The 136,375-nt window shown below is 38.1% G+C and overlaps 3 protein-coding genes across 9 annotated transcripts; 1 reads left to right on the top strand and 2 right to left on the bottom strand.

The window, feature by feature from the left end:
- Positions 1–13,490: 13,490 nt before the first annotated feature.
- LOC114662579 (high mobility group protein B3-like) lies at positions 13,491–23,776 on the bottom strand. The gene is made up of 5 exons (XM_028816125.2): positions 23,670–23,776; positions 21,334–21,497; positions 21,111–21,247; positions 14,868–15,042; positions 13,491–14,275 (listed from the first exon to the last, which is right to left on the bottom strand). The coding sequence occupies exons 2-5, from the start codon at positions 21,481–21,483 to the stop codon at positions 14,105–14,107; spliced, it is 633 nt and encodes a 210-aa protein (XP_028671958.1). The 5' UTR covers positions 21,484–21,497; positions 23,670–23,776; the 3' UTR covers positions 13,491–14,104.
- A 7,856-nt stretch (positions 23,777–31,632) lies between these two features.
- cd99l2 (CD99 molecule-like 2) lies at positions 31,633–61,447 on the top strand. 3 transcript variants are annotated; one of them, XM_028816122.2, is made up of 10 exons: positions 31,633–31,900; positions 39,125–39,199; positions 41,556–41,654; positions 45,887–45,934; positions 47,087–47,221; positions 47,664–47,756; positions 49,228–49,284; positions 51,091–51,255; positions 53,840–53,905; positions 58,343–61,447. In XM_028816122.2, the coding sequence occupies exons 1-10, from the start codon at positions 31,843–31,845 to the stop codon at positions 58,390–58,392; spliced, it is 846 nt and encodes a 281-aa protein (XP_028671955.1). In that variant the 5' UTR covers positions 31,633–31,842; the 3' UTR covers positions 58,393–61,447. The 3 variants fall into 3 exon arrangements, with proteins under 3 accessions (XP_028671955.1, XP_051791178.1, XP_051791177.1); XM_051935218.1 differs by lacking the exon at positions 31,633–31,900 and adding an exon at positions 32,500–32,626 and having other exon boundaries at positions 47,676–47,756; XM_051935217.1 differs by lacking the exon at positions 31,633–31,900 and adding an exon at positions 32,500–32,626.
- Positions 61,448–66,338: 4,891 nt separating this feature from the next.
- LOC114662577 (myotubularin-related protein 1-like) lies at positions 66,339–134,780 on the bottom strand. 5 transcript variants are annotated; one of them, XM_051935205.1, is made up of 17 exons: positions 134,300–134,780; positions 127,484–127,589; positions 116,562–116,588; positions 111,880–111,903; positions 108,699–108,764; positions 105,177–105,252; positions 103,876–103,970; positions 97,510–97,617; positions 95,622–95,723; positions 95,358–95,441; positions 90,796–90,945; positions 87,893–88,081; positions 81,521–81,706; positions 80,308–80,514; positions 73,953–74,045; positions 73,676–73,842; positions 73,197–73,367 (listed from the first exon to the last, which is right to left on the bottom strand). In XM_051935205.1, the coding sequence occupies exons 1-17, from the start codon at positions 134,428–134,430 to the stop codon at positions 73,328–73,330; spliced, it is 1,851 nt and encodes a 616-aa protein (XP_051791165.1). In that variant the 5' UTR covers positions 134,431–134,780; the 3' UTR covers positions 73,197–73,327. The 5 variants fall into 5 exon arrangements, with proteins under 5 accessions (XP_028671954.1, XP_051791165.1, XP_051791167.1 ...); XM_051935207.1 differs by lacking the exon at positions 108,699–108,764; XM_028816121.2 differs by lacking the exons at positions 108,699–108,764; positions 111,880–111,903; positions 116,562–116,588 and adding an exon at positions 66,339–69,534 and having other exon boundaries at positions 73,191–73,367; positions 73,729–73,842; positions 134,300–134,771.
- Between the last annotated feature and the right edge of the window lie 1,595 nt (positions 134,781–136,375).

The raw sequence follows: 136,375 nt of genomic DNA, 5'->3' as shown, positions 1-136,375 counted from the left end.
AAGTTTTGAAGAATCAGTGTTCTAAGCTTACAGATGGCTTAATGTCTATTACAGAGCTGATTGCGTGGCGATTGGGTATTTGGCGAAAGAAAAGCAAGGATAGGAATTGGAGGTTAGTGCGTTTAAAAGAGGCAGTACTGCTGCAATAAATTATTTCATCGAAGATCGCACACGGCACAGCAAGCATCTTGCGTGAGGCAGGAACAATCACTGCGCCACTGAATTCCCATGTTTAATAACATGCTATAACCCCTCTCATCATGAAAATGATATCACGTATACAACTCAGTATTTTAATTATTCAAAGAGCTGTAATATCACAAATGTAATGGATTCTGTGTCCTGTCGGAGGAAGAGAAAGCCCGTTTAAGAAACACGTAGTGATTCACACACAGAAGATCAAATACAAAACAAAGCATTTAACGTGCTACTTTACATACGATGGGATTTAAGCAACTAGTAAATTAAACGATTTTAAGATGAAGTTTATAATGTTCTACTTTAATGACAAAATAAACTGCGTGATTAAAGTAGAAATTTCGAGATGAAAGTTGACATTTTGTGCTTTTTCCCACTGTGTGCCTATTTTTTTCTCTGTACCCTAATAAGCTTCCATATGACACTCAGACGGTAGGCATTGATATTGACAACTTCTTTTTTATTTTGGGCACTGTGCGACTTTGTGAACTTGAGCTTTCGAGTTTCTCCGACACTCTGTTACTTGATCAACTTCCTTTTGTTGTTTATATCACTGTTTAAACCAACAAATAGTACGTTTTTCTTTGCCTCCACTTGGTATTCGCTGAAATTCTTCTATTTTCCCCTGTGCTTTTGCCATTGTCTTTTTACTGAACGCAGAGCTTAAGGGCTATTTATATTGATTTGCATATTCAAAGAGGTGTAATTCTGGGAGGAGTTGGGGCGGGTCAGCAGGTGTGTGCACGTTTGTTACTTTAAACGCTGACCAGGATTTACTGTATGTAGCGGAAGAACGTGGAGGTTGGCAAACACATAGATTTATGCGTCTGGATTTTTTTGTGCGTACGAACATTTCCGTTTGTGCTGACACCATGTTATAGTGTGAGTTCTACACACGGTGTTATGCATGAGGCCCCTGGACTTTTATGTACGTTTCATGCTTTCTGTGTGTCTTATTGAGTTCGTGTTCAATGTGGGGTCAAGGGAGGGTTTATACTGTATATTAACTTTGTGCTGCACTTTTTCTTTTTATTATTACTTTCCGCCAGACACTTTTGGGGTTGAATGTTATGTTGGGGTTGGTTGGGGGTATGATATATATATTGTTTGGAGTTTGTTCATTTCTTTTTTTATCAATATACTTTATTATTTTACATATGGTTTGTTTTTTGGCTTATTTTTGAATCTCGATTGTGGAAAGTTTATTTGGAAGAAGTACAGCTTGTCGGGTCTAACGTCCTCAACTTGCCAGGCCACAGGTCTTGGTGGTGTAGCTGCCAGTTTTGGAGAGTGAGTCGACTGTTACAATGTGAGCTTTAAATGACATGCTAGAGTCAAAGATAATGCCTAGATTAGATTGGGGGCTGATTCAGTAAAACTAACGGTGATTCCTACTGAGTTAAATAATAACAAAATATTGTTGTAATCAGCATTATTCCCTCCAATAATTAGCATCTCTGTTTTATCTGTGTTTAAAGACAAGTAGTTCTCATCCATCCACTCCTTTAACTCTTTGGCACATCTAATTAAGGAGAACATCGGAAAAATTTGTTTCTAAAAGAAAGGTATAACTGGGTGTTGTCTGCAAATGAAAATTAATGCTATGTTTTCTAATGATTGATCCAAGTGGAAGCGTGTAAAGTGAAAACAGTAAAGGTCCCAGTTATGAGCCCTGCAGGACACCATTATTTAACTTTTGTGTATAATGATGGGGTACTGCCAGCACATTTCTGTAAATACTGGAATCAGTTTGATAAATAAGAAATAAACTAGGCCAGGGCCTGTAAACCTAATGTCAGTTTTCAGAGTAGGTAATAAAATAGCGTAGTCAATGGTGTGAAACATTGAGCTTAAATCTAACAATATAATTATAGTAGAATTTTTTTCATCGGAGGATATCAACACGCATTAGTGCCATTTCAGTACTGTGACCGGTGGAAATGGAATGCCATACTGGAATTACTCAAATAAACTGTGATGTGTTAGATGAGACTGAAGCTGATTCGTGACTACTTTTTCAAGTATTTTAGAGAGAAATGGTATATTTGAAATGGGCCTATAATTATTAAGTATATGTGTGTCTAGGTCTGACTTTTTAAGTAATGGTTTAGTGACTGACACTTGTAGTTCATCAGGTACTGTGCCATGCAATAATGAGTCATTGATAATGCTAAGAATAGGTGCTGGAAGAACATTCTTTGCGCTTTTCACTAGTTTTGTTGGCACCAGATCTAGGAAACAAGTAGTAGGTTTCATTTTAGAAATACAAGTTAAAACTTCCTGTTCTGTTACAGGATTAAAATTTCTAAAGTGCTGAATGCAAGGTGTGACAGGGTTTAGGGCTACTATACTGTTTACACTGTGATGCTGAGATCTGGGGTCTTACAGTATATTTTTGATTTTCTCATTAAAGAAGTTTATAAACTCTGAATTGCTATAGTCTGTGGGTATTTTGCATTGTAATTCTGAATTCCCATTTGTTAGATTAGCCACTGTTCTAAACAGTACATGAGGATTATTATTGTTATCTATTATTTTAGAATAGTAGTCCGAGCAGGCTTTAAACAGAACTTTTTTACATTTTTAATACTTTCTGTCCATGCTATTCGAAGACCTGCAGCTTTGTTGTTCTCCATCTGCTTTCCAGTTTTCAGCATTCTAATTTAAGAGCTTGAGTGCTCCCATTAAACCAGGGTGAGTTTCTATGTGCTTTGATCACTTTTGTTTTAAGGGGAGCCACTGTATCCACAGCACCTGTCAAGGTTATATTATAATTTGATGTTAGCTGATCTAAATTGTTTTTCACAATTACACTTGACTTACTCAAAATATCTATAAAATGTGAAGCAGAATTACAATCTAGACGTTGCACTGTCTTTGTTTTAATCTGTGAGTGTATTGGTAAGGGCAGAACCAAATCAAACAAAATGAAGTAGTGATCGAAAACAACTTCATTTAATGGAGTAATATTTACATTTTTAATTTCAACTAAATCTAATATGTGTTTACGATTATGAGTTGAACTAATAAAATACTACTGAATTTAACAAATAAGTAAAACGTTTGCTAAAAGTGTCAGTTTCCACATTAATGTGTACAATAAAATCCCCCATCAACACTACACGATCATAATTTATAGCCAAATCAGATAAAAGGTTGCCAAATTCAGTCATGAACAATGAATATATTCCTGGTGGTCTGTAGATTAGCACTACCATTCTGTTGGAATCTTTTTTAATATGGTACTAGTAGAGGTGCCCCTGGTGGTGATTCTGGTTTTATCTCAGAGTCTAATTATACACCTTATTTTTTAGTTATCAAGTAGTTTAAGGTTTGCATCAAGTCTATATTTATAAGATGCTCCACAACAGGGATTCTGGGTATCAGCTACATGAAAGTAACAGGTGGCAACCTGTGATTTAAGATCACAAGTCTGCACAACTGGGTGGTGCTTTGATCAGTCAGCCGGGCAGCTTTGTTGCCATATTTTGGGATGAAACAAATGAGCCCCTCCAATTAGGATGAAAATACATTATCATCTCTCCTGAAAAATCCAGGCCTTCCCAAATATCAATCCCCAATTGTTCACAAAGGATACGCTTTTATTTGCACACCAGCAATGAAGGGAACGCAAGCTGCTATAATTCACATTCCCTTATAATCTTGGTAAGTGCCTAAACACAATTAAATTTCAACTTTTTCTTTTTGCTTTGGTGGAGAGAGAGTGTTAATACCTCAGACTGCTGTATAGAAATATTGTTAGTGCCGACATGCAGGATGGGTACTTTATCGTTGGTCAGAAGATCCAATTTACCCTTTATGTCAGATACCTTTGCCCATGTGTGGTGAATTAACATTGTTTGGAATTCTAACATTCCACACTTTTGAGTCGCCAATTATGAGCACTTTATTGATCTCAGGCTCCACAGGCACACTCCAGAGTACTGAGAATCCGTTCTGGGTCTGAATTGGTGACCTGGGTGCCAAGAGACTAAATTTTAGCTTCTTAGACCCCTGTCTTACTGTTATCCGCTGTCCCTGTGGTAAAATTCGCTGCTGCTGATTTTGCCCACAAACTGATTACTGTGGGACCCGGAGAGACTGAACCCATTACATTATCGCTCTATCTATGCAGAAGCCATATGTATATATGTGGATCACAAGCAAAATTACTGGAGCAACAAACAGCTGCTCATGGATGCCAACTGTACTGTAGTAGTCACCATATTATCCTGAAGATACGCAGGGGGCAGGATGTGTGACTGACAGTGAAATGTCATGTGAGAAAGCTGAGCTCTGCATTCAACAAACCCCTGTAACTCTCACATTACACTTTACAAGCCTGGGAAGGCTTAAGAAGGCAGGTGGAGACTCCCGAGGTACTGGAGAAAGAGAGCCACGCAGAAGATAAGGGGGGAACCACAGAGAGAGACAGAGCACAAGATTCTATAAGACAATTGGGGATCCTGGAAGAGTGAACGTGACTTTAGAAACAACACAAGACCATGCTACTTTCAGTATGCTTCTTTGCAAGGCCTTTTCCGTGGCCGTAACAGTGGGACGGCAATTCTCTTGTGGATCATTCATTGTTAACTAAGCGTACCTGTTATTGGGGTTTACTCTCATTCGATAGGTGTGTCCTGATCTTTCCATCTTGGTGGTCATTACAGTATTATTCTTGGTGTTGTTGCGGTCAGGTGGCAACAATTATGCACAGCTTAGCGCAATATCCTATCTTGTTGTTTTCCTTTTTCTTTTTCTACTGCTAGTTTGAATATTATTATTATTACTATTATTATTATTATGAGTATCATCATCTTTGGGCCGAAGCCTTAATGTTTGTATCAGAAAACTACAACACTTCTTCACAAGTGCCATTTTGCAGCTTGTCTTACTCCTCGATGGTAGCAGGTGTAGGATGCTTCACAGCACATCGAAGAGAAGGAGGGGCAGGAAGGGGAGCTTATGGTGCTTTGTCCATCACAGAGTCTAAAGCTTATTAAAGGGGACGGGGTGGTTTATGGGGACTGTCCCACGTGACGTCTACCTGTCTTGCTGCAAACAGTGGTTTCCCTTTGAATTGTCTAGTGCAGGGTTTCATAACTTTTTAATCTGAGGAAAGCTCTCTATGATGCATCAATGCTGCAATAAAAAGTTTGACAAATAGCAGCAGGCATATCACTCAGCACAGAATTCACACCTGGATGACCTTCTGTAATTTTACTACAGATTCATGTGGTGACCCATCACAAACATGTCCGCTGTCTGACCCATAGCTTTAGAGACACTGCTCTAGTGCATCGAAAGGATGGTTTATCCCCCATCCCATCTACAGTGTGTCAGAAGAATGAAGAGCTGAGCACAAGGTCTTTTAAAACTACGGTTTACTTCTGGTAACAAAATTACTGCAATGCTGGTACCGTACCATTTTAAAAATTGGGGTTTTCAGTACTTTTTCAGTACTGATATACCGCACAACACTACACTGACTATTTCAGCACTTCATGACTAACATTTATTAAGCCTTCTTTACATTTTGCTGTATGGGAACAGAATTCTTTTCTCTGCTAGGTCAATCAGAGTGCGGGAGAAAGAACATTCCCAAAAGAGAAACTACAATGCGTGAGTTTACAAAACCAGGATAAGGTGAATAACACAGTCAAGACAGAAACCCCATTTCCGCACTTCTGATGTTGGCCTTTGGCAAAACACTCTGTCAGAAAACAAGCATGAAGCCTGTGATAGTTTTCTTGTTCTTTATAAAAACATTTAGTCCTACATGTGCTGTAAAGTAAATAACATCAACCCCCTTTTTACATCCTCGTCCTGAGTCACCAATGATAAAAGGTATGAACACTGGCCACTGTTTCGATATATCTATAGCAAATACCTGGAGTAAGACTGGACTGACATTTGTGTTAGTGGATTGTATGCAGCACACTCTTTTCTGCTTGGCTGTGCGATTGAGCCCTGCGAAGGAACGCCATACTGGTACTTGTGCTTCAAGCCTTACACCCAGTGCAGACGAGTTATTTTTACTTCAATAAAATAAGCGTTGTGTTAGGTTACTCGTTAGTTTAAAAATTAATCCGACTACATAACACATATTACTTTTAAAGTGTGTCAGACTCAAATTCACAAAGCCAGTTTAGGATAATTTTTTTTGGAGCCACAGCAGTACCACGAAAGAGATGACTGAATTACAACTGTTGATTACACTTCTTAATGAAGGAATGATTTAAGCATATTTATATTAGCCCAGTGGGGACTGGGTGGTGTTTTGGCCTTGGAACCCCTGCAGATTTTTTTTTCTGTCCTTCAGGTCATCTGACCTTATCACTGGACTCATCTTTGGAGACCTACCGTATATACTGACGTATACGTCGGGATTTGAAACCGGAAAAATCAATCATAAAATCAGACCCCGACTTATATGCCCGTTCAAAAATACGACACTTACGTTTTTTTATTTTACATATTTTTGCCTCCTCCAATCTCACACCAGTTTCTCAGACGCATTGAATTTTGTTGCAGCAGCACAGTTACTAATTTCTTTTGCCATTTCAACAACTTTTAACTTAAAACCAGCTTCATATTTTCTTCTGACCGAGTGCTCCATCATAGATAAGGGATGCTCTTATGATAAAGGTGTATGACTGTGTGAGATACAAAAAACACAAATCAGTGCAAACGTCGCTTCTGAATAGTTCTGGTATTACCGTGTGGTCACGTAGCCACAATACATAGAATAGCATAGCATATCATAATCTCTTGGACCAACAGCGTGAGTTTTCAACATTCGACTTATACAACCAACTTTATAAAATAGCGGAAATTATACGGTAAAATCAAGCCCTGACTTATCTATGGGAGAACTTAAACGCGAGTATATATGGTACATTATGATATTGTAATAAAGGATGCTACACTTCTACTAGGTATATATCTGTTTTTATACCAGTGTATAGATTTGTTTTTTCTTTGTTACTTATTTATTAATATTCTTACTTAATCTTATTTGTTTTTCTTTTGTTGCATCTTTTTCATTGGCATCTTGTAAAGCACTTTGTATGAAAATGTGCTATGTAAATAAATACTGTTGTTGTTATTAAATAAACAGTTAATTACAGGAATATGTAGTTATTGGACATGACTCGTGTTGTTGCAAATTACTAATAAACAGACCCTTGGAGTCAGAATATCTGCTACTCTGGCTACACTGATTCTAATCGATGGTTAACAGAGTAGGAGCACAGCACAGCTGAGACTGGGTCACAGATCAAAACGCTTTAATGAAAATGCTTTCTAAAAGTGCTAAGAGTAACAGCTAGTAGTAAAAAGGATTATAATAATCAAACTCATGTTTAACAGTGAAAACCAACTCTAACCCTCCAACACTGCTCCTGAAATTGTGCTGCTGTGCTTAGCACTGCATGTTGAGCTCAGCAACATAAATTTAGCGATTTCTGAAATGCTGAGACAGATTATTTCAACCAAGAGAAAGAACATTGTGATCGTCCAAGTTTTTTTATCATGTGGACACTTCAATCTGTGGCCGCTGAAAGCGTTTGCGACACAAATACATGCACTGCTGAAGAAAGTGCAACGGACACGCACAGACCAGTTATGGATCTACATGGCAAAATAAACCGGGTTACTTGGGAAGAAATCTACGTGTGTTAATCTGGTTTCTCTAACTGGAACAGGTGTTTACATAGCAGTTAAAAAACAAGTTTCTGTGAATAACCGGGTTATGAAAGCACATGTAAAGACACCCAGTGACAGTCCTACCTGGGTAAAATCGGAAGTAGTAGTACCAGGGGCAAGTGCATTGCAGCTGTGAACTGTACAGACCCAAAGGTTGGTTAAGTGTAAGACTAGACAAACGAGAGTAGTGACACACAGATAACATTATTCTGAGGCAACAGGAAAAGAATCTGTGCATTTGATTAAAAGGATTTACTGTGCTGCGGTGGGCTGGTGCCCTGCCTGGGGTTTGTTTCCTGCCTTACGCCCTGTGTTGGCTGGGATTGGCTCCAGCAGACCCCTGTGGCCCTGTAGTTAGGATATAGCGGGTTGGATAATGGATGGATGGATTTACTGTGCCTTGCAAAAGTATTCATTACCCTTGGTATTTGTCCTGTTTTGTCGCATTACATTCTGGAATTAAAATTGGTTTTCATTTGGATTTTATGTAAATAGTCCAAATTACTAAAGTGGAATGAAAATAAAATACCTTGTATGTATATATGAAAAAATAAGTAAAAACTGAAACGTGCAGAAGGAGACGAGACGCGATTTTCTCAGAGAGACACTTTCACGACCCGCGAGATGATTCTTTGTGCCAAGAGAGTTAACCACGCCCGGGGCCGGAAATAAAACAGAGTAGATGACAAAGTAGAACGTTGTAAAGAATTCAAAAACATTGGTGCGATACACATGCAGAGCAGGTTAGAGATAATGGAAGTACGAAAATTCGAAAGTCTCAAAAAAAGGATAGTAAAGCAAACAAACGGAAATTAATACTCGGTGAAATAATGAAACAGCAAAAAGAGATTGAATATATTATTTGGATTTAAACTTTAAGTCGGAGACTTATAGATCATCTAATTCAGGGGTGGCAAACTCCAGTCCTGGAGGGCCGCAGTGGCTGCACGTTTTCATTCTAATCCTTTTCCTAATCAGTGACCTGCAGTTTTCACTGCTAATTAAATTCTTTTTCCCTTCATTTTAACAGCCCTGTTTTTAAGGATTCAGTGCTCTGAATTATTTTCTTCATTAAATGACAGCCAAACAGAAATCAAATGTGAAACAAGTCAACAGTTGACCAGCTAAATTGGGGCTTCAAACTCCAACTAATTTCACTCCAACCAGTTTCTTAATGAGAAGCCAATTCTTACTGTTAATTAAACTCATTATTTAATTCTATGGCTTGTTGCTGCTCACATTCTGACACAGTAGACATTTCCATAACTGTTGATTTTCTGTTTTTTCTAAGAACATTGTCAAAGTGTTTTGGTGACCTGAGAGATCAACCTTACCAAGACCATCACCTCTCTTTATTTTCAGATATTGTGTGATGGGCAAGGGTGAGCTGGTCATGTGGCACCTTGTTTTGTGTCTCATTATTGTTTGGCAGCTAATTAAAGAAAAAGAGACAACTAAGGGGCCTGAGTCAAGTTAATTAAAATTAAGGAAAAAGAATTATACTTCTTAAGGAGTAATTAGCAGCAAAAACTAATGAAGAAGATGGTTAGAATGAAAACCTGCAGCCACTGCGGCTCTCCAGGACTGGAGTTCGCCACCCGTGGTCTAATTCGTGTTGCCATCAGGGGAAAAAAAAGTAGTGTTTCTTCCCAATGAAGAGGTGCATCTGCGAGAATTAAAAGATTCCAAAAACGTTGGCGCAGTACACATGCAGAGCAGGTTAGAGATAATGGAAGTCCGAAAATTCTAAAGTTTCAAAAAAAGGACAGTAAAGATTGCATTAGCGCAAAGAAATGGAAATTATTACTTGGTGAAATAACGGAACAGCGAAAAGAGATCGAATATATTGTTTGGATTTAAACTTTAAGACAGAGACTTGTAGATCGTCTAATTTGTGTTGCCAGCAGGAAAAAAAAAAGTAGTGTTTCTTCCCAATGAAGAGGCGTATCCGCAAGAATTAAAAGATTTGTTGTTTGGTGAAAGTGAAATCCTGTGAAAGAAAATTTCAAGCACGCACAGGGCTCAATCATCTCATTTGTGTGAATGCTATTGTCAGACACATTTCTTGTGGAGAGAAAGAAACGATATTCACTCACGGGCAGTTCTAAGCTGTATTTGTTTCCCATTGTATCACCATTTAAGAGGGGGTTCCAGAGGAGCGACCCCAAGTTCAGCCCCCCTCTTCACAATGCGAGTGGCAGAGACATGAAGTGGCTGTCGCATACCGCATGCCAGGGCACCCTTGGGGGGGTTGGTTTGAAACAGGGTGGGCGAGTAAAGCGAGCAGGGGGCAAAGCCTCCTAGTCTGTACAAATAGACCTGTTCTGAAAAGCCTCTGACTCTCCAACACCACTCACCAAGCAACACGAAGACCAAGGAGCCCTCCAAACAAGTCAGCAACAAAGCAATGGAGGAGTATAGATCAGGGTTGATTTATAAAAAAATAATCCCAAAATCTGAATATCCCATGGAGCACCATTAAATCTATTATAACAAAATTCAAACAATATAGCACCACTACAAACCTGTCAAGAGAAAGCCACCAACCAAAACTCCCAGACTGGGCAAGGAGAACATTAATCAGATGTAACAAAGACACCAAGGATAACACTGAAAGAGATGGGAGTAGATGTGCAGATGTTTTTCATCGGCAGGGATAAGAAAACTGGTCAGGATTGAAGGAAAGATGGACGGCAGTAAATACAAGGCAATTCTCGAGGAAAACGTGTTTCAGTCTGCCAGAGACTTGGACGAAGGCTCACCTTCCAGAGGACAATGACCCTAAATACAGTGCTAAAGCTACACTGGAGTGGCTTAAAGGCAAATATTTAAATGTCTTGGAATGGCCTAGTCAAAGGCCAGACCTCAATTCAATGGAGAATCAGTGGCACCAACACAACCAGCTAACTTGAAGGAGTTGGCGACAATCCCAGTGGCAAGATGTGCTAAGCTAATGGAGACATTCTCCAGGAGTCTCGCAGCTGGAATTGCAGCAAATGGTGGCTCTATAAAGCATTGACTTTGGGGGGTGAATTCCTATGCACACTCAGGATTTCTGTTTCCTATGTCAATTATTGTTTGTGTCATAATAAAAAATATTTTGCACCTTCAAAATGGTAGACGTTGTGTAAACAACCTTCCAAAAATTCATTTTAATTCCAGGTGTTGCAACAAAACAGGAAAAACACTGAGGGGCATAAATACTTTTGCAAGATAGTGTATGCTTTAAGGATAAGTTGCTCCAATAGCCTTCCCACAATAAAACAGACAATACACAAACAGGAAAAGAAATGAATACACAGCAAATGAATGCAGAGATTTTCACACTTCCTACAATTTTAGCATTTACATTACATCCTTATCCAGTATTCCCGATCAAGTGCTTTATCATGACCTTCACTTGAAGAGTTCTATGTGATGAGTAATAAAATGTAGACACATTCATGAATCAATTTATTGTGCCCACTGCAAATTTTTCCATTAATGCTGACAATTAACTAGACAATAACTGCTTTGTTTAAAGTTAAAGCAGCTGCATTTACAGAAGTCTTGAGAAACATGGGAAAACCAAGTTTAACAAGACCTGTTTTGGCACAGAATTCGATTAATAAAAGCCATTCCTGACATGCTTTTAAAATGCTACTTCAACAACAAAGCTGTGAGAGGGAATAATTAAAAGTCAAATCCAAAGAAAATAACAGCAAAGGACAATCAAGAGCAAAACAAGCTACAATACACTACTAAAATGACCTCAGACCCATTAGCTGTCCAGTACACTGCATGAAACAAAAGTCGACGGCTGCCAAATAGGTTTCTGCAACATTTTATGGAGTTTATAGCTTGCATCTAAACCCACATTGAAGTGCATGAAATTGTCCATCACTTTGGCAATTTCTCATCTTCTAGGGAGTAAAGGATGTTAAATTTTTTTTAAGTAAAAGAATCCATTGGCACATGGAATTACATAAATCGGACATTTTAACCCTTGCAACATCAACTGCCAACACAATACTGTAGGAGGCACTCTAGAGGAAAGAATTAAAAGCAAGTGCCATTATGAACAATTCTGCACATCATTTCTCTGACACACTAACATGGAGGACTTTCAGCTAACAAGCTTAGCAAGAAATGGCACTGGGCTCCTTTAGAACAGCAGCAACACACCTGTGCAGTGCCACACTTTGAAAATTTCTGACCAAGCGGTCATTCAAATTTTCTTGCTTTACAGTCATTCCAGTCTGTTTTCAGACCAAAGAGTGTGTGCACATTAACACCAAGTTTCTACCTATATTTTTTATGGAGCTTCTGCAAATACCCCCCTGGGGACAAATAAAGTTCTGTCTACTCATCCCTCCCAACACATGCAGATTTTTTTCACCATGAACCTTACCATCAGTGATCAAGTTTTAGACCAGACAAGTACAATTATGGGATGTAAAATCAGAGGGATCCAAAATTTAGCAGCTGTACCAAAATTCAGACGTTTGCTTTTAAGTCTTCGGATCTGGGGTGCAGAGGAATCCAGGGGTTTTGAACAAACTATCCAGACCACAATGGAAATATGGTGTTAGACAATGGTGGGTCAAAAGTGATCAGACATGGCAAAAACTAAGCTTTAGAAATTGAGGCATGTCAAAACTTTAATGTTCATTTGGGGAAAACAAAGCAGGGGGATGCTCAGACAAGTTGCTGCAAACACACCAGCCAATTTTCACCCCAAAATGACTCCCAGTAACTTAGCCAATCTGAGAACCAATGTAAGCTTAAATGGTAATTTAGTTGGAATGCACCTTTAACCAAGGTATTACTCCACTTGAGGAATCATGTTTGGCTCGTTTTACAGGATGTGAAACCGCAAATCATTTACATCTGGTTGATGCAACAGATCTACAATTGGTTGCACGCCCCCCCCCCCCCCTCCAAAAAAAAAAAAACAAACAAAAAACAAAACAAAAACAAAACTGGTGCACAGGTGGGTGAAGCGACTTGTTCAGAGTCCTACAGTGCCAGAAACCCAAGGGTTGAATCGCCAAGCCTTAACCACAGTGCCACATGGCAGGCCACCAGCCAACCTTTAGCAGAGTTAAGGCTGACATGGGCTTGACAGTGAAGTAAAAACTAAGAATTACACTTTGCTGTTGCTTTCCATGCAAAGCACAAGAAGAGGAATAGCTACAGCAAAGACTGGACTTAGCCTTTTCATTTTGTCCTGCAATTAAAAGGAGACTCCAGAGCATGGACAGTGAGCGAGCCTATGTTTATTATAGAAGCTCACATCTTAACTTGAAACAGATAAGCAATGTTTTGTGCAGAGTCAAGGGAATAGGTTCAGCAGCAGAAACATTAATACACACCACATATGCATACTGATAGGTAGAACCAAAAAAAAACACACAAATCACTTGAAAATTCCAATGGTGTTCTGCAAGAATTGTTACTTAGCTCTAACAAGAAAGCATGTACCAATACCACGCCTTGTACAACATTTTTGCACAAAGGTGCTCTTCTGCAGGAGTTCTTAGACCAAGTCAGCAGTTGCAGCCAGTTTAAGAACCATCGTCAAACAGTAAAGGGTTACTCAGACATAAAAATGTAATACTGTTTATTAACTTCAAAAACATCAGCATTCTAACATACAAAATGAATTCAGTTGAAGTCTCAAGTACAGAACTTTCATGAATGGCTATTTGAACATTTCCTGAACCCAAGCTTCAGCAGAATGCTAGCTCACTATATACAAAAGATCTACACTAAACTTGATGTAGTGTAAATGGACAACCAATCTTATTTCAAGGAGCTTACTGAAAGTCATCACCTTCAACTCAAAGCAAGCACTGTAATATTAAGTCTTAAACTAGGTCTGTACAATTTAAAACCAAATCTAGACCATACAGTTACACACCACCTTACAAATTAAAAATACAAGGCTAGAATTTAAATGCTTTCTGTTACAACCAGCAAAATACATAGTGAGGAGAACACTTGGAAATTTTAGTCTTAAGACATATATATACATATGACTGCTCTCAGGGGCACTTGATATACATCAGAATTACTAACTTGCTTCATGTCACTGTTGCATTAGTTACAAAACTGCAAGTGATGCAACAGTTTTAGCTTTATCTAGACAGCACTGTCCACAGACAAAATGGACTGGATAAATCACCCGTTTCCCCTACTCTACAGCAATCATGCCACTTTAATCTTCAATATCTTCCTCTTCTTCCTCATCCTCGTCCTCCTCTTCCTCATCCTGGTCATCATCTTCGTCCTCATCTTCATCGTCTTCCTCCGGTTTCTTTTTAGGTGCTGCCTTTGCAGCCCCCTTCCCACCATCTACTTTTCCTTTAGATTTGTATTCAGCTACATCCTGCACATTGGAGGAAAGAAACCAAGTAAGAGGCAAATTTAAGCCACAAATTGCCTAAACAAACCCCCCACACATTGAACAGGAGTAGGCACATTTGAATCCAGGTATGTCAATACTAGTGGGCAAATGCCAGATATGCTGTAATGTTTAAACATTTGAAATTTGTTCAGCCTCTTTTAGGACTAAATTTCATAGCAGTGTTCAATTAGAGGACTATGGGCTAGAAGGGCCTGGTGATTAAAATTTCAGCTCAACTGTTCCAAGGATCTGTGGCACTAAATTTACACTTCCTTATAAATTGCTTCCACACATTTTACTGTAGATAGAGAAAGTACTGATCTGCAACCCTTACGTGACTGTTAGCACATGTGCCCAATATGAGTGAAAGAGGGCTGGAGGACAACTGAAGGCAGAACATTCTAACTTGAAGTTTGGACAGAAACACTCCATTTATATAGTAAAGTGAAACCAAAGCAAAATATTTTAGATTCCAGAAGTGGCACAATAGTCCTAAACAGATTAAAAAAAACTGGCAAGTTCAAAAGCAGGTGGAAACCTCAAAATTGCTTCCCGTCAAGTTTAAAGATCATACCTTTTCATATTTCTCCTTTAGCTTAGCTGCCTTGTTCACATAAGGTTGCTTTGCTGCATCGTTAAGGTTGTTCCACATCTCCCCAAGTTTTTTTGCTACATCACCAATGGAGAGACTGGGGTTTGCACTTTTGATTTTAGGACGCTGCTCTGAGCAGAAAATGAAGAATCCAGACCTAAAAAAAAAAAAAAAAAAAAAAAGTTTCACTACTCCGAAAAGAACAGTTAATGTCCTCCTAAAACCCTTTTGGTAAACTTAAATATGTCATCAATAAATAGCCAAGACTGGATCCAAAGTGCTCATTTTGAACAGGAGATCAGGCAGACAAGGGCTGTCCACCATCAGCCACTTCATAAATTGTCTGGCTGCAAGCTAACAATTCTTCATAACCTAGTGCAGAGCAGTGAGCAAGAAAAACCTATCTACAAGCGTGTGTAGCAGTTTTTCTAAACATGGAGCTCTAGAAGCACTAGTCTGATCCAAGGTTTAAAAGTGAACAGCACAGAATTGGACACTTGCCAATGAAACTAGTCACTTTATTACAGTGACTTAACATGCCAACCTTTACAAGCCTCAAACATGCCATGTCCCTCAAGTATTCCCAGTCTTGTTTCTATTGGCTTGAAAGAAGTTGCCTAAAACAATGATAAATATATTTAATAAACTACCATTTAAAATATTGCTGCATCTCTAAAAGTAGACTGTGTGGACTGACAATCATGCTTTTCCAGGAGAGTTTGTAATAGGCTTTCTATTCTGAATGCCATGATAAGATACCCTACCTTTACCCATTGGGAACTTTGGCAGGGGGAGGGGAGAAGGACCAAAGAAACAAGTATCCCTTCAACCCGTGTGCTCTTACACTCTATTCTCATTCTGTCAGTCAGTCTTACTAACCAACCTCCATCTTAAAACTGCCTTGCCTGTATGTGGCAGCAAGGCACAACACAATTAAGTTTGCACTGCAGGAGATCAATAGAGTGTTGCAGTCAGGACCTATGCAATGGTGTTAAGGGATGTATTGACCCCAAAAGTGCAGCAGTGCAGACACTAGAGGAGGGCTTATTTCAATGACAGCTGCCACTTTATATAAAAAAAAAAAAAAAAAAAAAAAAAAACCTTGGACAGTCCTAAGGTATAGGTCCTTCAGTAGGGAAACCAAGTACTGGACAATCTGAAATACAAAAGTAGAAACTCCTGAAGCCTAAGCTAGACCAGCAATATCTAGAGAGCCATAACCAATGCACTGGCTGACCTTGATAATCAAGAATGCTTCTGGAGTCAAGTGAAAAATAGCAGTCTCGGCATGAAAGAGTGCAATGAACTTAAGCAAACATCCTTGCACAAGCCAGGATGTTTTCTAGCATGCGTCTGGTACAGTGTGAAGACCGCTACAGCACTAAACAGCAATCCATCCCCCCCCCCCCCCCCCCCAAAATGTTAAGCAATAAAATCCAATCAGGGACTTCATAGACTTGGTTAAAATTGCTAAACATGGAGGTAATCACACTTGGGCAAAAATCTACTTTTAACATTCTGGAAACAATTTCAAATTGAAGCATGTTATTCTGTAGTACCAGGTTTCCCTCAATTACTTTTAAATCTCCTTTTAAAAGGAAATTCTCCTGCTGGGTAATATATGCACCTCCATATTTAAGAATTACAGTAACAAGCCTGTTTATTGGGAGTGTTATTACAAATGCATTTTATATTTTAAATACCCGAGTACTGAGAGATTAGCAGTTTACTTACAGGACTGAAGATATAATCTGCTAACAGGATTTTACTCATTTTTGGGGATTGCAGAAGCATACAAATCAAATCAACCAAAGCCCTCTAGAACACACCTGCCACATTTAAGGCGCATAAGCCAGCCAGACCCATACCTTAAATTTTAGGGTCCTTCATTAAAACAGGACTGTTTATAAAATGTTGAATAATGATTGAAGTTCTGAAAAGACCTCCATTAACATGCATTATATACAGGCTATAGCCAGATTTATACCAAACACGATGTGGCTCAAGTGTCCACTTGTGGAAACCAATAGAAAATATAGGTTTATTAAATTTTAAATTCTAATTGTTCTATTATTCTAAAATGAAATTCCAATGCTTTTCAATATTAAATTTTATAGGTCCATTCATTTGACTACCAAGCTTAGAACACTAGTAAAAACTGACCAGCCAAAGCCAATCTGAAGTCTACCTTTCTAAACTGTGGGACATGCCATACAACAGTCCAATTTTTATGCCGCGACATGGCATTTATACCTTAAAGAACTGAGATTTACAGGTAAAACACTTCTGCACAAATGCATCAATTTACTACACCCCAAATTAAATATCAACTTGGACCACATCACTTGACATTTAACAACCCTCCTCAAGTAGGTATGGGAATAGTACATGTGGTACTGCATCTCAATCTACCGGTTTGTAGGACCATAATCGAAATTAAACCATTGATCATATAGAAGGTGGATTTAAACTATTAGTTAAACACTTTAGCAATTTACTAGGTTACTCAACTTTACTCGTGCAAAAAAGTGACTATATTGTTCCAACACTGAAGAGTAACCAGCAAGGATAGACTAGCAACACAAGTTTACCCTAGAAACCATTAGCATTGTACTTTGCTTCACTAAAGTGCAGACCCAAATTAAACTATGCCCAGATGAGCTTCTAGTAAAATCAGGGCATGTTCACAGAATAGGGATACTCCAAAAAGACAAAAAAAATAAATAAATGGTAAAATAGGCTTAAAAGCAGGGTCTGAAGAGATCAGTTGTGGTCAGCCACACAGTAAATTTAGCTGTAGTGCACCTTTACACAACTATGGTGCGTCAGTGTTTTTTTTGGGCAGTAAACATCAGTTCTTAAGACAGTTTGGAGAGAAAGCTTGTTTTAATGCATCAATTTACATTTTAAATGGGGGGGGGGGGGGGGGGGGGGGGAGAGATTTGAAACTGCTGCCTAGTACATTTTGCCATGAAGCCCATTTACTTCGTAATCTTAAGCACATTAGTTGCCTTCTTGAAAAACTATTTGTTGCTATATGCCAAAGCACATCTTTTAAAGCCTCAAATGTACAGTACAGGTTGTTAAATACAATTCAAGGTTATTTACATTAAAGCAGTGTTTTGCACACTATACATAAACACTGCTTAAATGTAACAACCTCACACGTACATTGTATGTATTTACACGCTTGTATGCTATACAAGGCTTAAAGCAGTGTTCCAAGATGGGTACATTATATAAAAGTATAACTGCTTGTAGGTATTCCATTTTCTATGCATTATGAATACATTGTACGCATGTATCAAGGAAACTTTAGTATTAAGATCAGTTAAGCTAACAGAATGTTAAAAAGTGAACAGTTAAGACCTATGGTCTATAGTTTAATTATAAAAATACATTTGTACACAAGGATTAAGCATCTGGTTATGCTAGAGCTTAGTGCAAAAAAAGGTAAAAAGCAATATCGGAGTCCGATCAAGTTAACATGAAATGTGTGCAAAAATAAAAACACTGCAGTGTGAGCACTTGGAACAATAAAGCATAGAAAATGTTCTAATGAAGTTCTGCACTATAAACCAGAAAACATTTGATCTTGGCACTCTAGTAAAACTGTAGGTATAGTTAAAAAAATACTGTTAACTGCTCAGTAGCAGTATTTCCCTTGTCCCAAGGGATCAAGTATCATACATATCAGTATAATACTTGAGAGTTGGTGAAAGCTATGGCCACCTGGAACTATAACCAAGGGCTGGTAATAGGTAATGGGTGTGTGCAGAAGAATGTAAACTTCAAGGTTAAAAAGAGTGCTTTAAAAAGGCAGCTACTTTATAGATCCACCAGAAGCCCAACCTAGCTTGGTTAGGCGAGTATTGTGACCATCATGGGAGAACCTGAAAACATAGCTAACAAAAGAAATTCCTGCACTTTTAACACACCAAACCAAGTGATGTCTGAACTTGAACAGCTAATTTTGTTCAGTGGCAAATGCATCTGAGAGTTATTTTTTTCTCTGGGTTGGGGTGGAGTTGAGAGAGAATGGGTGGACCCAAAAAAAAAAACAAAAAAAAAAAACAAAAAAAAACCACCACACCCCTCCGCTCTACTCCAACGTCATATCGGTTACGAGACCCCATTCTAATTACATTCAAGACTATCAACTTTAAATTCTCTAAATCAAATCCTACTACAATCTGATGCACTCTAACTTAAGACACCAAAGCTAACAAGCATTTCCCCTAATGTAAAGGCTCAAAATAATGCTGCCAGTTTTTCAAAATGTTACGGTTGCAAATACACCAGGTAACCCACTTATGGAATTCTGAGAGACCAAGAGTGCATTAAAATGTGTCTACATGTTTTAGCAGTGTGAACCACTGGGCCTGGCAGCCACCAACAGAACCGAGCTCAAGAAGGGGTGTGGGGACATTAGTTCCCCAACCCCAAGTGGTATGCAAAAAGCACTTAAATGGGGAGAGAAGAAAAAAAAACAAAAAAACCACCAGAAAGGTTGAGAAATTTTTTACAGAGGACAGTGGGTCACAACTCATTCTAGAGTCAATTCTATTAGTCATTCAGCCTTTACAACCAGTGACTACTTGTCACTTCACCCTCAAGGTTTTCCATGTTAGCACTTCGATTAAGTGGGTAAAAAAAGTTAGAATTGTTTATTAGAGCAGCTTATGAATGATCAGACACCCATTTTTATCAAGCATACGTTTTATAAAACTCGTCTGGGCAACAAAGACGACTAATTCTAGTCACTTACTTGGTCAGGCAATAGGTGTATAAATCCACTACTCTATATCCCTGCATCAACCCAATAAGTGATGTAGTGTCATTGATATGAACGTGTGCGCACCATGGTTCCACCCCACCCATCTTTAAAATTAAACCAAAGTGGTCAAAATTACTCCAACCACTGAAAGCTACAAATATCATGCAAGAGGAAGAGCAGCTAGTTGACTGCACCATTTCAAGCACTTATTCAAAATTATCCAGCAGAGCTGGTTCTGTGTTAGTACAGACCCTAGCCAGATCAAAACCTTCAATTTAAGCATGGGCTAGCCCTCCAAAGTACAGAGACTGCATCTTTGAACCTAGGTAGTAAAGCATTAGAGCTGGGTTATACTTCACATTAAAATATGCATCATGGCTGCAACATGTTCCTAGTGTTCTTGACACATCCAAGTGCATAATCAGAAATTAATGCAATGCATGCTTGATTAACAGCACCAGCAAATATAAGGGCGATGCAAGCGTTCACATTTTGATATGCGAGGTCAGCATCGTTTACTATCAACATGTGACGGGAAGCTGCAATGCTGCTCCAACGGGACCAATGTGCATGTTTGATGAATGGTTCAATGTAAACCAGACTTAATTTGTCATTACTAATATATTCATGTTTTTTCATCCATTTCTCATAAAGGCAATACAAGCGTTTCCTTCTTCCCATCATAATGGCTCCATACATTGAAAGGTCTCATACCATCTTATTGCTGTTGCCATCCTTTTTTGCATATTCACAACAGCATCAGAATGCACCGTGATAAATCACACGGCCATCTGGTAGAATTCTCCAGATACAAAGTACACTGCTTGCAGAGCAGCAGCATCAAGCACATGCATTGTGTAAATTTACCCCCCAGCTTTAGAGTGGTTAAAACGCAGTCTCCTCGCAGACCATGCCAAGACCTGTGTTCCTGGTAATGGTGCAACTTCCGAACACATTTTTAGCACTGCAGACGACATTACCCGGCTTGCCAAAGAAAAACCCTCTCAAAAGACCATTAAAGACTTTGCGGTTGGGATGACATTTTTATTAATGGTCAAATTTTGTTTGCATTTATGAGATCATGGGTGGGTGCAACTTTGCAAAAAACATGCTGACTGAAGACCCTAATACTTAATGGGATCATATCATTGCAAATTGATATGTTGGGGCTGGTGTTGTGGCTTGGGTAAAATTGTTGGCTATTGGCTAATAAGGGTGTAAATTGCAAGATTCATAAGATCCTACAGATTCTTTAAGCCAAGCTGCCCCAATACAAAATCCAAATTAAGAGCAGTTTAAGCACATGTCAGAGATTTTAATAAATTTAGCATGAAAATATCCTTATGTATAGCCAAATGGTGTACAGATACAAGTAAAGGTAAATAGTACCATGAGCATCACCGCATACACATTAGAAATACAAGACATTAGAACATTTTTGAACTTACGGTGGTCTTTTAGGTGCATTGGGATCTTTCTTCTTTTTGCCCTTTGCTGGCTGGTAATCCTTCATTTCATTGTCATATCTAGCTTTGTCTTGCTTAGCCAAATCATCAAACTTAGACTTCTCCTTACCAGACATTGTCTGAGGAAAAAACAAGCAAACAAGTTAACTGGTTAAAAAAAACAAAAAACATTTTACCACAAAAAAAAAAAAAAATAATAAATTACCTTCCACCTGACTGAACACTTCTTTGAGAATTCAGCAAAGTTTACTGGAACATCAGGGTTTTTCTTTTTGTGCTCCTCACGACAGGTTTGAACAAAATATGCATATGCAGACATTTTGCCTTTGGGCTTCTTAGGGTCTCCTTTAGCCATTTTGACAGATTTACCTATGATGGGAGAGGGACAAGGAAAAAAAATTTTTTTTTAATGTTCCTCTCAAACAGCTACTTAACCCGAATGCATAAAAATCTACAAACTGACAGTTGTGTCTTCAGCCTTTGACATGCATGACAGGAAGGTCTGGCTTATTAAAGCATGACACAGGTTTCAACTGCAACAAGCGGGACACAATGCACATTTGGTCATCAATAAACATGCATCTTTCAAGTAAGAGACCCCCAGAACACGAGTAAATTCATAAGACACGGATGTGTGGCAGCTCTAACCAACGGACACTTCGGTCAATGCAAGGATTAAAATGTTCAGCTTTGACACAGCCAGTTTTTCTACTGAGCATCTCTACAAGAAAATTACTCTGATAACCTTATCTTGACCAGACAATATAGCATAACAGTTTAATTACCAACTTAAGTGAATCATAACCTGCAATTATAAACATTCACTTAGGACTCCAAAGCTCCATATACTTGAATGTAAACCATAATTTCCCCAGGACACTCTGCCAAAGTCGGTTGTATTTTATATATAAATTTAAAACACACAACCCGGAAACGTCAGTTTAAGGCTCATCCTCATTACAAGTTACAATTTGAAATCAAATTCCAATAATTTCCAAACCTATTCTTGAACGAACTTGTACACCATATAGGTTAACATGGAACTGGCATACAGTGTACAGTACTGCATTAACATTTAAATACCTGGGATACCTAGCGTACAATGAGACGCAAGTCATTAATAAAAAAAAAAATTAAATAAAAAAAATCTATCACGAAGCGCTTTTATAACCTGTTCGTTCAAATCTTCTGATAGCGTTTATTATCTCATTTTCCTACTGCACATATCGCATCAAACCCGATGTTCGGCACCGGGTCTACATTTGCTGCAGTTAGAGCACACAACTCGCAGCTCCAATTAACTAAAATGGAGTCTGTGCATAGAACTGCAGGGAGGCTTAAACCGGCCGCTTTGTTAAAGTCCCACCCCATTCCAAGATTACTAGACCGATTTCTGATCATGCCGCTTCAAATATAGAGTGAAACCGACAGAGTAAAGCGACTCAGGGGAAAGAGGAAAAAAAAAAAAAAAAAAAAAAGCCGTCAACGCAGACTCAATCATTTCGGCACATCAATGCGGTAATGGGATTGTTGCAGCCAAGATGCAAGGCCTGGCGGCCAGTCGTTTGGCGCAGTGCTGTGTGTAACAAAGACTATGCGCCAGCCATTAACTCAGCCAATCACTTTGCGAAGCTGAGGTGGGGGGAGGCGAACAGGAGAGCACGACACTCAGAACTGGAAAAAAGCGGATATCAATATTTTGACGTAAGTATAGGAAGCTGGTGCTATGTGAAAACAAAGGCAGCCGCTTGTGGACGCGCACCCGCGCGCGCGCGCACCCCTCCTGTTCGGGCTGAGCCACGCTCCTCGTAAAGGGCTTTAATCGCCAGCCATTTTAACGAAGAGAAGCAAGGAATGTGGATTATCTGTTACAATCCCCGCACATTACATTCCAAAAAAGCGTTAGCTCCAATGGCAGACTAGCCGTAGAGATTTGTTAAAGGTAAAAAAACAAAGCATGCACGATCGTTAACATAAACCGGCCAAGGGTAAAAAGATGCTGTGTGCGTCCTCCACTCTCGTCTTGTTCTCGCATGGAGACGTATTGCCCGCCATATTACTATTACAGCAGCACGAGCAGCAGCGAAAACCGGCTTTATTGGAGGAAAAAAAAGGCATACCATAACAACCCAGTACCGGAGTTACCTTAACTCAAAACATCTACGTTATAGAATATTTGACGGAAAATATATAATGCAATTAATGTTAAAAAAAAGAAATATAGTAGCAAAAACAGAGAATAAATTACACAGTTCGGTGCGTTTGAAACCACAGCCTGTTTATCTTTGCTATAAAGCACTACCTTAAAAGGGTTTATAAAAGAAAAAAAAAATTACAACAGATTAAAAATTAGCCGTAATAGCAAAGAAACAGTTCTCTATACCTTACAGGTAGTTACAAAAAAAAATACAACCGACTTAATTTGTCCGTCACTTTATATAACACTTATATAAATTTAATTGTAATTAAAAGACACGTAAAGACAATTTACATGCGACATTAAATTAATCCCTACACTCAAATCCCCAATGGTGCACGTACCTGTATTGTTAGCTTGAGTGGAAACGCTGAACCTCGCTGTTCGCTTTAACACTACACAGCCTCGCGCTAGCTGAATACGAGAGCGGTCTGATTGGCTAGCTGAAATCTCGGTTTAAAACAGCCTCCATTTGCCCTCATTGGGCAATTACTTTATTGATATTCATAAGAGCCGATAATCATTGGCTGTAATGGAATAAGGGTCATCGCGCTTTCAAAAAAAGACCCGCCTAAAAGTTTTGCAAACATAAACACGAGTTGGGGAAAGTTCGCTTTGCGGGACGATGTGGAATAAAAAGCGGATTGTACCCAAATGAAAGCGTTGTTCTTTTTCTCCTTTGTGGTAATCAGAGTCACTAAGCATTACGAAAAAAATCATTCGAGGACTACATTTTGGTAAAAAAGCTGATATTTTTGCGGAATGCAATCGTTATCTTGTTCACTGTGGATGATGTGGCTTTAGCGTGACTGTCTGCATATCTTTTCCTGCGCGGTACGTGCACTTATTGATTTCCTGGTGTTTACACTGTCAAAATACGAATAATACTATGTTTATAGATTTATTTTAGCTGCAGTTAAAAGTTAATTATACCAAAGTTAGTCAAGCCAAAGTGCATATCTTTTTCATTTACTCAGGTATGATTTTGCAGTTTCTTACCCTCGCCATGCTAGGGATCTGCACTGGCAATCGGAAGGTTGCCGGTTCGAATCCTGTAAATGCCAAAAGAGACTGCTCTGTTGGGCCCTTGAGCAAGGCCCTTAACCTGCGATTGCTGAGCGCTTTGAGTAGTGAGAAAAGCACTATATAAATGCAAAAAATGATTATTATTACTTCACCCTCAATTTACTTTTGGTATCCTTCTTGAATAGAAAGACCTTGTACGGAAAAGGTTATGTTCATTTATTGCAAATGTATATTTCAGCTCATCTAATTTAAATACGTATTTGAATAGTTTGCATATTAAATTTAACTCCATGATACTGCAATCAAATATGAGGTTCTGAAAACAGTGGGAACAAATGTAAAGTAACCAAATGTTCAAATTCAAGTTTATCTGCTATATGTACAGAGTACCACGACAACAAAGCCCCACCACAAAAAGAGTGAACATTATATTTAAAAAGTCTGAATTTTAACTGCCCAAGTTTGGTGTGTTCGTAAGAAATGTAATAATTTACTTCATGAGGTAGACGTACATAATAAAGAACACATTTCAAGATATTTGAAATATTACAATGTGTGCTTTGGTGTAAATGTTTAAAGTCTAAATATTCTCAATTGTAACAAAAAATGTGTCATTTTTCACCTTTTGTTAGAGGTCTGTAGAGAGCTAGATTACTAGTAAAAGGATCAAAAATAACATATTTGTAATCACTGACCACAGAATAATCTTAAACGTTACCCCATATGTTTATGTTTGAAAATTGGCATTTTTACCCTTCAGGGAGTGATCTGTAGAGGGCTAGGACCACTGGTACAGAATCAGATATCAAAAATATTATCATATTCATGATCAACAACATCAAAATAGCACTTAATGTCACGCCACATACCATTATTACCGTTCCCCATTTTTTTGAAGTTTTATAAACATGAATAACTTTGACCCCTTGTATGCCATTAGAGGGTGAACCCCTGGGGTCAGTTGATGTGGCATGCACAGGTTCAAGTCTTTCTGATCATTTTTGCTGAAGACAGTTACTAGTTTTACGTTTAGTTGTAAGGGTGTCATTACCTGCACAAAACATGGTGCAGAAATGGCCTAAAAATTAGCATTTATTTTGGAAGTAGAGAGCCAAAAATAGGGCGTAACCCCAAAAAGCTTGGCATCTTGCATAACTAGATATCAAGTCGAGTCAAACGGTATATAATATGTGGGTGTTTTGTCATAGTGGTGAATCAGAAGTCGCAGGACAAAAAAAAACTAAGTGATTTTAAATTGTTAAGTAATTCTCTTGAACACAATAATCATAGACCATATATATTTGCTAACATTTATATTTTACATACACATATAGTGTTTTTTATTTATGTATAATATTTTTCATCATGATTGGCTGTTCATTAAGCTGCCTATTTCTGGACAGATGTTGGTACTGAATCAACTGGTGCAAGTGCCAGTGGGTCTGTATTATTTAGAAGGAGGAAGGAGTGTGCAGGATTGCTGAGGTCTTTAATGATACCCTGTACTCAATGCTGTAGAAAGACAAAAAGTATTTCCTGAATAGAAGGCATCTGGACAAGGGAAGTAGGCATAAATGGGAGAGTAAGGTTTTACACATTGAATGTAACAGTTTAGAACACAATAGCATATTCATTTACAAATTGATATAAACAATAGCCAGACATACCTGTGTGAAATGAATGTTTTCATGTTTCTTATAATTAGTGCATTGTAACAATGATATATAGTATATGTTACTGAATAAATAAATCTTAATCATGGCAGCATGTAGCACTGTGGTTACCTCTACTGCATCATGGATCCAATGCCCTGGCTTTGAATCCTTTTCCTGTTCATCGTCTGTGTGAAATTAGTACATGTCTGAGGGCTTCCCTCTGGGTATTTTGATTTTCCTAACACATCCCCAAAGAAATGAAAGTTAGTAGGCCAGTTGTAGATCCCAATTTATCCCTGTGGGTGTGTGAGTTTGGGTGTGCATGGGAGTAGGTCCTGTGATGAAGTGGCACCCTGTCAAGGGTTGTTTTCTGCTGTAAACCCTGTATTGGTAGAATAACTTCAGCCACTCCCTCCTGTGACCATAAATTGGATTAAGCAGGTAAGAAAATGCTCTGTTATGTTATGAACTGATTTGTTGCAATCAGGCAGACAGTGTCAACTTGTAGTTTCTGCTCTCACGCTAGTGCATTATGAGTAACCTTGAGCATTTTCTGCAAGTTACTAGTAAATAAGCTGCATTGTAATGTTTATATGAGGGAGAGTTATATATAGTAAAAACTGAATTGATATCTCCAAGACTGGTTACTAAGGATGATGGGCTAATTTTGCAGGAAAATATATACAATGATGCAGCTGGATCTCTAGAATTTTGTTGGATATTTCTTAAGTAGCTGCACAGTTTTGTCTTCTTTCATCAGTTTTTGTGCTCAACTTAGACCACCATTTCACCAGTTATGGCCAAAATAACACTAAATTGAGATTAGATAGTCCCCATAACATTGCTTTCATCTACATTGTGAAAGGTTCTATGTATCTTCTTTGTGTTGTCACTCTTATTGTTTACTGTTCTGGTGTAACTATATATCTGTTATTAACAAAGTGTAACATTCTCAACCCATTTAATCCAATTCAAGGCCACAGGTCTGTCACGCCCTTGACCCTCTGCAGTTCGCATACCAGGAGAAGGTGGGAGTGGAGGATGCCATCATCTATATGCTACACCGATCCCTCTCCCACTTGGACAGAGGCAGTGGTGCTGTAAGAATTATGTTTCTGGACTTCTCTAGCGCCTTCAACACCATCCAACCTCTGCTCCTTAGGGACAAGCTGACAGAGATGGGAGTACATTCATACCTGGTAGCATGGATCGTGGACTATCTTACAGACAGACCTCAATATGTGCGTCTCGGGAACTGCAGGTCTGACATTGTGGTCAGCAACACAGGAGCGCCGCAGGGGACTGTACTTTCTCCGATCCTGTTCAGCCTATATACATTGGACTTCCAATACAACTCGGAGTCCTGCCACGTGCAAAAGTTCGCTGACGACACTTCTATCGTGGGCTGCATCAGGAGTGGGCAGGAGAAGGAGTACAGGAACCTAATTAAGGACTTTGTTAAATGGTGTGACTCAAACCACCTACAACTGAATACCAGCAAAACCAAGGAGCTGGTGGTGGATTTTAGGAGGCCCAGGCCTCTCATGGACCCCGTGATCATCAGAGGTGACTGTGTGCAGAGGGTGCAGACCTATAAATACCTGGGAGTGCAGCTGGATGATAAATTGGACTGGACTGCCGATACTGATGCTCTATGTAACAAAGGACAGAGCCGACTATACTTCCTTAGAAGACTGGTGTTCTTCAACATCTGCAATAAGATGCTGCAGATGTTCTACCAGACGGTTGTGGCGAGCGCCCTCTTCTACGCGGTGGTGTGCTGGGGAGGCAGCATAAAGAAGAGAGATGCCTCACACCTGGACAAACTGGTGAGGAAGGCAGGCTCTATTGTAGGCACGGAGCTGGACAGTTTGACATCTGTGGCAGAGCGACGGGCGCTGAGCAGGCTCCTGTCAATCATGGAGAATCCACTTCATCCACTGAACAGTATCATCTCCAGACAGAGGAGCAGCTTCAGCGACAGACTGCTGTCAATGTCCTGCTCCACTGACAGACTGAAGAGATCGTTCCTCCCCCACACTATGCGACTCTTCAATTCCACCTGGGGGGTAAACGTTAACATTATACAAAGATATTATCTGTCTGTGGGATTAATAAAGTATCTATCTATCTATCTATCTATCTATCTATCTATCTATCTATCTATCTATCTATCTATCTATCTATCTATCTATCTATCTATCTATCTATCTATCTATCTATCTATCTATCTATCTATCTATCTATCTATCTATCTATCTATCTATCTATACCTGCATTGTTATCACTCTTTAATTTAATATTGTTCTTTATCAGTATGCTGCTGCTGGAGTATGTGAATGTACCCTTGGGATTAATAAAGTATCTATCTATCTATCTATCTATCTATCTATCTATCTATCTATCTATCTATCTATCTATCTATCTATCTATCTATCTATCTATCTATCTATCTATCTATCTATCTATCTATCTATCTATCTATCTATCTATCTATCTATCATTATTGAATTGTAACATTTAGAAATGTTTTGGGCAGGAGGAGGAGTATAGGAACCTAATCAAGGACAGAGCCGACTATACTTCCTTAGAAGGCTGGCATCTTTCAACCTCTGCAATAAGCTGCAGATGTTCTATCAGGCAGTTGTGGCGAGCACCCTCTTCTACACGGTAGTGTGCTGGGAAGGCAGCATAAAGAAGAGGGACACCTCATGCCTAGACAAACTGGTGAGGAAGGCAGGCTCTATTGTAGGGACGGAGTTGCACAATTTGACATCTGTGGCGGAGCGACGGGCACTGAGCAGGCTCCTGTCAATCATGAAGAATCTACTGCATCCACTGAACAGTATCATCTGCAGACAGAGGAGCAGCTTCAGCGACAGACTGCTGTCACTGTCCTGCTCCACTGACAGACTGAGGAGATCGTTCCTCCCCCACACTATGCGACTCTTCAATTCCACCCGGGGAGGTAAACGTTAACATTATACAAAGTTATTGTCTGTTATACCTGCCTTGCACTCTCCACCTTGCACTTTTTAAATTGCACTGTGTTTTTATCACTCTTTAATTAATATTGTTTTTATCAGTATGCTGCTGCTGGAGTATGTGAATTTCCACTTGGTGATTAATAAAGTATCTATCTATCTATCTATCTATCTATCTATCTATCTATCTATCTATCTATCTATCTATCTATCTATCTATCTATCTATCTATCTATCATTATTGAATTGTAACATTTAGAAATGTTTTAGGCATCACAGCTAATTTTTAAAGCTGCTAATAGGTGCACACACAATTTTAAAAATACATCAAATTTAAAGGATTAGTGAGACAAAAAGGAGTACACAGAAACCTATGTTGATGTTCAAAAGTTTGGAATTGCCCAAAAATTTTCAAAAATGAACAGATAATTCCAGGATGCTGACCTTAGAAGCAGATATTTAAAAGAAACATCCTCATCTGAAACTGATCAATTAAAAGAAAAGGTTTAAATGGGAAAGCAACACAGATATTGGATGGAATATGACTAGAATAGCATATTATGGTCAGCATCTGGAGTGATCTTTTTTCTGTTGCAGATGACACTCTTATTTGACATGTGTTTGAGGAAAAAGCCAACCGAGAACCTGCAAGTTGTTTGTTTCTCACATTACATTATGTGATGTCCTTATCCTCTTATTCAGTTGTGCATCTGATCCTTCCACTTATTTTTTGGTTAGATCCAGTTTTCCCTCTTCTCTCAAGACATTAACCGACACCTTTGTATAAATCTTTAGTTTTTTGATAATTTGTCACATGGAATAAACTTAATTCTACAAAATAAATAAATAAACCGACATGTTTCTTGTTTTATTGAACAGAAAAAACATGTTTCAGTGGTGCTAATTCAATTACAGAAGTTTCCCTAATAATCAATTAGCATTTAAACATGACTAATTAAAGATAAGCTAAAGGAGTATACCATTTGGATGGCTGCTGAAAATGGGTCTTTGAAGTCATATGTGAATAATTTAAAGATCAGTCATTTGAAGCAGTAATAGGTATTAGCGACACTAACATTTATTTGACTGTATTTTTAAATCATTTTAATGCTACCTTGATAAAAACTATGTCATCAATTCTATCAAAAACATGAACATTTCTGTGTTATTCTACACTTTGAAACACTAGTACATGGAAAATATGCATACTTCACAGTGATCTACAGGGAATCAAACATAGGTCCCTAAAGCTTTGTGTCAGTGACACAAAACATGTCTATCATAAAATCTAATTAATCCATTACAGTCTCTTGTTGCTTCTGCAGCACTAGGCACAAGACTGGAATTAACCCTGAATAGGGAACAACAACAACTTTTATTTATATAGCACATTTTCATACAAATAATGTAGCTCAAAGTGCTTTACATGATGAAGTAAGAGAAAAAAGGCAAAGAATTAAAATCAGAGAACACTAATTAACATAGAATAAAAGTAAGGTCCGATGGCCAGGGAGGACAGAAAAAATAAAAAAAACTCCAGACGGCTGGAGAAAAAATAAAATTTGCAGGGGTACCAGGCCATGAGATCGCCCAGCCCCCTCTAGGCATTCTACCTAACATAAATGATCAGTCCTCATTGTATTCAGGGTTCTCATGGAAGAACTTAATGATGAAACCAGTCTGGCCTAAACTAAACATTGTTATATTGTAATCATTTTATATTTCTACCTTTCACAGATCACGCCTACAAAGTTAACAATAATAAGCTATATTACTAAATATTTCAAATGCGTTATAAACCATGGGAAAATAAACATGGCACGGGCCAACAAAGGTGAAAATCAGTGGGTAGAATAAAGGAGCTAAATAACAGGCTGGACCCGGGTTCTCCCCGTGTCTGCATGGGTTTCCTCCCACAGTCCAAAGACATGCAGGTTAGGTGCATTGGCGATTCTAAATTGTCCCTAGTGTGTGCTTGGTGTGCGTGCCCTGCCCGAGGTTTCGTTCCTGCCTTGTGCCCTGTGTTGACTGGGATTGGCTCCAGCAGACCCCCGTGACCCTGTGTTAGGATATAGCGGGTTGAATAATGGATGGATGGATTGAATAAGAGCTTTTGACCCATCATAATCCAGCAAGTCGGAAGAATGTGAATGGCCCTAGTGACTTGCATCAGTCAAACTAGCCTAGTAAGCAATGGAGTTGCTTGAATTGAACTTAAAGGGCTTTCTATTCATTTCACAATAAATTTTAATTATTGGGGTTGTGGGAAGAAAAAGTCTACCTGGAGGGCACGTATAAGGCCTAAGATAAAAGAATAATCTTAAAATGACACAGTGCATTATATGGTATTTGTATTCAGACTCAAAGTGGGGCAATTTACAGTCACAAGCTAACGAGGCAAAACAGTTGGGTTCAGGTTCTAGTTGACATTAAGACCAGGTTTATAAGAAGCTGGTCTAAATTACATGCCCGGTAATTAATATTTTTTAATGCTAAATCCTTAATTATCAATTAAAACACGAAAGACGCGTAACGTGGTGCAAGTAGATAGATGTCTGTTATCGAATGACAACGTCTTTCGAATAAATATTGCCATTTGAGTAGACTATAGGCACCCAGCCACACAGGACCCGCCCCGCTGCGCCACCGATGCCACTTTGACGCGAGCCCCACTCTCTCACTCTTCCTGCGTCTTATCCGCTTTCTCTTTGTCCTTCTAGCTGTTGCAGTAAATAACACGTTAATCAGGCAAACAAACGTTTAGGTGTAAAGCAAAAATAAAATCGTAACTAATCGCAGCGTACGCATACATCCCATTACCTACAGGAGTGCCGCTTTAGCCATTTTTGACGATGGCTTCAACAACGGCGTGGCTGCTGCTGGCAGGGCTCTCCGTACTAGTGCTTAAAGGTAAGAGTTTACTGCCTTTGTGTTTTTAAATCGGCGCATTCCATGTTGCATATGGATTTATTTTACTTTATGGCCAATGTGATACAGTACAGTTCAGTTATTTATGTACAAACACGCATGTGCATGTACATATAACGGAGTCCTTTTTTTATTTTTAATAAGTGGAAATACACAGGTACCTGCAGAAAATACCCACGTGTTTATAATATTATTTGTGTTCTCATCATAAGTATTTTGCAAGACCAACTGTACCATCTCATAAGCAGAAGTAATGAGTACAAGAAAACGGTAAATTCGCTGTACGAATGAAAGCTGAGCTTTGCAGTTTGTTGCCGTCTCATTTCTGCATTTGGGTGTGTAGCAGCCGGACTCCCCGTTACACTTATGGCTGCTCATGCTCATATTTTTCACGCTTGCTTAATCAGAAAAAACAAAAGGTAAGTAAAGCTCTGTGATAACCACAAACGATAATTACTATTAATATATAGTTTTTATATATTTAATTTCTTCATTTTTACTACCAGTAACCTAATTTTATTGATATGCCTGAAAATGCACAATCAGCGCAATGACGGGCTTACCCCTCAAATGTGGCGTCAAGGTGTGTGCTGCGCATGTGCTGGAGCTTGACCCCCGGCCAAAGAGTGATACCAAAACAAATACTGTCGATCACAACTTCTGCAGGTCAAGCACCATTACAGAAGTTAATCCACTCCGCAATAAAAGGTAATCCATTTTCAAACAAATATTCCGCTCTCATTTACGACCAAAAGCGGAGGGGGTTGGGTTTAACTTCTGCTAATGAAATACTCTTCTTTTGCCATATTTTTTACGTGATTTGATGTTTAAGGTTCAGAGTCTTTAGTTGCTTATTTTTTCCTTAACCAGAAGCAAACCAAAAGTGAGCTGCACAGAGGTAACTCAGTAGACTCAAAAACAGTTCTCCTGATGGACAACCTTTTTCAGACCAACTAATGTTTAATTAAAAGCCAATTCTTGCATTTAAATAAGCATATGATTATGTGGATTATTAGTGCTCACTTTCTGAGATCGCCATCAAAATGTTTCGTGAACAGTCTTTCACTTGACTTTTTTCTTTCCGGATATTTTACTGAAACAGATATTGTATGATAGAGAAGTGCAAATGGGACTGAGTTAGTTGGCAGCATGCTTTTGCATCTCATTATTGTCTGGCTACTGGTTAAGGCAAAAGGAAACAAATACATTTTAAATATTAAAAGGCAAGCCAATTATGGTTAAGACAAAAAATGTCTGGTCCATTAGCAACAGTAACTGGCTGCTGATTCTGAAAGGGGCTGAAACAAACACCTGCAGCCACTGTAGTGCTTCAGGATCAGAGTACTGACACTCTTGCTTAAAGGGAATCTCTATTGCATCAATAAGGTCAATCAAATCTCAGTTCTAAATGACAAAGATGACAACAAAAACATACAGAAACTGTTATCCTGCCTCTTTAATGCATTCATCGAAATATCCAAACACTCTTCCATTTCTTCAGTTCTAGCACCATGAGGAGCTGGATCTAGCCACCCTACAGCACTGAACATTAAGAAAGATCCAAACCTGGACTGGCCACTACTCAGTAAAATTACTGAATGAATACACTTTAGACAGATACATATACTTTATTTGTTCTCAAGGGGAAATTTAAAACTTTATAGAAGCTCAAGAAAGAAAAACGCTGATATATAGGAAAAGTTTCAAAGAATTCTAGTTAAAAGAACAACTGTGGTGACCTTTAAATTTTACCATTATATATTGTAGATGTTTACGATTTAAAGACTAGTGTGAAGGTTGAATGCCCTGTTCTTGTCAATACTTTAGTCTTTGTATTTATTTTCTGAAGCTGCTTTTTTTTAGTATTTGGTCAAGAGGAGCTTAAGCCTGTTGTTTGAGTATCGAGTATAAGATAGAGACAGTAAGTGCCAGATAATAAAAAGGCACACATACTGTATTCACATGAGATAATGCAGAGTCTCCATCAGACTTAACATGGGTATTTTTATGGGAGGAAACCAGAATATGTTGGTAATATACAGTATGCCAAAGTGCCCTAATAGGATATCAAACCCATATCCTTGGATCTGTGAGGTAGCAGCAAAACCAGTCTGCCATAATGATGCTCAAAATCCATTTTAATTTATGTTTTCATTTATTGGATGCGGGCGGCACGGTGGCGCAGTGGGTAGCGCTGCTGCCTCGCAGTTGGGAGATCTGGGGACCTGAGTTCGCTTCCCGGGTCCTCCCTGCGTGGAGTTTGCATGTTCTCCCCGTGTCTGCGTGGGTTTCCTCCGGGCGCTCTGGTTTCCTCCCACAGTCCAAAGACATGCAGGTTAGGTGGATTGGTGATTCTAAATTGGCCCTAGTGTGTGCTTGGTGTGTGGGTGTGTTTGTGTGTGTCCTGCAGTGGGTTGGCACCCTGCCCAGGATTGGTTCCCTGCCTTGTGCCCTGTGTTGGCTGGGATTGGCTCCAGCAGACCCCCGTGACCCTGTGTTCGGATTCAGCGGGTTGGTAAATGGATGGATGGATTTATTGGATGCTGTTCATCCTATTCTCTGTATGGGATTATGGGAAGCAACAGTTTGTCCCAACTCCGGGAGTGGAAATATGAAGGGAAAGCAGCCAGCTGATATTGCAACATAACAGTAAAATTTTTTAATCATCAAGAATATGCAGAAAAAGAAAAAAATAATTCAGAATTAGTTGTAAAGGTCACATGCTAGCTGCACAGACCAGGCCAGCATATGCTCAGATAAAGACTCCATTTCCTTTTGGGGGGAAATTTTCTGAGGCTCCAAGGCTACCAAAGAGACATCATCCTTCCGGTGTGCCTGGGTACATTTGAAACACACCCTCTAGAAGGTACAGGGCACTCCAGAGAATCCTAACTACTTGCTAAAATCACTTCCACTGTTTCCTTTCATTCCAAAAAAGCAGCGGTGCTATACCAAAATTCTGCTTTACTGTCGAGCTCCTCACTCTGCCCTACAGAGTAAGCTCAACAACCCTATGTAAGAACCAAATATTATCTGCTTGTAGTCACAAATATTTTGTTAAATGGTGTGACTCAAACCACTTACACCTGAACACCAGCAAAACCAAGGAACTGGTGGTGGATTTTAGGAGACCCAGGCCCCTCCTGGACCCTGTGATTATCAGAGGAGACAGTGTACAGAGGGTGCAGACCTATAAATACCTGGGGGTGCAGCTGGATGATAAATTGGACTGGACTGCCAATACTGATTCTCTGTGCAAGAAAGGACAGAGCCGGTTATACTTACTTAGAAGACTGGCGTCCTTCAACATCTGCAATAAGATGCTGCAGATGTTCTATCAGATGGTTGTGGCGAGTGCCCTCTTCTATGCGGTAGTGTGCTGGGGAGGCAGCATTAAGAAGAAGGACGCCTCACGCCTGGACAAACTGGTGAGGAAGGCAGGCTCTATTGTAGGCACGGAGCTGGACAGTTTGACATCCATAGCAGAGCGTCGGGCAATGAGCAGGCTCCTGTCAATTATGGAGAATCCACTGCATCCATTGAACAGGATCATCTCCAGACAGAGGAGCAGCTTCAGCGATAGACTGCTGTCACTGTCCTGTTCCACTGAAAGACTGAGGAGATCGTTCCTCCCCCAAATTATGCGACTCTTCAATTCCACCCGGGGGGGGTAAACATTAACATTATTCAAAGTTATTGTCTGTTTTTACCTGCATTTTTATTACTTTTTAATTTAATATTGTTTTTTGTATCAGTATGCTGCTGCTGGAGTATGTGAATTTCCCCTTGGGATTAATAAAGTACCTATCTATCTATCTATCTATCTATCTATCTATCTATCTATCTATCTATCTATCTATCTATCTATCTATCTATCTATCTATCTATCTATCTATCTATCTATCTATCTATCTATCTATCTATCTATCTATCTATCTATCTATCTATCTATCTATCTATCTAACTCTACAGCACTTGGGAGATTTTGAGTATATTCATATGGTTTAGGGCCTCGCCTTTGAGAAAGCTCCATAGCAGAAGAGAGATCACTCTTGATCAAATCTAGTTCCAGAGCTTGTGTTGTGCATTGAGGTGAAAATTATTAAGTCTTACTGGTGTTTTTTTTTCAGCTTCCTACACAAACTCCTGCTTCTTCCCCTGGGTGGAACAGAAACTGTCTTTGAGCGCCTCAAGGGCTGGGGGCTCAATGTTTGACTGGCAGATGTCTGTCCAACAGAGAAGAAAAAGGAAGTGTGGCCTTTGAGAAGCCTTGAGAGGATTCGAGAAAGAGGGCAAAGGCCTTCAGATAAAAATAAAATTAAGAACCCCACATGGTTTAAAGTAAAAAATGACAGATACTGACTGTGTTCTTATTGCAGGGAAATACAGCTTTACTGTTAAAATGACCTGCTTTTGTCTTCTGTACTCTTAACTAACTAAACCTGCAGCTCTGGTATGTGGCAGGGTGGTAAATTGATTCTTAACATGCAGTTACCTCAATCTACATCATGAAACTTAATTTTAGTGTTACACGCACATTGTTTAGGGGCATTTCTCTCATGAAATGTGGAGGCCTAGATTTACTGGGTTTATTTTTTGTTTACTTTCTCTATGTTAGAAAAATGAAATTGGAAAAATGTCCACTCCGTCTTCATTGTAAGCTTTTCATTACAGGGCTGTGGGGAGCTGGGATCTTTGCTTGCTAGACTGGAATCAGTCTTGGATTTGATACCTTCCTATTTTACTGTCTATCCATTCATGCATTTTCTGTTACACTTACCATGTTCAATGTTACAGGGTTTAGGGACTATTGCAGCAAAATTTTGTGCAAGTTGGAAACCAACTCAGGATAGGAACACTAGTCTATTGTAGGGCACACACACCCTCTCACCCAATTATAGGAGGCCAATTTTGAATTAGACCTATTATGCACATATTTGGAAGGTGGGTGGAAACCAGAGTAGCCAGAAGAAAATCCATGCAGACCCACGGATAACATACTCTACACAGTTTCAAAAACAAATTCAGTGGATGACATATGCAAACATCAGATGGGTCAGCAGGACTTATGGTACATTTTAAATAGAAATAGTTACAATATATTTATGCTTACAGTTGGCATATTCTTATTGTTTGCTGGTTGTATAGGGAATATTGTGTATTCAAACTGAAAGATTAGGTCAGCGAGTTTACTCTTTATTATTTATTTACTTGAATTTGACTTGTTTAAAAGCCACAGAGTAGCAAAAAGTCTTATTGGTTACTGTTTTGGCTTCATGGTCTTCGGCATACAGTGTTGTATACAATTTGGTTGTCAAGCTGTCCTTGGTGACCACAGATTGCATATTGGCAACCTCATTCATTTTTAAACAACTGTAGTTGTGAAAATGATTACTTAAAATATAGGATTACAGGTATAACTGACATAGCAGAAATAGACATAATGTTTCCATGTTGGAAGGTGAGAAGTATACACCAGAGTCTCTGGTGACAAGGGTACCTCAAAGAAGTGTTCAGAACCACCAGACTCCACTTTAGTTTTTGTTTTTTTTTCAATACTGACATTTGAAGGCAACATAGAAGCCTCTGGATCATTATTTTCTTAGGACAATGAAATGAGACATGTCTCTGGTGACTCTTCCTATGAAGTCAGTAGACGGATTGGAAGAGCATGGGGGGTCATGAGGTCGCATGAAAGGGGTGTGTGGCACTCCCGATATCTATGCAAAAGGACGAAGGTCCAAGTCTTTAGAGTCTTGGTGCTTCCTGTCTTGCTATATGGTTGAGTGACCTGAGATGAAGGTTGGACTCCTTTGGTACCGTGTCTCTCCGGAAAATACTTGGGTACCGTTGGTTTGACTTTGTGTTGAATGAGCGGTTGCTCATGGAGTCCCGAATAAGGCACATTACCTGCATTGTGAGGGAGCATCCGTTACGGCACTACGGCCATGCGTTTCCCCGAGGGTGATCCAGCTTGTAAGATCCTCATTGTTGGGGACCCGAGTGGCTGGACCAGGTCAAGGGGACACCCACCTAACACCTGACTGCGACAGATAGGTGGTCATTTCCGGAGGGTGGGACTGGACCATGTGTCTGCCTGGGGGGTTGCCAACCGGGATCCAGAGTTGTTTTGTCATGTAGTGGGTGCGGCAACACACTGTACCAGTGCATGCTCCCCATCTTGATTTGACTTGACAATGAAATATTTGCTGATTGTAAGACTTGGATGTGATGTCCAAAAATAAGAGACGGTGTACCCATATGTAAAGCCCATCACCGTATTATGTTGCCACTGGGAGCATCACATCAAAGAGAAGTCTCATAATTCACAAGTAAAAGGGAGTCCTAGATTCACTGGATTTATTTATTTTTTTACTTTGTCTGTGTCTGGAGACAGAAACAGGAAGGTAAGCTCAATCTGTCAATCCATGTACTTTCTGAACTTGCCACAAAAGGACTGTGGGAAGCTGTGGTTTGTATCAGCAGCTTTGGTTGCTAGACTGGAACCACTCTTAGATGGGATGTCTGCATAATACAGTGCATACTTGGACACACACACAAATTCATACAATTCATAGCTGATAGATAGCGGTAATAGCCACAGTGACCCTTTTCACTAATAATGCCCAAGATGGACAATTCTTTCAATACATTTTGAACATTAAAGAATTGCTAGTGGCCAGACCCTTTCACAACAGTTTTGGGTGTAAGGCAAGGGACGAGTCTTGAAGGAGACACAAGCCAATTGCAGGGTACTTACAAACACATTCAAGCTAGGCCAGTGTTGAGACTCCAGCTAACCTAATGTGCATGTCATAGAGATGTGAGAGGAAGCTGAATTACTAACAGAAAATCCAGACAAAATACACCACAAATGATCAAACTCCATACAGACATGATCAAAGGTGGGAACTGAACTCAGATCTGTAGTGCTATGAATTCAGCATGTATATGATTGTAAATACATTTGTCCATTTCCAGCCATTATGTGCATTCATGGCATTAGGCTGTAAATTTAAGGATTAATAGTACTGTATTCTTACTTTCCTGTTCCATGTGGATAAGTCTGAGGAATGCTAATTCAGTATTTTCTGTGTCTGACCATTTTTGTAGAAACTCTTTCATTGCTCCTAATGTAATTGTTTGGTGGAATGGCTTATTCTTAAAGAATGGTAAAAAAAAAACACTTATTTCTTTCTTTTCAAGCTGATATTTCAGAAGCATTTGACCTTGAAGATGTATTTAATTTTAAAGACAAGAAACTTGGAATAAACAATCAAGGTGAGTCCATGCTTCATTAACAGAAACCAAGAGAAAGAAAAAGTCACAGTAGGAAGGGCATGGAAAGAGACCATGGAACCTTCTGACCACTAGCTGGAGCCAGGAGGTTCCTTTTCATAAACGGGTGGATCATGTTGGCTTCTGGCATGAGAAACTTGGCCCATGAAGGATAACTGAATACATACTGTATGAGTGCAGGGACTACTAAAAAGGACTTGTAGCTTTTAGATTAAGTAGTTGTCCTTGTCTAGGAAAAGTAGGAAAAGACTATGACAAAGGTTCAAAGCTGCCTGATAATACTGTAAGTTACTTTGAAGTCAGGAGTTGAGTGGTGGAGTTGGGCCAGTCAGAGAAAGAGATGCCAAGCTTGTGAATGGGGTGGTTAGGATGGCAATACTGTAGCAAGCGGTGGGTGGTGGAATGGCCATGCCTTCTGTCCAGACAGGTAGAAACTTCAGAATTATGTATTAGTCATAATATAGTAGCGGGAGTTCTTGTTCTTTTATTTACTTTGCTACTTTGTTTTCTCTTTTGAGCATCATTTCCATTATCTGCATAATTGTGACATTTTGTAGATTCTACAACAGCCTACTAAACTGTACATGGGCCTGCTTTTGTGTTCTAATGGTAGACCAGTTTAAATTAAAATCTCAAGATCACAAATGCAAGTAAGACCTAATTCTACAGTAGATTCACTGGTGACCTTGATCAAATCACTTAAACTTGATGTGTTTTTAAGATTATGTAACTTATATGGATATGCTGTGAGAGGGTGTCTTAATTAAAGGCCCAATCTAAAATTGATTGCATGTTTTTTTTGCTATGTTTTCATTTTGAATATGTTAAAGAGAACAGCACCTCCATTAACAGGGTTCTTTCTGCTGCCCATTTGGTTACTAAAATCATACACACTTAAACAGGATAGGGAGAATATGCATACGTATGAAACATTTTCTACAGTTTATTTTGTACACATTAAAGATAAACCCCGATGGGTTCATATTTTAGCTGAAGCCATAGAAGTCAGAAGAGAGCATTTTGAGATGAATATGTACACAGCAGACAATCAGAGCCACATATGTATTTAATTGGTGTCCCAGAATTAATGTCTTTTTTAGGAAATGAGACAATACAAGTGGAATCTCCTCTGAAAGATGATACTAGGGGAACACAGCAGTGAATGTAGACATTGTAAAAGCATCAAAGAGTCGGCTGTTGTTTCCATTAAAGCAGGTTTCCCATAACCTAAAGATTAGAGCTGGAGTGTGCCTAGGGGCAGAAATAGGGCATTGATATGTGGTGGCCAGCTGTGGATAGGAGGTGAGCTGCTTTAACACAAGAAATGGTTGGAGATATGGAAGTGAGGTAAGGTGAGGAAGACCGTATTTGCCAAGCAGGCTTGCTGTTCTTTGTATGAGATTTTGTGCTTATTGTTTAGTTAGACCCCCAAAAAGATTATATGTTATTTTCATTGTTTTATCATTACATATTTATTTCCTTTGCATCCCATCCATACCTCTGGGTGCATCTGATCACACTTTTAAAGAAAAGAAATATTATTGGGTGTGTCCTTTTGTTCAGAATCCTGAGTGATGCCAAAAGGTGTAGATGTGACACTTTGTAGAAAGAATCAAAATCTTAATTTCCATCAGTCTATACACAGTATTCTGTTGAATTCTGCTATGAAATATTGGTTCTTTTTGTGAAATAAGTACTAAAAGCATAGACTTTTATTTTTTTTTTTGTAATATATCATTTACCTTCCAGGTTCATAGTCTATACAGCAGCGTTTCACATGAAAATATATAAAAATAGGAAAAAAACCCATATTGAACAATGTATTGAATATTGAATTGAATGTCAATATTTCAAAGAGCTGGCTGGGGTCGTGAAAAACTTCAGATTTCAGAATGGGGTTACAAACCAATAAAGCTTGGGACCTCTGCCATACAGCATTGTAAGATACAAAAACAGGTCAGAAGTGCTTAAAGAGACATACAAACTCTACTATAACCATCCAAAGAAATGGATTAAAGTTACAAACAAAATTAATATGACATTAATGTTAGTAATACTGATGACTATTCTGTTAACTTTTATGGTACAAAAATTATAACTTTATAAGCACCACTCTGGTGATCTTTGCTTTTTCTAAAATCATAATGTTTAACACTTGCATTAGAAAATAAATTATTTTTAGAGTGTTGTATATTTGAGTAAGGAATGTTATATATACATAGTTTTGATCGCATTCAAATCTAAGAAAATGTATAATTATCCATTTTTAAATGAGTAACTGAAGCTATATATATTGTACATTTTTATCTTACAATTTTAAAATCCTGTGTTCTGTTAGATGGCATTCTTGGTCTGGGTGTGGGTGAGAAAAAAAACACCAAGGAACAAGGGTGGATCACACTTAGAAAGAAGCTGCTGATGAGGAAACGTAGAGCTGGTAAGTTTTATAGCAGAAATAAAAAAAAAGTGTACTTTTTTACATGGTGGCGCAATGGTAGCGCTGCTGCCTCGCAGTAAAGAGACCCAGGTTTGCTTCCTGGGTCCTCCCTGTGTGGAGTTTGCATGTTCTCCTCCGGGTGCTCTGGTTTCCTCCCACAGTCCAAAGACATGCAGGTTGGGTGCATTGGCGATTCTAAATTGTCCCTTGTGTGTCTGTGTGTCTGTGTGTGTGTGTGTGTCTGTGTGTGCGCTGCAGTGGGCTGGCACCCTGCCCGGGATTTATTCCTGCCTTGCGAGCTGTGTTGGCTGGGATTGGCTCCAGCAGACCCTCCGTGACCCTGTAGTTAGGATATAGAGGGTTGGATAATGACTGACTGACTGACTTTTTACTGCCATGAAAATTTAGTTTGGATGATTTCTAATTCTAGACCCAATATACATGATATATTTTAAAAACATCGAGACTATTATTGCATTTCAAATTACTCATCTCATTTTAAGTGGTAATAAAAGAAACTTTTGTCTAATTTTAAGAATTGCTACGGAGCCATGAAACATTTAAGCGTTAAACTTCAATAACCATGACCTGAACCATGACTGTACATGTTAATTTTAATGTTTATTAAATATATTGAACAAACAGTAAGAGTGACCATATGTCAGAATAGCCATCTTGTGAATTTGTACTTCACTGTAAATAATAGTATAGGATTAGGCAAAGCAACATATATAAGGGTGTGTGGCAGCAAATGCTGCAAAGTTAGCTAAGCTGTAAACAACTGACTAACCTCATGTATAAGGGTAGTTATCATTTTGCATGTCTCCATGTCAGAGGGTGAATGCAAAAAAATGTACTACCTATCAACCTCTGTATCAGGATGGAAAAGGAGATGAAAGTTTTGTGAATGTTTTGCGTCAAGAACTTGCACCCTATCCTGTTCAGTAATATTGTACTTTAGCACAATGGCAAAAGGATAATTTCTTTAAGACATTAAACCAAGCAGTCTTTAAATAGACTGTTACTATTCACATATAGCATGGCATAAACCACCATTTTGATTTTTCAAATGTATACACAGAGGCAGTCTTAGCTATTAAATATAGTATATGGCCCTTTAAACTGTTTCAATTTTTAATAATCTTTCTTTGCAGGAATGAGTCATAAGTAGAGGCCAGAACTCTGATAAATGCCCATTCACGTATTACTAAGATCCTGCTCTGGTTCTGAAACATTATGTATAGACCGTGATGTGATTTGTGATGCTCCGTCTGTCTGCCACATAAGGCACATTCAGAAACCAGGCCCGGCTTACAGTGTTGTTATGCATTATTTAGTATTCCCGTAAATCTTAAACTGAAGTAGAAAACAGCTTTTATGTTTGGGGGAAAAAAACAAATAAAACACCCCGTGTGCAACACATTTAAAAAAAAATCTTTATTTTTGTACACTCAATTTATGGCATGTATATCAGTGTTGTTTGTGAGTAAAAGCATTGCAGAAATTAAAAAGAAAAACTAAATTATATGGTTTGATTAAAATACTAGTTAAGTTTGAAAATAAATGTTCTTTTTTTAATCTTAGAAATGGAAGCAGTAATCAACAAAGTAATTGCCTATAAAGATTGCTGCCCCAAATTTCAGTGTAAACATTATATACTGGGGCAGCACAGTGGCACAGTGGGTAGCGCTGCTGCCTCGCAGTTAGGAGACCTGGGTTCGCTTCCTGGGTCCTCCCTGTGTGGAGTTTGCATGTTCTCCCCATGTCTGCGTGGGTTTCCTCCGGGTGCTCCGGTTTCCTCCCACAGTCCAAAGACATGCAGGTTAGGTGCATTGGTGATCCTAAATTGTGTGTGTGTATGTGTGCCCTTACAGTGGGCTAGCACCCTGCCCGGGGTTTGGTCCTGCCTTGCACCCTGTGTTGGCTGGGATTGGCTCCAGCAGACCCCTGTGACCCTGTGTTAGGATATAGCGGGTTGGAGAATGACTGACTGACTGACTGACATTATATACTTATGTATAATGTTTGCTAAATAATTTTTTGGTGGAATACTGACTACAATATCTGTCAATCCATTTGTGTTCTGAAATCAGTAACCATTTAAAAATCACAGTGAACCAGAGCCTGTTCTGAAAGTTATAATATACATATTTACAGCTGAGTTTTACAAAAGATGTAAAATGATGCAAATGCTTAGGCATTTCTCTGACCTAGACCTTCATTTTGCATGTAGGAATTGATTTAAAACTAAAGTGGAAAATCAAAAAACACAAGATCTGATGCGGCTGAGTTGGTCATTTAGCTTAGTATTTCTACAGAATATTTTAGCTTTTCATCCCTCTAAATCCTTATTTTTAGCCTTTTTCACAGTGTTTTTCTTTGTCTCTAATAGCTTCCCTTTTGTTATCGTCTCTGCTTGTCAGATAATTACCCTTGTTACCAAATTTCTTCTGATCATCTGAGTGCATACATTTTTTATATAAGGGGTGAGAAGTCAAGCAAAATGACACCTTTTATTGGCTAACTAAAAAGATTACAATATGCAAGCTTTTGAGGCAACTCAGGCCCCTTCTTCAGGCAAGATGTAATCATATAAGGGGTGGAATACATTTTTTGATTAGAATGCCGTACAACTTTTGAAACCAAGTAAGGATATAAACACTTACATGCATGACAAAACAAGTAAATCCTTGTTTATTTATGTTGATATACAACTATCACTATATTGTGAGGTTATATAGACTGCTGACACAACAGAGAAAGTTACAATTGTGAAATACAGACAAGGACACATAATAATATGTACTGTAGTCATTCTAAATCGAGGATTCTGAGCCCAAACATAACTAAATTTAATAGTCAACTATGACTGCCAACTAATCATACACTAAAATAATCTATTTTTTGTATTGTATTGGTGTCCGGATATTGATTTGGCAAAATTTTACACCGGATGCCCTTCCTGACATAACCCTCCCAATTTATCCGGGCTTATGACCAGCACAAAGAAACACACTGGTTTGTGCATCCCCTGTGGCTGGGTTACACAAAATAATCTATATTATTACTAAATTATAACCTAATCCTTAATGTCTGCAACCACTGCATTAAAAAAATAAATGAAGCTGTCTATTTTTTTAGTTCAACAATGAACTCCTACGAGATAACCACCATTTGCCAAATGGCAGGGTGGAGCCAATAAGCCAATACGCTCCAGTTAGGATTGTATGCCCGGCCAATAAAATCTATCTGTCTCCACCATACCATCCTTTAAAAGACACTTCAGCCAAAGGCTTGCCATGCTCAACAGCTTTCCGTTCACTTTCCTAAGCAGATATATTGGTAGTGTAGCTGAAAGCTCATTTATAAAATATGAGTTTAATGTTAGAATCATTGAAAATTGTAGTGCTGTCCTGTCTTATCAGACATACGACTTTTCTGTTCCACTTTGGAAAAGACATTTATAGTGTCAATTTTTGATCAACAGTTCAATATTCAGAGTCTGCCTTTGTCATTTTTAGCCACACTCATTTTCTCAAAACAGATCTATAACCAAGTGCATGGTTGTTCAAAGTCAAGAAACCCACAGTTAAAATACATATATATTTTTAATATTTGTTATATTTTCACTTGAGCAAACAAACAGAACTAAAGTGTGAGTGGCCAAATTGTTTAATTAACCTTAACCCTGGCTTGTGGGCCACATTGGCTTTATATGCTGGACGTTGACTTGCCTCTTCTTGTATAGCAATGTGCAATATGCTTTGTATTTTTCAAATTTTCTGAAAGTAAATGTTATTTTTTCTTGAGTAAAACGTGTTTAAAATGATGTGTGCTGAATGTTAAGCTCAGAGCCTTAGTTTATTGTACAGAACATTTGTGACTGCTTTAGGTCCAGAGCTTCATTGTACTCTTTTTAAAAACCTTTATCCCCTGCAGTATTTACGCTTGTTATTCATGTGCTTTCAATTGTTAATTTGCTTTAAATTGTTTTTTTTGTCTGTGCCTTATTTCAAAATTTTCCCTACATGTCACCTGTGTTGCTTCATTGATGATGAGTTGCAATGTCTAGTTTCATAACACAATTATTGTTAAGTCAGTTGTGTTCCACTTCTTGTATGTGTACAGTGAAGATCTCCCAAGGACGGCATAATAGTTATGAAGGAACAGCATGTGACATGCCGATGGTTCACAAAAATTAAACTTTGTTTTTTTCTTCTTCTTCTTCAAAGATGGTGACTTTAACCTGGAAGATGCTCTTGATGCATTTAATGATGACGGTGAGAATACCTGTTCTGAAAAAAATGTTTAGTGTTAAACTTGGCAATCTCTTGTTAGTAAAACCATTAAAAGTGTAGCTGGGGTATGTTTGACCTTTTGTCAAACATAGTGAGGAAAAATGCAAATGTATTTCTTTTAATAGAGCATGCTTTTTGCCTCTTGCTTTTGTCATTGGATTTATACCATGGTGATCAAGATATACAAATACATATCCTCTGAAAACTAAAGGATTTTGGTATGGCAGCATTAAAGAGGAAACAAGATTAATGTATTACCTATAAATTACATACTGTTTCATCAATAATTTCAGAAATACCAGTAGCCAGTGAAACAGGCATATTGGCCTTCACTGCGGCTCTTGGTTTACGTTTTCATTGTGTTGTGTTCTTCTGATTTGTATTATTTGTAATGCAGTGCTTAGATACGTACTAATGAGCTAGCTTTTATACTGAACTGAACCATGCCAGCTCAGGATAGTATAGTTTCTAGTGGACGTACTGCCCCAAATGAATCATGTTATATGGGCCTTTTCATCATTAAGAGCAGAAGAGTCTTACCAGTAAGAGTAGTCTATTCAGTACATCAGGTTGTTTGGGTAGGTAATAGTGAGGTTGTTCAGGTATCTCATCTAGGTTTTTTTTCAAAGTTTATCTACATGGCTCAAAAGTTTGTTTCAAATATCCATGACCCTTCGCATAAAGAAATGCTCCCTGGCTCCTGTCATGAATGCACTTTTAATTTCCACCAGTTTACTTGAGTACATGATTTATAGTTTGGCTGACAACAATTCTACTAGATCAATTTAACTGATGCTTTTGAGAATTCAAAGACCTGAATCAGGTTCTCATCCGTCCAGCTCTGATCAAGCTATATTTCACCCTCTCAACCCAAATTGTCTTTTAAATAGTTTCTTTGAAATATAGTGCCTCACAGTTCCCTTCCCTGACATTTGTCTGCTGGGTGCCGTTCAGTCCATGGGCAGCTCTTTGCAGACCCTTTATCATTGTGGCAGTATATACACTATCATCAAGCACAGTTATACCAAATGCCCAATGTGGTTCCTGTTCAACAACATTAATGTATTTTCACTTGTAACATTAATATTTTTTCTTGTTTGATGTTCTATATGTTCTGTGTGGCTCTACCTCAAGATAAGATGACAACTACAACAAAGGCCCCAGTAAAAACTACAACAAAAGCTCCACCAACAACTACTACCACAACTAGATCTACCACAACCAAAGCTACCATAACCAAAAAGCCATCATATCCTAATCCAAAACCTGGTGAGTTTTTAAGAGAAATAGTTTTTCCATTATTGCATGCAATTTGCAATTTCAGTACTTCTATTAGAGTAGGACCTCTTACCATATATGCAGTCATTTTAATTTAAGATGTATCAATGAAATTCTCCCAAAATGGTTATGCATAACTTAATGGACAGGATACACAGTCTGTTTTAGGGGTGGTACAAGAATGGCAGTAGTAGATGGTATACATTCCAGTGGTACTCTTTCAGCCCATATTAAATTAAGACAAACACTCTAACTCAGGAATTCCAACTCAGATTTGGCTTTCTTTTAAAGTAGGAACTCATCCAGTTAAGCTAAAGTGATTATAGTAGAATGTAAGTGACTTATGATATTGGTAGAAAGGATCTGATTTCATTTCTTGTATTCATGGGTGTTATTTGGTTGCTTATGAAATATGTTCTTTGACACTTTTTAGCAAAAAATCCAGATGATTTTAGTCTTGCAGATGCTCTCGATGAGAAAAATGACAGGACTGATGAGAAAAATCGTGGTGGTGGTAATGCTGGCGGTAGGTATACTCATTCCATAAGCAGATAAAAAAATACATATGCCATACACTAGAACATAATGCACATCTCTACTTGATCAAATGAAAGAATATTTTAACATTTTGAGGAAATTCAATTAATGAATATACAGTGTGAGTCAAAATTGTGTTAACACAAATGGTACTGCTATGTATATACTTATATACAATTTATGTGCCACATATGGTACATGTGTTGAACATGATGGCAAACAGGTTGAGACATTCCTGTAAATCATCTTGCACACATGGAGTATTTTTTGTGAATTAATTGTTTTCGCCATTCAAGTGTTAACATAATTTTGACTCACCCTGTACAATAGAGGCTACACAGAAACAATCTTAAGCTAAATGCAGTATGCCAAAAGTACATCATTTGCAATTGCGGCAACAAGGTGTCGACTTTCCTAGTGTAGCCATTTAGGCCATGTTGCTGTTGAATCCACAGCGGCTGATTTGCATCTGATTCTCACTTAATTCCCTCAGCACATTCCTCCTTTTTGAAGTCTTTTAAGCTCATGATTTTGCCAAAAAACATTTACCATCTAATTTTTTATTGCTGATTTCACACTTGATAGCAGGGTATTGTGCTGTAGCATTGGATGATTGTGATGTCTAATACTGTATTTACAAATTAGTAGTTTTTTCAGACCAATCCTAGCCATATCCTGCCTAGCCATATAACAGAGTCTTGCAAGCAGGCTTTCTTTATTATCTAAACCAAGGCTCTAGTTTTCTAACCTAAAAGTGTTTAGCAGTCGAAGAATCAAGTGTGCTTGATGCACCTGAACTGCAAGTACCTTTTACTCTCTATGTACAAAAGACAAATGAAGCAGAAAACAAAATATAGGTACAGCATTTGTGCCATTGCCATAACTTGGCAACTGAAGCAGAAATGGAGCTGACAACAGATTTGAAGTAGTATGTTACTTCATGTCATTCACAAAACTAATTATTGTTTTGAACTGTGAAGTATACTGTGTAGTTTTAAAAGATTTGTGCAACTACAGTTAAAAATTCTGAAAGTGAAGGTAGGAAGCTGGGTAGCTCATTGTGTTGAACTACTTGGACCTCAGTTCAGTTTCACACTCTGGGACGTTCTAGATGGAGAATGCAAGGTCTTGTTGTGATTGGCGTGTTATCTCTTATAGTCCAAAGGCATGTCATTATGTATGTTACCTCTCTAAATTATCCTGTTGAGTGATTAGTGGAAGAAATAGTTGTCTTGAACCGCCAGTATAGTTTAGAACTGGGTGTTATGTATTGCATTTATTGTTTTCAGAGTCAGCACCAGTTTCCTGTGAACTTGATATGTGGGTTAAGGAAGTGGATGAATAATACAGTATAGGGACAACAATGGTCATGCTCATGAATAAGTAGTGTTTCATTGCAGTGTTTTATTTTTTTTAGTATTTTGTTGCATTTTAAATGATTCAGTTCAATTCTTTTACAGGTAAATCCTTTTCAGATGATGACCTTCTGGGAATTGTTGATTCAGGATACTCGCCAGGTAAGAATCCAGAAGCATAGGATGATATGTACTGCTGCTCAGAGTGGCAGGCTGACCAGTTAGATATCTACCAGTGTTCTAGTAGTCATACAATGTTTAGATGATTTCATAGGCACAAGCTCCATTACAAAAAAATGATTTTATCTTGCTTCCTGATAGATAGATAGATAGATAGATAGATAGATAGATAGATAGATAGATAGATAGATAGATAGATAGATAGATAGATAGATAGATAGATACTTTATTAATCCCAAGGGGAAATTCACATACTCCAGCAGCAACATATGGATAAAGAACAATATTAAATTAAAGAGTGATAACAATGCAGGTATAACAGACAGACAATAACTTTGTATAATGTTAACATTTACCCCCCCCAGGTGGTATTGAAGGGTCGCATAGTGTGGGGGAGGAACAATCTCCTCAGTCTGTCAGTGGAGCAGGACAGTGACAGCAGTCTGTCACTGAAGCTGCTCCTCTGTCTGGAGATGATACTGTTCAGTGGATGCAGTGGATTCTCGATTATTGACAGGAGCCTGCTCAGCGCCCGTCTCTCTGCCACAGATGTCAAACTGTCCAGCTCCGTGCCTACAATAGAGCCTGCCTTCCTCACCAGTTTGTCCAGGCGTGAGGCGTCCCTCTTCTTTATTATTATTTATTCTTTATTATTCTTTACTAACACAAAAACAAACACAGACTCCAAAACAGTTAGCTTGACTAGTCATGCTGATATAACTTTTTGAAATAAACAGCTGTTAAGGCAAAAGAAGGTAGCCCACCATTACAGCAGTGCACAGAAGCTGTTAAGAAGGTAAATAGAACGTTCTGCTGTATAGCATGATGTGCAGAATACAAGTCAAAGGAGGTTATGCTCAAGCTTAATAATGCAATAGTGAAACTTCATTTGGAGTACTGTGAGCAGTTGTGGTATCCACACTATAAAACAGACATAGCAGTGGTAGATAAAGTCCAGAGAAGAATAGCTAGGCTGATTTCAGGACTGCTGAGTATGAGCTATGAGAAGAGATTGAAGGAGTTGAAACTTTTCAGTTAAAGTTAAAGGAGATTGAAGTTTTTGAAATTATTAAAGGAATTAATACAGTTGATTGAGCCTGTTACTTTAAAGTGATTTTAACAAGAATACAAAAACTTGTTAAAGATAAATTTCATACAACATTAGAAAGTTTTTCCTCACGCTGAGAGCTGTAGACTCTTGGAATACATTACCAAGTGGTGTGGGGAAAACTTTAGATACTTTCAATACTCAACCTAATGTTATTTTGGAGAAATTAGGTGGATAGGATTGGTGAGGTTTGATAGGCCGAATGCTGTGTTCTCATCAGATTTTTGTTAACATTCAAGTGTTGTAAAGATTTCCTGTCTGTGGCTGAGGTTTTGACTCTTCAGCTTCATCTAAAGGTGGGCTGGTTGAATGAATTTCAAAATGAAAGCACTGAGTTGTTCATTTATTGTGCAAGACAGACAGACTGCCAGTGAGTGAACATCAAGGTGTGTTATCTGCTCTCTGTATCATGTTATTCTAATACTTTGAGTAAGAGAGGGGACACAAGGAGTGCCTATATAGTTTACTGGACAAATTCTTGTAAATATTTGTTTTTTTATCCTTTTTTTCTGTAAACATGGATTTAGAGCACAGCAGTGTATTTTTCATAATTTTTTTTTTGTTCAAAATGTTTTCAATGGCAGTAAATTAACATAAAAATTGATGCCACGTTAATTTGCTGACTGCTTGTTTCTTTCACCCTATCCACTTATTTTGACTCTTTTTGGTTTTCCCAACAGATAACCCGAGAAGCAAAGGGAATACAGATGACAGAGATACAACAGTTAATATACAAGAAACTACAACCATTGCTGGGATTGCAAGTGCGCTTGCCATGGCACTCATTGGGGCAGTAACAAGCTACATCTCTTATCAGCAGAAGAAATTCTGTTTTAGTATACAACGTAAGGACTCTTAGTAATGCCTAAAAATGTCAGCATCGTGATATTTTCATGCCTGGAGCCATTCCTGACATTTAATGCATCAATGTTTAGATAGATAGATAGATAGATAGATAGATAGATAGATAGATAGATAGATAGATAGATAGATAGATAGATAGATAGATAGATAGATAGATAGATAGATAGATAGATACTTTATTAATCCCAAGGGGAAATTCACATACTCCAGTAGCAGCATACTGATAAAGAACAATATTAAATTAAAGAGTGATAACAATGCAGGTATACAGGCAATAACTTTGAAAAATATTAACGTTTACCCTCCCGAGTGGAATTGTAGAGTCGCATAGTTTGGGGGAGGAACGATCTCCTCAGTCTGTCAGTGGAGCAGGACATTGACAGCAGTCTGCCGCTGAAGCTGCTCCTCTGTCTGGCGATGATACTGTTCAGTGGATGCAGTGGATTCTCCATGATTGACAGGAGTCTGCTCAGTACCCGTCGCTCTGCCACGGATGTCAAACTGTCCAGCTCCGTGCCTACAATAGAGCCTGCCTTCCTTACCAGTTTGTCCAGGCGTGAGGCGTCCCTCTTCTTAATGCTGCCTCCCCAGTACACCATCACGTGGAAGAGGGCGCTCACCACAACCGTCTGATAGAACATCTGCAGCATCTTATTTCAGATGTTGAAGGATGCCAGTCTTCTAAGGAAGTATAGTCGGCTCTGTCCTTTCTTACACAGAGCATCAGTATTGGCAGTCCAGTCCAATTTATCATCCATAAATCCATGTTAAAGTAGTAAAAAGTGCCCAGGGAACGAAACCACATAAAAGAATGTGGCGGGAGTTAACAGTGAAATAGAGAAAAATACAGAAAAAGGTAAAAAGATAAAGTCATACACGGAACTGCTGGAAAGGCTGCCACTCGCGGCAGCGGCGCCTGAGTCATTTATTGAATGAAACAATAAATGTTTCCTAGACAAATGTTCATTTAGAAGCTCATTGATCTTCCTGAGTTGAGCCTAGGCATTGCAGTGAATGTTCAAGCTTCTCAGAATCCCAAGCAGGGTAATTTTTCAGGAGATGAGGTATTAAGATGATAGAGAGATAGATATTGTACACATAAATTAGGTAGTAACTCAAAGGAAACTAATTGTAATAATGATATGAATACGTACATGTCTAACTTACTATTGCAGGTAAACTTAACATGTTTTCTCTCCTACATCTCAAAGACAAACAAGAGCCCTCAATGGAACAACCCAGATAGACACAAAAGTGAGAACATGCAAAACTATACAGTCCTGAAACAGTGAGGCAAATCCTGTAACTAGGCCACCATGGCCCAAATGACCCCAGGTTAGCATTAGTTAAAGCAGATCTACAGTACAATCCACTACGTCAGTAGTTTATGTGAGATGCATCTTGCATATACACCGGTAATTATCTTGTACATATATAATGAATCATTCACGCTTTGTCAAGTTACATATTAGTGCTTAACAATTTTCATTTTTTAGAAGCAGTGTTCAGTTATTGATACTCCTTTACAGAAACCTTTATAAGGTTATAGAAACTGAAGCACACAGGAGTATTTTATTAATGACTAGGGGGCTTTGCCCCCTGCTCGCTTCGCTCACCAACCCCCGGGCTGGCGCCACACACTAGCCACTTTGCAGTTCTGCCACTTGCATATGGGGATGTGGATGTACAATATAAAGAGATTGTTATTTTCATGGGAATTGTTACATATGCATAATAGAACTAACTATTTTACATTACAGTGAGTAATTAACCATATTCAAAAATAGTAAAATGTAATAATTTGAAAGTAAATTATGTTTCATGTTGCGTTTGAGTTTTTTGTTGCATTATACGATTTTGTGTTATACATTCTGTTTGGCTTTGAAATTAACACGCAAATATTTTTTAAACTTACACTTTTACTGTAAAACTTCAGTAAAAACTATGTTTTGAATTAAGTTTTCATCAATATCACATTGAATTTTGATTCTCTGTTTGGACTTGCATCGTGACAACGCAAGAAGATGCTGTCTTGATGATCATCTGCTGTCTTTCTGCTGTTGCTGCTGTCGTGCTGCCCGTCGATCATTTTAAAGCCTGTACAGCCAGTCCTTTTTGCCACTTTGTGTCTCTGCCGCTTGCGTTGTGAAGGGGGGGGTGGGGCTGAACACACGCTAAGGAGAAGCGGTCGGATCATCTGCTGGCTTTCTACTGCTGGCGAGCTGCGTGTTTTGCTTGTCACTTGTTGTTTTTTTAAGAGCTGGGATCAAGTTAAAGTGTCTCTTGTGGGACTTTAAATGGTCCCCCGAGAAGATCACGTCTCGTCTCCCTCCCCAAGATTTTTTTTTTATAATAGATTGGTTTGTTTAGCTAAAACAAGAGATTCATAGTAGTTAGACAGTCAAATATACACAACAGGATTTATATTCACAATAAAAAATGCTTGTTGTCCTATGACCCCATGAAATTTGGATTATTGTTACAGTTGAAGTCTTTGAAAAATGACACAGTAAGTGACAAGTGGAGGCAAATCTACATTTTTTCCTCTCTGTTTGCAACCCACAGAAGGTTTAAATGCCCAGCAAGTAAAGGGAGAAAATTTAGAAGCAGGCCTGGCTGAAGATCAACATGGTAAGTAAGGCTGGTCTTGATTTTATCATTGCACGGTTGTGCAGGGGTTACCTGCGGCCTTATGTGTGGATGTTGCATACTCTCCCTGTGCTTGTATCTCACATCTTCAAACACATTTGTGTTAAATGAATTGCCAACAGTAAACTGTCCCCAGTGGGAGTAAGTGTGGTGTGTTTATTATCTGAGCCCTGCAATGGCTTTGCACACTGGCCAGGGCTCATTCCTACCTTTATGACCCTGAGTTTTAGAAAGTATGTTTGTATTTAATGAACTTGAAATTCTGCTTTCCAGAACTAAGTTAATTTTAGAAATCATTTACAAATGTATTATGTATAAATTTTGTAATGGCACTTTTCTCATACTAAAATGAAATGATGAAAATGTAGGTTGAACTGAAGCATTATATTTTTATACAGTTTAAAGGTTTAGGTGTTTGATGAAAGGAAAATGATAAACAGCACCTTGCCAGTTGGAAGGTTTAAGACAACCCGTCCATCAGAGAGCTGTGCTATGAAAGATATGATTAAAGCAGATTATTGGAAGGAAGTAGTCACTGGGCTCGATATGCAAGGCATATTCACACAGCAGTTTGGGTCAAAACACTCGTTTTACAGAAGCCACTTGTTCTGTTGCACATTTTCTTAGGTGAGGGTTTACAGTGGGACCTCATGAATGGTGATTAAAAAAAAGATTTGAGCATAAACATAAAAAGCCATTCTACAGTTCTGATATCATACTAAATATTTTAATTACAATGTACTATCATTTTTAGTGCACAGTGTATGATTTGTTTCATAAGCAAGTCAACATGGATGCTGAAACCCATAACAGTATTCTGTTATCATTGGAGAACAATATGCCTTTAAAGATGAATTCTTGTCTAGTTAGTGTGTACCAAGAATAGTTCCCTTCATATGTCATAGTCAAGAGGTGACCCACGGTCTGGGTCTGACTGACCTTCAACACTGAGGCAGAAGAAAACGTTTCCATTGTGGAGTAAATTGTAATAGACCAGGGGTGGCGAACTCCAGGCCTCGAGTGCCGCAGTGGCTGCAGGCTTTCATTCTTACCATCTTTTTAATTAGTGACCAGTTTTTGCTGCCGATTACTTCTTTTAATTAACTTGACTCAGGCCCCATAGTTGTTTCTTTTTCCTTAATTAGCAGCCAAACAATAATGAGACACAAAACAAGCCACCACATGACCAGGGGGGTATTTTCTGTACGTCGCTTAAATCATCCGAGATCAGGTGCCTCATCTTGGATAAGTTAATGCCGGTGACACTCATCTGAGATAGGTTGGTTTTTCAAACGCAGCCATGTATTAAATTAGTCTAGCTGGATCTAATCATCCGAGATGAATGCGCGCGCCCGCGCTGATTGAAAAGCCCATATATATTGAGTCTAGAAAACATGATCAGCAAGTCTTTGATAGGCTGTAACAAAATGACGAAAGAACGGGCGCATTTTTTTTTTTCACACACGCGGCACAAGACCTTTTATTCGAAGGACATGAAGAATTTCAAGATTTAATATGCACAAGGGGTAACACTGCAAAAGCAGCCCAAACCAAAAAAGACGGCTGGCAAAAAGTGGCCGACAAATTAAACGCTAAGTAGTGTGCATTGTACTTACTGAATGCAGCGTTTCATTTCCTATGTGTCAGATTAATTATTATTTGATATGTCATAATTCCGGATCAAACGTGAACACAAGGAGAACATGGGAACAGGTTAAAGTGAAGTACAAGAATATACTTCAAACTGGTAAATATTGGTATATAACTATTTAAAGAATTGTTGACATAAATAATCATATATAATATAAAAAACATTAATTTTAAAGCTAATAAGAAGGCAGACAAGCGAAAAACAGCTGGAGGTCCACGCGGTCCAGACCTAACCCCTGCTGAAGAGTTGGCTCTCCAGCAAAATGTCCATCGCCCTGTTTCTGAGGGCATTCCAGGGGGAAGCTCCTCCTCAGAACCAGTGGCAGGATGCAGTGGTCACTTCATTTCAGGTAATGGATGGTCATTGCATATATTTGTCCTCCATGTGTGCCATAGGTATGTTCCATGTAGCCCTCTTTTTTGTTGGGTCAGTTGCAGGGAATGTCATATCCCTTGAACCTGTGTCTGACCAACGAGATATTGACAAAGGTCAAATATTTGATGAAGACACTGTGTCTGATTATTCATCAGGAGGAGAGGTACATTTTCCAAATAATGTTTGATCAAACTCCACTCTGATCAGTCCCATGTGCCCCAATCACATTTGGAAATCCTGGTAATGAGAATGTTAGGCTGATTGTGAAATTCTTTATGGAACTGTGGTTGTTTTTGCCTATGTGTTGCCTACCTGCAATGGCATGAAACGCCTCTCTTATTGTCTGCACACGCAGGTGTTCAGGAAACACCATGAAAACCCAAAGGAAATATTTCAGAGCCAAACAGACTTTACGAATTGCCTGGCAAACTGCACTTTTAGATAGATTTTCCGCATCACCTACAGTATATAAAAAAAGTGCTGCTTGTAAAAAACCTCAAAGCAATGCCTACTGTCTGTGTGGTTGTGAGAGCCCGACTTCGCCGAGTTTGACTTCGAATATAAGGTACTAATAAATCTTTGAGGTACAATATTCCCCCTCGGCTAAAGCGGTATCTTTTGAAAAGAATTTCCTCCGGGAGCAATAAAGGATCTTGCCGATTGCGCAAAACCCTCTCTATATGAAATTCTCGTCTTATAATTTGTGCACCGATATCAATTGGTCGCTCATTCATGAACGGCGAAGCCAAGACTGAATGAATTCCACGCACGGACACTGATTAAGTGTGTGAGCTAATCCTTGTTTAGGTAGAACAAACTGCTCCGAGCAGCTTTGAGGATTAGGATGTGTTGCTATGACAACACTTCCAGCAAGAGTTTTGAAAAACCGACAGATCCAGGATCAGGCCAAATCGTCAACAATTACATCCGGCTAAACGACTAATCCACGTACGAAAAATACCCCCCATAATGCCCATCACACAATATCTGAAATTAAAGAGAGGTGATGGTCTTGGTAAGGCTGATCTCTCAGGTCACCAAAACATTTTGACGGTGCTCTTAGAAAGAACAGAAAAAGAACAGTTTTCGAAATGCGTGCTGTGGCAGAATGAGAGCAGCAACAAGCCAAGGAATTAAATAACAGGTTAAATTAACAGCAGGAATTGGCTTCTCATTAAGAAAGTGATTGGAGTGAAATCGGTTGGAGTTTGAAGCCCCAGTTTAGCTGGTCATCTGTCAGCTCATTTCACATCTCATTTCGGCTTGGCTGTCATTTAATGAAGAAAGGAATCAATTCAGAGGGCTGAACTCTTCTAACAGGGCTATTAAAGTGATGGGGAAAAAGTTAATTAGCAGTGAAAACTGCAGGTCACTGATTAGGAAAAGGGTTAGAATGAAAATCTGTAGCCACTGCGGCACTCCAGGCCTGGAGTCCACCACCCCTGTAATAGACGGTCAGAAAGTGACAACACTTCAGACCGCAGACCTTGTAGGAATTAGTTATGGGTCAAGTCAAAGCATTCTTCATGACCAGGTAAAGTCTGTGCACAGTGAGGGCCCAGAATGTTGGCTCCTGAAATGAAGGATTGCCGCCTCCAATATTCCAAGGAGAATCTTCAGTTCTTGTATTTAAACAGGGAAAAACTTAACAAGCATTTCATGAAAACTGGTGACTTGGAATCCAAACAACAATCAAAGCAGTTCATGACTCTCCAACAGCAGAGGAACTCAGGACCCTAAGCCAGTGCTGCAAGGTCACATGTGCAGTTCTTCTCGTGTTGTTGACGGTGTAAGCCCATGTTGATTACATGCCTCCATATTGCACTGATTTGCTTTGGTGTTTATGGCAGTGGCAAGGAAAGCTCTTGGTCATCCCTCCTCTGTTTCATGATGATGGCCCCCATGACTACCACCTGCTCCTACCTCCGTGGACGTGCCATGTGAGCTTGTTTAATTTTAGTTAGATGGAACAACTGTGGGGAGCATCATAGCATATTTTATTGGGATTACGCTGAAACATAACTTTTTTGGCTTTACTGGTGTTTCTCATAATGGGTCAAGCTCAGAATGTTTTGATCCACCCACGTACGTGTGACGCAAACGTCGTTTGTGTTAGTGTTCTGATTTTGGAGATGTTCAAATATCTTTAAAGCAAACTTGTAAGATCTCTAAATGCTTTTTAAAATGAAAATCTAGTTGTGTCACGATTTTATTAAGAGTAAGTGTTACGTGCACGGAGGTAGAGGGGAGGCTCAAAATACGTCTGAGAAGATGTGAGACGTTTTCATAAGTCACAGTTGTATATTAAAATATGAAACAGGAAAGTGGCAGAGCATTGTTTTTTTCACCTCTTTATTTGCACTTACTAACATTTGTTTGAATTTTACCCGCAGCTCAACAAAACCTTCTTCAGTCACCATCAGAGCCACCTGTAAAGGTCTAATTTGGGTGATCGTAGAAATAAACAAACCCCTGGAGGATTGCGTCTTTGTGAAGATGTCTTCTTTGAAGCTTTGTGTCTTCAGTGAGAACTAGAGTTCAAGTTGTTTGTATTTTATTTGTATGATCAAAGCTCCCCCAATGGGCTTCACAATTGTCACACAGCATTTTAAGCGATACGTCCAAATAGAGAGTAAGAATTTGGTGCAGGAAGTCACAGACGTGAACTCTGTGAATTCCTACAAGAGTTGAGTAGGAGTTGAACAATCTGGGGCATGGACTGTGTAAATAAAGCAGCTTGTCATCAGATGTCCATAGTCAGTGGCTAGCTGGTGTACCTGGGAGTGTTCTGGTCAAGTGGACTGTGCATGCATTTCATGCAGAATACCCCACCCAATCGCACCTTTCTCATTTAAACTTGGGGGACGCCTACTGAAAATTTCTTCACTTTTTTGCAGTGTCATTGAGAAGTTGCTCTTTCGTTGTAAGAATTTGCTCCTTTTGTTGTTTGGCTCATTTGAGGAAGAATAAACTTGGCAGGTGTTTTATGTTCACAATCCAATGCACTTGTTTGGGATAAGTGGCCTTCTGCCACATTAATAATAATAATAATAATTAACATTTACATACTACTGTGCTTTACTGAAGGAGGATTGTGTTAAAAAAAGTCAAACGTGTCGAGTGTGAATATGTAATAGTGGCACCACTATGTGAGTTTTAATTTTGAATTTAAGCTGCTGTGGACAACTAGTCTTAACATAATGTGCTTCTGGCTCTTTAAAATCTAATTATTAATATGCAAAATTTGTGAGCAAATAAATAAATTGAAATTGTGCTGAAAAAGACTGTGAATTGACAGTGAGCAGTTACCTCGGAATTGAAAGCTCTCCTAACTTGTAATTAGAATGTGCTTAATGGTGTGGCTCTTTCTAAGTAATTTCAACACAACAGACGAGGGTAACAGAATGAAAGAATCAATCAAGCAGGCGCATTGCCGCTCATTCGTCAATATCGGAATATGTCTCGTCAGCGGCTGCCCTTTCATTTTTAAACAAGACTCCATATTTCAGGTGAGACAACAGAATCCCGCTGTTTTATTCAAAACTTGGACAGCTCGGCATTATATAATGCACGGGCTAAGGGTCGGATTGATTTGCGGTTCATTCCTGTTGACACTGATGTGACTTTGCCAGCCATGGCTGAAAGGTCTTTGACAGTTTTCTCTTTTTATTTCACTTCTTCCAACGCTAACAGCACCCTCCTTGTATGACGCAAGACCTTTGAAAGACCTGCATTGCGACTATAATTAGCCCAGCCTTGTAAGACCACCACGTGCTCAGTTCTAGTGGGCATTTTGACTCTTCTTGATATCTTGTGCTTCAGATCTGTTCATTTCAATCTCATTTTCTTTTGCCCTTAAAATTAATTTGGCTGCCAATTCTTTCTCATTGTGCTGCCGTTGTCCGTCTCCTTCTACTTCTCGCTGTCTGTTTGTGTGCAGTTCAAGTTTACACGGTCATGTGGCGCCTTACACAATTGACGTGGGCAGTTTCTTCTGATTGACTAATTGGCATTAGAGCCGAGAATCGGAAGCCTCTCCTGATTTTCTAGTAATCAGATCCCCAAGCACACAATCTACAAGGCAAAGAGCAAACAGAGAGTGTAAAGTTGGTAGTGCGGTCAGTGATGGATGATGCATTCTAGCAGCCTGCTCTGGCCATCCCAAAGGAGAGGAGTGAAAAACATGAAGAGCTCAGAATGATGTGAGATGTTCTAAGACACAAATTCGAGAACAGCTCAGGTTGGTTATCTTTGAGAGGTCTGAGTGCCTGCATGAAATGGTTTGTTGGCAACAGGAGCCCTTACCTTAGCTCGATGGGTCCTGCTGTGAATACAATACTGGATACTGACAGGACGATTAAAAAAAGCTTTGCCGTCATTTTAAACATATAAAGTCGTAGAGAAGCCATCAACAGCTTTAGCGCAGTTTTAAATAAAATTAGGAAAATGATTATCGAGTGAGCAAAAAGTAGTGGCAGGCGGGTAACAACAAGTTATTAATTAGCCATACATTTGTAATATATTAAATCATAAAATGACCAATTAATGCCTAGAAATGAAATCTTTGCTTTTCTGGCTCATATGTATGTCTGCCAAAAGAGCTGGGCAGTTTTTTTCCCCAATCTGATGTCTGCAGTTACACCCATTCGTTGTTTTACTTTACAGCCCGTTTTGGTCTCTAGCCCAGAGTTGGTACTGCAGTTCTCTTGATGAAGTGTGTCATTTCTCATGACGAGGCACGGCACTAACACTTCATCATTGTCACCTGCAGCTGGCCCTTGGACTGTGACCCGTTACTTCCCTTCCATTCCTTTCTTGTGATTAGCTTCACACCGAAGAGGCCCAGTCCACCACCTCTCTGGTCTGAAGGCTGGAAGCGATTGTGCACCTTAGCTAGTATGGCGTCTCGCATAGCCGAGTACCGACTCCCGACTCCCAAATGAAACAAAGCCTTCATTCACAGGCTCAGCCTGAGGTAGGGTGCAGCTGCAAACATGGAGGTCAGTCATTGTAAATGGTAAGAACGACCACTCTGCCTCGTGCCATACACTGCTGACCACGTGGGTTTGAGAATGACGACCCCCTTAACTAGTCAAGAATGTTCCGTGCATCACTATTCATGGATGGTCTGGAACAAGTGCACGTCAATCAATGTAAAATTACCCAGCGCTTCAATCTTTCATTTCCACTGTGGTTGACCAAAAAACAAAGTGGCTCTTCTCCTTGCCTGATTTTATTCAAAATCACAGACTGGACATTTTCACACAGTCGGCAAAATCTTAATGGCACAATTCAGATGGTAACTGCCCTGTGATTCAGCAGAAGCTCAGTCCTGGTGGACGCTGACAGGCTGCTCTTTATTTGCACAAACTGGGTTTACTTTAATAATAATATATTTTATTTATATAGTGCCTTTCTCATTCTCAAGGCTTTATACCTCTAACACTTGTCTGCACTCATTGACTTAATTTGAATGTTAATAAAAGTGATTGATTGAATTTTGCTTTTTCATAGTGTCTGCCTCATCCGCGTCTACTGCTTTTGACTGCCACCCACAGCAGCTGTGTCATGTTAATAGGTCAGACATCCATATGAGGAATTGTTCAAATGTATTGAGCCTGAAAGAGGACCAAGTGACCAGACACTTCATCGAAATAACACGAGTGCGGCAAACAGGGACAAACTGTCAAAAAAGGAAACAGCAGAAGGAGTGGTGGGTTCAATAATTCATACATACTTATAGAGGAGTCTAAGAATAATTCAGAAGACTGCAGGATCAGAACAGTATGAAATATTAGGCATCTCAGAATCGATGGGTAAAGTTTGAGCTCCATCAGACCCCACTGTATTATAGAATATTATACAGTATATTACTACAGGGGTCCTCAATCACAGTCCTGTAGGGCCGCAGTGGCTGCAGGTTTTTGCTCCAACCCAATTGCTTAATAAGAAGCCCTTACTACTCGAGTGACACTTCTGCTTCATTTTCGTTGTCTCACTTGTTAAGATTTTGAACCCTTCTCGCGTATTTTAGTCGTAAACAGCTGTATTCTTGGTTTTTAATTGCTCCTAATTAGCAATAACATGCAAATGACAAAAGAGACCAACATTTCTCCATTTAGCTTGTTACCATTTACACCTCTCTGTATTTATCATGCACTATTGGGTTTAACTAAATACTTGGAAGGAACGTGAAGAGAAAAAAGTGAAGGACTGCGAATTACTCATGCATTTTAGCCTTCAAATCATTTGGATGATATCCTTAGAAAGGGGAAGAAAATCAAGGATATGAGAATGACCTGACATAGCAGAGTTAGACCACTAACAAGCCATGACATTAAATTATTGGCAAGAATTGCTTTCTAATTAAGCAACCGGGTTAGAAAAAAAACCTGTAGCCACTGCGGCCCTCCAGGACTGTGATTGAGGACCCCTGTATTACTAGATGTGCTACCTGTCTAAGATGGGTTGAAATCTAAATAACAGACCTCAGTGTTAATGTTTGCGGTGCACCGTGCAATGCATATCCTGTATCCCTGATATATGCCATTTGGTATGTGATTCATAAAAGCAGTGTTAATGTTTGTAATGTGCCAGCTGTTGGAATGACAAATGCAATGCATTTTATTATGAAAAATGGTTGTGATGAGCCATCTTATGGAATGGCAGAGACATAGTAACTGGAAGGACACACAGACAAAACCTAGAGGCACTTCTCCTTTTATTAAGGTGGATACCAAACTTTGATTTTATCAAAGAGTTGCAGGGGATGTCAAACTAGACGACCGCTAATCGCAGGACCACACTGTGACTGCCTCTGATCTACGTAGAAAAGTATACTGTGACATGGCCTTCAGTTTTTCATGCTAGTGGGAACAATCTCACCAGTATCACAGTACCTGCAGTCGGGTTTCACCCGACAATGTCAAAACTACGGCCAAAGGAGATGACTGAAATGCTCAAGGTCAGTGATTATAATTAAGATTTTATTTTCAAAATGCAACACGGGAAAGAGTTTGGTACAGTTTAGGAATAAAACTACAAATTAAATGCTGTAAAAGCAAAAACTACAGGTGCCAACATCCTGTGTTTGATCGCCTGTGGTGGTACGAACGTGCAGCATTGCTTTGTGCCAAGTGAAGTTCTGTTTGCAATAATCTGTTGCTTATGCACTTGCAGACATATTTGTTGTGTTCATAAGAAACACTTTGAAATCACTTCAGTTTTCTTTTTGTCTTTTGCGACCTGAGAAAACGCCCCACACGTTATGTGCATGTTTGACTCGTCTTGGTGTTAACGCAAAATGTTGACATTTTTACTCCAGCATCCACCTGGCTAGAGGTTTTGGTTTTCTCTCCTTCATGGCATTTTGTTTTTCTGTCCTCCTGTCTTATTTACCTTTTTTATAAGCCAAAGCTGTGTAGTTGTTTACGTTCTTTTTTTTAAGTCTTTAGTTAATACTGCTATTTTGAGCTACTTTCCCATTGGTGTTGCTGTCTTGGAAGCTTTGCACCTCCTGGTGTTCAAAACAGAATCAAAAAGAAATAAGCAGAAGCAATGCATGGCTCCACAAATATTAAACGGGTTGGAACAAAAGGAAGTGTTATACCAGCGTGTGAATCTACCTGCAGTCACTGGGCAAATTATTAGGAACACCTGTACACCTGCTTCTTCAGGCAGTTACTGAATCAGCCCACCAGGGGGCAGCAGAACAATGCATAAAACCATGCAGTCACAGGTCAGGAGCTTCAGTTAATGTTCACTTTAAACACCAGAATGGGGCCATCTCTGTGATTTGGACCGTGGCATGATTGTTGATGTCAGACAGGCTGGTTTGAGTATTTCTGTAACTGCTGATCTCCTGGGATTTTAACACACAAACAGTGTCTAGAGTTTACTCCAAATGGAGCGGTCTGATCAAGCTGACAGAGACTGTGGTAACTCAGGTAACTGCTTCACACAAGTGCAGCAAGCAGAAAAGCATCTTGGAATGCGCAACATGTTGAACCTTGAGGCAGGTGGGCTACAACAACAGACCATCACGTTGGGTTCCACTCCTTTCTGCCATGAATAGAGAGCTGAGGTTGCAGTGGGCACAGCCTGGCCCGATGAATCTTGATTTCTGCTGAGGCACACAGATGGTAGGGCAGGGTCAGAATTTGGTGTCAATGGCATCCATGAATCCATGCACCAGTCCAGGTTGGCAGTGGTGGGATGGTTTCTTGGCGCAATTTGAACACCACGGCCTATTACAGTACTGCTGCTGCCCATGAGCATCTCTTTGTTGTCACAGTTTACCCGCCTTCTATTAGCAGCAGTATGTCTAGCATGCTAACGGAGCACATCACAAAGCACAAGTCAGACTGGGGTCATGAACACAACAATGAGAACACTGTGAGCAGGAGGGAGAATGGGAGATTCACAACGTGAATGTGGAGCTGAAAAATCTGCACAAATTGTGTGATGCACTCATTGTGGAATCCATGCCATGAGGAACTGAGGCTGTTTTAGGAGCAAAAGGAGGCCTTACCCAGTATTAGTACAGTGATAATAATTTGCTTAGTGGGTGTTGTGTGTATATAAAATATTTTATATATATATATATATATTTATTTATTTATTTATTATATGCACGCACACACACAATATAAAGCTCACTGTGGGTGTGTGTGTTTATTCTTTATATAATCCCACATCATTGGTCCAATCTCAACAACATTTTGCACTCACATAAGAAGAAACACTGAACTACTGTGGAACTCAAATTTTTGACCCTGGAGTAGCTTTGGGGTGGTGTGGGGGGTTCTTTTTACAACAGTTCTGCCTTAACACCGCTTACCCAGGCAGTGCCAAGTGCTGCTGCTACTGTATATATTTATATATCCCTTGATACATCAAATATGATAACTGAGATCTGTGGATCATTAAAGCCAACATGTCAACGCATATCCTACAGTTTTGGAAATTAAATAAAGATATGCAATTCAAAGAAGAAAATAAGTTCCACAAACAGAAAAAAAAATCTTTAATAACAAAATATTACAACAAATAATATAATACAAAACAAAAACTAGCAAAATGTTCAACTGTAACAAAAGTGCTGACCTAACACAAAAAAGGATTCAAAATCATGGCACAGACAGAACAGAGAAAGCAGCAGTAAGACGCCATAAGCAGACGAGTGGCACACAATGTGGCAGCACCGGTGAGACACGCACTACTCGGATGTGACGCAGGCTCCCACCATACATCACAGCCTGAAGACGGCCTGTCACCTCCAGGAGGAGCTCACTCTGCTCACACGTCACTGTGATGTTTTTAAACTAATGACCCGACGCTTTCTACAGCAATGAAAGGGAACCGTTATATTATTATTGCACACTAAGGAATTTGAACTTTTTGGCATTTCTTGCACAACACCACACATCAGACAATAACATAAGGTACTTTGTGTAAAACATTTTCCGATTTTTCATAAATAATTATCTCTGATAAAGAAAAACAAACCAAAAAAAACACAGACACCAATATAAAATAGACGAAACTTCAAGGCAAATTGCAATTACTGTACAAAATTAGTAAATTTGATATTGGTGTTGATATAAAGTATAAAAATATTTTGAATAATCTATTGGTTTCCTGCAGTACTTGCAAACACCCCATAAAGAGATCAGAGCTGCAATTCTAAAGGGACGCTGGAGCCTCAGCCGGTGCTCCCTCAGCACCCCCGATGCCATTGCTAGGTGGGCTACAGGATCTCCTCTCAGTCCTAAACACATTCTACCTTTGTAAAGTTCTTCAATTTATATACAGTAGAAAATAAAATGTTACTTAATTACTGCATCCTTTACCTGGATGTTAAAGATGTGAACAACATTTCTTATAAATAAATATGTTTATAATGGGCAATCATTTTAAAATGACACAATTTTACACAGCAGACCTGGCAGATTTGAAAAATGTCCCACCTTCTGCTCTCACACGCAGCACTAGTACATTACGTACATCAGACGCATTAGGCCAGGCTGTCAAACTCACATCCTCGAGGGCAGCAGTGGCTGCGGTTCTCAGTTTCCTTTCTTCATTTGTAACCATTACTACTGCCAATGGAACGGACTAACATTTTGGCTTAAAAAGAAACTGAATTAAAGTGAAGATTCAGAAACGTTATTCATTTATTGAAAGAAAAACTGAAGGTCTGAGAAATCGTGATCTTCTCTAGTCCTCAAAACATTTTGAGAACACTCTCACAAAAAAAGGAAATCATGGAAATGTCTCTTGTGACAGCATGAGAGCCACGGGGGCTTCATTAACACCAAAAACTGGCTTCTAATTAAGAAATTAAAGTGAAAAGAGTTTGAGGACCCTGATTAGGGCTCATCTGTTGGCTCACTTTGCATCTTACTTTTGTTTGGTGGCTGGCTGGTTAGTGAAAGAAGAAAACAATTACAGGGACCCAAGACTTAAAAAGCAAATTAATTAAAATTAAGGCAAAAAAAGACCATTCTATTAGCAGAGGTAGCTGCCTAGTATTTAACACTGTGACCAACAGCAGCTGCAGCCCTCCAGGATTGAGTTAGACACCCCACATTAGTCGTTATAAACATCTTTGTATTCAAAATCAAAATCTTTGAGGATTCCTTTAAAAAAGGGTTCATATTTAAGCCATGCCATAAAAAGATGTCAGCCCATTCTGCTGAAGCATTCATCTGCTTCCCATGGTAGAGGTGATGTTGCAAGAGCAGATAAACAAAGTGACTGCTGTATTGATATTACTTACTACAGACCCTCGCCACTTGTGGATTTGGGCTTGGAATTTCTAGCACTCAATAAAAATCCCACCAAAACAATAAACCAAAGTGAACACAAATTAACTGGCAAGTACTGGCAGCAAAAGCACAAATCTGCAGGCCATTCACCCAGGGTAATAAGTGCCATCTTTTTGTGAATGATGCCTGCCCCCATGTAGCTAGTGGCGACTCTCCATCCCCAGCCACGGCCGAGCTACTTGCTCACTGTTTTCTCTACTCCCTCTCTTGTGAGACCCCTAACTTTTCTTTTGATGTCGCCATTCTGATTGCGCTCTTGAATTACTCTTTTGTTAATACAGTGGAACCTCGAGATACGATCACCTCTGTATACGAGAAATTCAAAATACGAGGAAAGTATGAGTGAAAAATTCAGATCTAAATGTGAGCATTGGCTCGCGTAACGAGCCACGAGCCAGGCTGTGGGTATAGCTCGCGGCTTAGCGAGGGGGCGTGGTAGCAGTTGCGAGCCGCGATCTGCGGTGTCTGCGTTTCTCACTTAAGTGCACAGGTGGGAAACTGCCCACATCCATGATTGTTTCTTTGCTGATGGGCTGCAGCTGCCATGTCCTCCCCGCATATATAGAGAAGCGCGAGCCGGTTAAGGGGGGAGAAAAAGTAAAATAAAAGAGAGCGAGAGCGAGAAAGCAAGCAGGCAGGAAGTCGGTGCGGGAGAGCGAGCGAGCAAGTGCAGGCTTGCGTGTAGCTGAACAGTGAGCTGAACAGGCGAGCCAAACAGCTGAAGCAGGACGGTGTAGAGAAGGTCAGCTGCATTAAGAGTGTCTCGCCTGTTGCAGAGCCCGCAGGTGAGACGCTAACAGAGAAGAAGCACCGGGGATTGTCGTCTGTTTTTTAAAGACTGCATCCTTTTGACGTTTTAACCTCGTGTTAAAGGATTGTTATTCTTGTGTATTTTAAACCTCCACTTCACAACTGTTTTAAGGATTATTTATTTAAAGATTTATTGAATGCTCTACTGCACTTTGGACACCTGTTTTGATTCTTTTAATAATCAGTTATATTATTTACCAGTGTTATTTATTAAAGGTAGACTACAGTATATATAATTTATCAGTGTTATTTGTTAGGAAAATTGATTTTTATGTTAATATATTTGGGGTGCGGAACGGATTAACTGGATTTCCATTAGTTTCAATGGGGAAGTTTGTTCTAGATACGAGAAATTCGCTATACAAGCTCAGTGCTGGAACGAATTAAACTCGTATCTAGAGGTTCCACTGTACGCTATAATTAACTGTCAGTTACCAAAGAGGACACAACTGTTTTGGCTTCAGCATTTCTAATTAGCTCGTTTCCTATTGTTTAACTCACCCACAAAGCATTGACAGCAAAAAGATTCTTATTTCCAATACTTGTGCAAGAACTTTGGGTGTACTTTGCTCTTAATTTCATATCATGAATGCCTTTGGGTGAGAATCGCATATAGAAAGTTTGCTCAATCAGAATGAACTAAGCGGTTATGCAAGAGTTTCTTCCAGAACCAAAAAATGAAGGGAGCAATTATTTGCTTTGCTCTTTTGCATCTCTTAAAGGGGTACCTTGCCTTGATTTGGTCATTAGTGGACATTAAAGACAGTCTACTGTATGCAGTTACTAAATGGATAGTACTGGTAAGAAGTACCAAATTGAGTGGCCATCTATATACAGTATTTGGAAAGCCATTTTAAACATTTAAAAGCTCTTTAGTCGCCACAGATATATGCTCAAGGTAAAAGACTGAAATTTTGAACTAATAAACCTCAAAAACGGTAAAGCAAAGCCGGTTAATAAAGACAAACATGCAAATGCTGCCTGGATTTCCCAAAAAGGTTCACAAAAGCAGGGCTGGACAAACACACCTGTCAGCTTTTCTGAACCTGAATGCAAGTTTAACATAGACTCCAGTTTTTTTCATCGTACTTATGCACAATGCCGTTCACATTTTTAAACCCCAGTTCAGCAGCCCCCTACTCATTTATGTCAGGCCCAATTTCACCTGTGATCTGACTTCAAGCATTGCCCCAGCACTTCCTTTAAGCTTAAGTAAAGTCTGCTATTCCATCTCAAGTCATTTTGGCAACACTTCTGCCATTTCTCTGGACCCCTTTGAACCGGTCATGAAATGATTACATTTCTATTATTGCATATTTCACAGAACATTTTTGCACATAAAAACATTAAAGAATACAAATCAATTCCTAAAAAAAGATTCTGTATAATTTTGACCATTACTTTGTTTTGTCATGCAAAAACACATAACAAAAACCGTATTTCCACAAACGTTCCCTATAAATAGAAGAAGGAATGGAATAATTATCAAACTGTAACATATACCAAAGATGACTGAACTTTCAGTATTGACCCATTAAAAAATTGTTGGGTATTATAAATTTAATGTTGTATAATTTTTGTTCACATGCTGGCCAAAATTCCTGTGGACCAACATTCATAAAATTTAATAAAATGTAAGAAACAAATTCCCATTTTAAAATCTATCTTTAAAATACTTACAACATATAACTTAATTCTCCATAAAATAAACCCTTTCCCCCATATATGGCCTATTTTCAATAGAGTTCTGCACCTTTAGCGTGACTACCAAGTGCTCTTGTTCACACTGTAGTATGGACCGGTGTAGTCGAGTGTGATGGCGATGAGCCTCGATCTGAAGAAGAGGAGGGCGATCGAGTGCTGACCTCTCGCTGTAACTCAGCTACTTTCCTCTGTAATTCTGAACGTATTGTTAGCAGGTCCTTTAGATTTTGGTGAATAGGCATCTGTGATTAAAAGAATACAAATAAGTTTTAATATTAAAAAGAATAATGTATCCCACATCTTGAACTTAAAAATACTTGCGCTACTATCATGGAAATTTGTTTAAGTCTATATAAATGTTGCACTACCCTACAAATACCACCTTAAATATCAACTCTAAAGGATCTTCTCTTGGATCTAAATAAGTGCCCATAATTCCCTGTCTCCATGCAAAACACAGCTCAGCACACATTTTTAAGCAACTATTAAATTCAAAGCTAACGTCATCAGCCACATTAACTTAAAAATCATCAGCTTTTCTCCTTTCACTGCATGAAACTTCTCTAGCTTATTGTAGTCATTGTTTTTTTTTATTTATTTATTTTATATCACTATGCTAAAATGTTTCCGAGGAAGAGAACAGAAAATTGAAAGCACTCTTGTCAAAGAAATAAAACTAAAATTATTAATTTAATTCTACAGGTATGAGTATGTGAATTTCCCCTTGGGATTAATAAAGTATGTATGTATGTATGTATGTATGTATGTATGTATGTATGTATGTATGTATGTATGTATGTATCTATCTATCTATCTATCTATCTATCTATCTATCTATCTATCTATCTATCTATCTATCTATCTATCTATCTATCTATCTATCTATCTATCGCCTCTCCACACACATCCTGGGGATTCCTTACTTGATTTGTGTTTCAGGATTTTTGGTTGAGTGATGTGATTTAAATAAGATACAGAGAAAAACCTCTTGTGATAACTGTAATGAATATAGTAATATAGTGAAATGTTTTTCTTACATTTTATTTATACTTGTATGCAAGACAGCCATTTTATGTATGTATAGCACCTCTCCCTTTTTTCCTCATTATTCTGCAATATCTACAGTGCCATAATGTCTGGGACAAAAACATGCATGTACATACATTTTGGTCACATTGTGTAAAATGACAACACTATGTGGTGCCCCCATTTCAGGGTATCATAATGTTTGGGACAATTGGCATCACAGCCGTTTGTGATCACTGCTTTATTAGGGTCAGCCATAAGATACCTAGACTTGCTTCTACCTATGGGCTAACTTTAGAGTCTGTAGTTGCCCTTATTCAACATGATGACAACAGCTGTGCCAATAGAATCCATTGTGAAACTAAAAATCAACTGTCTGGAATATCATTAGGAAGAAAGAATGCACTGGTGAGCTCAGGAATTGCAAGGAAGCCCTCCACTGCTGATGATTGAAGAAGTCTTTTTAGAGTCTGTAGTTGCCCTTATTCAACATGATGACAACAGCTGTGCCAATAGAATCCATTGTGAAACTAAAAATCAACTGTCTGGAATATCATTAGGAAGAAAGAATGCACTGGTGAGCTCAGGAATTGCAAGGAAGCCCTCCACTGCTGATGATTGAAGAAGTCTTCATTATGGTAAACAAAAACAGCCCCAAACATCTGTCTGACAGATCAGAAACAGACTTCAGGAGGCAGATGTGTGTATGTGTTGAAGACGGCTACCAGCAGAAGACTTCATAAAACAGAAATACAGAAACCACACTGCAAGATGGAAACCACTAGTTAGCCACAAAAACAAGATGGGCAGATTACAGTTTGCGAAAAAGTACTTGAAAAAGCCTACAGAATTCTGGAAAACGGTATTGTGGACAAAGATGAACCTGCACCAGAGTGACGGCAAGAGCAAAATGTGGAGACAAAAAGGAACTGCCCGAGATCCAAAATATACCACCTCATCTGTTAAACATGGTGATGGGGTTGTTATGGCTTGGGCATGTATGGCTGCCAGAGGTACTGGCACACTTATTTTCATTGATGCTGTAATAACGGACGACAGTGGAACAATAAATTCCAAGGTGTATAGAAACATCTGATCTGCTCAAGTTCCAGTAAATGCCTCTGAACTCATTGGATGGCAATTCATCCTACAACAAGATAATGATCCTAAACATACTGATAAGGCAACCCATTAGTTTTTCACAGCTAAAAGATGGAAAATTCTTGAATGACCAAGCCAATGAGCAGACCTTCCATAGGTCTGAAGAGAAAACTTAGGGTGCCAACCCTCTGAAGCAAGCAGGAGCTGAAAGTGGCCGCATTACAGGCTTGGCAGGTGACACCCTATGCACTGGCACCTCTGCACACACTCGGGTACTGGGTGTCTGTAACGTAACCAAATGGATCAGTGGTGTATTTGGAGGCACAGAAACAAAAATATTCAAAAGAAAACAAATCTTTATTAAAGTGCCAGTAAGAAAACAAAAAAAATGACTAATTCTAGTGTCATGCACTTTAATTAGATGTAGTCTTCTGCAATGACACTATTTTAATACATATACAACAATAAACAAAAATAAGTCGATGCAAATCCGTACAGTATTTAAATGGCTCATAAATAAAAGTGATGAAAAAAAGGTAAAATGACAAGAACACACGATTAGACAACTTTTCTTCTTCCTCCTTCTCCCAGTACAAAAATCAAGAGGGCAGAAAAACAGCCATCAAAATCAAAAGTGAAACAAAAAGCACAAAATACAGAAAAGTCGGTGAAAAAAATCAAATAATGCTCTATATACAGGAATGTTAGAAAAGGATCGCTCTATCACAATCGCTAAGCTACCTTCACTCTCCTATGCCAACTGGTCAAAAAGATAACCCCTGCTGGGTACTTCTTGGTTATATCTGCTGAGCCGAACTACTCTGGCCCGACACCAACCTGTCAGCAATGCCGCTTGTGACCTCCCACCCCCTATAGCTTCGATTTAGGCAGAAGTCTCCCTATATTTCGGGTGTCTCATTTGCGTGTGCGTGCATGACTGCAGGCACACACTCTCATGTGCACTTGCCTCCACCTCATGAAGTTGCTTTCAATTTTTTTCCCCTTCCTTTGGGACTTACAATTTTATGGCTCCTCTGCACGCCTGGCTTACATGCCTCACTTTTCAGCCTGTTTGTCCTTCCCCAGTATGGCATGAAGTAACACCGGGATGTTGGCATGCCAAAGCACATGTATTAACGTGAGTGACAGGCCTCCTCACATGTGTCAAAACTGCCAACAACGTTTCCACCCGGGGTGTGCCTCAATACCACCGAAACAATCTGTTTGCTCCCAAAGCCTTATTATCATCTTCTCTGCAGGTAAGTGCTCTAAAAATTAAATAACTAACTAAACAAAGATCAAATTATCCCAGAGTCCAGCCGATCACAGGCAGAGCATCACCAGAGAAGATTCTCCACACCTGCTGATGTTTATGAAATCGTAGACTTCAACCAGTCCTTGCATGCAAGAGAATACAAAACAAAGTTCTAAATATGATGGCTTTAATATACCCGCTATTGCTATGTCCAATACATTATGGTGACCTGAAATGGGTGACCATGAATGAAAAATATTTCTACATGGTGTACCCGAAATGTATGCAAATACTGTACTCTTAAATGAAAGTCTGCAATGTGCATGTTAATTGCATCTGAATTGTTTGATTGGTAATTTTAAACTGTGGAGCAGAAGGGTAAATAAAGGATAAATGTGCTTTTGTCCCAAACATTATGGTGGGCACTATATCTGTAGTAATTCACTTTAGGAGAGAGATTAATGTTAGAAAATATATATGAGTGAAAATGTTCCCAGTTGTTTTGCCTTTTCTTACCTGAGGTCTCATGCGTGGGTTCCACCTGACATAGTAACTGACCCACAGCTCAAGATGTCTTTGACTGGTTATAGGGTACAGAACATGATTTTCATAGTTCACAAAGAATGGATTAGTAAACTCTTCAAGCTGGCTATTTATGTATGACCAAAGTGATACTGTTTTTGTTTGCACCTCCTGTAAATAAAAATATAAAGTCAGAGGCACAAAGTGAAAAACATCAACTCTACATGATACAAAAAGCAAACATAACAAAATGTCATTCATATTGTTCCAGAATATTAGAAGTAAAACTATAGTAAGTATAATGCGAAGCCCTTTGCCTATACCTAAATGCATTTTTATCCCTTAACTGCAAATGATTAAAAATATACATTATTCTTAAATGAAACCTTTAATAACATATTTGTATTTGACAGATTTTGAAAGTTAATACTTTAAATTCTCTGGAAAAATACAATGGGTTAATACTGATTGAAATTAACCTGTAACTTCCAAAGGTATGCTTTAGTTTTCTTGATTCATAATTGATGCTTGCCTTTTTTATTCGCTCTTGTTCAGAGTTGCAGAGAAATGTTCCAAAGAGACAGCTGTACAAATGATCCAAAATTGTAATAAGGAACAGTTCATTGAATTCAAATGCAGAAGGAAACTGCAAAATAAGAAAAAAATATTTCAGTGACACATATTGAATTTAGACATCACCTGAAATACAACAATAAAAATATACCAAATAAGAAATGTGGAATCTCTGTCACTTACCTGCCTTGTCATTTGCCAGACACAATCTATGAATTGGACAAACAAAGGTGATCTCTCAGAATCTGTGTGATTGCTGTCTCCATGACCAACTCGCTGTGAAATGGAAAAAAACAGTTACATGTTGATCAGACGTTCTAAAAATCATCCCACAAAAGAGCAAATTGCAATACTTTACTAAGCCTTTGCATTCTAAAACAGTAGGATTTATTTATCAAACATCAATGCACCATCTATTTTTTTGGTTAAAAAGAATGTTACAGCTTTAACATAACATAAATCTTAAGGATTCTTAGATCAGCTTATTACAATTCAGGGTCATGTGGCGCTGCAGCCTAACTCAGCAGCATTGAGCATAGCGCAGTAACCTGTCCTGGGAAAGACACCAGTCCATTATGGGGCCCACTCATGCACACATCCATATCCAGACTCACACTGGGCCAATCTGGAATCATAACTTAGCCCAATCTGCACATTTTTGGCAAGTATGGGGTTGTGGGGGAATCTACAGGTGAATGTGTAATTTGTAAATGTCCATTAACACATATTTTACTTAAGTAGTACAAGTCTCAAATTTTGCATTGGTTTTACTTTTGGCTCATGACTGGGCAATAAAAAATGGCCAGTAAATTGGTCATTATGCATTTTTCTTTATTCATTTTAATTATTACATAATTATGTCATCTTATGTGTTTCATGCTAGCTTGGTAATAATATGTTTATCAGTATCATAGAACAGTGTTCCCCAAACTCAGTCTTAGGTACCCCAAATGCCTGCAGGTTCACAATCGTTGATAATAGCTGATGTCATTTAGTTAGCTGTTTTTTTTTACTTATCTGTTATTCTGCATTCAGAAAGCACATTAATATGATTTTTACATTTATAAGACATTTAGAAATATTTCTGATTTTGATATAGCTTTAAATACTTAACTAACTTCGTTTGTTGCTTTCCTATTATTTTGCCTTTTTACTGTGTTGTTTGCTCCCTTTATTGTACCTTGAGCAGGACAATTAAAAACAAGCGGAGCAGATACAACTGGGATAAACAACACTAAATGATGAAAGGCTGCATGAGACCCACTTAACGGTAAATAATGGGTAAAAAAATCTGAACATCTGGAGAAGCAGAATGAAAATCTGGATGAAAATATTGTTAAAAAGCACACTAACCCAATTACATTATCTCCATATAAGTGCTTAATACATTTTAAGAAAAATTTACCAAACTTAGTTTTTTAATTTCTACATTTACCCCAAAACAAGGAAATAACAACTGACTTAATCAGGCCAGGGGTCCAATTCAAAACAAAAGTTGGTTGGAATGAAAACCTTCAGCCACCGTGGGTCCCCAGGATTGAGTTTGGGAACCACGTCATTGAAGCATTTCAAAAAGTCAGAAAATCAAGTGTAGTAGATGTCTACTTAATTAACTTTGAAATTACACTTTATTTCATAAGCAATATAGACTTATGCAGAAAAACTATAGCTATTTAAGTGTATTAAAATTTTGTTTAACAGTTTAACAACTCAGTGTTCCACAGAGTAATACTTGCATTGTAGAGTCTATGTGAACAGAAATGTCTTTTTCTTTATTTCCTAAACAGCAGGAATACATAATAAGCACAGCTCTTCTTTTTAATGGGCTGGTGGACTCAATGTTTGCTCTATAATTGCAGCCAACACAGTTTTTAAACATTAGCTATAATGTCAAGGGTGATTTCAGGATTATATAATTTTAAAAAACCTTTTGAGCAACACTTAGCTAAATGAGCCTATAACTTGTGTGTCTTTAAAGATGCAACAGTTTGAATCAAGGTTCAAATATCTAAGTTTTAATGCTTTTCTTATGCCTTAAAATGGACCTACTACCAGACAACTAATTTATTTATTTAAATTTAGAATAAGAAAAACAACTAGAAAGTGTCAATCAAATATTTAACTAAACACTACATAAATTCCTGACATTAACCCAAACAAAGCTGTAAAGAAAATAACAGGGATGATTTTAACAAAAACTAAAATAAACCTGATGGTAAGAGACTATTTCCTGGAACTATTTTTATAAATATCTAAAAGCAATGTTGCACCAAAGGAAATGAATTATAAGAATGTAAATAAAAGATGAAACCTTAAACGGACAGCTTTTTAAATTGATTTTAAAAAAATCAATACAACAGACACAATACAATGTTGAGTTCCAGCTACAGTTATCTAAATTCTCCATGTGACGATTATTTAAATCCTGGGTACATTTTATCAACTCTGACCTTGGAAATGTGAGAAGAAGAAATAATGTTTTGGAACCCAAATAACAAAATTTACAATTACAGCTCAGATTCTGTTGAAGGGGAAAAAAAACAAACAGGAAAAAAATTGTCCTTATTTTTGTACCTGTTATAAGTGATGCTGCACGTTTGGCTGAATTTTATGTTCTGTTCATTCCTCTGCATGAACTGCTCCGATTTTACAGAAGTATTTATTTAACAATATTTTAACAAAAAATATATGGGGTTTGCCTGTTTTTACCTTTGGATTATGTGACATAACTAACACATTTTTTTTCATGGGCACTTTTATATTGTTTGCGATGGTCAAATGTTGTTCTTCATAGGCTCCCCTTCCATCAGAAACATTCTCCCCATTCTCAAAGAAACCATGAAGCTAAAAGATTTTTCTCAGCCATCACTATAAATCACATGGGCAAAGTAACATATAAATAAATATCATTTTTGGATGGACCATTCCTTTAAATGTAGTGTACCAAAATATAACTAGCAAGGTGCTGTGTAGAAACATGCAAAGTACAATGTCAGCAAATTTACTACAAAATTAGCACAGTCAAAAATATGGGACAAAAAGATTTTTGAAGAATAAATTTGCATGACAAATCATAGTTAAAGATAATAATAATAATAATAATAATAATAATAATGCACATTTTTTTTATTGGTAGGAGGCTTTCTAAACACTCAAGGACACCGAACAACAGACAAAACACAGATTATAAACAATAAGTAAAATATAAAAGTTAAAATCAGACAGAGCAATTGTAATCAAAGAGAAAAAGCAGTCTTAAACAAATGAGTTTTAAGTTTAGATTTGAAAAGTGAAAATGATTCAATATTTCTAAGCTCAGATGGTAGTGAGTTCCAAAGCTGGGGAGCAGAGCAACTGAATGTTCTGCTCCCCACAGTGGTAAGACGGACGAAGGGGACAGTCAAGTGGATGGAGGAAGAGGATCTAAGGGTACGGGAGGGAATGGCAACATGGAGGAGGTCAGACAGATATGGAGGGGCAAGGTTGTTGATAGCCTTAAAAGTTACCAGAAGAATTTTGAATTGAATACGGAAATTAACTGGAAGCCAGTGAAGCTGCTGCAAAACGGGAGTGATATGGTGAATAGAGGGGGTTCTAATAATGATGCGGGCAGCTGAGTTCTGAACCAGTTGAAGCTTATAAAGAGATTTGCGAGAAAGACCAAAGAAAATGGAACTGCAATAATCCAGACAAGAAGTGATGAGGCGATGAACAAGGATAGCAATGGTATGAGGAGTGAGGGAGGAGCAAATACAATTAATGTCACGTAAATGGAAATATGCAGACCGGGAGATGTTATTGACTCTTAACCTGTGGGGAAGGGGAGACATCAGCATTACAGTGGAAGCTAATGTCATATTTACAAAAGATATTACCAAGGGGAAGGAGGTAAATAATGAAAAGGAGGGGCCCCAGGACAGAGCCCTGGGGCACATCTGAAGTAAGAGCGTTGGGTTGGGATGTGAAAGTTTTAAGCTGAACAAACTGAGTGCGGCCTGAGAGGTAGGATCTGAACCAATCTAGTGGAGTGTGGGTAATGCCAATCGAAGATAATCTATTGAGAAGAGTAGTGTGACAAATAGTGTCAAAGGCTTCACTCAGATCAAGGAGGATGAGAATAGTAATTAAACCAGAATCAGCTGCCATAAGGAGGTCATTAGTCATTTTCATAAGTGCCGTTTCTGTACTGTGGAGGGGATGAAAACCAGACTGGAACTGTTCATACAGATTATTTTGAGATAAATGAGAATGAAGTTGTTTAGCCACTATTTTTTCAAGAATTTTGGAAATGAAGGGCAGATTAGAAATAGGACAAAAATTACTGAAATTATTCGGATCGGCACCAGGTTTTTTCAGTATTGGGGTTATTGCAGCAGTTTTAAAAGATGAAGGAACAGTACCAGTAGTGAGAGAAGAGTGGATTATAGCAGAGATAAGGGGGACCAGAGATGGGAGGCAGGCTTTGACCAGAACTGTAGGGAGGGGGTCCAGTTGACAGGTGGATGGCTTAGATTTACAGACAAGATCTGAGATTTCTGAGAAAGTCGGAAGCTGAAAAGAGGAAAATGAATGAGTTGGTGGGTGAAATTCAAATGAAGTACTGGAGGAATCCATACAGAGGGACTGATGGATCTTCTGGATGTTTTCATTAAAAAAGGACATAAGGGAATTGCAAAATTCAGTTGAGTAAAGGTGAGAAGGTAAAGAATCCGGGGGTTGTGTGATATTGTTAAGTAGTGAAAACAATGACTTGGTGTTTCCTTCCTTGGAGGAAATAATGAGAGTATAGGGTGGTCCAGATCTAACTATGCAACTTTTAAGGCAATGCAATGCAATAATTGCATAATTAGATCTGGACCACCCTGTATAATAGTTAAGATTTAGTTTGGGCAATACAGTCCTTGTAATAAAGTATATGGTTTTTGTTCATCTCTTTGTGAACAAAGATGGGACTGCATTGGGAAAAACAGTATGTATGGTCACCCTATATATCATCATTTTATTTTTCCTGGCAAGTGGCATGGTGGGAACACACAAGACTGAACTGATCAGGCCACCCTATCCTTGGTAATCTCTTTCATCTCCTCCTTTGTAATTCTCTTAACACCAGTCAAGACATGCAATTCTCACAATGAGTCTTGGGTCTGCAACCTTGGTCTTCAACCAGTGGGCTATGCCAACAGGTGCCTGTGAGAATATGAAATACAAGTTCAAACCATTTCAGGTAGCTCATTTCAATCTGGAAAGGCAGTAGCTATATGCTAAAGTCCTTCATATTGTGCATAAGCCAAATTTTGGCCACTTTTACTCAATCCTTTTTTTCCCCCTAAACTTTATTGAGTCAGAACTTGTGACCATAAATGGGGATAAGAGTAAATGGTAAACTGAAGTCTTCACCTAAGGTCTTGGCTTCTTTTCTACCAGGTCTATTCCACTGTTTGCCCACCGTCCATCACTGTATTCTGGGAAAAAGAGACAAAGCATGCGGTGGTAACACCCATCTTCCCAATTAAAGAAGAAATCCAAATGACAGGCTCCACAAATAAAATCATGATTTGGCTCTACAAGGTCACAGGTTCACCTCTGAACATGAGGAAAAGGTAGCAGTGTGGGCCCGGAGTCAGGAGTAGCCGAAAAGCTTCTTTTCCATAGAATGAAGTTGTTAGCAGAACGATAAAAGAAGTGCATTGAACCTGCAGGGAGACTATATGGAGAAGTGATATAACATGTTCATCTGCTGAAAATTCCCAGTACTAAAGGGAAAGTTGCTTTTACTTTTAGGTTCTCCCTTGTAATTACCTGTTTCAATTAAAAAATAATAGAGTTTTCTGTAAAGTGTGTTTTCCAGTGATCATTAACAAAAGCTAAAGTCAGTCAGTAGGAATTACATGAATAAGGCACAAATGTTTTATTCAGGGGCAACTGTATGTAGCATATTCAAGCGTAAGGAGTTCTAGACTAATAATATTAGTCCCTGGTGAAATAAATATTGTATACAGACATATACGGTACTTCGGTAGTTACATAGTGATTCATTTATATCTGATTAACCAACACCAGTGTAATCAAGGCCTATTCTCTTAGAAAATTGTAGCATGGCTAGTAATACAATAAAAGTAAAAAGGAAAACATAATTCTTATTCATATTTTATAATGTGAGAATTAATCAGCCAAGAATCTAAGAAAACAGCATTTTATGCTTTTAAACTATTCATGGGATTTATGACCCATAACATTTGTGCAAGTTACATTTTAAAATTTACCCACTACTTTTTTTTTTTTTTTTCATGTCTTGCTATACCATTAGCACGGTGATTTCCATCACAAAAAAATAAAGTATATGAATAATTTATAGTTCAAATTCACAATGTCCATTTAAGTTGCCAAAAATAACCAATTTGCTGTTTATGTCACTTATTATTATCTGTATGTTTATAGGAAAGCAATAGACCTGCAGGGTCCAGGCTTAATATTACTGCACCTTGTGTCCAATACAGTAAAATACAAAGTTGGACAAAGTATTACATATGATACTTACCAAAGCAAACTTATGTCCAAAGCTGACCCATTCTTTCTCAATGAGGACTTCAAATCCTTTTATAGTTCTGTAGTAGCTATCTAGCATAAGCATTGCCAAGGATGTGAGCTGAGTGGTCCTGTCCCAGCCATCACTACAGTGTATAACCACCGATGTTTTACTTGACTCAATTTTGTCTGCAATTCGTACTGCTCCAGATAGAAGTAACTAAGGAAGTAATGATACACACAAGTATTACTGTTATGTAATAAATAAAATAATCAGCAAAAAGATATGAAATACTATACAGTACTATTAATTCAATGGTATGTTGGATTTAAGCATTTATAACAGCAAGGAAAATCTCAAAATGTAAACTAAATATTAATTAAAAATATGTATTCTAAATTCTTGTACTATGACAACAGAGCTGGAAAATTCAAATTCCAAATCCAAATCTGATCATCCGCAATCTCAACTGCTTGTGGTTAATATGTGGAGGAAAAGATATTTTGCATCAATTACATAGCTGGACCAAGAGTTCATTTTTGTTATTTTAGAGGTATTATCCAGGTTTGTACGAATTGGGGGAGTGGGTGTTTAAACAGGAGTGTGAGGCCTATGGAGCAGCCTGATTTTAATAAAATAATAAATATGCCTAAAGAGATGAACCATTGTGTGGGCTGTCCCCATAATTCACCTTGGCATTTGCTTCAATATTATTCTGTGACATAGGCAGAGTGTAAGAGGAGTACTAATCATAGAAACAAAAAAAAGAACTTATAATGTCTTTGAAGGTCACTGAAGGTGTGACAAATATTTTTCAAAATATTGTTGAGTGTACAAGACAAAGGTATCAGAGCAATTTAAATGTTACTTTGCTCAGATAAGTTAACTGTCATCTTGAAGACCACTTGACTCATACTTGTGGACCACACTTAGAAAACAACTCAACTAGGGCACCATGCAAAGCTACCTCCTGCTCTATACCCAATGTTACTGGAATAGACTGTATTCCTCATAACCCTTAAGATTTAATTAAGTAACTTCAGTAAATGGATAGATGGCCAAAATTCATAATCAATGACTATTTGTGCACTGTATAATACTTACCTACCTAATATTCTATTTATGAAGATGTTCATTGATTAATTATAGTATATTTATATAAAATGTGAAAATACTGTAGACACAATAGATTACTTAAAGTTTTAAGTTTGTAACAATAGCATACCCGTATGTATTCTAACCAATGGGTGGCATCAATGTTGGAAAACCACTTGGCTTCATCTATAACAGGGTAAACAGCATCTTTTAATTTACGAAGAGATTCTCGCATCACATGAATGTTTGGAATTTCTAGAAATATAAGCTCTGCATTAGGGTAGAAACTCTCATTTTCATAACCACCATCTTTTGCCTGGAAAAAAATGAAAGAAAAAGGTGGCTATAAAACAATTAAATAATTATGCACGAATTTTCAATACATTTTATCTAAGTTCTGACAAGTCTTAACCTTCATATGTAGAACAATATACAAAACATTTACATTCAGAGTAGCTATAAAATGTTACCGCTTGAATGGTTTCACATTTTGTTGTGGTGTAATAAGCAATCTTAATGTGTTTAAATGCTATTTATGATAGTGATTAACTGAAACAAGTCTATAATCCATCCATTATCCAACCCGCTATATCCTAACTACAGGGTCACGAGGGTCTGCTGGAGCCAATCCCAGCCAACACAGGGTACAAGGCAGGAAACAAACCCTGGGCAGGGTGTCAGCCCACCGCAGGGCACACACACCCACACACCAAGCACACACTAGGGACAATTTAGAATCGCCAATGCACCTAACCTGCATGTCTTTGGACTGTGGAAGGAAACCGGAGTACCCAGAGGAAACCCACACAGACATGGGGAGAACATGCAAACTCCACGCAGGGAGGACCCGGGAAGCGAACCCGGGTCTCCTAACTGCGAGGCAGCAGCGCTACCCACTGTGACGCCCCAAGTCTATAATGTCCAAGTGAATTATATCAAGAAGATCATTTTAAATTAAATAAAACAAAAAAAAATGCAGCATTTTATTTTAAGTGGTTACCATCTTTGTTTTGACATACTCAGACAGGAACTAGTTCAACCAGTTGTTTTAGAAGTTACATAATTCGTAAAAACAGTTCACCAAGGTATGCTAAAACTCAGCCAATGAGTTTATGGTGGTGCAACACCAATGCTCATTTTGTAAGAGAACAGGGATTTGTAACAGAAGTGGAATTAATATAGAAGAATACTATACAATGTCACACACGTGTGTTTTGGAGACAACTAATGGGCTTGAATATATGTAATTCCATGCCAGACCAGGGGGTGGCGAAGTGCACTAATTTTCCCTCTCGATCTTTTGCAGACCATTCTAGGGAAATCCTGCCTGGCTCTGGGGCAGCCAATGACATCCCTTCCGGTTCCGGTGCTGATGACATCACTTCCTCCGCTGGCCTTTAAAGCCGCCATATTGCCTGAAGAGAATCAGTTCTGTTTTGGACTCAGTTGAATGCACATGTTTTTAATGATTAATTCGTTTTGCAGCCATAAACAATTATACAGGTGGCTGCCCCAAACCTTCGCAATGTCTGATGGTCATTATTGTGACACTGGCGTAGTCGGCAGGATGGAAGAAACCCTGAAGAGAACGGGACCGGACCTGAATCATATCCAGGTGGGAGAGTACCTGGGCCGAGGTTTCGGGCGGGGATCGCGTCTCAGATTTCAGAAAGAACCGGTGCAGACTCCGCACCCTTTGTCTAGCTCCGGGTCACCTAAATCAAATAGGGAGAGTGTCGAGGGGACACACAGACGTGGGCTGGTCTCTATGGGGGAAGTGACGGGGACTTATTATGCTCTCTCGGAGGAGAGAGCTGTCCTTCCCACCGGGGCTAAGGCCCCAAAGCAAAGTGGGGATTCCCCAGACCAGAAGGTGAAAAAAATAAAAAACTGGAAATCTGACCCTGAGCGGTCTACCCAAGACCAGCTGGATGCTCTTTGGGAAGAGGTAGCAGGTTGGTTAAAGCCAGCTGAATGCAACAACTTTTCAATGGTCAAAAAAAAGCCTGCCCGAACATTTCACCCAGCCGGTTTGGGGAGACTTTTCTAATGTCGCCGAGCTCATTGAAACCTCGAGGATAGCCTTGCAATTTGGGAGAGCAGAACGGTCCTTTAGCGGATGCTGTAGAGATTACGTCCCTCTTAATCTGCCCTCTCGGCATGAACCGGAGTTTGCACCGGAGTCCCCGATTCCGTGGGAGCGAGGCAGAATGTAAATGGAGAAAGAGGGATGGATTGTGTGCACTTTCAAACCCCTTGTTAATGGCTCATAAGGTAGAGGTCCTGATAAATGGGTACAAAGTGGAAGCCCTGTTTGATTCCGGCAGCAACATCTCTATTGTTGAACGCCGATACGTACTACCGCGACAATGGTTAAAAATAAAGACCAGAATTACCTGTGTACACGGAGATGTCCGCTCCTATAAATCCGCTCGATGTTTCATCAGCCACGGAGGATCACTTAAAATATTGATCGTAGCGGTCCTCCCAAATCCACCGTGTGCTGTGATTCTCGGGCGAGACTGGTCTGATATTAAAAGCGGTGAAGTACTGAGCTCTCCTAATCCAAAATGGGGCCTAGTAACAGACGGGAATCCACCGTCTCAGTATGTCTCCACACCGTGTACACAGCCGGTGGAGAGAGGTATGGGAGACCAAGAGGAGGATAAGGAACTTCCTGGACCATCGCGGGCCATCATGTCATCTGTCCGCGTCTCGCCAGAACGGGTTGATTCTCCGCCCCTTGAGGTCAGACCTGACCCTCTCTCAGATCTGAGTTTTCAATATAGACAAACACCGGCATCATTTAAAAGGGAACAATGGAATGATGATTCCCTTAAGTTTGCTAAGAATGCAGTTGTCCTAGTCAACGGCCAACGCACAAATCAGCCCATGCCACAAGGACCCCACTTTGTTTTAGAGAATGATTTATTATATCGGGTTAGCGAGCACAATGGGGGAGGTGCGGAAGCTGTTGCTAATCCCACAAACTTTCCGGCAGCAAGTTTGTGAGTTAGCTCACGCCCACCTCCTAGGAGGCCACCTGGGCACCGAAAAAACACTAGAGTGCATTAAGCTGTGCTTCTATTGGCTGGGAATAAATGAGGAGGTTCGCCGCTTCTGTATTTCATGTCCCGAATGTCAGCTGCGGCAAATTCCTAGGAGGGACCGTGTTCCTTTTGTTCCCCTTCCCTTAATTGATGTCCCGTTTGAAAGGATAGGGGTCGACATAGTGGGACCCCTGGAACCCTCGGCCCAAGGATTTAAATATATATTAGTCCTCGTGGATTATGTAACCCGATTTCCAGAAGCTGTTCCCTTGCGCTCAGCCAATTCTAAAGCAATCGCATGGGAACTGATGGAGGTCTTTGCGCAAGTTGGAATCCCTAAAGAAATCCTTACGGATCAAGGCACTCCGTTTACCTCGGAAACGTTCAGGGAAACGGCCAAGTTACTTAAAATAAAGCACTTGAAAACCGCGTTGTATCATCCTCAAACCGACGGTTTAGTAGAGAGATTTAATCAAACTCTCAAACAGATGCTTTGCAAGGTGGTCAGCAGGGACAGGAGGAATTGGGATCAACTCCTCCCCCTCGTACTCTTTGCCTACAGGGAAGTCCCTCAAGCCTCCACGGGGTTCTCACCCTTTGAATTATTATATGGACGACAACCTCGGGGTATATTGGACATTTTAAAAGAAGGTTGGGAAGCAGAGGCTCTTCCCTCCACTAATATTTTGGAATATATCGCGCAATTACGTGATAGATTTGAAAAAATTAGGCCCATATTAAAAAGTCACATGGAGGAGGTGCAATCAGCATAGGCCCATTATTATGACCGTGGCACGACACTTCGGGAGTTTCAATCGGGGGATCGAGTCATGGTATTGATTCCCACCTCTCACTCTAAATTACTTGCCCATTGGCAAGGACCATACGAAGTCAAGGAGAGAAAAGGACTCGTCGACTATTTGGTGAAACAACCCAATTGTCGACCGAGTGAGCGTATATATCATGTGAATCTGCTGAAGCTTTGGAGGGAAAGGGACCCTGATCCTTCCTCCGGCCAGCCCCGCTTCTTCTTCGCTCAAACTAACACACTTAACTTTGGGTCTAATTTGAATAGCCGACAGAGGCGAGAGCTCGAAGCAGCTATCTCGTCCGTCCCGGACATGGTAAACGAAAAACCTGGAAGGACCTCTCTGGTTGCCCACGATATTGTGACTGAGCCTGGGGTCATCGTCCGAGAACGTCCCTATCGGCTTCCTGAGGCAAAGAAAGCTGAAGTGGAACTGGAAATCAAGCGCATGCTGGACCTAGGAGTCATAGAGGAGAGTCATAGTCCCTGGTCCAGCCCAATTGTCTTGGTTTCTAAGCCCGACGGGACTTGGAGGTTTTGCAATGACTTCCGTCGGCTTAATCAGGTCTCACTTTTTGATGCTTATCCAATGCCTCGAGTGGACGACCTCCTTGAGAGGCTTGGACAGGCTAAATATTTGACCACTCTTGACATGACTAAAGGGTACTGGCAGGTTCCTTTAAGGGATTCTGCAAAGGGTAAAACCGTGTTTAGCACCCCTAGTGGGCACTGGCAGTATCGTGTCCTTCCATTCGGGTTACATGGGGCTCCTGCAACTTCCAACGTCTGGTGGACAAAGTGCTCCGCCCCCATAACACGTATAGTGCTGCCTATCTGGATGACGTCGTCATCTATTCCAGCACCTGGAAGGAACACCTACAGCATGTCCGAGCAGTATTACGGACGCTAGGTGAAGCCGGTCTTCGAATCAATCCAAAAAAATGTTTCTTTGGATTGGAAGAAGCCAAATATTTGGGCTACCTGGTGGGTTGTGGTAATGTGAAGCCGCAGTGCTCTAAAATAGAAGCCATTTTGACATGGCCCCGTCTGCGAACCAAGCGGCAGGTCCAGGCATTTCTCGGCTTAGCAGGGTACTACCGCCGGTTTGTACCATGCTTTTCGGAGAGAGCCGTGCCCTTGAGTAATTTAACAAAGAAGAGGGCCCCTAACACTGTGGTATGGACTGAGACGACTGAGGCAGCCTTCAGTGACTTAAAAAGGGCCCTGACGTCAGCACCTGTTTTAAAGGCACCTGACTTTTCACTCCCCTTTATCCTCCAGACGGACGCTTCGGACACAGGCCTTGGAGCAGTGCTGAGCCAAAGCGTTGATGGTGCTGAACATCCCGTCATGTTCCTGAGCCGGAAACTGCTGGATCGCGAAACCAGGTATGCGGCGGTGGCAAGAGAGGCTCTAGTGATTAAGTGGGCAATTACACAGTTGAGGTACTACCTCTTGGGTCGGGAGTTTACACTTGTCACGGACCATGCACCTTTACAGTGGATGGCCCTGCATAAGGAGTCTAACCCTCGAGTCACGAGGTGGTTTCTTGACTTACAACCTTATAAGTTTTCGGTCATTCATCGGAAGGGTTCTCTCCACGCCAACGCCGATGCTCTCTCCCGCGTTCACGACCTCTCGGTGCAGAACGCCCGACCCGACGGGTCTGGGCTGAGGGGGAGGCCCTGTCACACACGTGTGTTTTGGAGACAACTAAAGGGCTTGAATATATGTAATTCCATGCCAGACCAGGGGGTAGCGAAGTGCACTAATTTTCCCTCTCGATCTTTTGCAGACCATTCTAGGGAAATCCTGCCCGGCTCTGGGGCAGCCAATGACGTCCCTTCCGGTTCCGGTGCTGATGACGTCACTTCCTCCCCTGGCCTTTAAAGCTGCCATATTGCCTGAAGAGAATCAGTTCTGTTTTGGACTCAGTTGAATGCACATGTCTTTAATGATTAATTCGTTTTGCAGCCGTAAACAATTATACGGGTGGCTGCCCCAAACCTTTGCAATGTTTAATGGTCATTATTGTGACAACAACTAATCAAAAAATTTATGATTCAATAAATAAATAAACAAGTATGGGATTAAATCAAAAAATTAAAGGCAAATTGAAAATTACATGGTACCTGCAATGGATAGAAGCTGACACAATTCAACACGTTTGATGGCTTAAGCGCAGTTTGAACACACATAGCACAGCACTCTGCTGTTAGTCTAGTTGAAGCCAAGGTCAAATGAACATGAACACTAAAAACGGGTTTGGTCCTGGTAATTACATGTTTCATTAATTCTTTGAATTTGGGGAAGTTGGAAATATTCTTAGAAACACAACCCTGAATACAACCTGAAAAAGCAGTTCTGTTTTTGAGGTCAGTCAGAATTTCATCAAGTACTCTCTCTTACCACTTGTTACTCTGTTATACTCCTTTTTGTTTAATGGAATAAATCGTTTCATTCCAAATTATACATTAATCTTTATTCTTTAAATGACTTTGACAGATATCACAATATAAACAAAAGACATTGATGATGAATAAGCAAGACATTGTTAATTTAGTATTGAATCATTACTTAAAATACTGTACAATTTTAAAATGCCAATAACACACTTCGTTTCTTAGTTTTAAAAATACATTACCTTGTTTGTTAATGCTACAGCATTCTGTCTAGCATCTAAGATAGTTAACTTATGAGACTGAGCATTGGCATCCATTACTGTTTGTAAATATTTTTCATCTTCTTTGCACCGTTTATCAGTTGGCCCCACCATAGGCTGACCACAGCGAATTATAGTAGCTTGGCTTTCAGGGTGTATCCATGACAAAACCTATAAAAATATATTTTAAAAAATTCCATGTTCAACAATAGGGGGCGCATTACATTTTCCTTATTATTTTTAATGATCAAAAATTGTTGCCTTAATCCACAATATTAACTTTCAATGTCTGCATATTATCTTTTCTCAACTACAATTCTACCATACAGTTAAAATAATGATTTCTAAAAATGTTACTTATGTATAGGTAGTTTTAATATATGACTGAAATGAAGATCCTGAACTAAAAATTTCTAGAAACACCACATTATTATTTTTCATAATAGTAAAAAAATGCCTATTTCTTTTAAGAATGTGTGTTTTGTCACATAAATATATTTTGGATACCATTCACTTGTAGATTTTAGATTTGAAAATGAAAAAGAAACCTTACTTTTTTATAATTAATCAACTGATCTATGTATCTGTTATAAATCTGCACGTCATCATTTGCTACTATGGCTGTGGAGTGCTTTCAGGAAGTATTCATATCCCTTCACTTAGTACAAATTTTGTTATGTTGCAGCCTTACCCTAAAATCACTAAAATGTTTTTTTTTCCTCATCAAACAACACACTCAATACCCCAGAATGACAAAGCAAAAACAGGATTTTAGGAATTTTTGCACACTTTATTAATAATAAAAAACTGAAATATCACATTGATACAAGTATTCAGACCCTTTGCTTGGACTCTTGAAATGTGGCTCTGGTGTATCCCATGTTCTATTGATCATTATTAATATGTTTATACACACTGTTTGGAGTCCACCTACTGTCAGTTCAATTTACTGGACCTGATTAGGAAAGGTACACACGTGTCTCTAAGGGCATACAGTTGACAACATATATCAGGCAAAAAAAAAAATAAAACAAGCAACGAGGTCAAAGAATTCGCTTGCAGAGGTTAGAGACAGGATTGTGTTGAAGCAGAAATCTGGGGAGAGCTACAAAAAATTCTGCATCATTGAAGGTTCTCAAAGCACCATGGCCTCCATATTTTTTTTAAATGGACAAAGTCTAGAATAACCACAACTTTTCTGGGAGACGGCTGCCTGTCCAAATTGATCACTCAGGGGAGAAGGGCCTTGGCAAGAGAGGAGGAGACCAAGGACCCAGTGGTCACTCCAGATGAGCTCCAGAGAACCTGTGTTTAGAATGAAGAAACTTCCAGAAAGACGACTGCCACAGCAACACAACACTAATTTGGGCTTTATAGCAGAGTGGCCAGATGGCACATCAAAGTCTTCTTGGTGTTTGCAGAAAAAAACTAAGACTCAAAATTGTGAGTGAAGGCAAGACTGTTCTGTTTGGCTTTAATTCTAGGTGTTGCATCTGTAGGCAACCAGACACCTGCACCATTCCAATGGCAGGGGTGACTTAGGGACAGCTCTGTGAATGTTCTCGAATGGCCCAACCAGAGCCCAGACTTGAACCCAATCAAACATCTCTTGAGAGATCTGAAAATAGCTGTTCACTGACAGTTTCCATCCAACCTGACAGAGCTGGAGAGGAGCTATAGAGAAGAATGGCAGATAATCCACAAATCCAGATGTGCTTAGTTTGTTTCATTATATTCAAGGAGACTCCAGGCTGTAATCACTGCTAAAAATGCTTCAATGAATTGAGTAAAGGGTCTGAACACTTGTACCAATGGGATATTTGTTTTTTCTTTTCTTAATCAATTTGAAAAATTTCTAAAAATCCAGTTTTTGTTTTGTAATTCTGTGCTACTGAGTGTAGTTTCATGAGGGAACAATTAATTTAAATGATGTTAGCATAAGGTGGAACATAATAAAATGTGCAAAAAGTAAAAGGGTTTGAATACTTTCAGAATGCACTTTATGTAGATACTTATTGATTTTCATGTTAATGCTTGGCAGCACGGTGGCGCAGTGGGTAGCGCTGCTGCCTCGCAGTTGGGAGACCTGGGGACCTGGGTTCACTTACCGGGTCCTCCCTGCGTGGAGTTTGCATGTTCTCCCCGTGTCTGCGTGGGTTTCCTCCGGTTGCTCCGGTTTCCTCCCACAGTCCAAAGACATGCAGGTTAGGTGGACTGGCGATTCTAAATTGGCCCTAGTGTGTGCTTGGTGTGTGGGTGTGTTTGTGTGTGTCCTGCGGTGGGTTGGCACCCTGCCCAGAATTGGTTCCTGCCTTGTGCCCTGTGTTGGCTGGGATTGGCTCCAGCAGACCCCCGTGACCCTGTGTTAGGATTCAGCAGGTTGGAAAATGGATGGATGTTAATGCTTTCTGCTCCAACACAGTCAACTCTGTACTATGTTTAATTAAAATATTAAATCACAGTTATGTGCTCACTCCCACCTTCAAAAGACTGAAGCAGACATACTAATACCCTCTCCACACAGACACATATTCTTTATCTCTCTGTCCATATGCAAGGTTGACAGATGGCTCCAAGCCATTCTAAAATCAGTGCTGCTACAAAACCTAAACTTTGTGATTTGTGTTGTACTGAAGTGGCATGCACTGACGTGCAGTTTCTAAAGATGAATAGACACCATATAGCTATAGGATTAAAATCAAATTTCTTCAGTTTAATTAGCCTAAGCAATCTACTTTTCTGTATTACATAATGATAATCATATGAATGACTTTTCCATAGTATTTGTTATATTTGCTAGCCAATAAAAATAAAAACAAAAACAAAAAGTATAAAGAGGTCATCAATTATCAAAGTGTAAAAAATAAACCAAAAACAATACTTACAGGGAATCTATGTTTGGCTCTGAATGAAGCAACCCTTTTCAGATCGTCATCTATTATACTGGTTGGGATAACAAGAAGAGATGGATAGGAGTCACACAGTTCATAACTGACATTTGCTTTACTTATTGTCCAGCTTTCATTTGGCACTCCCTTAGAAAGAAAAAGATAACAGTTTATTTAAATACATTTTAGGAGTTATATAATGATAACAGTAAAAAGCAGCACATTTACACAGTCTGATATCAAGTTGTAATGTTCTTGCTATGAATAAATAATTAGCAATGAAAAGCATTAATCAAAAAAGAATTTCTTTTTAATTTTGAACAAGTCTAATTCTTCAAGGAGCTTCTGAAAGTACTTTCCCCAACACAAAGACACATTAAGAATACTTTGGGCACTACTGATTGGCAAGATGCCTGCAAAAATGCCTTTGATACCAGAATCTCTGTTGACATTTTAGGACTACATTTGGCTATCTCATAAACGGTGGCAATAAAACCACTGAATCAGAATGAGCAACCTTATATGTTGTTTATAATAGAATTCATTTCTTTCAATTTCCTTATTATTTTGGATAGGCAGTTGACCTTTTGTAGTACAGTAATTGTATTTTTCAATGAAGTCTGAAAGACTTTAATAACAATGGAGAGGATTTCATGAACTATTTATGCTTGCAAAATTCTGATGAAGGAAAAGAGCACTTCTAGCACTTTCCAAACTGTGGAATATTATTAATATATAACAGAAATTTCCAAAGACAATGGGCCTTGGTTATAGTCCCATCAGTTAAACACATGTATTAGACGTACTAGGCAAACAAATTAAGGTCATTTTTGGATATGAGATTTGTTATTATTTTTTCAGCCAGGGGCCAATATTATTAGTTTACTAGAGCTCCTTACTCTTGAATATGCTAGATACAATTGGCCATCAATAAAACATTTGTGCCACATACAAATTCTTGCTTTTTTCTAGTGACCTCAGCTTTTGTTGGTGGTCACTGCAAAACACAATTTTACAGGAAACTGTGTTCTTTACTTATACCAGACTCAATTCTTGAGCAATGGCTACCCCATTCTTGAGGAAAGCATTGTAATGAAAAGTGCACTTATTTAAAGAAGCATCAGCTTTTCAGCGTACTGTATATTCCTTATCAATAAACTGAACCATTATGTTTCAGTATGCTTCCATAGTTCTTCTTAGCCACAAAACAGTTGTGTTTGCAAAAAATCGCTACTTGTTTCAGATACAATTTGATTTTTGTCTGGCATTTGGAATAAAGTAAATGCAATGTACCTTTTGGATGAGTGACTGCAGGAGTAGATGGCTTAACCTGACTGTTGAGCATTTTTTAAAACATTTGTTACACACAGTTTTAATCAAGAGACTTGACTGTTGGTAAATAAAACATGCCTACTGTTATCCGCTTTTACTTTAACCTTTTGGTAACCTGCTGTATATGGACAAGCATCAGTGTAAACTGGTAGTGGTTATCAGTTATAACATTACTGGAAATTAGTGCTGCATGCTCAGTTTTCATGCACTCTTCATACCAGATTATGTGCTTAAATTTTAAAAGGCTATATAAATATTTGCCTTCAGTGATTAAACTATTTGCATAGTACACTTTTTAGAACAAAATATTTCCAAATTATGGATGATTCTCCTAATTTTGGATTTTAAACATCAAAGAAAGTGGCAGATGTTCAAGGTTTAACATTACTTATACTCCGAAATTTTCTTGAAAGCTACTGCAAGCCATACAGAAATATAGTCACTGTTAAAAGACATTGTCTGGGATCAGACTAAAAAAAAACACATTTTCTATTAAGCACACTAGCCCTAAGATGTGAGAGTCTGTGTACATGCAAAGCAGTGCTTAATGGTGGACATACAGAAGTGCTAGCATCCTATGTATTACAATGATGTATTAATCTGAAGAGTAAGGAGTGTGGAGCATTAGATTCAAACACAATTTCTGTAGTTTCTCCATTAAAAATTCAAGAGCCAATATCTGAGACCAACATTTCTCCCTTCAAGTTTGTGGCACTGCAACTGAGCTTCATGACCTGGGGCTGAAGAATGACAAAGCGGAACAGATAACCAAGATGAGAGCTGGTATGCATCTAAGAGTGCCAGTAGTCACCAGCCAAAAACAAAATGCATGCTAAATAATTACACTTTGCATATTACATGAGTTCAGTTGAACTCTTTCTTTCCCTTTCGCAATGAGACATTTCTTTTTCCTGTCCAGGACACTGCCCCATCTTCAGTCGTCTGTCCACCTTATTAGTTAGTTGTGCTATTCACCTGGCCCATCAATCACTTTTGCTGCATCCTTTATTTGTATAAACCACTCACTATTGGCATTATATTAATAAATAATGACTAATAAAAAATGCGTGTGGTAATTTTCTTTTTCTACAACATTACCACATTTCAATCAAATTCATTAAGGCATCAAGAGATATTTATTTAGCTTTTTGATTATAGGGTGAGTTATTAACCACTATTTATATTTTGAAATGTCATTTTTTACCAGATACCTACTGACCTAGGAGTACCATCCTGCTAAATTTCAGCTTTTTAACAAATGGTAAAGGGTTTATGTTGATGAGTGAGTCAATCAGCTAATCATTTATCACATACACACATATGCATATATAAATATATACAGTGGGTATAGAAAAGAATCACACCCGAAGAAATATTCCCATTTTTTTTTTGCTTTACAGCCTTAAATGAAAATACATACAACAAATATTTCTTCCCAGCTTTACTTGCTCAATACAACCTATAACATCCAAGTGACAGATATCACAGCTACAGTTCAGAAGAATTTTAAAAAATAAAAAACAAGACATACTGAGATTAATAAAGGATCACCCCCCCCCCCCAATGTCAATATTTTGTTGAACCAGCTTTTGCTTTAATGACAGCCTTGAGTCTGTTGGGTTACATCTCTGTCAGCTTTGCACATCTAGATTGAGCAATATTTGCCCACTCTTCTTTACAGAACTGTTCAAGTTCGGCCAAAGTGGATGGTGAGCGTTGGTGGACTGCTATCTTCAAATCTTTCCACAGATTTTCAATGGGATTTAGGTCTGGGCTCTGACTGGGCCACACAAGGACATTCACTTTTTTCTCCTCCAGCCACTGTGTGGTCAATTTTGCTCTGTTCTTCGGGTCGTTGTTGTGTTGAAAAGTGAACATTCTGCCCATCTTCAACTTTCTGGCAGAGGGTAGCAGGTTTTCCTCAAGAATTTGATGGTATTTTGCCCCATCCATTTTTCCTTCTACCCTAACGAGAGCCCCAGGTCCTGCGGCAGAGAAACACCCCCACAACAGGATGCTGCCACCTCCATGCTTTATTGTAGGTATGGTGTGTTGTGCATAGTGAGCTGCATTGGATTTCCGCCAGGTGTACCGTTTGGTATTGAGGCCAAATAGTTCGATTTTGGTCTCATCTGACCGTACAACCTTTTTCCACTTGGCATCAGAATCTTCAAGGCGCATTCTGGCAAAGCTCAATCGAGCCTTAACATTGCCTTTCTTGAGAAGTGGCTTTTTCCTTGCGACCCTCCTGAGCAAGCCACAATTGTGAAGCACTTGTGAAATTGTTGTCACATGCACACAATGACTACTCTTTGCCATAAAATCCTGTAACTCCTTCAAAGTGGCCATTGGCCTCTTGGCAGCCTCTCTTACCAGTTTCCTCCTTGCTCTGTTGGAGGGACGGCCAGATACAGATTCTTGAGATTGATAAAGACTTTGAGATTTTTTTTCCTGCCTTATGTCTGTCCACATGCTCTATCCCTGAGATCTTGTGAAAGTGGCTTGTCATCCATAGTCAGTTGTTTGCTGTCAGTTGCACTACCAAGCAAGGAAATACTCCAGGAACAGCTTCACTAATCACACTGATTATAATTGATCACAGGTGGAAGCCAGTAACCATGGTCTGCAATGGAAATGGTGGGCACTTACACCTGATTGAGTTTACAAATTTTGTTTAGTAGGGGGGGGTGATCCTTTATTAATCTCATTATTTCTTGTTTTTTATTTTTTAAAATTCTTCTGAACTATACCTGTGATATCTTTTACTTGGATGTTACAGATTGCAGTAAGTACAGCTGGAAAAAATATTGGTTTGTGTGTTTTCATTTAAGGCTGTAAAGCAAAAAAAAATGGGCATATTTTGAAGGGGGTGATTCTTTTTTATACCCACTGTATATACATATAGACACACATACATATATACACATTTTATATACCGAAATACATACATACACACACACACACACACACACACGCACGCACGCACACACACATATATATCCCTTTACCAATAAGCTTTATATTTTTTTATGATGAATGTTTACATCATAGCTTTCTGTTCATTAATGACGAAAAGTTCTAAAGAAAGAGTAATCTCTGTTCTAATAGTCCTCAAGGCAAACAATAAATAAACTCTTTGATGGTTATACAGAATTAATGTTCAATATCATGGAATTTCTTTAAAAAAATGATATTTCAAATAAAAAGGCATAAAAATGGCATCTTACCAGCCTTTTGTATTCTGTTGCAGGATCATATACTTTCCATCCATCAACAGGAAATTTTTCTTTATAGAGAAATGAGAAAATAGGCTAAAAGCAAACATTAATATAAAATAAGTAAAACAGATATTTAAAGCTTTAAAATTATTGTATATTACGTGTCAAGTGAAAATGTACAATTGAAATATGTGTTAAACATTTTAAGGTAGTTTTAGGAGGTTTTGAGTTTGTACAGAAGAATCACTCAGTATTATACAGTATAAAGCTTACCAGATCATTAGAAATAGGAAATGCATGCTTTGTAAGAGTTTCGAAGATTTCCAGCTTGCTTTGCTCTTCCTGTTTGTAAGCAAATCGTGGATTTCTCATATCCTGTTTGTAAACAAAATGAAGTGATCAGACAGGCAGCACAATTTTAAGCCATGGCTTTGGGTGAGAAGTGAATAAAACATTTGTTTTTGGGTTATTTATTATCTTTTACATTTAGGCAGAAAACTGGAGTCTCTGGAAGAAATTCATCTGAATCAGAGAAAACTGTCTGTTTAATGATATTTTTGGATAATCAAACTTGGCAAATACTGGCAGTACACTAACAACAGCTTTGCCAGAAACTAGTACTTAATAGCATACAACTTTTGAACATTGTATTAAAGGACAGGACATTATGATAATTACAAAGAATTATAATTTTCTAATATAACAATGTATTGTATACATGCTTTCTGCCATGCAAAGAATTATACCAAAGAACAAGAAATAGACAAAATTGTCAGACAAGTAATAGTGACATTTTTTTCTTTTTACAGGGGTGTTTAAGTTTTGTATTAAATGCACAGAATTGCTTTAATTTTTATTTTTTATAAGGGTCTTTGACATGATATTCTCTGCATTGAAGGCTTTTTGACTTTTTAAAAAAAAAATTAAATCAGTTCACACAATGCTGCCTTTTTTGTGATAGATTAATATCAGACAATTCAAACATTACAAGTCGTCTGCATTTGTAGGAATCAAAAGAAAAACAGCTAAGAACAACTGTCATACAAAATCTGTAATTTGAATTTGATCTGTATAGTGTACAGTTTCCATGCTTAATATCACGTACCTTACAAAGGTGTATAATTAATAAAAATAAAAAGGAAGATGGTAAAACAGTATTTCACAAAAATACTGCACTTTTTTTGTGAAAGAACAATTTCACTTTCTATGGAAATAAACAGCAATGGCTTCTTCTGCAGAAGTAATACCTCAATAATTTCTTATGACATAGAGTTGATGTGCTAGTGTGATGGACAGGGTTCAAGAACAGCCTTACAATACAGGCCCACAGCTGCATTTAAGAAAGGCTAAGAAAATACATGGAAACATTTTTAAATGACAATTCTAGATGCAGGTTCTCAAAAGTTGTGACCACAAATGCGATATGAAAACGTTGAAGGCAAATAAAGGAGATGCAACTGAAGGACTGACTGAGTGTCTTGGTAAAGAAAGAATCCTGGAAAATAGGACAAGAAGTGTGCCTAATTCCTTTGCAAAAATGAAAGGGTTATTTATAGTACTTACTTAAGTATTGGCCTTATTGCACGATAAAACATTCAAAAAGGGGATGAATATGGTGTGAGAAAGTACGAGAAGATAAAGTAATATGAAACGTCAGAGGACTACTATTTGGTTTCTGCCTTTATAAAGAACTATTATTAGGAAAGAAATGCTGAAAAAGAATTGGGTGAAACAAGGAAAGGACGCTGCTTTTGTGCATTTGTGTAAGTAAAGAATGCATACAGTATGTTGGAGATGGGTGTGAATTTTGAGGTGGTGAAAGAGGGCAAAAAAAAAAGCAGAGCAGAGAAATTTGAGAATCAACACTTAAGGATCTACTGGCCAATAAAAGTAAACTAAGAGGACATTTAAATGACAGCAGCTGTCATTAAATCTAGACCCATATTCTGTAAATGAATCCATAAAACTATTTTTTTTTATAAATGAGAAACAATGTAGTTAAGTTTGAAAAAGAATGTTAAAGAAGTCTGAATAATGAATGTCCGTTTTTTATGAAGCTAACTAAATGTTATCAAATATCAGACCATGGAGCTCACAGTTCTATAACATTGTTTTTTAGAAAAAATAACCTACCAAAATGAAAATGAAACACCAAGATTACCTTACATACAATCTCAATTCCACATGTATTCTCTCCATGGCTCTGTACACATATAGTCTCCAGTCTACTAATCACCCCAAGAGTAACATCAAGGACAAATGGTGGATCCTACATAGATGTTATATATAAAAAAAAAAAAATTCAGAAATGAAAAACTTCAATGCTGCATTTGATTGTTTTAACTATTTATGTAAAGTATCTTCAGAGAACATGGAAATACAAATACTAGTCTTGGTTACCCTGACTTGGTATAATAAAGCAGAATAAAAGATGTCTGACTGTAGCAATAAAACAAAAGCAGGCATTAAGTGGATGAAAACAAAAGTGAACTACATTTTGAGGCACATAGTATTTGTATCCACCAAACCTACTGACCCAATGTATTTGTAGTTTTCTATAAAAGCATATAGAGGTTTACAAAATGCAGAGCAATTACAGAACAGCGGAAGACAAAAGATAGAAATCAAATATCACCTGGATTTTTCTAGGTATATCTTCTCTTTTCTAAACTTGCATATTCACTCAGTGAAATGCCTTCATATTTCGTAGTAGATTACATCATGAAAAAAATATCACACAAAAATGCCAACCTCAGTCAAAGAGATTCAGTACTGAATGCCTTGTCAAGTGAACGCTTCTCTTTATTCTTAAACATGCAAATCTTTTCCCTGAGCTCAAATGGTTGTATTTATATATCTCAGTGAAAAATGTCAGGAGTTGCCACAAAAAAAACAGTACTTTGACAGTAATATATATCCCTACAGAGAAAAACATGTGAAATGTAAAGATCTTTTTTAATGCAGGTTTATAATGCTAATAATATGAACCATAAATCCTATTCAATGTGGAGTTATTTAGTGTAATGGCATCACTAATGTGTGTGTTTGCTTTTATACAAATGTCTTAGTTTAACAAAAGTATTTATTCTTTTCAAAATTGAATAAGTTTTAATATGAAAGTAATTTTTTCTCATTATTGTTTTGCACTTCATCTTAAACTAAATAAGTATATATATATATATATATATATATATATATATATATATATATATATATATATATATATACACACACACACACACACACACACAGTGCATCAGGAAAGTATTCACAGCGCATCACTTTTTCCACATTTTGTTGTTACAGCCTTATTCCAAAATGGATTAAATTCATTTTTTTCCTCAGAATTCTACACACAATACCCCATAATGACAACGTGAAAAAAGTTTACTTGAGACTTTTGCAAATTTATTAAAAATAAAAAAATTGAGAAAGCACATGTACAGTGAGGCAAAAAAGCATTTAGTCAGCCACCAATTGTGCAAGTTCTCTCACTTAAAAAGATGAGAGAGGCCTGTAATTTTCATCATAGGTATACCTCAACTATGAGAGACAAAATGAGAAAAAAAAAAATCCAGAAAATCACATTGTCTGATTTTTGAAGAATTTTTTTGCAAATTATGGTGGAAAAAAGGTATTTGGTCAATAACAAAAGTTCATCTCAATACTTTGTTATATACCCTTTGTTGGCAATGACAGAGGTCAAACGTTTTCTTTAAGTCTTCACAAGGTTTTCACACACTGTTGCTGGTATTTTGGCCCATTCCTCCATGCAGATCTCCTCTAGAGCAGTGATGTTTTGGGGCTGTCGCTGGGCAACACGGACTATCAACTCCCTCCAAAGATTTTCTGTGGGGTTGAGATCTGGAGACTGGCTAGGCCACTCCAGGACCTTGAAATGCTTTTTACGAAGCCACTCCTTCGTTACCCAGGTGGTGTGTTTGGGATCATTGTCATGCTGAAAGACCCAGCCACGTTTCATCTTCAATGCCCTTGCTGATGGAAGGAGGTTTTCACTCAAAATCTGACGATACATGGCCCCATTCATTCTTTCCTTTACACGGATCAGTCGTCCTGGTCCCTTTGCAGAAAAACAGCCGCAAAGCATGATGTGTCCACCCCCATGCTTTACAGTAGGTATGGTGTTCTTTGGATGCAACTCAGCATTCTTTCTCCTCCAAACATGACGAGTAGAGTTTTCACCAAAAAGTTCTATTTTGGTTTCATCTGACCATATGACATTCTCCCAATCCTCTTCTGGATCATCCAAATGCTCTCTAGCAAACTTCAGACGGGCCTGCACATGTACTGGCTTAAGCAGGGGGACACGTCTGGCACTGCAGGATTTGAGTCCCTGGTGGCGTAGTGTGTTACTGATGGTAGCCTTTGTTACTTTGGTCCCAACTCTCTGCAGGTCATTCACTAGGTCCCCCCGTGTGGTTCTGGGATTTTTGCTCACCATTCTTGTGATCATTTTGACCCCACGGGGTGAGATCTTGCGTGGAGCCCCAGACCGAGGGAGATTATCAGTGGTTTTGTATGTCTTCCATTTTCTAATAATTGCTTCCACATTTGATTTCTTCACACCAAGCTGCTTACCTATTGCAGATTCAGTCTTCCCAGCCTGGTGCAGGTCTACAATTTTGTTTCTGGTGTCCTTTGACAGGTCTTTGGTCTTGGCCACAGTGGAGTTTGGAGTGTGACTGTTTGAGGTTGTGGACAGGTGTCTTTTATATGGATAACGAGTTCAAACAGTTGCCATTAATACAGGTAATGAGTGGAGGACAGAGGAGCCTCTTACAGAAGAAGTTACAGGTCTGTGACAGCCAGAAATCTTGCTTGTTTGTAGGTGACCAAATACTTATTTTCCACCATAATTTGCAAATAAATTCTTTAAAATCAGAAAATGTGATTTTCTGGATTTTTTTTCTCATTTTGTCTCTCATAGTTGAGGTATACCTATGATGAAAATTACAGGCCTCTCTCATCTTTTTAAGTGGGAGAACTTGCACAATTGGTGGCTGACTAAATGCTTTTTTGCCCCACTGTACATAAGTATTCACAGCCTTTGCCATGAAGCTCAAAATTGAGCTCAGGTGCATCTTGTTTCCTCTGATCATCCTTGAGATGTTTCTGCGGCTTAATTGGAGTCCACCTCTGGTAAATTCAGTTGATTGGACATGATTTGGAAAGGCATACACCTGTCTATATAAGGTCCCACAGTTGACAGTTCATGTCAGAGCACAAACCAAGCACGAAGTCAAAGGAATTGTCTGTAGACCTCCGAGACAGGATTGTCTCGAGGCACAAATCTGGGGAAGGTTACAAAAAAATTTCTGCTGCTTTGAAGGTCCCAATGAGCACAGTGGCCTCCATCATCCGTAAGTGGAAGAAGTTCGAAACCACCAGGACTCTTCTTAGAGCTGACCGGCCATCTAAACTGAGCGATCGGGGGAGAAGGGCCTTAGTCAGGGAGGTGACCAAGAACCCGATGGTCACACTGTCAGAGCTCCAGAGGTCCTCTGTGGAGAGAGGAGAACCTTCCAGAAGGACAACCATCTCTGCAGCAATCCACCAATCAGGCCTGTATGGTAGAGTGGCCAGACGGAAGCCACTCCTTAGTAAAAGGCACATGGCAGCCCGCCTGGAGTTTGCCAAAAGGCACCTGAAGGACTCACAGACCATGAGAAAGAAATTCTCTGGTCTGATGAGACAAAGATTGAACTCTTTGGTGTGAATGCCAGGCGTCACGTTTGGAGGAAACCAGGCACCGCTCATCACCAGGCCAAAACCATCCCTACAGTGAATCATGGTGGTGGCGGCATCATGCTGTGGGGATGTTTTTCAGCGGCAGGGACTGGGAGACTAGTCATGATAAAGGAAAAGATGACTGCAGCAATGTACAGAGACATCCTGGATGAAAACCTGCTCCAGAGTGCTCTTGACCTCAGACTGGGGTGACGGTTCATCTTTCAGCAGGACAACGACCCTAAGCACAGAGCCAAGATATCAAAGGAGTGGCTTCAGGACCACTCTGTGAATGTCCTTGAGTGGCTCAGCCAGAGCCCAGACTTGAATCCGATTGAACATCTCTGGAGAGATCTTAAAATGGCTGTGCACCGATGCTTCCCATCCAACCTGATGGAGCTTGAGAGGTGCTGCAAAGAGGAATGGGCGAAACTGGCCAAGGATAGGTGTGCCAAGCTTGTGGCATCATATTCAAAAAGACTTGAGGCTGTAATTGCTGCCAAAGGTGCATTGACAAAGTATTGAGCAAAGGCTGTGAATACTTATGTACATGTGATTTCTCAGTTTTTTTATTTTTAATAAATGTACAAAAATCTCAAGTAAACTTTTTTCACATTGTCATTATGGGGTGTTGTGTGTAGATTTCTGAGGAAAAAAATGAATTTAATCAATTTTGGAATAAGGCTGTAACATAACAAAATGTGGAAAAAGTGATGCGCTGTGAATACTTTCCGGATGCACTGTATATATGCCCATCTGTATACATTGGACAAACATCTAAAACACTTGCAACATGTATACAACAACATTGCAATGCTGTTAGAAGGAAGGACCCACGGTTTCTGATATATACACATACCAATTTAACATGGCGCACGTTTAACTAGAGCACAGGGCAAGTGAGATTAAAGGCAAATACCAAGAGTGCCAGAGAGCCGGCTGTATTGTGGCTATCAAATGAAAACGCCATTAACAGACATCTGGATTTAAACTAACATATGCAGGTTTAATAATAATAAGGGACGTTTGTAGTACGCACCATTTCTACAGCCACAGTTTTGTAACAGTGTAATATCTTAACCTTCCACCATGATCTACAAAAAACATAAACCCAAACTTTCGGCAAATGTGGAAAAATGCAAATTTAAATATTAAAATAGCAACACGTATGAGTAATTTTTCCTTTTATGCACTCTGCCTCAGTCGCAATGAATGAGGTGAAAGTTAACAATGTGGCTTTTATTAGCACCTACTAGTAAATATATGATACATAAAACAGACTTCAAGATAAGGTGTTTGTGGTAATACAAATTATTTTCCAAACAAGTTACAAGATATATTTTAAAATATGAAGACATTCCAATTTTTGTCAAAAAAATATATCACTCCTAAGCTAAGCTACTAGGACTAGAACATTACAAATATGCCTATTGGTGGTAAATACCCTGTTCACATTCATGATTATTCCAATTCCATATTATCTCTAAATATTGCAAAGTATGGGAAATTTTCAATTACTTTGTAATTTTCTTCTCCATTTCTCCAGTCTGGTGTTCTCCAAAAAAAAAATTATACCAGACGTGCTTTGAATGATGCTTTATCTTCTTTTTCTGTGAAATATACTAATTGACTATGGGATTTCCCTGTGAGAGGTGCATTTTAAATAAAAAATATTAAGTTTACCCAAGATGTTTAAATTCAACTAGTTATGCAACATATAAAAACAACTAGCATTAGTAGAATTTGATTGTCAAATGTGGTGAATATGTATGGGAACAAACATTATTTACTAAAATACAAAAATTAAATACAAAAATGTATTTCAGTTTAGCATGATGGAATTTCCCATGATAACCAATTGCAAAACTCACAAAATCTTTTAAGACTTGTTATTGTAAAAGAAAACAAAAACCCCAAAGGAGTGAATACTTATATTATACGCGCACTTTAGTGCAGTGTGCTTCCACTACAGATTTTATTTCACATTTTAATATTCTCAGTTGCAGTTCAGGTTCATGGTTGCAGTATCTTTTAAATGTGTTTATGCTTACAGGGAAAGATATTCTTTATTACAACATTACAAACATAACAGAACATTTAAAATATGTTATGCTTTAACAAGGTTAAGTAAGTTCCTGCTCCACATATATACCTATTGAATTTAACTCTGCATATATATTTCATAAATACACCCCGTTCCTTTCCAAGTTTGCATCTGTCCTTATAAATCAAGTTTTGGCAAGATTTTTCTCAAATGTTCCCTGCATTTTTTAAATGTGAGTAGCAATGATGAATTATTGTGCAGCTTCGCATAGGAGTATCAGAGATTAAAATTATGAACGTTAAAATATGTGGTTTTGTTCCACCTCTTATGATTATGGAAAAAACAAGTTTGAGCAGAGAATTTGCATTTCCTTGTTAACTGCTAACATGTCAAAATATTATTTTTCTACAGTTTGGGATTGCAGCCAAGTCCTTGCAAGTATCATTTTTCAAAAAAGTTTAAATTCTTTTATGTTATACCTTACTTATATAAATTACTGATATATTACATATGTCTACAATGTATACTTTAGATATTTAATGGGATGTTTTCTTTCTTTTGACTTTGTGCATGGTTCTGGCATGTTCCATTACAATGTTATGCTTGGAGTAGTATGTTTAGTATGCCCTGCTAACCAAATAACTTCATAAACACCTCAAACCTTCCTATTCTTAATTTTGCATGCTTAAATAAGCCTAATTTATATAGCTATAGCATTGGTAACAAAATACATACCCTTTCAATGCTCTTGAAATATAGTTTATAATCAGTAACAGTAAGGGTTCCACTAACAGCTCCAGTAAAAGGACAAATGTACATAACATCTTTCACTGTATAAAAACAAATAATATAGTTAAAAACAATAATTATACTGTATATAGAGAAGACAGGTGGGAGATAAGCTGATGCTGTCAAAATATACACCAGACAGTAGTTATGTAGTAGCAATAGTAGTATTATTAATATCAGCCACTGAATAAAATGACACAGCAGCTAAATAATAAGAAAATTAAAATAGTATTATACATTTAATGTATTCAGACATAATTCTCAAGAGAAATAATGATGTTGTTATTAATTAAAACCTATAATATGCTCTTACTAATAATAAACATCAGTAAACTCTCAAAACAGGAGTGTCAAACTCAAATCCTGGTGGCTGCAGGTTTTAATTCCAGTCATTTACTCCATTATTAGTCAATTACGAATGCTGGTGGGATATATTACATTGCCTACATTTTAACTGACTTGCATTTTACTTGTTTAATTTTGTTTAACCACCAGTGAAACAACAATAATGAGATCCAAAGTGAGATAACAGATAACCAGGCTAACTTGTATATATCATTTGCACATGTGTCTTTCATATGATATCTGTCAAGAAAAAAAAGTGAAAGTCTGTGGCCCAAAAAGAAAATCTCTTTTGCAAATGACTGGTATGACAGAATGAGAACATTGAATTACGCCATTGAATTAAATAATTTGTTTCATTTACAGATAAACAGGAGATTGGTTGAAATGAAAATTGTGGCTCTCCAGTACTGCCCAAGATCCTGGAGATAGCTAGTCATTTGTTGGCATATGCAAATTTCATTAATAAAACAATTCACTCATTTAACATTATCATTAAACCTTTCTAAAACACATTAACAACATTTATTTTCATAATTATTTACTTATATATCCTGTCCAAGTGTAGCTATGTCAGCATTAGTCATTTAAAGGAGTGGGCTTGGATGTCTAATACTAAGAAGAATATTGTGGTATATGATATTGCTACTGCGGTGGGTTGGCACCCTGCCCGGGATTGGTTCCTGCCTTGTGCCCTGTGTTGGCTGGGATTGGCTCCAGCAGACCCCCGTGACCCTGTGTTCGGATTCAGCGGGTTGGAAAATGGATGGATGGATGGATGATATTGCTATCCCTTAGTTACACTGATATGATAAAGGAAGCACATAGTTGGAGAAATATAAAATACAAAACAACAAATGTTATTGAATAATATGATTGAATCAAGAAAAAAAAAAAAACCTCACCTATGCCTTTGATCGTTTCACCAGGAAAGCGTGGAGCTTCTTCCATCTGAGCCTGCTTATTGCTCTCTCTTAGAGCCTGGCAAAAATCAATATTCCAAAAATAATTATTGTTTTAATAACGTAAAGAACCACGTACACATACACACCTAAGATATACACAACAAATGCAAAGTATTCAAAGATAGCAGCTTTTTCACATTGTTCCCCAAAAGCATTTGAAAAGGCATTAAAAATGCTATAATACCCGAAGATCTTCAATTATAAATAAATTCCCTGATGAAAAATTTTGAACACCTCATGTCATGAGTGATTCTGAGCAGAATGAAGAAGCAATGATGATTGCTGCTGCATCATGAATCCAGCATCCTGGGTTTGAATCTGCACATTCTTCCTGTGTCTGTGTAAATTTTTCACTAGATGCCCTGGTTTGCATTTGAATGAATCCTTTTAAAGCGTGTGTGGGCTGTACTTCAATGGACTGGAAGCTCTGTCAGTGTTGTACCCACTGCTGCTAGGATAGGTTCTAGCGTAAGGAAGACAGAGCCAGGCTCAGTATGTCCCTGCAACCTCTGAGGGATGGTGGTCAGGATTCATTGAGCATACCTGGGAGATGGATGAGCAAGGTAAGAAGAGATTGAGATAGTATGCGCCCTGGAGAACAGAGAGAAAAGACAATTCTGGCTCGATTTTTTCCTTTGTTTTATTGGTAATTATTTATGTATTTATTGACATTTATTTGACTGTTTAACTCTCTCAAGGAACATTGTCTTTATTGTGGTTTGATTATTTATTTATTCATTTGGAAGAAGCACTGTACTTTAGCTTAAATTGATACAGATTTGTTAAATAAAAGCTCCAAGTACCTTTTGCACCCACTCTTATCCTCATTCACCGTAGTCCATCTCAGTCTATAACTATTGATGTCTCAGGTTCATGGACTTTATGCCAGCTACAGACAACCAAGTTATCATAGTGCAGCTTCTTCACAGCTCAGCATCCATAGATTCAAGCTGTAGCCCTGATCCTATCTGTGATGACATTTACAAGTTTCCATTCATGCTTGTGCAGGTCTTCATTAGGTACTCTGGTTTTCTCACATGTCTCAAAAATGCACAATTACCTGGCATCTCAATGCCTCACATGTAATATTTGTACCTTACAAACTACAATGTAGAGAAAATTTACTTAGAAAATGGATTAATATCAAAATATTAAATGTTTACCACAGAAGGTATCTGTGCGAGTATTCCTGCACTATAGTAAATAGTAAAAAAAAAGTCTATTCTTATTGTGATAAAATAAAATAAATAAATAAATACATAACCACCTGACTCTTGCCAGTTTTTTATGCATCATACACAACCAAGGTCTAAGAATTTATCTTAAAACCAACTACTTATAGAACATCTTCCAGTGTCTTTGATAAACAATAAAAGTATTTCTTTAGAGACAAAATTACTACTTAAGTTTTCAGAAATTAAACAAACAAGCAAATAAAAAAATGCAATCTTGTATGACAACTTCAAATGCATACCTCAAAATCAGGCAAGTACAAAGAACTGTTTAAGTAGTGTTGCCTTTGATGATACCTACAACAGCCCACCACAACTGAACATTTCTCAATATTGGACTAAACCTGAAATGCCAATGGCAGAATACAGTGTATAATGTGAAAGCACAACCAAGACAATGAAGCAAAAGTGAAATAGAGGTTTTATAGAACAATGGAATATACCAATAATTTGCCACTAGATATTAATATAAAAAATAAAGCATTAAAGAGAGTATTTCATAAATGAATGAATACCTCTAGTGCAGAAAAATTATGTAAACATGGAACAAGATTAGTAACAATATATGGTAAATTTAATTCCAATTAATTCTACTTAGTTGAGCATTCAAAAAAAGATGCACACACAACTGTCCTCAATACTGGACATTCTAAAAGATAAACTGTACAGAATGCAGGAAATACAGATTATGTTATTAGGTTTAAAGAAACCCAAAATGTTAGATGCATGCTACAAAATGTAGCAAAATAACAATGAATCATCATGAATTAAAATTATTTTGTATTTACAGTATTCACAGCATAAATTTATATTTACTTTCCATTAAGTTATAGTAGGAATTTTAAACAAACAACCCTTCCAAGAAATGTCATTGGACTAGGATTAAACCATCAGTGGCAAAAAACAATACATTCTGTGAAGAAGAAGGATGATCATTGTGTTACAGAATGTGAAGGAGCAAAGAAATAAGTCATATGTTTAAGTAAGAATTATGAAAAGGAAAATTTTAGTTTAGAAGAAACTGACAAGATGAAGAACATAATTATGGTTTTTCAATTTTATTTCATCTCTAAAAAAAAAGACAAAACGTACTGTAAACTGGCATGCAGACAGATTACTCTTAGACTCAGTCATTGTGTAACTTCCATATAATGGCTACCACAGATCATGCAGACTCCTGAGTTGCATTTGTGGTTGGACAAGAAATGGGCATCAACAAAGTGAGAACAGACTGGAATAGATGTTAATTTAATTCTGGTAAAAATGGTAATATACTACAGGTTGCCTCCAATGCTGGCCATACATACTGTGTTTTATAAGATTTGTGAAACTGTTACATGACCTATAATTGCTGTTCACAAAATCTTTAGTTAATATTTTACTGTCTGATGCATTTTTCATAATAAAGACTACTATGCTGTTGTTTGTAGTTCTTTGCTTGGGTGCTATTTTTCAATACTGCTTTGCACTGTGATGCATCCCAATTTCTTGAGAGCTACTGTGTTATACCGTCAGTGACAAAAATTAAAATAACCCAATGAAAGATTTGCTCACTAGAGATAACAAGGTTTTACATTGTTGAACAGCTATAGGTTAGTAGTGTTAAGGCTTTGCATCGGGTTCTGTACTGTTACATACAGTAGCTGCAAAATTCATTTTGATGCCATGTGTGGCTGGTGCACAAGTGGTACTAATTTCAAATTGACATGAAAAACTTTTATTTTTAAAGAAATATCAATACTCAATGTATAAAACCACCTAAATGGTATGCTGACAACACTGCAATGCAAATCGAGTCACAAAAAATTACTTCATTACTTCTTATTTGTATACCTAATTTCAATTAATAAAATCAAAACACGGGCATTTATAATTCTATATAGTACTTCATGGCTGTAATAAGTATAAATAAAAATATAAGTTTATTTATTTTTAAAGCTACAGTTTTAATATTAATAAATCTGATGATAAATAAAATTAAATTCTAATTTAGCATTTTTCATATATTGTAAATGTTTCCTTTTCACATATATTGTTGGTTTACTAAAATCTACAATTGTTCATAGTGTTGCTATGTAGTACTGACATAATAGGTTTTAAAATTCCTTTAGAAAGGAAAAACAAAATATTTAATAACTTTTTTAAGATAGGCAGACAAAATTACTGCATAAAATTACATTTGTCTTAAGACAGTAAACACATGCAGCCAAGAAAGTAAGCAGAAACTTGCCAAGGTGTGAGGTGCAAGTTCACAGTCCAGGTCCGTATTATAGCTGTTAGGACTGTCTGGAAAATCCTGAAGATGTGAGTGCAGCAAAGGGAAAAGAACAGGAAAGTAGAGAAAAACTGAAAGACAGTAAAATGCACACATACAGCCATCTTTAAACTAAAAGTAAAGATTTTTTTATATTTGAAAAAGAAGGAAACTGAAAAAAGTCCAAACTTGTTCGCAACATTACCTAACATTTAAAGATCAAATAACTAAATATTAAAATTTTAAATACATCATCACTTTTCTATTTAACATGTCTGCTTTTATTGTTTTCTGTCTTAAACAAATAGGAATAAGAAAGAAATTGAACAAGAAATGACAAACAAGCACAGTAATTTGGTAAAAACTACAAGTGAAATATAACAAAATTAAAAACTGCATACCGCAAGTTAGATGAAAAAACAACTATTACATATGCTGTATCTATATTGTTTAACATTAACTAAAGGTACATTTAAATGGGTAAAAAGTCTGGACTAAGATTAACATTAGGATACTACAGCATGGTCCAGTATGGAAGCTTGGGAACTGCTTGGAAAAGTATCCCATGTGCATAAGTTACATGGCCCCAAAAAGGCATAGTAAGAGGCACTGGCATGAGAGACAAAAAGAAAGGCTTATTTTAGGGCAGACAATTGAGAATTCACATATTAGTCTGGGCTTGGTCAATAGATAAATACATTTTCCTACATGAGGTAGAAAACTCTTTTCCAACACCAGACATATTTAATTTTTCAAAATACTTAATTTCCAAAAAAAAAGGTTTTATGGCCACTGGCAGTGGCAAGGATCGCTATAAAATAACTAACATAATATGCTTCAGGAGTTTAGTAATATGAATAAATCTGAAGAAAATAACATTTAAAACGGTGTACATTGAATGCATTTCCAAGGAGCCACCTTAATTACAAATTTGCTATACAAAAACAAGTCACTTATTTTCTGAACCTGATTTTGCACAACAGACTCACAAATGAGCTGCAACAGGAGGTTCAAAAATTACATTAAAACATTTTCAAAAATAACAGATAATAGTCTTGACCTTTAGAACCAGTAATGGCATGCATAACGTTAGGGAGTAAAAAGTACTCCGAATCTGCTGTCTGGGCCTTGATGCTAGGTGCCATCTACCAGACAATAAATACTTTGCCTTAGCAGGTTACAATGCTATATTATGGTGCACTAATTATTAAAAGCCTGTAGTTGGATTTTATGGTTATTCATTACATTCTGGTTTGAAACTTTACAAAATAAGGCAAATTTGCCAATAATGTCTGGTTCGAAACTTTACAAAATAAGACAAATATGCCAATAATGCTTTATCAACTCAAAATTACACCAGAGAACTGAAATTCCAGAACTGGAAATTACATTATACTGTAAGGACATTTTTCAGTATTGTCTCATCCCAAAGAGTTTCATGTTTAGCCAACTACCACCTCTAAACTGAGCAATTACACATGCACACAAGAGTTTGCAGTGGATTTGTGTCATATCCACAGTTGGTTTCTGACTTGTGGTGGAAGTCAGCACTATATGCTGTGGTTCCAAATAACTAAGTAAAGGAAAAAGTAAGTTGATTAGGTTTTTTTAGGTTAAGTCACTTTAGTACAAATAATTTTAGCACTAAACAATTGTTTTTGTAATGATATATATTTTGTACAAATGTGTTTGTGGTTGAAAATGTTACATGAAATAAAATGTATAGGCTGTGTAATGGATCACATATGGACTGGCATCCCAACTGGGGCTGAACAACTAGTGCAATGGAAGGACATTTTCTCCCTCAGTACACCAGATGGCAGTATACCTGGGTTGGGATTCCTATACAGACAATGCAGGGCATGATAGGATCTGTAGTCCTGTGGGGCAGCCCCACTGGGTTACGCGGGAGTCACCAGGAGGAGCTATATTGGCATTTATAGTCCCTACTTTCAGGGACTTCCAGTCAACCCGGAAATGCTTCCAATGGGCCATGCTCTGGCACCGGAAGTCCTCCTGAATCATAGATAAAAGAAGCTGCTTAATTTCAACTAGGTGAGTCAGAGTCGGGAGAGGAACCGAACAACACTCACATGAGGGGAGACGAAGAGAAAAGGAGAAAAAGTAAATGTTTGTGTAGCTATGCTCTGGTGGGCCATACTAAAAGGAAGAAACCTGTTAAAAGGTATTTTTGGTAAATAAAAAATATTTATTTGACCAGGTACTGTTTCTGTGTAGTTGTGGCTGGGGTTTGGGGTTCTGTGGCGTCCCCTGGTGGTCACAGCTGTAATTCATTGACTAACTTCATTTCAAAAGGAAAGAGTTGCATGTTATATGGTAGATAAAAGAAAAGCTGCATACAACAAATTAATTTTTCTGTTAGAGAAATGCTGGAAAAAGGTCAACAGTGGTGGTCCCTTAATTGATATATAAAAGACATGCTCAAAATGAGGGCTTTTAGTACATGGCTCCCATCCCTTGGTCTGCTACTGACAAAGACTAAAGTAGGAACAACATGCATTTGCAATTTGCTCAATAACTGTTTATGATCTCACACATTGTACTTATTAAGAAACAAAATGCAGACAAAGCCCAATAATTTGTAACTCTCCATTAAATAGCCCCAATAATTTAGCTTTACCCTAACATGACATTAAAGGCAGTTTCAAGATTTACACAGAGAATGTAAATTGTCATAAAGTTCCTTTCACAGCCCCACATTTGATTCAATAACAAGGCATTAAAATGTACAGCAGCAAGTTACCTTTCCATGTTATGTCACAGATCCAAAATGGAAATCAAAGAATTATTTGCTATTGTTTCAACTATGGCAGCAAGTGTATGTGCAAAAATGCTTTTTACTAAGTTATTTTGATGGTTTATGTCATTTAGGCTACTCTGTAAATTAACAGACTATACTGAAATTTCAAAAATGCTTAACCTTTTTTTCTTAATTTTTCTTTAACCGTTAATCGTGATAAAATTCACTGCAAATTACAGGTACGGTACATGAAGGTAGCATTCATCACTTTTGTTTAGCATAATCCTACAATGTCAAGTCCATTCCACTGACTCTAAAGAAATCTCTAAAAATGGTTTATAATTGAACTAAAAGAACGGTAATTGCAATCCCAATGAAACCTATTTGTAATCTTACCCTCAGGTTAGGCCTCTTGCAAACCTGTTTGTTAAAAATATAAAACAATCATAATCATTATACTTCATTCTTAACAATGAACAAGCACAGACATGCCACAATACAAACACAATAAATGCTCAACTTGGAAGCAAAGCACCACACATTCTTTGTCTCTGCTTATGACAGCAGTTTTGCACAGAACAACACAAACATATGCACACATGAAAGCAGAAAGTGGCACTTGACTCGCCAAAGATATACACACTTGAAGCACCTTCATCCGGAGCCTTACACAAACCATTTGGAGCCTTACACAAACATACAAATTTAGTAAATCACAATTAATGTCGATCTCCTTAAAAAAGGAATTATATAACAAGGGATGAGAAAATGTTGTGCGCACTATGATGATTCCACCAGTTAGCCCAATTACAAAACTTTACAGACAAGAAAATATTTTATATATTATATATATATATATATATATATATATATATATATATATATATATATATATATATACACTGCCCGGATACAAACAGACGGACACCGGCAGTTCTAAAAAACACACACGTTTATTAAACAAGGTCCCAAAACACAAGCCCCGCACACACACAGTGCTCCAGCACCAAACACCCTTCAGTTCAGAGCCTCTCAATGGTCCTCCTTGGGCCGCCTTTTCTCCTCACTCCCGAGCGTTGCCTTCTTCCACCCGACTCAGGCTCTCTGATTGTAGGACGGCAGCCCCTTTTATATTCACCCGGATGTCCTTCCGGCAGCACTTCCTAGTGTGGCGGAAGTGCCGCATGAGCACCCGGAAGCACTCTGGGCGTCCCTGGAAGTTCCTCCGCCAGCACTCCCAGGTATGGCACAAGTGCAGACATCCCAGGCTCTATGAAGCTCGGGGCGCCCTCTGGCGGTGGCCATGGGCCCCAATGGGGTTGAGCCTCCATGCTCCGTTCTTGTGGTCCCCACACTAACCAGGGCAGTTGCCCCCTTGTGGCCCGGGGGATGTATAGTCCGCCTCCCGGTCCTTCCAGTCCTTCCTATATATATATATATATTAAATCATGAGTGGCTCAATAACATATTGTATTGTATATTTGTATAATGACTGACTGAGACCAACAAGGTTGACTTTTGTGTGGCCTATGGTCACCCTAAATTATTTTAGCACAATTTGACCATATAAAACCATATAAAAACCACATAAAACTGCAGGTTGATGCTGCCAATGACACAATAGCTACAGAAAGGCTCTGTAGCTAATCAGTATATCAGAATAATTTTTTCTCGCCAGTACCTAATGTACAGGAATTTAACTTGGTAGATTTGGAGCTCCTTATAACATAACAAAATGTCACATACAAATAACATAAATAGCATGAGTTAAAAAAAAAAAAAAAAACTATGCAAAGTTGCAGAATAGTGCAATTATAAAGGAGATGTACAAATGATGATGTGCAGGTTGTGAGACAGCTATTAAATCAAACAACTGCAAAGATATGGCACACTCCACATATTGCTGTTTAAGCATCAGACCACTAAAGTGTCTTGCAGGGGCATTATTACAATACCTCACCATTAACTAGTATTCACTGTGACAGGAATAGTGATGAGCTTTGGATCAGCAGTAGTAACATATCCCATATCTCCCTAGGGGTTACGAATATCACATTCATAAAAAAAGGTAGCCTACCAACAAGTACAATCCAGACAACATTCTCAACAAAGATTTCTGGTATGGGGTTCTGAACCTTACAAGACCCCATCGCCTTTTGGAGTTTAATATAGATGTTGAACAGCATAGCAATATTTTGAGAAGAACCTTTTATCTTATCAAAGTGATTCAAGGAAATTCTGTTGTTGTCCTTTAGTTACATATCTAGAAACTCCACATACATATTGTAAATTCATATTTTACTTGCACAAATACAGCTGGCCCACAGGTTACAAACAAACTCAATTCTTATCAATGCTCATAAACAGAATTTGTATGCAAGTTAAAAATTGCACTGAAAATATCAGCTAACAGAAATATTTGCAGAAAATTCTCAATACTTTATTTGTCAGAAAAACATTTCAAAATAATTAATAAAATTACATCGAAGCATTACCATACTTTAAATTATTTGTATTTTGAGATTTTAAAATACAATAAACACATGCTCTCTTTCTCTGGGGTGGGGGTTGATTTGTTTTCAATCCTATTCTTGTAAAATTGATCTATTTGTTTGGAATGTTGTGTGATTTCAGTAAAATCAATAAAAAATTAAAAAATAAAATACAATAAACCATGGCTGACAATTGTGCTGCTTACCAGTGATTGAACTTACTGGGTCACACCATATGCTGTCAGTTACATTTCGTGACATGTGCACTCTAAAGCACAAAACGGTTACAAATTCTGATACAAGTTCATACTGTGCACTACTATTCCTCATCATTAGCAATAGCTGCATGGACTCACTGCGTCAAAAATCATCTGTTTCATTTTCAAGTAAAAAACAGAAGTTGCTAGCTTGGAGATTAATTGAAATGTAGCTGAAAAGAATAATTTAAGGATTGTCAGTGCTTGTCCATATTTGCAGAATTACCATAACACCAGACTATTTTTTACATTTTTGACTACTTATCTTATTTAATCTTTCAAGGTGGCCTATAATCAATCTCTTAAGACTGGCATCACACTACAGGACTAAACATGATTTCTAGTTGGAAACCATGTTAAATTAAACAACTGTAGTTGCTGAATCTCACTGTCTAACTATATGGTTAGGAATCACAGGTGTGATTGATTACGAGATGCCTACAGAACTTTTCATTACAGTTGCAAATATCAAATTGCACCAAGAAAATATCATCAGGTTGCCAATTAACATGCAACATTGCACAATAAGAGAAGAAAAAGAAAAAAGAAAAAAAAAACAAGCAGGTGGTCACTGCCTTTGCTGTAGCCATTCTTCTGCTTTGTGTTGTGGATAAAAAAAAATACTCCAAACAGACTACATTTATTTAATTGTGGACATTATGGTTTGGCTGTTCAGTAGCAATAACTGGAGGTAAAAAGGAATCATTTCATTATGTAAACATTGTATAAGCATTCCTGTGCTAGCCATACAGACTGTTTATGAAAGGGTATTTATCTGTACTGTAAATGCACTGTACTTTCAGTTCATTGCTAACTGGATGTTACCTCTCAGAAATATTACAGCCAACCAAGAAAACATATGACCACAAAAAAAACAACAAATTTGATTATGTAGTAGTGAGCTGCAGAGGCTGTTAACAACACTATAATAGTGTCACCCTACACAACTTTAAAATAACAAAGGTTATTTATATGTCTACAATTCACTATTATTTTTTTCAACATTATACAAATGAAGGCTATGACAAAAAAATCATAGGAAAAGTCATACAGTGTGACACCAAAATGTGTCTAAAAGTATGTACAGTATTTTTGTTGAAAGTGCACGTGGGCCTACTGAAAAAAAATGTTTTTAAGAACCATTTTCTCCAGATTCACACACCTGCAATGTGTTAATGTCAATTTTCAAAAAACCTTTGACAAAGATGCTTTAATTGGAAAAGAAAAGCACTACTGTTCCACAGAACATGGAAATAACAATGTTAAAAAACTGCTTTTAAGATATACATTTTTAAGGAACAAAAGTATAGTTGCTTTACTTTTGGTTGATTTTACTACTGAAGCTGAAAGTAATAGCCTATGTGTCAATTAAATGTTTAGGTTTTAGAAGTTTTTTTTTTTTTTTTGACTTAACAGAACTACATTCAGGACTGCCTTGGAAGATATAAAGCAGCTTTAAAATAAGTGTGTTGCACTTAAACAGCAAAACTAGTGCCAGACACAGCCAATTACAGAGATGCTGAGAAACTGTAAATGAGACAAATTTATCCATTAAACTGACTAACTGACCAGAAATCTTACAAAGGCTTTCAAAAGCCAGTCTTAAAGTCATATTGTTACCCGGGGCAATTCTTCATGCAAAAATTAACAAAGGAAAATGTAATTTGTGTGTTTTCCCCTTCTTAATTCAAGAAAGAATCCAGTCAGTATAAACTTATGTTTTCTGCAGTTTGTTTAGTGTTGTATGTATATAAATAATCTACTATTGCCCTTGTCTTATGAATAAACTGTATTATTATATTTAGTGCAACAAGAATGCTTGGATTGTTTACTGAAAAATGTGTACTTTTCCTAACTTATTAACATTGATTACTAATGTAAATTTGTCTTTCCCTCCACATACTGAGCTATGAAAATATATTTGCCCCGTTCCTTATATTCTCAGTTTTTGGCATAGTTTACCCAATGAATGGCTTCAGACCTTTAGACAAAATGCAATACTAGAGAAAGGGAACCTAAGTGAACACACAGTTCTATATTATATAACTACTTATTTATTGAAGGAACAAAGTTATCCAAACACTCATACTTTTCAAACTAAGGAACTGAGTTAACTTATTTGGCAAAACTGATTAAGTAGTAGTAACAAACTTGAGGTGACAATCCTTAAGCATCTTTTACAAACATTAGAAAACCAGCTTAACATGTAAAGCTTTCAGCACACAGCTTGTCTTGCACAGAAAAATTAAGAGCTCTTATTGAACATTTTCAGCTGGCAACAACTGACAGACAAGGAAAAGAACATTAAACAATGACTGTATATTCTTACCCTCCGGTCAGGAGTCCGACCAACCTGCTATTTAGAAACAAAAGATAATTAAAACACCTTCAAGAAATTTGAAATACATATTCAAGTTCATGACGAAAATGCTGAAACAATGTATATACTGCAACATTAATAATTCTAGCCAGCTAGTAAGTTAGTACTTAGATTTAAACAATTCCCCATTTGGTAATGTGGACCATTTTCAAGGGGAAAAAAGTACTATTCAAAATGTTTCAGACTAACATTAACAGAAGATTGTTTTAAGTGTAGTAACCTGACACAGAAAACTATCTGTAAGAACTTTATACAGTATATATTAAATAAACCAAAGATACTGGGGCAATATTGAAATGTTAAATTTATACCACAGCAAATACTTTAGAACTACAGCTTGTTTGGAAAAGCACTAAAATATATGACCATAAATTGCAATACAGGTCAACTCATTTATGCTTTAATAATTTACATAACATGTTGCCACATATTTTACAAAAGCAGTTGCCTGAAGTAAAACACTAATACGACACAGTGAAAAAACAAAAATGTTTAAGGGTTAAAGTGTCATTTTCGCTCTGGTGAAAAAAAGAGTTCAAAATTGCATAAACTGAAACAAATTGTGAAAAAAGACATCCCAGGTGAAACATTCATAGAATGTAACAAAGACCTAGTGCTCTTTCCATGATTGTCAAAATTTAAGGAAAGTTACATATCTGCAAGTCAAAGTAGTAACTTTAGTTCCTTCAGAACTAGTCTAATGAAACAGAAAATTGCCATAAAACTTTTCTGGAAGAACTGCTAGTCCTTGTAGTTTATTAGTCACAGACACACAAAAAAGAAACATTTTTATAAAATGTTACATTCCATAGAAATGAATAACAACATTAATGACACAAAGATTTGCTGCCTAGGTGCAAACATGCACTATTTCTTGTAGGCATTAGTGTGAAGACTACTTTACAAAAATCACACGATGCCTGCCCTTCCCAAAAGAGAGAGAGAGAACTCCAGACATGGGAACACCAAAAAACACAAAGTCACTGAGAGGTATATACTGGACCTTGATGTTCCATTGACTAAGCAGAATGATGGGAAGTCGCCATGAAGAACTGAATATTTAAAGGCAACTAAAAACTCATGGCTGCAGGGACAACGAAAGGCAGCAGCAGGAGTTTTAGCCTCGTGTCTCTGGGGCACAAATAACCAACAACTCCAGAAGGCTTAGAAATATGACAATAAAGGAACAAATTAAATTATTAAATTGCCCATGAAGGGAAGGCTGTTCACTTCACCCAGATCATCAAACTTTTGACTTTGTCTGCTGTAGTTGACCATGAACCCTGAACAGAGGTTTGTCTGTTGACAAGTAACCAAATCACATTTATAATACTAATGAACTTTATATTGATATGATTTGCCTATGTCAATCAAATTGAAACTGCTTCATTTTTCGTTGTATTATACTGTGTTGTATGATTTAATAACTCTTAGTCATAAATAGGTGCAAGTGCTCTGTACTTGTACTCAGTGATGAGCACAATGCAAAAATAAATTAAACTGACACTGAAAATCAAAATTGACCTCAGAAAGGGCTTTAAACTGCCTCATGGCACAACAAGTATAGAGCTGGAAGCTGAGCTGTCAAATGACAGGAAAAAGAGTGTCCAGTGTTGACAAAAACAAAGATAGAAAAATAAGCAATGGTATGCTCATTATACTGGGAACAGTGAACAAATGGACAAGCTGTATTTTCAACAAATATGAATTGAGTTGCCTATTAACACGTGTTAATAAAAAATACCCGAAAGAATTGCTCAAAATGACTAAATAGAATAAATAAATAGAGGGTACAAATTAGCAAATTTTATTTCTTACATACAAAGTAAGTCAGTGTATTCTTTAAATCTAACAAGGTAAGAAAATATCATTAATCAAAGAAAAGAGAGGGTAATACTTTAGAGACTTCTATCAGCACTGTCAAAGCAGCAGTGTAATATAAAGTACATAGGAAAAAGAAAACCTTTCTGGACTCATTAGAAACACCCAGAGTAACATTTTAGAAAGCACTGTAAGCATGATAAAATATTAACATCATTCTTTCCAGATAGAAGCAATTTACTTTGAAATGGCTTTTCCCTTTGTTGGTATGTTAGGCCGAACAGCCTGTTCACACTAAGACGTTTCTTATTTTCTTGACTAGATTCAATCTTTGCATAATGTAAAAGGTGTTAATACTTACATTGCACTTTCTAAAATACAGTAACATGTATGAAAGGGCTAGTAGGAAGTTTAGAGAAAATGAAACAGAAAAAGCAAAAAGAGAAATGAATTAACATGTTTCTGCCATCGTCTGGCCATTTCAAGTACTGCAACATGATCAAAGTTTCTTCCACTTGCTAAAGTTTAAATTATTTCTAACTATTGTCTTACGGTTCATTAAAGGCATACGTTGACTGATAGGCGCATGTTGCAACTCAGAAAAAATTATTTCAATGATAAGTAAGTAGAATGGTAGAGATCTGAAAACTAACTAATCCTTGCATATTGTAACAGATTATGATTATGTGTGCTACCCATACCATAAACACATACAGTTAGGTCCATAAATATTTGGACAGAGACAACTTTTTTCTAATTTTGGTTCTGTACATTACCACATGAATTTTAAATGAAACAACTCAGATGCAGTTGAAGTGCAGACTTTCAGCTTTAATTCAGTGGGGTGAACAAAACAATTGCATAAAAATGTGAGGCAACTAAAGCATTTTTTAATACAATCCTTTCATTTCAGGGGCTCAAAAGTAATTGGACAAATTAAACAACTGGAAATAAAATGTTAATTTCTAATACTTGGATGAAAACCCTTTGCTGGCAATGACAGCCTGAAGTCTTGAACTCATGGACATTGTCAGATGCTGGGTTTCCTCCTTTTTAATGCTCTGCCAGGCCTTTACTGCAGCGGCTTTCAGTTGCCGTTTGTTTGTGGGCCTTTCTGTCTGAAGTTTAGTCTTCAACAAGTGAAATGCATGCTCAGTTGGGTTAAGATCAGGTGACTGACTTGGCCATTCAAGAATTTTCCACTTCTTTGCTTTAATAAACTCCTGGGTTGCTTTGGCTGTAAGTTTTGGGTCATTGTCCATCTGTATCATGAAACGCCGCCCAATCAATTTGACTACATTTAGCTGGATCTGAGCAGACAGTATGTCACTGAACACCTCAGAATTCATTCGGCTGTTTCTGTCCTGTGTCACATCATCAATAAACACTAGTGTCCCAGTGCCACTGGCAGCCATGCACGCCCAAGCCATCACACTGCTTCCACTGTGTTTTACAGATAATGTGGTATGCTTTGGATAATGAGCTGTTCCACGCCTTCTCCATACTTTTTTCTTGCCATCATTCTGGTAGAGGTTGATCTTGGTTTCATCTGTCCAAAGAATGCTTTTCCAGAACTGTGCTGGCTTTTTTTTAGATGTTCTTTATCAAAGTCCAATCTAGTCTTTCTATTCTTGAGGCTTATGAGTGGCTTGCATCTTGCAGTGCACGCTCTGTATTTACTTTCATGCAGTCTTCTCTTTATGGTAGACTTGGATATCGATATGCCTACCCCCTGGAGAGTGCTGTTCACTTGGTTGGCTGTTGTAAAGGGGTTTCTCTTCACCATGGAAATGATTCTGCGATCATCCACCACTGTTGTCTTCCGTGGACGTCCAGGTCTTTTTGCGTTGCTGAGTTCACCAGTGCTTTCTTTCTTTCTCAGGATGTACCAAACTGTAGATTTTGCCACTCGTAATATTGTAGCAATTTCTCAGATGGGTTTTTTCTGTTTTTGCAGCTTAAGGATGGCTTCTTTCACCTGCATGGAGAGCTCCTTTGACCACATGTCTGTTCACAGCAAAATCTTCCACATGCAAGCACCACACCTCAAATCAACTCCAGGCCTTTTATCTGCTTAATTGATAATGACATAACGACGGACTTGCCCACACCTGCCCATGAAATAGCCTTTGAGTCAATTGTCCAATTACTTTTGAGCCCCTGAATTGACGGGATTGTGTTAAAAAAAATGCTTTAGATGCCTCACATTTTTATGCAATCGTTTTGTTCACCCCACTGAATTAAAGCTAAAAGTCTGCACTTCAACTGCATCTGAGTTGTTTCATTTAAAATTCATTGTGGTAATGTACAGAACCAAAATTAGAAAAAAGTTGTCTCTGTCCAAATATTTATGGACCTAACTGTATAACTAGACAATTAAAAAAATAATGGGCAAGTAAAATATAAACAAGAAAACTATAACCATGATGAGTATGGACACACAGCTACACATAAAACTATTATTACTAGTAGCTATTTTAAAATTTTAAAACACACTATCTCAACACTTTCATTATTCAGTTCTCTATTACAAACCTGCCTTGTTCTTACCTGAGGACCCTTTTTTGTTATTATTTTTATATAATGCCTAGGGTTAACTTCCAATGTATTACAGGAATCACTTTGTTGAATCAAATCTTGGAATCATAGTACCACTGTTTCCATTGTGTGCTGAACCCAGGAATACACAAAAAAGTTCAGGAATATTGTGCCATCTCCCCATTGATATCAGATAACATCATCAGTACTCCTTATTGGGAATATCTATTGCTCTCTAGCACATTGAGAGATATCAGGGATGTTCTTACCAAACCTTTTACATTATTCCAAGCACCAAAAGGTGCACCTTCTGGTTAGGCACCCTTACTCCAACAGGGCCAACTACCACCTTTGCAATCCCTATTGCTTTAGGAAAGGGTGTTCAGCCAGCACTACAGGTTTTTCACATGCACAAATTCTCTCATGCTCTCTCTCATGTCACTTTCATGACTCTTATGCCCTGTTAACCCATTACAATTCTTATCTTAACAAAGATATCGGGCAGAAATAATACAAAAAAAAAAAAAAAGAAGCAGATTAGAAATGGATGGATGAAGTTCTTTTAATAACCTGCCAATTTTATTATAAAAGTAAAACTAGATTGCTGAGTAAGGTTCTATTAACATGCACAGCTCAGCTGATTTAAAAGGTTTGAAACTGTATAAAAATAAACATTGTCTTCACGGCCCTCAGCAGGAAAAGTGGATTGGAAGATGAAATGAATGTACATTGTTTAATTCCATTTTCCAATTTGAATAAAATAACCAAATGTTTGGAAAAAATATGCCAGATTTGGTCTTTCTATTGCAAGCAACTAAGCAGGTGGTTTTGATGGAGCTTATGGTTCCCTGGGAAGCTTGGAATGAATGAATAGATGGAAAAAAAAAAGTCAAGTATGAATGCACACTGGCACCTGTGTCTGAATAATAGAGGGTGTCCCAAAATTCACATAAGATTTGAATTTGGCGCCATTTGTGCGGTAAAGTGTTGCCAACGAAAAAAAAAGACAGTGTGACAGCTCACAGTTCAGGGTTATTAAAAATGGAGCGCTACATGAAAGAAGAACACGTTGTTGAGAAGCAAATGCATCCACAACGTGTCTCTGTTTGGTGCGGATTCTGGGCAGGAGGCATCATCAGACCATTCTTCGAAAATGCGACTGGTCAGGCAATAACAATTAATGGTGCTCGCTATCGCAACATGATAATCCAGCTTTTTGTGCCTAAATTGCAAGATATGGATGTGGACGACATGTGGTTTCAACAAGACAGTGCCACATGCCATACAGCCCGAGAAACAATTCAATTACTGCATGAGTCATTTCCTGGTTGTGTAATTTCCCAGTTTGGTGATCAGAATTGGCCACCCAGATCATGCGATTTAACGCTGTTGGACTTTTTTCTTTGGGGTTTTTTGAAGTCTAAGGTTTATGCCATCAAGCCCACGACCACCCACACCTTGAAGGAGGAAATTGAGCACTGTATCAATGAAATTCAGCCACATTTATGCAAAATGGTCATGGAAAATTTCGACAAAAGTGTGCGTATGTACCAGCAAAGCCGTGGAGGCCATTTACCCCATATGCTATTCCATACATAACCCTATACTGTATACTTTATGAATCAATTAAAAATTTACAATTTTTAATTAAAAACCTATGTTCTCTATCAAAATTACTTCTTGCATGAATTTTGGGACACCCTATATATAGAATGGCAGGGTGTCAGAGTAAGGGATGGAAAGCCGGCTGTCAACCTTAAGGAGGAGGTCCGCAGAGGCTTTGCTGCCAGTCTTGTCATCGAACCCTGAAACCTCCTTGGCATATCAGGATCACACAAGAGAAAAGCCTTTGGATCAGTGGGGCTGAACATTGGTGTAGCACACTACTTGGATATAAGCAGAGGCTTGATCTTTCCCTACTGGATCACCTGACTGAAAGTGTCTGATGATCAAAAACCCAAAACACTCCGATACCCCATGTTCATCACTGACAGTGTGTCTAAGTTGCACTGCAAAGTGCATTACAAATTTGGACATTTTAAATCCTATATACTACCTTAATTAAGTCAAGAGACATTGTACTTACAAATTAAAAGATAAATTATTCATCAGTATTCTCTAACAAGTAACTTTTCTTCCATTTTCTGAAATCAGATTCTCCCACCACTGACTTATGGGGATGCACCATCACCCAGGACCAGTCCTTTTCAATGGCACACTCACACTGTTATACCAGACCTCTGCACTTTGAGGATCTCTGGGAGAAACCCTGAAGACATCCAACCACAGGGAGAAAATTCAAACACAAGACTGATTGTGGGTTCAGAATCAAACTTGGCTCTCTTGAGATATGCAGCAACAGCCTTTTAGTTAACAGTAGTTGGTCATTCATGATACATATAAGCATTGTCTATACATTGAAAAGTTACACAGTATACTTTTTTTGGCAATTTTTGGATTGCCTGTAGGATACATACACTAGAACTAATCACTAAAAAACTGTGCTGCCCACAGTATGGATTCTCACTAGAAAAAAATACTCCTTCAACGTCTCCTTGCAAAAGTAGTAAATCAGCTGTGAAAAGAGGTGTAATTTGGTGCTTCTTTATTAATGAGCATTTTTAAACAACAGAGTGCCTTCCTATTGTAATAGATGCCTCAGGTTGTCTTTTAATTACTAAGGGAAATCTACACATCCACCACTGAAAGTATCCTGACAGGAAGTATTACTGCCTGGTTTGGGAACAGTATGCAACAGGACCACAACGCTCTACATGAAGTGGTTTGGTCAGTTGAATACATCACACCAAATGCCTTCATTCTGTACTGTGGAATAGAAACTACAGAGAATGCTCTTCACTTACTTTTGATATTCCGTGTCACAGGTCTCCAACAGGTAGCACAACTGCTACAAGCTACAGGCTACGATTGAATTTATGCATTAACTGTCACGCAGTCAGTCACACTGTGACTTAGATAAGTAGTACATCCTCTATAAATAGCTATGACTTTTGTTTGTGACTATTCTGCATAGGAACCGGTCTTACTGCTAATATTAATTAACAAAAAAAAGGAATCCTGCAAATAACATTATTGCATTTGCCTGCCAGCTACACCTGAATGTTCAAAATGGTTCTCATATTCTAATGAGCCACAACTGTAAATACAAATTAAACAATCATGAATGGTGAGGCAGGTCTATTAAAGGAAAAACTGAAGACCCATTTTTTCATCATGAGTTACAAATTGTTTCACATGAGCAACAGGCACCTGTGTCTGAATAATATGTACAATCAGTGTTGCAAATGGGAAAAGATGCAATATTGAGCAGCACTTAACCAAAATACACAAGAACTTTGTACTGTAAGTGATTTCATCAATGGCAGCGAAATTGGAAAGGCAGCAAATATTGTTCATAAAACTAATGAAGTCCCAAGCTACAACTGAAGCATCATTCAAAGTGGCTCAATACTTAGCAAAGAATAAAAACCCCTTTACAGAGTGTGGATTGATAAAGATGCAATGATTCTTCTGGTCAACTGTTTATTCAAAGGTCATAATAATAATTTGCACTATGTCAGTGGTGTAGCAATAATAAAAATCTATAGAAAAAAGTATAAAGCCTATCAGTAGATTAAAAGAGGCAGTTGAAGAAAGATATAAGGACTTGCAAATGATTTTCAATTCAGTATGATGAATCAGTTGACACAAGTGATACTGCCCAGATGGCAAATTTCATCAATTCTTGAGATTTCTATGCTACCGTTAAAAACAAAGAGTTGATATGTACAATGTATTAAATAACTATTTTGTTGAAAAGAATGTGCAATTAGAAAAAAAATGGTGTTCAACAGATGGATGCCCAGTTATTACCAGAAGGCATAATGGCTTTATTGCATGCTGCACAGCAGACTCCAATTTTTCTTGTTTCTGAGCAATCATTCTATCACCCACCAGCAGGCAACCTGTGCCAAAGCCATGGAATTTGATCACATCATAACACTTGTCATTAACATAAAGAAATACATTCTGGCAAATGACCACCTTTTTCAATTGTTTCTGTAATAACTGTCATCAAAATATGGAGATCTTTTGCAGCACACAGAACTTCAATGACAACAAAAAGAAGAAACCTATTTTTTAGTAGTTTTGCCCAAGATCAGAGTTTTTATGGAAATAAGGCATGTGGATATCACAATAAAGTCTGACATCTACTAGACCTGGTCTTTCTAACAGATATGACAGAGAAATTAACCAACATGTGATTGTGATTTGAAAGGCAAGGGAAAGACCATCACTGATACAGGCGAATAATGTTATGAAAATCAAAAACTGGTTCCTTATCTCAAAGTGCAGAAAGGAAAAATGCTACATATTCCCTTAGTGCAAAGAATGCTTGGATACATGAAGCTGCATCTAGGACTCTGGGCATTTACATTTACAGTTAACTATTCTCCAGGTCTGGCATAGAGATTGAGGATAGATTTGTGCAACTAGAGCCTTCTGCCACATGAATTTCAAACCCCTTTATACAGGTTGACTTCTTTGAGTAGATAATTGAGGTTTTTAATATGGGTGCTGGTGCCTTGAATGTGGAAATTCTCATCCTTCACAATGATGTCCATTTAAAATCATAGCAGACTGCTGCTAATTCTAGAGCCAATTTAATGCAGAGAAGTGTCCCAGAATTAGCACAAAAGCCATGAAGGTCACCACATATATCTTTGGGAGCATGTCTATCAGACATGAACTTTTCTAAGCTGAGGCACCCAGATGACTCATTCATATAATAGGAAATACCTACAGCCTACAGATATCTACAGACACTGATAATGCCGTAAGTTTAAGTAGTACATCTTAATTACAGTTTACAGTTAGCCATTGATAACCTTGTTGCATCAAACAAGTCTTCCTTTTAGATCCTGCTGCATAGCCATTGTGGTGTGATGGAATGTTATTTTAATGTTAACAGTGTCAGCAGACAATTATATTTTTTAAAGTGAAATGCTTCTAAACTACTGACACTTTCTTCTGGGACCTTCATATGTGCTTTGTTTTCCAATTTCCCAGTTACTCAAGAAAGTACATTTTATCAGGGGATGTTTTTTTTTTTAATCAAGTAACATGATTACTCCTGACACTCCAAATGTTTTCTTAAGTACCTCTCACCATAGAAAAATATGGAGACCCCAGTTCTATGTAATAAAGCTATGAACCATTTTGGCAATGATTACAGTATTACACTTTGGCACATTGCCAAGTAAGCACAATAGCATTTGTATTGCATGAAAAGGTCAAATATAACCAAATGTAATTTGCTTACACTTTTTAAGCACATTCTATATTTCCAGATCACATGCACAATAAAGAAAACAGAAGTGGAAAAAATCATTATGTATAATAGTTCACATGTGAAAAAGCACTCCAACAGAACATTGTTTTGTTTGTTCCTTTTTTTTTTGTTTAAATATTCAAAAACCTTGTTTGGATTATTTGAATACAGAATCACATCATAAAAACAATCCCTCCAACCAATAGGTACTCTGATTTTATAATGAAAAGCACTTGCCAGCACTATGTACTGGCATAAATATTCAAAGAGACACAGAAGACTGTCAATCCTACATTAAGGATATGTGTATAATTAGCAGTATCTTATGACTGTGCAAAAAAATCAGTCTTGCATAAGATTCAGAACATGCAAGGGATGTGAATGCTGATGTTGTGTAACACTTGACCCTTAGGTATAAGTTATGTTGGTTTTGGTTTAAGATGGCAACTGAGACTGATCTTTTCACCACTATTTGTTACTTTCACAGAAAGGACATCAAAACATACAGTATCTGTTTTGGACAGCATCAAGTTTGGTACCTGAGAGGGAATCTGAGATACAGTATTTTAGAATGGAGATATTTTAGAATGATACTATCCTTCTTGTCCCTGATCTATTGTTCACCTTTGAGTAATCAATAATGGAATTTGACATATTCTAGTAGAGATCCAATGCCTGCAGTAGAGGGTAAACTTTCCAGCAAAAATTAGGGAGGAGAAATACAAGACTTTGATGAATAAAGAGTGAAAAGGCATTTTTTTCAAGAAGGGTTGGGAGAATCAACAGAATAATTAGTAGATTGAGAGAGTGAGTTGTGGTGTGTGAAGGACAAGCCAAGTTCTGTGATGAAAGCAAACTTATCCATCAGCTTATGTCTCTACTCGCTTAACAGTTTTCAAAGAATAAAACATGGGGTAAAACATGTAAATCCCATTTAGTAATATATATTGCTATGGATAGATAGAAAATGACAAAGAATGTGTTAAAGCAGCAAACCAGACAGTCTTCATGGTAACAGACAGGGGATAGACATACTTACAAGTAGTGATTGCTTTTGAACCTACAGTTCTGAACTTTCATGTTTTACCAGAAGACAGATTTTATATGTTGATCCATAATGAGATTTATTAGTCAAGGTACATAATGGTGATGCAATATTATAAACCCAAGTTCAATTTACCTTGTAATCCCTGGATACTTCTGGTTGCACAGCCCCCGAGATCTGACTTGAAATTGTGGCTGCAATCAGCTGTTTACACCATTCCACATGTGACCCTGAGGGACTGCTGTGAAATAAAAACATACTTCACATAAAATGATCCTACACAAAATATCTGCCAGAGAGCAATGATGACTTCCTGCTTGGCTCTTACAGGATTCCATGTTCTCATTATAAAAACTAAATCTAACATCTGCATGGAGTCCTCAATACACCAAAAACAAAAACAAAAGAAATAAAGAATTCACTTGCAAAATTAAACAAATTAGAAAAGGTACAAGCAACTATGACTATGTTCAGTACAGACTGACAAAACTTAAAACAACATGTTTACTGAATACAAATAAAATATGAGGTGTAAAATAAAGACAGATACATATATACAGTATGCATATATTGTGGCAGATTATTTGCATATGTGTGTCTCTGAATCCTCCTCAAGACAAAAGACATTGATTTGCAAAACCAGTTACTACATTTTTCCCCAAAACTGCTCAGACTGAGAAATAATGATGTTATATAGGATTATTAACAACTGTCAGCCCTACCCATTGACCAGTATGTAAGAGATCATTAGGAAGTACTGTAATGCGATTGGCTGTAACACAGAATGTTTAATTTACATATTCAATGCGTATATATGGCTATAAAAGCCAATACAGTGATCCCTCGCTATATCGCGCTTCGCCTTTCGCGGCTTCACTCTATCGCGGATTTTATATGTAAGCATATTTAAATATATATCGCGGATTTTTTGCTGGTTCGCGGGATTTCTGAGGACAATGGGTCTTTTAATTTCTGGTACATGCTTCCTCAGTTGGTTTGCCCAGTTGATTTCATACAAGGGACGCTATTGGTAGATGGCTGAGAAGCTACCCAACTTACTTTTCTCTGTCTCTCTTGCTTTCTCTGATCCTGACGTAGGGGGTGTGAGCAGGGGGGCTGTTCGCACACCTAGACGATACGGACGCTCGTCTAAAAATGTTGAAAGATTATCTTCACGTTGTTACCTTCTGTGTGCAGCTGCTTCGTGAAGCGACATGCTGCACGGTGCTTCACATACTTAAAAGCTCAAAGGGCACCTATTGATTTTTCACTGTTTTGTTTTTCTCTGTTTCTCTCTCTCTCTCACCCTGCTCCTGACGGAGGGGGTGTGAGCTGCCGCCTTCAACAGCTTTGTACCGGCGGTGCTTTGCATACTTAAAAGCCAAACAGCCCTATTGATTTGTTTGCTTTCCTCTCTGTTTCTGACAGCCTGTGCTCCTGACGCGCACTCCTTTGAAGAGGAAGATATGTTTGCATTCTTTTAATTGTGAGACAGAACTGTCATCTCTGTCTTGTCATGGAGCACAATTTAAACTTTTGAAAAAGAGACAAATGTTTGTTTGCAGTGTTTGAATAACGTTCCTGTCTCTCTACAACCTCCTGTGTTTCTGCGCAATTCTGTGACCCAAGCATGACAATATAAAAATAACCATATAAACATATGGTTTCTACTTCGCAGATTTTCTTATTTCGCGGGTGGCTCTGGAACGCAACCCCCATGATGGAGGAGGGATTACTGTACTAGCACTCTCTTTGAGAAAACTGGCATATTATCAACATTATCAGCAATACTTCATAAAAATAATCTTCCATTAATTAAGGTCTCTGTTTCCACTGGTTCCTTCTTGCTTCTTCTACAATGCTTAAATCAAGTCAATTCAAGTTTTTGTCCCAAACGGAAATTTGGTTTATATTTTTACAGAAAAGCCACATCACTACATTAGGAACACAGCAATCATGAACACGACCAAACAACGTAAACTTTCTACAACCAAATAAAATATAGGATATAGAATATTAGATTGGATACATATAAAATTAAATTAACATTAAGACTTAACTAACGCCTGACATAAATGATAACCAATCAGCTTTATCTAAGCTAACCGATGTTTATTAAAATAAAACTTATTTAGGAGATTTGTAGCAGCTGGGATGAAAGAGGATCTGAATTGCCTATTTTTCATCCTCAAAACCATTAATCTGTGACCTGGTAACAACAACTCTATTTGAAGAAGTAGTGGACGAGTACTATCCAAGGGAATACACTCCACTTTCTTGAATACTTAGTTATTAAAATGGTCCATCAGATTGACCATTGGGACCTTATTACTTTACTTCTCCAATGTACAATGTGATGTATTTTTTTTTTTTTTGTGAACATTAAGATTTTCAAATAAAACCAGCAGAACAAAGGTTAAAACAGATTTATAAAAAAATTGACACAATGTTAAAATTCACACTAAAAAGGCTCAACTTTCTTAGACAGTAGAAGCGTTAATGCACTTTTTTGCAGAATGCTTTTGTATTTTGATTAAAAATCTATTTTGTGTCGATTGTGCACCATGCCTATAAGTGACCTTTCACTGAAGCAATAAAATTAATATGAATAACAGTTGGAATCAATTGGCAATAACAGTTAACTACAGATGCAAGTGGCAGATATTCACTTCTGCAAGTGACCTTGTTAATCTAAGGCAAAGCTGTAGTTCATATCAAAGTCTAGATATAGCAGTGCATCCGGAAAGTATTCACAGCGCATCACTTTTTCCACATTTTGTTATGTTACAGCCTTATTCCAAAATGGATTAAATTCATTTTTTCCTCAGAATTCTACACACAACACCCCATAATGACAACGTGAAAAACGTTTGAGGTTTTTGCAAATTTATTAAAAATAAAAAAACTGAGAAATCCCATGTACTTATATAAGTATTCACAGCCTTTGCTCAATACTTTGTCGATGCACCTTTGGCAGCAATTACAGCCTCAAGTCTTTTTGAATATGATTCCACAAGCTTGGCATCATATTCAAAAAGACCACTATCATTAGCCAGTTTCGCCCATTCCTCTTTGCAGCACCTCTCAAGCTCCATCAGGTTGGATGGGAAGCATTGGTGCACAGCCATTTTAAGATCTCTCCAGAGATGTTCAATCGAATTCAAGTCTGGGCTCTGGCTGGGCCACTCAAGGACATTCACAGAGTGGTCCTGAAGACACTCCTTTGATATCTTGGCTGTGTGCTTAGGGTCGTTGTCCTGCTGAAAGATGAACCGTCACCCCAGTCTGAGGTCAAGAGCGCTCTGGAGCAGGTTTTCATCCAGGATGTCTCTGTATATTGCTGCAGTCATCTTTCCCTTTATCCTGACTAGTCTCCCAGTCTCTGCCATTGAAAAACATCCCCACAGCATGATGCTGCCACCACCATGCTTCATTGTAGGGATGGTATTGGACTGGTGATGAGCGGTGCCTGGTTTCCTCCAAACGTGACGCCAGGCATTCACACCAAAGAGTTCAATCTTTGTCTCATCAGACCAGAGAATTTTCTTTCTCATGGTCTGAGAGTCCTTCAGGTGCCTTTTGGCAAACTCCAGGTGGGCTGCCATGTGCCTTTTACTAAGGAGTGGCTTCCGTCTGGCCACTCTACCATACAGGCCTGATTGGTGGATTGCTGCAGAGATGGTTGTCTTTCAGGAAGGTTCTCCTCTCTCCACAGAGAACCTCTGGAGCTCTGACAGCGTGACCATCGAGTTCTTGGTCACCTCCCTGACTAAGGCCCTTCTCCCCCGATTGCTCAGTTTAGATGGCTGGCCAGCTCTAGGATGAGTCCTGGTGGTTTCGAACTTCTCTCACTTACGGATGATGGAGGCCACTGTGCTCATTGGGACCTTCAAAGCAGCAGAACTTTTTCTGTAACCTTCCCCAGATTTGTGCCTCAAGACAATCCTGTCTCGGAGGTCTACAGACAATTCCTTTGACTTCATGCTTGGTTTGTGCTCTGACATGAACTGTCAACTGTGGGACCTTATATAGACAGGTGTGTGCCTTTCCAAATCATGTCCAGTCAACTGAATTAACCACAGGTGGACTCCAATTACGCCGCAGAAACATCTCAAGGATGATCAGGGGAAACAGGATGCACCTGAGCTCAATTTTGAGCTTCATGGCAAAGGCTGTGAATACTTATGTACATGTGCTTTCTCAATTTTTTTATTTTTAATAAATTTGCAAAAATCTCAAGTAAACTTTTTTCACGTTGTCATTATGGGGTATCGTGTGTAGAATTCTGAGGAAAAAAATGAATTTAATCCATTTTGGAATAAGGCTGTAACCTAACAAAATGTGGAAAAAGTGATGCGCCGTGAATACTTTCCGGATGCACTGTATGTATATGCCCCTTTCTTGGAGGCTATGCAGTTTGTTAGGCGTTTCAGTTTTCTGTTTGAATCTGACTGACAGTAAATGCATGATGGATGGCCATTGAGGAGAGAGATCATCACAAGTAATTTCATTTTGTCTGTGTTTTCACAATGCCTTTATTCAGTCTATCCAAAGAAACATGCTTCCAATATTTTTTTTCTTAACAAATAAGCCATCTGCGCCTATAGGAAGCTATATTTGAACTAGTAGCTTATCAATAACTTGATCATTAGCATTGGCACTAGCCCTTCTTTAACTGGTGAAGTGGAAACGTTCCTTGGACTGTAAACCTAACGTATGGAGAATACAAAACTGACTTTGTTCAAGATGCAGTACTCTGCACCATGAACAATCTTTCTGACCTTTGCCAGGAATTCTACCTCAGTAGTGGTACAATTTCCGTTGCATGTGTTTCAACAAAAGAATCAGTTTATATCATATGAGCGCCACAGCTTTTGGCACAATGACCACTGATTATTTTAGGCAACACTTTGAGGAATGTTTGCTATATCAGAACATTGAGGAACAGGGAAGGCAGTGAATAACCTTTACGAGGAACATCATTATCTACACTACATGCCTGGATATGAGTGGTACACTGACCAGATATTAATGCTCACAAAGCACTTTAGAAAAATTTTGACAAGAACCAGACAGTTAACCCAATATAACTTCTGAAAAGTATATGCTTAATTTCTCCAAAGTAACATTTAGTTGAATTATTAAGGTTGTCTATGTATGCCAACCTAGCACACTATTTGGTAAATTACCACATGTGTCTATGATTCTATGTGTGAAGAAAAACTTTAATATACTGTATGTGTGAATTTTATCATTAACAATTCTTACAACTGTGTCCCTGTATTCTTGCTGGAGGACCCATTTTAAATTAAGACCTGGGATCCCCCACAATAATTCCATTCATAATTGTAAACACTTCAATCATGTAACCTCTAAAACTCCACTAACTTACTGGAAAGGTTCAACTCCTTCAATGTTTCTTCATGGCTCATACTTTACAGTCCTGGAATCAGCCTAGTTGCCCTTCTTTGGAGTTTTTATAACACTGTGGTCTTTTTTGTAATATGAAGACAAAAACTTTCACCAGTATTCAAATAAGTCTTCACTAAAGTGTTAAAAACAGTACCTATTATAACCTCCATGGACTTGTATTCCTCACATTGGGCTACACACAATTTTCCAGTAGCCTTCTTAATCGCTTCTATACGCTAGATGTACATTGTAAAGAGTTCACTACGATTCGCAGGCCTTTCTTGTTGGAATACTTTGACTTGACTTAAACTATGAAGCGACCCATTGTATATTGACAGAAATTAATTTAAATCTGTCCAACTCTCAAATTATAACAAACAATCTATTATTGCCTCCAAATACTGTCACCTCTATGGCCAGACCTCTCCACACCAGGTGATCATAGCCGACAAGTTTTCATTTTGATAATGAGTGAGGCTTTCTGGCAGTGCTATATGGTCCTGAGGATACAAAGTCCCAAGTATATCACTGAGCTACAGGGTCCAGTTCTGTCAAGGCTTTTAAAAGTGTGTGTGGGTACATTTCTCAAAAATAAAAAAAGGAGACCACAGCATAATAAATCAATATTAATGAAGTCCACAGCACTTAAGGAGAAAGCAAGACCATACCTCCCATGGACGAGACTAGCTTATGTTCCACATCTCCTGTCAGACTGTCTGAGAGCCAGGAAGTGCAACTGTGGTGTGGTCATCCGCTAATAGGAAATACAACTTATGTATCCTTATTAACCATTTTTTTCCCCAAACAGCAAGCGGAACATGAACCTGTTTGGAATTAGGCAATGTTGCTACTAGCGTGTAAAAATAATTAAGATAAAAAAAAATTTATGCACTGAACATCATTTAAGTAACTTAATACTTAAATTTTACAGTAATGATTTTTTTTTGTACGATGGAGGTTTTAACAAACAAAAACAAGGATAACCAGGCAGGTTTTAATGGTTAATATTTCCTTGCCAGCTGCACGTTTCATTAAAATTGCGAAAAGCAATTGATTTCCGGTTTGCATCGGCAAAAACTACTTTAGTGGTTTGTTTATGGAAGACTGCATCGCATGCTAAAATTAGCGTGAAGGGGCACCGTGCTGTCTTAAAGTTCAAGTGTCTGCTGTGACGTGCACTGTACATAGTTCTGTTGGTTGCTTTATGAATCTTGACACGCATCTTATTACTTTTGTAAGGATCTCAAGGATTCTTATGCAAGGTAAAGCTGCGTGCAGAAGACAATGCAAAGTAGGTGACCTGTGACACATCATCGCCATCAGAACTGAACGCGCTGATGCTCAATTGCAGAGTGCCAGATAACGCAGATTTGTATTAGTATGCGGAAGCTGCGCAGACTGGAAAGAACTCTGTCAAGGCATCTGCAAGGCATTTCTTGCAAACGCAAGGCTAACATCCCACGACTGAAGCCAACACATGAAGGGGTCCACAATAAGAAAATAAGGAAGCAGAATGCGGCTTGTGGCGTTCCCTCTCACCTGTCCTGCTCTTCGGTGCTGGGCTGTCGGGAGACGCCTTCTCCTCCCGTCCGCAGAGGTCTGCGAGCACCGGCTCCTGGGAACACTGGGGCCTCGGCTCCATAGCCTCCGCCTCCTGTCAGTTTTTCCATTAATGAACAGTAAGGAACAACTGTCTCCTGACGATGATGTTACGGAAAAGGCGTTACAGGTCTCACGAAAAAAAAAAAAAAAAACCAAAACAAAACGTTTCCCGTCTTTGTCTCGCGCTGACAGAATTGACATTAAACCAGACAGAGCGAGCGCTCACAGCCCAGCGCGGAAGGAGCCACATCCGTCGCTGTGGCTTCCCACAATGCAGCGCTGTATAGCTTTGCTGGCGCGGGTTGTCTTGTCGAGAAAGCCAGCAAGAGAGCGAGCGTGCGCGCGCGTTTTTGTGAAAGCTGCAAATTGAACCGTAAAAAGCAATCGGAAGGTCGAATGGTTGTTTTCATATCCTCTGCACAAAAAGCAGGTGCCCATTTACCAGTATTTTACAAAAACAATTTTTGAGTTTAAAATGTAATTAGCACTGTCGCTGCATTTGTGCTCAACGAAGCACATACAACTATGAACATGTTGAACAGCTAATTTTGTCTCTTTATCTGAACATTTTTATATACCTGTACTGAATGATATTTTCAAATTAACCGTATTTCTCCATATACTGTCAGTGATATCAACACGATGAAAGGGCATATCAAAAGGAAGAATGAAGCTGTTACATTGAAGGAGGCAGAGACATTACCACCTTACACTGACTGGCTACCAAACCGACTGAAGCTTACATTTAGCATATAATGCCTATGGAAAGTATTAACACACTTCGAGGTTTTCATATTTTATTTTTATACAAAATTGCATCACAGTGGATTTATTTTGAATTTTTTGCAACCGATCTGGATCGGGTGTCCACATCGAGTCTCATAGCACAGAGCAATTATATGGCACAGGGCGGAGCAGGATCTTTTTTCCTAAGAGACCGGATTTCTTTAGGGTGAAAAGTGACATCCTTCACATATTCTACAACTCTGATAGCTAGTGCGATGTTCAACGCTGCGTTGTGGTAGGCTGATAACATCATTTCATGAGATGCTCACCAAATCATCAAGTTAATTAAAAGGGCAGGCTCAGCTATGAAACGCACGCTAGACCCTCTGGAGGTCGTAGTGAAGGAACGAATTGTGACAAAACTGAATGCCATTTTTTTAATTTTATTAAAATCACACAACATTCCATACAAATAAATCAATTTTTACAAACATAAGTTCGAAAACAAATCAGCTTCCACCCCTGAGAAAGAGAGCTAAGCCAGCAGAGTAAAACTTAAAGCTAGTAAAAATAAGTAAGTAGATGGATTAATAAGTGAATAGTGCCATTTTGAATAGTGCTGCACATCCTCCCTCTGAAATACTAACACGGGATACTTTCAACCAACAAATTATTCAAAAGATGTGTGTCACAAAATTCTACTGGGGGCCCATTATACCAACAGCAATATGCCTACATGATGCCTCACTTTGTCTCTTCATTAAAAACCAAATATCTATCTATCAATCTATGTTTAATGTGAAAGTGAAAACAGATCTCAGCAAAGTAGTCTGCAATAATTACAAATATAAAACACAAAGTAATGGACTGTTTAAGTATTCATCCCTTTTAATATGCCACAATATGGTGCTGCCAATTGGTTTTAGAAGTCACAGAATTGGTTAATGTACTGTAGATCTCCTGTCTGTACTCATGGAGTTCAGCTGATTGTATTATAAATCCCGCCATATCTGGAAGGTGAAACTTGAAGTGAGTCAGTATTGTGGCCTAACATGCACAATGAAGACAAAAAGAACACTCCATGCAACTCAGTGAAAAGGGGATTAGAAAGCTTAAGTCCAGCGATGGAGACAAAAAAAAGTCAATCATTCAGAAACAGATACAGTGCATCCGGAAAGTATTCACAGCGCGTCAGTTTTTCCACATTTTGTTATGTTACAGCCTTATTCCAAAATGGATTAAATTCATTTTTTCCCTCAGAATTCTACACACAACACCCCATAATGA

The sequence above is a fragment of the Erpetoichthys calabaricus genome, chromosome 12 (genome assembly GCF_900747795.2).
Source record: "Erpetoichthys calabaricus chromosome 12, fErpCal1.3, whole genome shotgun sequence".
NCBI lineage: Eukaryota > Metazoa > Chordata > Cladistia > Polypteriformes > Polypteridae > Erpetoichthys > Erpetoichthys calabaricus.
The sequence above is the reverse complement of the archived record's forward strand: the minus strand, read 5'-3'. Positions and strand labels throughout refer to the sequence as shown.

Excerpts from the sequence above, each read along its gene's own strand:
- LOC114662579 (XM_028816125.2), bottom strand. The coding sequence starts at position 21,483 with ATGGCTAAAGGAGACCCTAAGAAGCCCAAAGGCAAAATGTCTGCATAT. Across the intron at positions 21,248-21,333 it reads AGTGTTCAGTCAGGTGGAAG|ACAATGTCTGGTAAGGAGAA; the intron begins GTAATTTATTAT and ends TTTTTTCCTCAG. Across the intron at positions 15,043-21,110 it reads AATGCACCTAAAAGACCACC|GTCTGGATTCTTCATTTTCT; the intron begins GTAAGTTCAAAA and ends TTTTTTTTTTAG.
- cd99l2 (XM_051935217.1), top strand. The coding sequence starts at position 32,515 with ATGTGCTGGAGCTTGACCCCCGGCCAAAGAGTGATACCAAAACAAATA. Across the intron at positions 41,655-45,886 it reads GATGAGGAAACGTAGAGCTG|ATGGTGACTTTAACCTGGAA; the intron begins GTAAGTTTTATA and ends TCTTCTTCAAAG. Across the intron at positions 49,285-51,090 it reads TGATTCAGGATACTCGCCAG|ATAACCCGAGAAGCAAAGGG; the intron begins GTAAGAATCCAG and ends TTTTCCCAACAG.
- LOC114662577 (XM_028816121.2), bottom strand. The coding sequence starts at position 134,430 with ATGGAAAAACTGACAGGAGGCGGAGGCTATGGAGCCGAGGCCCCAGTG. Across the intron at positions 105,253-127,483 it reads AAGTATCCAGGGATTACAAG|GCTCTAAGAGAGAGCAATAA; the intron begins GTAAATTGAACT and ends GATTTTTGCCAG. Across the intron at positions 69,535-73,190 it reads ACCCACGCATGAGACCTCAG|ATGCCTATTCACCAAAATCT; the intron begins GTAAGAAAAGGC and ends TTTTAATCACAG.